This window comes from Desmodus rotundus, chromosome 1, assembly GCF_022682495.2.
Source record: "Desmodus rotundus isolate HL8 chromosome 1, HLdesRot8A.1, whole genome shotgun sequence".
Lineage (NCBI taxonomy): Eukaryota > Metazoa > Chordata > Mammalia > Chiroptera > Phyllostomidae > Desmodus > Desmodus rotundus.
The window spans coordinates 162,140,521-162,284,699 of NC_071387.1; the positions used below are offsets into that span (position 1 = coordinate 162,140,521).

At 42.9% G+C, this 144,179-nt stretch overlaps 2 protein-coding genes, 1 long non-coding RNA gene and 1 other non-coding gene across 7 annotated transcripts; 2 read left to right on the forward strand and 2 right to left on the reverse strand.

The window, feature by feature from the left end:
• The first annotated feature begins 2,504 nt into the window (after positions 1–2,504).
• Positions 2,505–20,942, forward strand: LOC123480084 (uncharacterized). Its single transcript, XR_008425249.2, has 4 exons — positions 2,505–2,902; positions 16,219–16,437; positions 18,477–18,655; positions 20,218–20,942. It is a non-coding gene; the product is annotated as an uncharacterized lncRNA (long non-coding RNA).
• Positions 14,632–14,738, reverse strand: LOC112307576 (U6 spliceosomal RNA). The gene has a single exon (XR_002975062.1). It is a non-coding gene; the product is annotated as a U6 spliceosomal RNA (small nuclear RNA).
• On the reverse strand, positions 17,748–74,029 carry THBS4 (thrombospondin 4). Of its 2 annotated transcripts, XM_053912216.2 has the most exons (23): positions 73,932–74,029; positions 73,287–73,717; positions 66,151–66,354; positions 43,126–43,373; positions 40,159–40,267; positions 39,702–39,784; positions 39,329–39,380; positions 38,937–39,121; positions 37,329–37,466; positions 35,014–35,082; positions 33,095–33,247; positions 29,995–30,099; positions 29,331–29,438; positions 28,868–29,027; positions 27,410–27,528; positions 26,495–26,547; positions 23,792–23,985; positions 22,665–22,843; positions 22,063–22,111; positions 21,767–21,963; positions 20,957–21,129; positions 18,469–18,608; positions 17,748–17,962 (listed from the first exon to the last, which is right to left on the reverse strand). In XM_053912216.2, the coding sequence occupies exons 2-23, from the start codon at positions 73,369–73,371 to the stop codon at positions 17,901–17,903; spliced, it is 2,865 nt and encodes a 954-aa protein (XP_053768191.1). In that variant the 5' UTR covers positions 73,372–73,717; positions 73,932–74,029; the 3' UTR covers positions 17,748–17,900. The 2 variants fall into 2 exon arrangements, with proteins under 2 accessions (XP_053768191.1, XP_045053741.1); XM_045197806.3 differs by lacking the exons at positions 66,151–66,354; positions 73,287–73,717; positions 73,932–74,029 and adding an exon at positions 63,593–63,686.
• Positions 74,030–108,395: 34,366 nt separating this feature from the next.
• On the forward strand, positions 108,396–122,301 carry MTX3 (metaxin 3). 3 transcript variants are annotated; one of them, XM_024563593.3, is made up of 10 exons: positions 108,396–108,503; positions 109,023–109,092; positions 109,440–109,516; positions 110,007–110,099; positions 110,614–110,796; positions 110,944–111,020; positions 111,506–111,663; positions 112,945–113,033; positions 115,376–118,158; positions 120,219–122,301. In XM_024563593.3, exons 1-9 carry the CDS (start codon positions 108,423–108,425, stop codon positions 115,484–115,486), a joined length of 939 nt encoding a protein of 312 aa, XP_024419361.1. In that variant the 5' UTR covers positions 108,396–108,422; the 3' UTR covers positions 115,487–118,158; positions 120,219–122,301. The 3 variants fall into 3 exon arrangements, with proteins under 3 accessions (XP_024419361.1, XP_045053800.1, XP_024419362.1); XM_045197865.2 differs by having other exon boundaries at positions 121,912–122,301; XM_024563594.4 differs by lacking the exons at positions 112,945–113,033; positions 120,219–122,301 and having other exon boundaries at positions 115,376–117,201.
• Positions 122,302–144,179: the final 21,878 nt, after the last annotated feature.

Here is a 144,179-nt window from a genome sequence, read left to right on the forward strand (position 1 = left end):
AGAGGCCAGGGGTGCTGCTAAACATCTTCCAATGCCTAAGACAGCCTCACAGCAAACCATTATTTGGCCAAACTGTCAATAGTACCAAGAAACTTCACAAACCACTTTTGACACGTTCCATCAGTCACAGCACCTTCTCCATACACTGCACAAATCTTTTTTTGCATTTCAGTTGCATTTTTACCTTTCTTAAAATAATAAAGCATACAACACTGAAAATGTGTATTTTTCTTCCATCTTCAATATTAAAATGGCTGCACAAAAATTCACCAATTTTGAAAAGTTTTTTAGAACGCACGCTGATGTGACAGCTGTCACAATACAATCTAACAAGATGGTTTCAGGTGAAGACAACTACGTATTACTGGAGCCGTCATATAGAATAAACATAAGGGACTTTTTGGCCAACCCAATATACCTGCTGTCATTGTGGGAATGCACGGGGTCCTGTCTGTTGCTGCTTCCCATGAAGTATCAGTTGTACGAAGCTCTCAAAACTGCATGAGCTTCTGCTTTGTCTGGCTTCCCAGTGGGGAAAGAGTGGGTTCCTCTTCCACAGCTTCAGCAAATCTGCAGGCTGCCCCTGGGTGCTGGGTGAGAAGAGAAGGAGGGGTCATATTGGAGGTAGTGTCCTTACCCTGTAGAACCCAAGGGGTCAAATCCTCCCCTCCCTACCCAAATGTGGGGTGGGCTGTTAAATCCTCTGTCCTGGAAACTGTGTGGGGTGGGACCTCTCCTTCTGGACTCCTATTAGGTAGCTACTGAGCCTTCTAGTTGGCCATTTTTTTGCCCCCCCTTTCTGTTTTGTTTCCTTCACTGGATTGGGTCCTCAATCTTCCAGAGTTTCTGGTGAATTTATTATTGCAGTTATCATACTTCTAACTCCCAAGTGTTCTTTTCTGTTTTCTGATGATTCCTTTCCCTCCCTAAATACAACATTCCATTCTTGTTTCATGAATGTGTATTGTCAGCCTCTCCTGGCGGCTGTAACAAAATACCATAGCCTGGGTGGCTTTTATCAAGGTGTCTGCATAGTTGCCTTCTGGTGAGGACCCTCCTCTTGGTTCAGAGCCGGTGCCTTCTCTCTGTGTCCGCCCTCACTCAGTAGAAGAGGCAGGGGCTCTCTCTGGAGCCATTTTATCTGTCTGTCTATCTATCTATCTATCTATCTATCTATCTATCTATCTATCTACCTATCTATCTATTCATTCATTCATTCACAAGGCACAAATCCCATTGAGGGGGGCTCCACTCTTATGACCTAAGTACTTCTCAGGGGCCCCACATTCTAAGACCATCTCACATTTGCGGGGGGAGGTTAGAATTTCAACATAAGAATTGGGGGAGAGGTACAAGTATTCAGACCATAACACACATCTTCTTATATTTCATAGGGGGTATTATTTACTTATTTTTTCTTTTAAGTGGTCCTCTGATCCCTTTATGGACTCTTTCTCCTCTGAACTGCTTTTATTCTGATTGTTTGGTCACTTGCCTTTTAGAACGAGGCACTAAAAAGCAAACTGAAGCGCCCTGGGCATTCCTACCTTATCACCCCTTCATTAACAGCAGTCCTGAGGCTGCTTTCTCTGTCCCACGTGTTTCTCTGAATATTATTGTAACACTTTCTATTGTTTGATGTGTTCCATTATCTTAATGACTATATTTACTTTTAATTTCCCCATTGTTTTGCTGGGCATTAAGTTTTTTCCTCTTTTCCCTTGGAGGTCAGTTTGCCATAGTATCTTTCCACAGATGGCTTTTATTTCCGTCCATCCATTGACTTGGAATCTGGGAATGGAATTATCAGGTCGAAAGCTGGTGGGCACTGTCATCCCTCTTTCCCGTGTGCTGCTGAACTGCTTCCTAAAGTCAGGGATACAGGTCCAATGTCAGCAGCAACCAATGCTTCCAGCAGGCGATTTGTGAGTCTTTATGGTTGCTAGCTTCAAAAGTACAAAACAGCACTCGTTGTTTGAATCTCATTGTTTAATTTCCTTTTTCTTGGGTTGCTCGTGAGGTCGAACGTTCTTTCAGGTGGAACTGCAAACGTTTAACCTGGAGGAACATGAGCGTACAGGGAGGGACTGCTGACTAGATGCAAAAGCAACGTTTTCTGGGTTGGTGTGAGGCAGCGCTCCTCAGCCTGTGTGCCATCTGCGGAGTCGGCTGACTCCCTGAAACTAAATGCAGAATGTTGTGTCCGTGTGCATATTATTAGGAAGGGTGAAATGGGGTACAGAGCGTGTTCCCCCACAGCTTATGGTCGGGGGTAGGAGAGAAGCAGATGTTATGGCTTCAGATACTTCTCATAACAGTGGCAAGTGGATAGTGTGTCTTCCCTAAGAGGAAGCTGTACTACCACCCCAGGCAAAAGGTGCGAGAGGTGTGTACGTGACTTTAAGGGTGTATCCTGACTTGTGACATAGCCAGGGGAGGCGGGTTCCCCCTGGATCACTGAGTCATCTTGCCCTGACTGGGGCGGGCAGCCATGAGGAGATTCGGCCACGCAGCTTGGAAGGGAATAGAAGAGCAAGGAGGGAGGAACGAGGCAGCAGCCATGTGATAGGGAGAAGTAGGCAAGCACCACTGTAGTTTGTTGTCAGCATCTGACCGTGCAGCCAGGTGTGGTGAGACAGCAGGCGGCTGCTCTGATTGGGCCTGCCCTAGCTGACCCCAGAGCTGCCAAGGACTTTGCCTTGTGAGACGCTGCCCTGCTGCCCTGCAACCCTGGACTCTATCTGGACTCTTGAGACTTGTGCCCTTCCTGGACTCCACCACGGCGCGATGCAGCGCACTGCGGTGCACGGTTTCCTGGGCTATTACGTGAGGGCTGAGGACAACGTACCCCAGGTCCTGAAGGGGAGAGCTGCTGCTGGAGTGTGTGCGCAGCCTGATTAAGGTAGAAATGGTTTGCTTTTGGCTTACAGCATTTTGGGGAGCAAGGGAAGTGCTGGGTTTCATGCAGGAGGTTAGAATTTTGCAAATAAAGACCTGTTTCTTCCAGCATTCATTGTTGGGTCATTCACCAAGGTGCCACGTGGAAGGGCCAAGTGGATGGGCCCAGTCTGCTGGGTTACAAGGGGAGGGTCCTTGGCTTTCTTCACAGTCTCACAAGAATCTGGACCTAAAAAGGCTGCGTTACATGGTGGGAGATTTCTGCCCTAAATAAGAAAAGGGCAATACAAGAAGACTCTGGAGTGAGACTGCCTTTGTTCGGAATCTCTTTCTGCCACTTGTCAGCTCTGTGGTCTTGGGCAAGCTCTTCACGGCCCTGTGCTGGCGGTCACGATAGCAGCTCTTTCATAGGGTTGGTGTGCGGATTGAATGCGTCCACACAGCTAAAGGACTATTGATAGTGCCTGGCGCACAGCAAATGTTTAGTAAGTGTCTGTTATGGAAAAACTATTACTAAGTAGAACTTCCGATGATTGGATGGGCTGCCTCATATAGTAGTGAGCTCCCTGTCACTTGTCCATGAAATACGTGCCAACTCCCAGGGAGACTCCTGAGAGGGTCCCTGAATTGGGAGGGAGTTTCTGTGAGTTAAACTTTCCCTTTGGGCAGGTGGCAGGGGTGAGACCAGCTGCCCTTAATAAGCCAGCAGGCCACCAGCAGGAGTGACAGCTGCACTTGCTAAATGGAGCTGTACTTATAAACAAGCAAGCTGTTCCAAGAGCGCATTCCTGGCCCACTCTCCTGAAGATGCAGAAGAACAGTTTGAGGAAACCAAATGCAGTTTCTGCACCATTATGCGTGGGGAGAGTAGGGGTGGGGGAGTCACCGTGGTGAGCAGGGAGATAATGTAGTAAGGGGTTGGGGGTGGGGCGCTGTGGAGCAGAGGCTGCCTGCTCCTCTGCACTTGATCTTAGCCAAAAGGCCAAGATGAACAGATATTTAATGAGTACCTGCCAAGCTCCATGGGGTTTTCTACCACTGTTTCCTCATTGTTCTCATTTCCTTTTTACTTGTTGGACTTCTGGGCTTCTCGTGGAGAGGCAATAAAGCCCAGCTAATGAAGTGGCCGAGTGATATGGAAGCCTTCGGGACGGTGGGTTCAGACAGAAGTTGGAAGTGTCCGTGTCTACGTGCGTGCGCAGGCGAGCACAGGGAATCCAGTCCAGCCTCAGATTCCCGAACTCTGGAGAAACTAAAATCTGGGTGGGCTAGTGCCGAGGGAGGTTGACTTCTACTCGGTTTGCCCAGAAGGAGACCCTGAGACAGGATTTGTGTGTAACTTGTTTACTTGGAAGGAACCCTCGGTAGTAGGGGTGTGGGGAGTGAGGCAGGATGGGGAGGTAATGACCGCTGAGGCCATTGGGCTGGGGTGATGCACAGTACGTGGCACAGTACGTGGCCACAAGGCTCGGGGCCTGTCAGGGACATTCCTGAGGGCCACTGGGGCAGAAGAAGTGGCGTCAGTACCAGAGAAGGCTCTGAAACAACTGCAGGTGCTGGCAGTGTGACGGCCGTGGGTGACCAGTGGTCAGAGAAAAGGACGGGTCACCAAAAGCATCTGTCAGTGTTTTTCAGTAGAAACAAAAGTCTCCTTGATGTGAGCAAGGCCACGTGTGCGTTGGAGCACACTTGGCCTTGTGCTCCATGGAGCCCAGAGAGCTCTCTTCCCGCCTGAGGTTAACCAGGGCCTCTGTGCAAAGCTGTCGGCTCTGTGAGCTTCATCAAGGCAGCTGGCCAAGGGGGCTTTGTAAGAGCTAGCACTCTCCAGCCTGCCATGTTGACTTTCTGGCACAATCGATGAATATTTTCCATGACGATAGGATAATTGCAGAGCCAGTGACTCGGGTTTGAGTCTTCTCTCCGCAATTTATAAAGTAGATGTTATTTGGCAAGTCCCTCAGTTTCTGTGCCTCAGTTTCTTCAGTTACAAATGGGGAATCCTCTTTCTCTTTCCTCCCTCACCCCTCCCCCCACCCCCCCACCCCCTTCCCTACCCTTACAGCAGGGGTGTCAAACTCATTTTCACCAGGGGCCACGTCAGCCTCGCAGTTGCCTTCAAAGGGCTGAATGTAATGTTAGGACTGTATAAAAGTAACTACTCCTTAACAGTTAAGCGAGAACTCGGTGCTGCCGCCAGGTAGAAACAAGGTGCTGGGCCGGAAAAAACAAGGTGGAGGGCCGGATTTGGTCCGCGGGTCTTGTGTTTGCCACCTGTGCCTTACAGGATTGTTGTCCGGATTAGTGGCAATGTGGACAAAGTGTCTGGGCCATTATTTTTGTTAGTCTTTTCCCTCCCTGTCTTTGTTGGCAATGTGATGGGGTTTTTTTGTTTGTGTTTTGGTCTGGTGCCTGAGGCGGAGAGCCCTGTGGTAGAGCCTAATTAAGGTGGTAGAGCCTAATTAAGGTGCGGCTGGGCCTAATCAAGGTGCCGTGGTTCTTCCCTTTGTCCTGGGGCAAAAGCAGGGCCCACTCCTCACCTGCCTGTACTGTGTGCTTTCTGTTGGGGGGTGGAGGGGTTGACACGAAGTTTCTGTAGCAGTGGATTCCCTTGCACCTGACTCTGGCTGCGTTTGAGTGATGGGGGAGGAGAGAGGTTTGAGGTGGGGCTTCTAGTCCACGGGGTATTGCAGGGTGGCTGTGTCCCTCTACCCACGGCCACAGCTTTGCTGGCTGGCCCTCCCTGCACACCTACCCTCTCAGGAATAGTGACACACTTTCCTCTTGCTCAGTCAAGGGTGGTGGGGAGGACAGATGGGGACAGATCCCCTGCTGTGCTCTGAAACGTACCCCCACCTTCTTAAATAGCCCCTTTGTTAAGCTCTTCCCAGTTACCCAATTTGAGCACACTGTCTCCTTGTGGGGTTAGGACAGCTGCATTAGAGTCCAGGCCCTGCCATTCACTAGCTGAGGGACCAGAGACGAGTTACCTAACAGGCTGTCGGCAAGAGGGCTGCTCCCGCAGAAAGCCTTGGGCATCTGGAGAAGAGTTCTCAGACTCAGTTACCTAGAGGGGCCAGGCAGGAGCTTAGTGAGTGTGGAAGGTTGAGAAGGATCTTGGACACAGAAATGACACAGCTCTCTCCAAGGGTCCTGTGCAGGAATGCAGACAGTGTGGCCAGAGCTTTGAGTTTTTAAAGAGAAGCTGGAAATCCAGATTTTTATGTGAACTTTACCAGGTTTTAAATGTTTGTTCAACTTAGCAAAGCAAATAACAACCAGAACAAAACAACAATGAAAACACTGTGCAGGCCAAACAGTTTTCTGCCGAGCACCCGTGCTGGCCAGGGGCGCGGCTGCCCTCTGCTGGGAAAATCGTTCTTTCTGGTGGGGCGTTAGGATGGGCTCTTCTGACCCAGCTGAAACTCTCGGGATTATGTAAGTGGGGTTTCTTCCCAATTGACAAATGCTTTATGAATAGAGACAGAGAGCTGGGTGTCTGGAGATCCAGTTCTAAAATAAACAATACCTTTGCAATTATGACCCGATATTAGAACGAAAATGGCGTTCGCTCACACAGAAGCCTGGCTGAGCCAACTGGATCTGTGTACTCCCTGTGCCCCTCACCGTGCCCAACACAGTGCCTGGCATGTAGCAATTGCCAGGTGGGCGTTTCAGGAATGAATGAGTGAGTGAGTAGTGAGTGAAAGATGAACGGATGGATGAACAGCTCTTTGCTTGGCTCACAGAGAAGACTGTCATGTGAATTGAGGCTGAAGGACGAGGAAAAAGTCTTCTCTAGGCATTCTCTGAAAGAAAACAAAGAAGAGGAGGTTCGAGTGTTCATTTAGAGAATAATTCACAATAATTCAAATTTAGGTTGGTTTGTGGGTGGTGGTGATTTTTTGTTTAGTTGCATGTTTTGGTAAATAAGAGTTCTTAAGCATTGAACCATTAGCAGTTAGCATAGTGCTAGGAGTAGAGTAAGTGTTTAATAAATTCTATGTGTTATTTTACTTGTAATAAACTTTAGTAATCATCTCAGCTAGGAAGAGAGCAGCTTGTTCAGAATAGGGCTATTTTTTTCCTCATTAAACTTTGTTTTAAAGGGTTTCATAATTCTGTGACAGATTTTTGGTTAGGTTGTTTCCATTAAAAAGTGCTGATTTCGCCCTGGCCGGGCAGCTCAGTTGGTTAGAGTCGATGCGCCATGGTTGTGGGTTCAGGGCACACACAAGGAGCAACCCGGGAATACATACATAAGTGGGACAGATCGGTGTTTCTCTCTCCCCCTTCCTCTCTCTCTAAAATCAATATGTGAAAAAAAGTATTGACTTAAATAACTAATAACTTAAAAACTGCCCCCCATCCCACAAAGACCCAAACAGTTCACAAAACATTCTCCTTCCTTCTGAAGGTTTTACAATGCATCGTAATCATTAACCAGACTTTTGCTGTGAAACAGCCAATTGAGATGAACAGTTCTGAGACTGTTCTTCTATTACTGATTAAGACTGGGGTAGAAGGTATTGGAAATGACATTCATTTAACCTTCAGAGCTTTCTGGGCGGACTTGGGGACTTTGAGAATAGGGCTATTTTTAAGGGCTTTCTGCCCCCTAGTGGATTTTTTGGAAAATGTGAAGCCTTTTACTGGTCTTGTGTGGTCGTTTTTCCAATTCAAGAACTCCTTGATTTAATTGAGGGGCTGAAGGTGGGGTACAGAGGTGAATATCGCATAACCCTCATCCTCTAGGATCTCATAGAAACCACAAGGCTAAAGACACTTTCGAGATGTTAGTTCTCAACCCTTGACCCTCAGGATTCTGGTGGGAGTGGGATGGACTTGTGTGAGGATAACTCATTAAAAATAAACTAGTGAAGAAAAGTTTTCAATGAAAATTTTCTTTCCATACATTTTTCATAGATATTAGCCATCTGCTACTGTTTACTCTGGTGGGTGCTATAAAATAAGCATTTAATGAATGACTATTTAGAAAAATCCCCAAATGTGGCAAGAGATGTTAACACTTGGACAACTCTCTTTTTTTTTTTTTTTTTTTGGACACATGTGCTTCTGACAGTGATTTCCTGTTGTGCTTTTTAAATTTTTATTTATTGATTTTAGAGAGTGGGGGCAGAGATACTGGAGAAAGAAGCACCGATTTGTTGTTCCACTGATGTATGCATTCATTGGTTGCTTTTTGTATTTCTGTAGGTGTCCTGACCTAGGATCAAACCCACAACCTTGGCGAATGGGGTCGATGCTCTAACCCACTGAGCTACCTGGTCAGGGCCCTATTGTGCTTTACAATGTATAAATTGGATATTACTTAGCAAGTTAAGCGTAGTGAAGGGGAGACTTGTGTGCTGGACCACAGACTGGATAAAAGAGTGCCATCGTTTCAGGGTCCTTTGAACTGAAGCTGTGACCTTCCAGGGCAGTGCTGGGACCCAGGCTCTGCCACCCATCTGGAGCACTCAGCTGTGGAAGTTTTTGTTGTTGTTGTTTCCTTTTTAATTTTTTTAACTTATTTTTTCACTCACCCTCCACCCCCAACAACCATCAGCTTGTTCTTCATGTCTATAGGTCTGTTTCTGTTTTGTTTTGTTTTAAAATTCCACATGTAAGTGAAACATGATATTTGTCTTTCTCTTACTTATTTCACTTAGCGTAATACCGTCTAGGCCCCTCCATTTTGTTGCAAATGGAAAGATTTCATTCTTTTTTACAGCTGAGCAATATTCCATTGTCATTATGTACCATATCTTCCTTATCCAGTCATCAGCCGATGGGCACCGAGGTTGCTCCCGTATCTTGGCTATTGTGAATAACGATGCAGTGGACGAGGGGTGCACATACCTTTTTGAATTAGTGGTTTTGGGGGGAGAGTAAATACCCAGAAGTGGAATTTGGGGATCATTTGGTAACTCTATTTTTAATTTTTTGAGGAATCTCCACACTGTTTTCCACTGTGCTGCACCAAATTGCCATCCCACCAACCGTGAATGAGTGCTCAGCTTTCTCCACACCCTTGCCCATTCTGGTTGTCTGCTGATTGTTTGATGTTGTGTGAACTTCTTGTATGTTTTGGATATGAACCTTTTATTGGATATATCGTTTGAAATATCTTCTATTCAGTAGGCTGTCTTTTTGTTTTTCTGATGGTTTCCTTTGCTGTGCAAAACCTTTTTAGTTTGATGTAGTCCCATTTGTTCCTTTTGTTGCCCCTGTCTGAGGAGACAGACCCACAGAGACATTGCTGAGGCTGATGTCAAAGCGTTTACTGCCTTTGTTTCCTTCTAGGAGTTTTATGGCTTCAAGTCTTACATTTAAGTCTTTAATCCATTTTGAGCTTGTTTTTGTGTATGGTGTAAGAAAGTGGTCAAATTACAATTTTTTTACGTGTCTATCTGTCCAGTTTTCCCAATACTTATTGAAGAGACTGTCTTTACCCCATTGTGTAAACTTGCGTCCTTTGTCATAGATTAACTGACTGTATAGTGAGGATTTATTTCTGTGCTCTTTATTCTATTCCATTGATCTATATACTGGTTTTTATGTCAATACCATACTGTTTTCAAATTTGGGAGCATGATATGTCCCACTTTGTTCTTTCTAACATTTCTTTGACTGTTCAGGGCTGTTCATGAATTTCTAGAGTGAAGGACATGGCATCTTTTATTTTTAAGAACAAATCCAAACAGTAGGAGCTGAATAGTCAGGTCCAATTTGTAGTGGCTCAGGAAGCTGAGGTGGGGCCCAGCCTTGGGGGTGTGAGTTGGAAGACAAAGCCAAGGCTGCTTGTTTTGTTTCCATTTTAATTTGTCTCACATCATTTAATCACCCATACTTCCTTTAGCTAATATTCTGCTGAACCAATTTAAATTGCTCATTGGTTTTTTTTGTCACTTTCTTAACTTTGAGACTACTGTATTCCTTCTGACAGAAAGAGCACAAGTGTCTGTTTCTGTGCCCCCCTATTTCTATGCCCCCCATTTCTGCATGTGGGTCTGGGGCTGCCCACTTCTGCCTCTGGGGGCTGGTGGTTGGATGAGCGGTGTTACCAGAAGCACCTTCTGGAGTTCGGGGTGCAAGGCCTGGAGCTGGTCCTCGCTCCTGTGGCCCACTTCCTTTCCCTGAGTGCAGGTCCCTTTGGCCCTGGCTCTCATGTCCTCCCTTCCTTGACTTTTCTTCCGTATGCTCCCCTCTGCTGTCACCCTGTCCTCTCACTTAGCCAGCCTCCTATGTCAGTGCTTATTGGGGGAACTTCTTTGACTGCATCCCTCTATTCAGAATCCCTGGGCGTATATGGCTTCAGAAGATGAGATTAGGGCCCTATCTTTGGTGGTTACCACCTCTATCCTTGGTCTTTGGCTACTGGATGTCTCTGTGGGGATCGGGTCCCCCAGAGCACAGGGGAGAGGGCTTTCTCAGGATGGATGCGTTGGTGCTCCTCCTGCCATTACAGACTTGGCTGCTGGGAGCTCTGGTCTCTGCTCCAGGGTGTGGGCTCAGGGTCCAGTCTGCAGTTGCCAACAGGTGCCCCATTAGAGGCTCCGCCCACTTTCTCACAGCATGTGGGGCTACTCCAGACCCTGCCACCCTTCTCCTCCACTCGCCTTGAGGAATTCCCCTCTCCTTCTTCCCACTGTCTCCCTCTGCCTCTTGAGCAACTCCATTTTCATCTTAAGTCTGACTTTTACACACAGTATCCCTAGAGGCTACTTTAATTTTTCAGGTAACCCTACCCCCACCCAAACATGATCATATACCTTCGATCACCAACATTTGAGGTCATTCAGAATGTGGTGGGGTAGCGCCTTGAGACACCCATTTCCCTGTCATGGTCCCTTTCCCAATCCTCCCGTTCAGGCAGGGGGTGGACTCTGAGCTCATTACCTGAGAGGGGATGTGGCAGGTGCCCGAAAATGCAGCTTTAGGGGATGGGTGGATCTTGGGGAGTGAGTGAGGGAAGACTGGAGGCAGATCTAATTTCTTGGCCAAAAGCAAGGAGGAGTAGGAGGAGGCTGCCCTCCTCAGACCAGGGAAAGATTCTCCCATACCCAGAGGGAGATGGAGAAAAGGGGAGGGAAGCCCTGAGGGCTTCCTGCAGCCCCTCAGGTGGGGGCTGGTAAAGAAATGGCTGCACAGGTGCAGACAGATTTGGGGCCGCAATTGTGGTCTTTCAGCCTCAGAGAATGGGGAGGTGGGTGCTGACCGTGGTCATGTTGGGAGGAATCTTATGGATAGATGCGGCCCCCCCCCCCCAACTTCATACTGAGAAGGCATCCCAGAGTCTGGATCCTGGGAGAAGAAGGAAACCCCAAGAAAGACTGGAGTCCTGTTTGTCTTGAGTCCGGCAGAATGAGCTCTCAAAATAAACACAAGTTGAAATTTGGGAAATAAAGTTGTTTTCTCGCAAACCTGAGTTCAAGGCCTGATTCACGTCCACTACATGGCTGAGGAGGTGGGCTGTGTGAGGAAAATACTTTTCATTCTTTTTTAGGATGAGCTAAGGAATGGGCTGTAATTACTCCTCAGTCACGTGTCCAGCCAGAAAAGAGGAGTTTTTGTTCTGCAGGCCTCAGTGACCTCTAGCCCTCCAGAAAAGAAGGCGTGTTCAGGCATCCTGCCGAGGTTAACAAAAGACAGGGAGGAAAGGGAGGTGCTCCTTGCGCCCACACAGGGCCCACGTTGGGGCTACTGCGATCCTGGGGCCTGCGGCTGCCCACGAAGGGTCTGAGAGCAGGAGCGCCCCACTGAGGCTGCGGCTGCAGCTGCAGCCCTCCGCTCGGTGAAGCCCCTGCAGCAGGAGAGCTGCACCCGGGTCCTTTCCCCCTCTGTACCATGACAGTCCCCATTGTCAAAATGGGCTGTGCTTTGGAACACTGTCCGCCACTGACTGGAGTTGAGGGTGCATTTCCCCAGGCTCCTGTAAAATAAGATAACCCTATTGGTGTCGCCTGTCGGTCGCTGGACTGTTTTTGGTTGGCTTTGATTTTTGCTTATGAGGGCAGCTTTGGTATACAGAAAATGGCTTATGGCTACACTCGTTTTTTAAAAATTAGCGTTTGATTAATTAAAGATACACATTGCAAAACCTTGTGTTTATAAGTTCAATTAAAAATATTATTACTCTACTATATTCTATAAATATACAAGTTTACTTGTTACTCTATAACAAAGCTTATAATCACTTTTTAGTTTTTGATTAATGCTTAGTCCCATTTGCAAACTTAGTTAATTCAGTTTCCTTAAGCATTTAAAGTTATATTTATAAACTTAATATATTAATCTATGACAATAAAATACTATGTTAATTTGTAATATTACAAATGTTTAAATCTCATTTATAAATTTAATTTTTCTGTCATTTGTGTGACAACACCTACTGAGGTACTCAAGTAGCTCTCACAACAAATGTATAATATTGTGGATTATAAGTTATCTTAACCACCTCACAATTATTTATATGTTCAACCAGTTTCTCCCATACATTTTAACTTAAAATAACAAATCTAAAACCAAATACTCGACTATACATTTTTCATTAGAATCACGAGTTCAATTCATTAGATTTTCTAATAAACCAAATTCTCTTAAATATTTCAAGTACTTTAAATATCACATATTCAAAAATAATTCCAAAGTATTAGGATGATGGATTCAGCATCTCCATATTGATTCTACATTTTCTCAGGAATAGTAGACCCTTGTCCACTGATAAAACTATACTGTCTCAAGAAATTTAGGGAGAACTTCTCAGTAGACTGTGGTTCTTTATTAACCAAAGATTTGGGCAAGCATGTAAGATTTGGAGCTATGGACACTGAAGGGTATTTTTTCTCAGGAAACCAAAGGAAAGATCAAGTCCTTTTTCCTAGTCCCACTGTTGTGAGGGACCCCAAGTGTATGCCCTCCAAACAGGGGCACCTCATGTCTCACTCCCCTAGATTCATGTGATAAATGACCTACTTCTTAGGTTTCCTGACTTGTAGATCAGAGTCTTTTTTTGTTGCTTCAGTATATTCTGAGTTATCTTCCAGGTCTGGGCCATAAAAAGTGCTTAAGATATTTAAACAATGTGAGAATCCAGGTGACTGGATTCTGTATGTTTCTCATTCTCTTTGACTCCATAGCCCAGCACCAAAATTAAGCTAAGGTTTACTTCCTATAATAATTCTGAAATATAGGAATATACCCTAGGCAGGGAGAAGGAAGAGCTTCCTTTCTCTCTTGGGTGGAGACAAAATGTGCTCCCGTCCCCTCTCTGCACCTGCTCCTGTGCCCTGGGGCCTTCTCCCAATGCCCCTAGTGCCCTCCTCCTGCCCCAAGATCGCTCCCATGTCCTGTGGGATTCCACCCAGGCAGGACCTTTCCCCACAGTCACACATCTCTCTCCCAGTCATGCCTGACATCCCCTCAGGACCTGTGATCTCAGAAGTCAGGAGGAGGATAGGCAATGGAATTCACCCCAGTTAGTGAGTGACTGACGGCTCAGGCTCCTAGGACGTTCATATGATTCAAATGAGGACCTTACTAAGCTGAATGGGCCCCCAATAGGGATCTGAGTCACTGTGGTAAAGCTGAGTATAAACATTAAAAAACCCCAGGTGTGACTTGGGAGAGAGGGCCCCACACCTGCCGGTCCGTCTCCGTGGTGTGTGTATGGCTAGGCCCGCTCAGTGCTTCCCAATTTTACAACGTATTCTACTTCTCCACTGTTTAAAAAAATTGAATATATTTGATATATAACGTTGTGTACATTTAAGGTGTACAATGTGTTAATTTGATACATTTATACAGGGCGGGGCAAAAGAAGGTTTACAGTTGTGAATATGAGAAATAGTTTTTTCTTGTATTATTATTTATGACTTAGTGTATTATTTTCCATACAACCAACCGTAAACCTACTTTTGCCCCACCCTGTATACTGTATATGATGGCTATTGTATCTACACTTAGCTCCTCTACCGCATTACTTAATTATCCTTTGTTTGTAGTGGTTGGGATAATTGTTAGTCTTATGGCAAGTTCGATGACTGCAGGACAGTGTTTTGTCTGTACCCCCTACACTTCGCAGCAGGTCCCTATGAATTGTTCAGTTCTCGCTGTCAGTCTGTACCCTTCAACAGTGTCAGTCTTCCCCCCACTCTCCATCCCTTGGCGACCACCATTTTACACCCTGTTTTTTAGGGGTTTGACCTTTTAAAATTCCACATGTAAGTGATATCATACAAATTTGTCTTTCTCTCACTTGTAATGTCCTGGGGCTCCACCCATGTTGTTGCAAGTGGCAGAATACCTTGTTTCTCATGGCTGAACAACATTCCATTGTATAGAGAGCATTTCTAAATCCATTCATCTGCTGGTGGACATTTAGGCTGTTCCCACACCGTTGCTGTTGGGAATGAAGCTGCAGCAAACACGGGAAGGCAGAGGTCTCTTTGACACCCTCTTGTCATTTTCTTTGGGTGTATGCCCAGAGTGGAATTGGCGGATCTTGTAGCTTTTTTAAAATCTTTTATTTTTCAGGAACTTCTATACTGTTTTCCTTAGTGTTTAGATCAACTTATGTTCCCACCAACAGTGCACGAGGGTTCCCTTTTAACCACACCTTCGCCAGCCCCTGTTGTCTCTTTTCGTTGGTAGCCATTCTAACAGGTATGAAGCAACATCTTACTGGTGGTTTGATTGGCCTTTCCCTGATGATTAGTGATCTTGAGCATTTTTTTTAATATGGAACGCTTCATGAATTTGCATGTCATCCTTGCGCAGGGGCCATGCTAATCTTCTCTGTATCGTTCCAATTTTAGTATATGTGCTGCCGAAGCGAGCACTTGAGCATCTTTTTAAAAAATTAATCTTTATTGTATTTTTTCCATTACCATTTAGCCCCCTTATACCCCCCCTGCAATCACCACACTGTTGTCCATGTCCATGAGTCGTTTTTCCTTTTTTTTTGAGCATCTTTCTTTATACTTGTTTGCCATTTTAATGTTCTCTTTGGAAAAAAATGTCTATTTAGTTATTATGCCCATTTTTAAATTAAATTGGTTTTGTTTTTGGTAATTGAGTAGTATGAGTTCTCTATGTATTTTGCATATTAACCCCTTGCAAAAATATTCTCCCATTCAGTAGGTTGGCTGTTCATTTTGTTAATTGTTTCTTTTGCTGTGCAGAAGCTTTTGAGTTTGATGTAGTCTCATTGGTTGATTTTTGCTTTTGTTGTTTGTGGCTTTGGCATTGTATCCAAATCATTGCCAAGACCAATGTTGAGGAGCTTCTTCCCTATATTCTCTTCTAAGAGGACTTTCCCACTTCTTAAACAAATAGTTTTCTGATAGCTTCAAGCTTTCTACATGAGCTTCCCAGACATTAGGGGACAACTAGGAGCAGGACAAGATAGTGTGCCCAGCTGTGTGTTGGTAAATGTTTGACAATCAGCTCTCTGGAGTCCTGACTTGTAGTGTTTGCCAGTTGCTGTGGTGTAACCATTCCAGCCAAAGCCAATTTTAAACTATCAGCTTTTAACCACTGGCTCACAAAATTCTTAAAAATTTAATGGTTGGTTCTCATGGGCTGGTATGTGTTGGCTTTAGCACACCACTGGATCTACCCGTTCTGTTTGCTCTGATTGTGTATAATAACTTTGTCCTCCCAACAATGTAATTAGCTCCCTCAGCTGTTCCAATCTCCTGTGGGCCCAGGATGACGCTCCCATGGTTATAGTCACGGTTAATACAAGGGTGTTAACTAAAGAAAGTGTTTCCTGTGAAGAGATTGCTTTCTTGGAGCAACTACACAGCTAACGGCAGGGAGGCTGACAGGTGGGAGGCTGCCTGTTTCTACCAGACTCAGGGAGGCAGTGTGGGCGACAATATAGGAGCCACAGGATGGTTTTGATGAGGAAACCAGGCTCACTGGAAGTCCAATCAAGGTACTGAAAGAATTCAGCTCAGATTCCCATCCAGACCTGATCACCCAGCACACTTTCCTATTGGAGATCAGTGCATTTGAGGCACAGGATCTGGTCTGCTCTCCAGTGATTAGAGTGAAATTCTTCAGCAAGGGGATCTGTGGCCTTCCTTACAGACTGCCTGGGAAGTGCCAAGGACTCATAAAAAGGGCATTAAAATAGCTACCTATAAGGTTATAACCTAACTACCATAGAGTGGATGAGGACCAAGTGGGCCAGAGAACTCCTGGGAGCCTAAGGGCTCAGGAAATAACCTTTCAGTCAGATATGAGCAGTGAGGACAAGGGAGAAGATTGAGAGATGGCAAGCTTCACACAAGTGAATTGACTTTTCCTTCCCAGGTTTTCGGGAATCAGGAGAGATTTGCTAGATGTGGAACCACAGGTTGCAAAAGAGCTATGACAGCAGTATGGCCCAGAAGTCCGTGGAAGGCAGCTCTGGCAGCAGGACCCCAGGGAGACCACATCGTGACAGGGAGGGAACAGTTGCTGGACGGGCCCGGGCTCTGTCCACTCCCTGGAGACTGTGACAATGTCGGCGATCGAATGTCCTGAATTGAGGTAATGTGCACCCCTAGGCCTCATGTGTGTGTGTTGGGGGGTGCCCCGAAATCCTCCACTTCTCATGTTGGCCATGCACATGCCATTGTATTTTCTAACTCCTGAGATTATAAAACTGGGCTGAGCGTTTACCCTTCATTTATGATTTAAGATATTTCCAGGAATTCTGGAATAGGAGAACGTATGTATTACTAACCAGCAGTAATCTTTGAAACAACTCCTTAAGGAATTTGTGAGAACTGGCCTGGGTCTTTGCCTTACAAGTGGAATGGGAGAAAGGCTAGCGCACAAATTGGGCCCGTTTCTGCCCTGTGCTACTGACGTCACCATACTTACGGCGTGTGTCGGGAGCAGCTTTTTAAGTTGTAGGAGGGCTTATGTGGCCTCTCTGCACCATTGTCCTTGTCCTTGAGGCATTTACCCACCCATTCGCACAGCCATCCAGCGAACATTTACTGGATATCTATCATCCACGTGCCAGGTACAGCCCTCTGGATTTGCAAGTTCTGCATCCATGGACCCAACCAACCGCAGTCTGAAAATATTCCGGGGGGTGGGGGCGGAAGGGGGTAAAGGTACGTTGCTGCTGACGTGGACTATGTAGTTAGGCCTGTGCTAAACATGTAGCCTTTTTGTCATTATTCCCTAAACAATACTGTATAACAACTATCTACATTACTTTAGGCATTATAAGTAATCTAGAGATGATTTATATTATGAAATACTTTGCAATTTTATGTAAGGGACTTGAGCATCTGTGAGTTTTGGTATCTGCAGAGGGTCCTAGAACCAATCAATCCCCAGTGGATACCGAAGGATGGCCGTACTGTTGGCTCTTAGGGATACTGATTGTAGACGACCCAGCCCTTTGTGCTCAGTAAGCTTACTTTCCACTGGGGGGAGCCAAATGTACACACCAACAAGCATGCGGCAGTTGTTGGCGGTGCCAGACCGAAGTCTCAGTGAAGGTGTGTGGTGTGGAGGGTACCGGAGAGAATTAGGTGAGTATGTCTAAGGAAGAATCCTCACAGGGAAGGTGCCTCTGGGCACACGTTTCCTTACCCTGAATAAGGGGGCTGCTGACACGTGCCTGGGACCGGGAAGTTTTGTGTGAAGCTGCTTGGACTGACCGAAGACGAGACCTTTGGCCCTGGCGTTCTGTTTCTCGCACGTGCTCAGTCCCACTGACTGGCCTGTCGAGGAAAGAAGATCCTCCAGCAAGGTCAGCGTGGACGCCGCGGGCAACATACTTGTATCCCAGGCTTTTACGGTGTGTACGTGATGCCTGAGTGACACAGCTTTTAGAAAGCTTTTAGAAATGATCTCTTCTTTATTGCCACATTCACATAAAAAGTTTGATATATTTGGGCTAGTAAAAGAAAGCCACAGGGTACATAAAGTAGGAACTTAAAAAATATATGGCTTTAGTATTTGGAAAAGCAGTTGTGAATCGCTTCTTGGGCTTATTTATCCAGGCGATCGAAATTCTGGGTTTGGAACTCTTGGAAATCCTCGGGGATGGTGTCTGTGAAGAAGAAAGGCACAGGGGGTTAGGAAGGCCCCTTGCACCCAGGATCCCACTCCACCGCACCCAGCGCAGGCAGCCTGTAGGGGTCGCTGTCTGCCTGCTGCCCATTTCTGCATCCCGCTGCTTTGCAAATCACTGAAGGAAGCAGGGGGAGTGCTCCTTCACAGGCCTAAAGATTATTAGCAGGGAGAGTCACTTTTAAGTCTGTGATTATCTTTGAGCTGTATGCAAATAAAGGCTGCCTGAAAATTAAACCTGACTGAATTTCTCACTGAACCCCAAAGCCTATATGCCAGGAAGTTAAATTCTATGGGCCTCAATTTCCTCATCTTTCAAACAGGAAAAAATGAGATCTACCTTTTACTTCACTTACACAGGGACTAGCAGGCTTTAATGACTATGTGGCGCAAGTGTTGGGCTTCTGGGAGGAAAGTGTGCTATAAAAATAAGGTGGCTTTATTTGATTTCAGTAACAGTATTGCAGTAATAAGAATGTACGTTACCATTGCAGCGATACTTGAGGTTGGACCAAATGATGTTTTCTTGAGAGAAGCAGAACACTCCAAGCCGGCCCCCACGCATGGTGGTGTCTATGGTGACCCCAGAGTCAGCCACCAACTCGGAGCCTTCATAAAATCGCACCCTGCAGACAACACAGCCCGGATGAGTATCCATGAAACTCACACCAAGGTAAGGGGGCAGTGCCCTTTGTGAGAGCCAGGGCTCCCACTGCTCATGCATGTGCATCTTTGCTCTGTTTCCCCCTCTGCCTCCCACGCACCTGGGCTGTGCTCTAGCTATTGCCTCTTTCCCGCTAGACTGGAAGCTCCATGAGGTGAGGGACCAGGTGTCCTCCCATCTTCTGTCTCTCCCAAGGCCCAAGAAGACACTGGGCACAGAGTCAAACCCGATGGGTACTTACTTGCTCATCAGTTACAGAGAAGTCACAGTATGACCCAGGACTGAGAAGCTCTGTGACTTCTTGTTCTGTGAGTTACCTTGGCTACACACCACATCTAACAAGCGCTGCACTTTCTTAGGTCTGATTGATTTCATCAGGTGGAAGCTCAGAGCAATAATTTTTGTCAGGAAAGACAACACTCCTTAAAGCGGGGTTTAAAAAATTTGTGGGGTCATTTTTGGCTGTCACAGTGTCACAATGACAGATGCCAGGGATGCTGGATGGCTTACAAGGCCCTGGAAAGAACAATGAAAACTTCTCCTCCACTCCAGACACCTGGGTAGGTGAGGAGCCTGTTTAGTCAATACCCAGGCCTAGAACCCAACTCCTTTTACTCGTGAACATGTATTTTTTGGTACTGTTTTAATAAAGGGGTGGGAAGAAGTACATTTCCAGGTGTAATACAAGTAGATAGCACAAGAATAAACTTTTGTGTACTCATAACTGTAAACCTACTTTTGCCCACCCTTATATAAACTGAATTTTCCAGGGTCAGTTGAGAAACTGTTGAGTACTTTGTTCTGTTTGAAAATCAAAAGCTGCTCAGAAAACCAACTCAAAGATATAGAAAATAAACTGATGGTTGCCAGATGGGAAAGAGCCTGAGAGGAAGGGTACTAAGAAGTACACATTAGCAGCCACAGAAGAGTCACAGGGGTGTGAAATACAGCATCGGCCTAGGGAACACCGTCAATAAGACTGTAATAACTATGCGTGGTGTCCGGGGCCAGTACACTTATGGGGAGATCACTTTAAGTTATGTCTAACTACTGTGCTGTACACCGGAAACTAATAATACTGCCTATCAACTGCAATTGGAAAACAAAGCTGTTCACCACTTCAGAAATTCCCACTACTATTGGTAACACCATTGTGATATTTAAAAGGCACCAACACCACAACTGCATTATTAGAACGTCACCTTCACAGTGATTCCAGGGGGAGGGGCAAGTGTCTGTTTCACATGTGTTCTGGTGTGGTCATGTTCAAGCACTTTCTTATGAAGCGTTTCTATTTCTCTACTGTTAGGGGTCAGATTGATTTTCTAAAACTATATGTGCAGGTAAGTTATATTTTGTATGATTTCATTTTGCAACAGAAGAGGGGGCACTTAAATATTTGTTATAAAAAGGGGGCATTGGGCACTTAAATATTGTTATAAAAAAGGGGCACTGGGCTTACAGAGTTGAGAACAAGACCACGTGACTGCGAGACAAACCGCACGCTCTACAATGTCTCCAAGAAGAACAAAACGCGAGTTAGCCCTCACAGTTTTCCTTTTCCCTCCCAGGCCGCTGTCCTGCCCCGGGCAGGAGACTGCACTCAGCAGCTCCCCTTCATAAACACACTCCATAAGCTGGCGGGGTTGTTGGCCTGCATGCTGGCGAATGAGAGAGTGAGTACCCAGTCTCAGTTTCAAAGATGCAGTCCTAAGCCATCCTAGCTTTTGAGAATAGTTTTTAGTTTTTTAAAAAAACTAGTCCTACAGGGAAATGAGGCAGATTACATTGACTTCCATGAAAATCAGTTCCTGCTGTGTGTGGTACACATGCCAGGCTCTGGGAGACCAAGATCAAATGAGACACAGGCCCAGCCCTCGTGGGGTTTATGTCCAGGAGGAAAGACGGACTCTAAGGGACTCACTGCAGTGTGAAATATTCCCGGTAAGTATCACACAGGGCCCAGGGGATCACAGGGGAGGTGTGGATGGAGACTCGGCCACACGTTTCGCCTCACACAGGTCAGCGTGTCTACTCTGAGGCTTCTCTGAAGAACGTGGCAGAAGAGCACTATGCCAAGGTCTCCCCCAGAAGGTCCTTCTACCCTCAGTTTGGTCCTAAAGTCCAGGCGGTCAGCCTGAGCCTCACTCCCCCCACCCTTCCTGTGAGCCATAGCCCGAGGTCTTGGAGCCCTGGCGTGCCCTTGCGGACAATGCTGGGTCAGGCCTGCTCCAGGGAGCGAAGGCTCCGAGGTGCAGAGTGAGGGTGTGTTTTGCTTCCAGTGCAAGGTGAGAGTCGTCGTCCGCCTACCTGATGTAGCCCACCTGGGGCCTGTGCTGCAGGAACCAGCGGTAGGACACCTTGTCCTTCCAGCCCACGTTCCTGGAGTCCTTCCACAGCAGCCTGACCTGGTCACTGGTGTCCCCAGTGTGCCACAGGGAATTTCGGAGATGCTCTCCTGGACCTGTCTTAGACTTGACAGCCTGGACAATGACACGAGCAAGGCTTTAGAACAGAATGCACAGACCACCCTTCTTGGATCTGCAGAGTAGTGAACGGGTGCTGAATTCATGGCTACAGTTTGGCTGCCTTGGATTTGCACAAAAGCATAAACAATTAAGATGCCACTTCTACTGAGGTGATCCCAGCCCTGTAATAATCAGCCCTGGCCAGTATTCCACTAACCCCATATTTTTCCCGCTCTAAATCCCCTGCTTCCCACATTTGCCTGATGAGGGTTCTGAAATCTGCCTTTTCCCCAGCAGGAGTGACAGAGGCAGCCTCTCAGTCATCCTGTATAAAGTGGGCCCCACTGAGGACACAGATGAGCCCGTTTCCAGCGCAGTGTGCTTGAGATGTACTCCCAAATCTTCTCCACCTCCTGGGCCCTGCTTGGGCTGATGGTCTCACCACTAGGGCCACCCAGGAGTTAGAATGGGGCTCGTACATGGGAAGGAAGGCAAAGGCCCTGGGTGGGCTCGAGTGCTCTCTGTCTTGAACAATGGCATGAAAGCAGCCGTTTCGCAGATGAAAATAATGCCTTGGGGGAGAGTACAGAATTTAGAAGGCATGTGAAGGGCCCAGAAGAAAGGGAGATGAGTGACTTCACATTACCCATACCTTAAGCTGAATGCCAGGTTCTGCAACAGCTCGGAACGGGGTGGCCTGCCAGTACGTCTGCTCTGTCTGCTTCCACATGACCACGTAGAAACTGGAGCTGTCTTGGTAACCAAAGATAAAGCCTGCATAGTCATCATCTGTCTGGGTATTTACATGGAAAGTCCCTTCGAAGTCAACTCCATTAAAAGCCGTGTATCCTGTAGAGATCAGGGTAAAATTAGAAAAGCAGACAAAGCCACACGAGTACCTGGAAAGAGTGAGTTCTACACAAGCGGTAACGAAGGCCCTGGACATACCTACTGCGAGCCCAGGGTCGCTGTTCATCGTCTGCACAATCTCCATGCCCTGCAGTGAGAGTTGAAGGAGTTAAGCGGTCAGTGACGTCTGACTCCAGGGAAAGACTCTATTACCCGAGAGACTGCTCTACCTTGTTCTGTGCTCAAAGCTGAATAGAAATAATTTTGCTAAAATGTCATTTAGGCTGACTCAATAAAGCCTTGATTGGAGAACATACACTTCTAACGAATGTCTTGCTGGGGGATACTGGAAAATCTAAGCCTCTCTGTGCCTGCCTCCTTCAGTCACACAATGAGGACCCATAGGAGGCAGCGTACTGGAGAAAGCAAGGCATGGCCGTAGGGCCGGACTGCCCGGATCCCGTTTCCAGCAATCTCAGCCACTTACCGTGGCGCTACGGGAGCAATCATTAAAGTTTATAAGACTTGGTCCCATCACCTGTATTCTGGGGCAATGAGAGTGCCTTGTCACAGGGCTATGGTGAGGGGTAAGTGTGATGGAGAGTAGTGCCTGGCTTGCAGTCAGCACCCCCTGGGCTGCCTACTATGCTCCAGGGTTTGTGTTGAGGCAAAGCTGAGATGTTGCCAACCACACGACACACCTGGTTCAGGACCACCCAATTGGGGTCAATCTGAGCGTCCCCTTCAGGGTCCAGGACCACGGTCTGGTAGGCCCTGAAGTCGGTCAGGGTGACCTCAGCATTCTCCGGGCAGACATCGATCCGATCGATGACCTTGTCCTGGTCAAAGTCTGTCTCGCAGATATCTCCCACACCGTCACCTGAGCGGGGTGGAAGGGGAGGAGAGGAGCTTACGATGCTGTGCCCACCACCACTCCTTGAAGAGAAGGGGCTGGACAAGGAACAGAAGTGAGCTCAAGGTCCGCCTCAGGGTAGAGTTTTCATCCCATGTCAGGAGGGGAACCCTGACATCAGCCATGTCTGAGCCTGCCCCAGGCCCAGCCCTCGGTCCTCGTGATGGGTTGGTGAACCCCACTGTATGTGGTCAAAAGAACTTCCTGGGGACAGAGTGGAGCAGGAACTGTTCAAAACTGACCTTACCAGAAACCCTGGGTATCCTCTGAGGTTAGTGGGGTTCACCACCTGGTGGATCTCACACCTAACCTTACATAAACAAATGCCTACAGACCTTTCTAGACTACTATATATAACAAGCAGGGAAGTTACTGTCACCAAAATTTATCTCTAAGACCATAATTTCTGATGGTTCTAAGGCTGAATCTGGCTCATAGTATGTTTTGTTCAGCTGATGGTGTTAAAATATTTGCATCAGCACAGCTGGGGATGGGCAGGCCCTCACCAGCTCACCACAGTCTGCACCTGCTGTCTCACTTCTTGCTGGGTGAGCACCTTTCACATCTGAGTCTGTGACCCCACCTAAGCCATTTGCTGCTATGCCTTCTCTCTCTCCTGCTCCTTTTCTGTGACGCCTGGTGAAGGGGGCAAGCAAGATGGCAGAGCAGCTCTCCAAGCTCCTTTCACGGGAGCATCTGACTGCTCCCTGCCCCATGGGATCTCAGCCTGGTACTGCTTGGAATCTGCAAAGCAGCTCTTCTCTGATGGTTGGAGAATGGTACCTACCAGGTGTTTACTGTCCACACAAGCTGTGGCTACTCAGAGAAGCTGGTGCCCTGGGAGAGGTGTGCCACCTTGCATCTGGCGGAAGGGAGCCTGGGGGTGCCGTGCAGCCCTGGGCTGAGCCCACTTACTGTTGCTATCCTCCTGGCCTGGGTTGGGGACCAGCCGGCAGTTGTCTGGTCCAGGGGGCACCCGGTCTGGAATGCCATCATTGTCGTCATCATCATCACACTCGTCACCGATTCCATCCTTATCAGTGTCCAGCTGGGCACTGTTAATGATGTTGGGACAGTTGTCTGTACTGTCCTGATGCCCGTCTCCATCACTGTGGGAGAAAGAAGAGGCAGTCTGCATCACGGGTCACGGGAAGGCAGTGAGAGTCCAGCGCTTAGGAGGGAAGGTTTGGGGTTTTAATGGGGCCTGGTCCTTTATCAAACACATTATGTCCTTAGTTATAAGGCCCCCCTGTGGGCTTCAGAGACCATTTCCCCACTTCCTCAACCTGATGCAATAACAGCTCACTTCCTGTGCAAGAAGATAAGGGTCAAGTTTGTGATTTTGTAACCAGATGCTCCTATCTGTCCCTGGAAGCTACCAGCTGATCCCTGGCTGAGAGAGAGAAGTTGCCAAGGGGTCGGTGAGGCGCAGTGGAGCCTGGTTGCTCAGCCCCTTACGCTTGTGGCCCCAGCAGGATACTGGACCCTCTATGGCTCAGTGTCCTCATCTGGAAAATGGGAATAATAACAGAGCCTACCTCATAAGGCTGTTATGAAGATGAAATGATTAAGTGATTAGAATTTTGCACTTTCAATTTTAATGTAGGAGAAAGCACTTCTAAGTACCTGGTCTTAGGAAGCCTTACAGTGTTTTCTTTTCTGTTACTCTTCATGACCCCTGGCCAAGAAGGATCAGATGTGAATGGCAAAGAGAACAGGGCAGCCCCTTCCTGGGAGGTGAGCATGTAGGCTGGGCTCAGTCCTGGTCTAAAGCACTTCTCAGAACCTTCCATCTCTGCCCACGTGACTTTTTTCATTTCTAGGCCTCATGTCCTGTCCCCAGAGCTTTTCCTGAGTTGATGAGACCTCCCATGGCTATTCTGCATCAGAGCAGATACTCCTTTCATCTGTTCCACCCAGGGCCTACCCTGGCCTGGGAGCTGTCCCTGCCTCGTCTGGGATGGGACAGGGGAGGAAGCCAGGGCCCAGTCCATGCCCTTCAGGCCATGCTTCCCAGCTGGGTCCCACAGAAAGCGAGGCCAACCTGGAACAGCAGAAGGTGACACAGCTCCAACGTGGAATTCCTGGGCCTGTAGCTGCTTTTTAAAGCCTAAGATGGAGCTATTTCCTTTAGCAGCCGTTCTGTGTAGCCTGGGACATTTTTATGCAAAAACAAGCAGGTCCTATCCTCCTCCCCAAAGTTCAAGATTGTGGGAATCAAAATGTAGCAGAATGAGTCATTTACTTTATGCAAATATCTAGAGGCTGGTGGGATACGATATTTCAGAAATTACTTAGATGGCACTCAGAGTGCAGGATGACCTGAGGTGGGGAACATTCTTGATGGACATCGTTTAGGGAAGTTATCAGGGTACAGGTCCCACCTTCCACTCAAAAGCAGAGACATCCTGGGTCAGGCTCTCACTGACCTGCCTCCCCCCCCTCCCCCCAGGCTGAGACAGCAGCAGCCACCACTTTGTGCAGGTCACCGAGGACCAGCGCTGCGTCGGAGCTTTCCCTACATTATCTTTCATTTCACTGTGACCTGCAGGATGCACTTAATTATCTCTACTTAGCAGATGAAGAAATTGAGACTGAGAGACCGAGAAGTACATTTAAGTTCAGGTAGCTAGTGTGTCCTTTACAGCAAGGACACTGAACACAAGGATGACGAGGGAACTTTATAGGAACTGTCCTTGAGCGAGGCTGCTGTCTGCAGGGCAACCTCTGGCAAGAGGCTGCGAAGCAGAGCTATGTTTCTTCCTGCTTTTGCCTCTTGGAATCCTCTCCCTCTCTCATCCCTGTCCCCCGCCTCTGTCCTGATTCCCCACAGAGATGAAAGGGTTCAGAGCCTGGTTCTGCAGAAGCCTTGGGGCAGAGCTGCCCATGTCTATGTTTTTGGTGATGTTCCTGCAGCATCTGATCCAGGCTTTGACCTAGGACTGTGTCCATGTGGGGCTAGGAAGGTTGACAAAATTCATTTGCATGGTACAATTCCACTCAGATACGAGAAGTATAATGAAAAAATTCCAAGGACGATGAAAGAAGTGTGATCCTGCAGCAAACTGCCAGCTTTCTATTTGGGGACGGCAGTGAAGCTTTCCTGAGCTGAAAAAATGTAACAGAAAAGAGCTAGTATCTATTGAATGCTATCTATGTAACCAAAACTGTAATATGCACTTTTCACAAATTAACTCCATCATCACAACAGTCCTATGAGCTACATTGCACTGTCAACCCATTTTACAGATGAGAAAATTGAGGCACGGAGAGATTAGGTAACTTGCCTAAGGTTCACCAGTTTGTAAGTGAAGGAACTGGGATTTATATCTAGCTGTGTCACTCTGGAGCCCATCTCTGAATTATACCATACTGCCTCTCCTCTAATAGACCCTCACTTGCTAGAGTGCCTAGTGGCCCCTCCTGACACTGTCACCCTACTAATACAGAACTTTCAGGGAGGTGTGGTGACCCTGACCAGAGGCAGGACTACTGTCCCCCCAGCAGCTCAGTCTACCCAGAGAGAGCCCGAAGCATGGCGGCAGCAGGACGCCCTGAAGGACAGAACTCTCTCCAGGTGTTTCACTCGGTGCAATGCAGCTGGGAGATGCGCCGTACCTGTCCTGATTGGTGTCACAGGAGTCCCCAACCAGGTCATTATCCACATCAGACTGCAAAGAGAACAGAACGCATTGCCATTTATCCCTGGGACTGTGTGCACAGAACCTTCCAGAGAAGGCAGACCTGGCCCATCATCACTGGGTCTCAGGATTTCTTTCTCTGGAATGGGGACGGTGCAAAACTGCAAAAGGACAACACCATATTGGTGTAGGCACAATGCTGAATTTTCAGAAATGCCTTCCAAAACATCAGGCGACACGGATGGGCTGCCCACACACCAGATGAGCTGATGGGAAAAGGGCTCTGGGGCAGCACAGTGGCAGGTGGAGACGTGGAACCCTGGCCCGGGTCGGGAGCCCAGCTATAGGCCCTGGGACCAGGCAAACTGACTGTTTGCCTCTGCATTTTGGAAATGAGCCAGAGTGGGAGTGAGTCACAGAGGACAACAGTGATTCTCCTCTCTCAGGGCTTTAAAAATACATGACACATCATCCCCAATTACCCAGACAGGGAGGAGGAGCGAGAAGGGAGATAACACGGGCTGACTGATCTTAATCTGGAATGTCCATACATAGTCAGTGTAGGGATCTGGGACTAAAGGGGCACGGAGTTCCCATGGTTGACTTCCATGTTACGTTTTTATTTCAGCAGAAAAACCTTGTTTGGGCCTCACTAAACTCACGTTAACCTCAGAGGAACTCTGCAGCCTGAGAGATCAGACCGGAGAGCCTCGGGTCTCCTGCCGTGTTCCTCCTCCCTCCTCCAGGTCTAAGTGGGCAACGTCTCGGCCTCTGCTCTGTCAGGCACATGGCAGCAGCCAAGGACTGAGCCGGGGGCTCTGCTGGTTGGTCTTACATGCGTCTTTGCCAGGGGAGGTCAGCCTAGAGTGTGATTCCCCTTTACCCTACTAACCTGGTTAGGGTTGCTGACATCAGGACAACTGTCACAGGCATCCCCCACGCCATCACCATCCCTGTCCCGTTGGTCACGATTGGGAACCTTTTGGCAGTTGTCCAGGATGTTTTTTATTCCTACGAGAAAGGAGTGCTTTCCTGAGTCAGGCGAACACCACAGACGGGTCTGGGACACACACCTCCGGGTGTCCTGGAGATCAGGTGTGTACACGTGTGTGGGGAGTGACCTCTGCCCGGGCCATCCTCAGAGAGCCACCACCTCTTCCAGCAGTTGTCTGGAGGCGAGGTCAAAGGATGGATTCTGGGAGACTTAAAAATGAACAGGGATCTGAGGCATTTATCTAATGAGTTATAATTCATCCAAGATATCTCTGCAAGATGAGGTTGTGCGGGCCAGGTGGGCTGACCCTGGAGAGGGAGGACTTGTGGGTGTGTGAGCCAGGCCCAGGACCCAAGGGCTCAGGCGGGCCCATCCTGCCCCTCTCTTCCCAGCTTCCCGTTCAATCATGTCCTCTAGTACAGGCAGCTTGAACTCAGTGATGGTGGGAGTGGTTGTTTACCTGACAGAAACTGGAAAATGCTACAACTTGGGGTTTTGGTTTGTTTCGTTGAGTTGGTTTACCAGCACACCACTGGATTTGAGTCATCAGTTGGGCTTGTAGAAGGTGGGGCCATGTTTCACGGAGGTGTGGATACTTTGGAGTGGGGTGGGGTTGTGTGTGTGTGCATGCATGTGTAACGGAGCTCTGAAAAGATTTTCCTTCAAGGCCCTGTGATGTGGTATGTTTTTCAGAAGGTAAAGGATTCGGCCTATGCTTTGATAATGGTTATATGTATATTACAGAAGCTGGAGAGGAACAACTGTCCTTGCTCAAGTCCTGTGGGCTCCAGAGCTCAGGATTGTGTACCAGGGCCCATTCATACAGACCACAGTTCCACGCCCCTTCAGTGGACCTGGACCTGGGCAATGCAGCTGCCCTGCCCACACAGCTCTCCCCAGAGCAGGCGGAGGATGCCCGTGTCTCCTGGGAAATGCCTGATTTTCTGCAGGTGGAGCCTGACCTCAGGGGCTGTGGTCTGTGACCCTTCTCAAGGCCCACTCACCCAATTCTCCCCTTCTGGGACTCTCATACATGAAAGGATGGTGGGGAGTCTGGAAGATGGATGCCCGCAAAGACACAGCCCTGACAAGATACTGCTTTCCTATGAGGTTTCTGGCAATGGTGGAGTGTTCCAGAAACACCAGGGTTATTAAATAGGGGAGTGGGCTGTGGAGTCTCCTTCTACAGACTCCACAGTCCGTAGAGCGGACCTTGGGTCCCTCAGTTGCAGGCTGCTTGGATCCACCTGGAGCGGGAAGGCTCTCACAGTTAGTAATCCTATCCCTGCTCCTCAAAGAGAACAGGGCGAGAGGACAAGTCAGTCCCAAACAAGAGACAAAACGAGACAAACCCACCATCTCCATCCATGTCATCATCGCAGGCGTCTCCTCTTCCATCCCCATCAGTGTCTTTCTGGTCATTATTTAGGACATCCCGGCAGTTATCGCAGGCATCCCCAAAGATGTCTTGGTCACTGTTTCTTTGGTCCACGTTGTGAGTCAGGACACAGTTGTCCTAAAGGATCAGAAGACCGAACACTTCCTCCGACTGTTACTGCTTCCCTACCGTGTGCTGGTCCTGTGGCGGATGCGGCCAGCCACCTCCCCCCGATGTGGTCCTGAGTTGTCAGAACTCAGGAGGCCCAGGTTTAGCAGTTTCATTTTTTAAACATTCAATAATCTTAGAATAAGAGGTTGTAGTGCTATGGGAATATAGGCATGGAAACTACCATGTGGGATGGTTAATATAAATAGTTGACTTCATGAGATTTCTTCCATCATCCCTGGCATGTGGCAATTCATGGGCCCTCCTCAGTACCTGCTCATTCACGATCCCATCTCCGTCTGCATCCTCATCACAAGCGTCGCCAATGCCATCTCTGTCTGCATCTTCTTGGCCAGAATTTGGCACATACTTGCAGTTGTCCTATGGGAGGGAACACAGCTCAGAGAGACATCTACACCTGTTTTTGTTTTAGCTTTATTGAAGTACAATTGACAAACCTATAATGTAAAGTGTACCATGTGATGATTTCATATACATACATACTGTGAAGGATTCCCCCATCGAGTTAATTAGCAGCTCCATCATCTCACCTATCCCCGTCCTTTTTTGCCGAGAACATTAAAGTTCTACTCTCTTAGCAAATTTCAGTGATACAACAGTGTTATCAACTATAGTCACTACATTATACCTTAGTCCTCTGACCTCACTCATCTTGTGACTGAAAGTTTGTACCCTTTTACCAACTTCCCCCCTATTGCCACACTCCCCTTTACACCTATCTTAAGTCAAACCTCAAGACAACTGTAGCTGCCTGGATTTATTGTTAATGGTTCTTTTGCTATAGTTGAGATGCAGCCCGTCTAAAAATGCACATTTCAGTGGAACCCACAGAACCTCTCCCACACACGTGTCTGGGAAAGCCAGAGTGTGTGAGTGAGTGAGTGTGTGTGCATTTTTTCCCACCCGCCCTCCGTACCTTCTTGCAGTTCTTTGCAGAGCATGGAAGTTCTTCGTCTGGGTAGCTGTCAATGTCCACATCCTTTCCGCAGAAGTAGCCATCCCCAGCCCATCCAACTCCGCACTGTGAGGGGAAAGCCCATCAGTGGCCTGGGAAGCTGTGCCTGGCAGGAGGCTGGTGGCTGACAAGAGCCTCTGCTCCTGTGTGCTCGTCCCCAGAGGGAGCACCAGATGGCCTTGCTGGGAAGGATCTTAACACTATTAAATTGTTTTTTGAATAGTCCATGGTTCAAAATTCACTAGGTACAAAAGGAGATATAGTATGAACTTCCTGCTCCTGTTCCCTTAGCTCAGGCAAGCACGGTAATGAGTTCCCCTGCGTCATTTGAGAGGCAGGCTATGGGTGGACGAGCAAATGCACACCGTTCTTTTTCTCTGTCCTTTAACACAATTGGTCATGTACATAGATACGTGATTCTGCAGCTTGGTTTTTTAAAAATTAACGTTATATCTTGGAGCTCTTTCCATAACACTCCTTATAGAGTTAACGTCTTTTTTTTTTAATGGCAACAGATATATCATACAAAACGTGGTATGCACGTGCCTCAATTAATTTACCCAGTCCTCTACTGGTGGGTGTCAGGTTTTAAAACCCTTTATAGATTGCAACCAATGGCGCGACAATTCACTCCAGTACACGTGTCATGCTGCACATGACTTGGTTTCTTCGTGTGAAATTCCTGGTTCCGAGGGTGTTTGTAATTTTGAGTCGTTGATGAAAGTTCTCCATAGGACTGTCCAATTTCTTTTCTCAGGGGAAATGAGGCACTTTCCTTATCATTCCTGAATCACAGTCATCTCTGTGAATCTAACAGTCTTCTAGATCAGTTCCCACGAGAGGAGGAGCCTTGTAAAGTGCCTGACGTCTATTTCTACCCATTTCTTTTAATAGGACAAAGTCCCCACAGGCCCAGTGCTGGGTCTGTGTGTCTGCTGCTTCCCTGGAGAAGTCTGCCCATGCACCCGGGCCACCACCAGCCGCTGAGAGCAAGCCTCATGTCAGCAGAAGAGGCATGAAAACATCACTTATTCCACACCAGACTCTACAGCCATTTTCTCTGATTGTTATGGGGTGCAGTAAGGCCTCTCTGTTACCCCATTTTCCACAAGAGTCAACTAGGCTCAGAGTGGTTAGGTCCCTTGCTCAGGGTCTCAGAGCTGGGACTTGAACAGTCCAGTGCCTTCTGCCATGTACATTTGGTTAATGGGCGCTTTGAGTTCTTCCTCTGACAGGCTATCTCCTGGTTGACCTCATTAAAGGATGTTTGATAAACCAAAGAGAAAGGAAGTTATTTCATAAGTGGTGTCCTTGGTATGAGATGCCACCTGGGAACCCTGCCCAGGAGCAGGGTGGACACCAGTGGGAGGGGCCAGTGGGACCGCAGAGAACACGGGAGAAACGACCTGGAAAAGGACAAGCAGCTAGAAGGGCAGGGAGAGGAAAAGAGTCTGAGGAACAGTCAGGGCCAAGGGAAGAGAAACTCTGCGTGAGTCAATGTTAAGTTTCCTGGCCTCGCTCATCAGAATAAGGTGATTTAAGACCAGTGACTGCCTAAGCAGCAGCCTGCCTGCTCTCCATCATCCGCACTCTCCTTCTGCAACCGGAGATGCGAGGGCCGGATTCCAAAGACCCCCTCCCGCCACTAGCCCATTCCTGCTCAGATGCTTCCTCAGGGCCTTCAGAAGGCCTGGAGTGCTCAGCTATGGGGTATGGTCCCTGACTCATCTTAATGAAGAAAAAACTTCCTCTAGGAACAAATACATTTTTAATGAGCCATTTTCTGGCAGATTACATTATTTTAGTAGTCACACCAAGTGTATTAATCCTTTACCATCTGTCGTTGTGCCTTATTACAAATGCAAAAACATATTAAGAGCCCCATCACCCACCATCCCAGGGAAGTCGTTAATTTGTTCACAGAAAATGAGGGTTTAAATATAGATCTACACTTCCTTCTCAGTGGTGATAAACGTGGCCAATCCACGGGAATTGGGGAAACCGTTTTTCCCCGCTGACCCAGCTTGCTCCTTCATCAGGACCTTGTATTGCCAGCAAGAGCTGATGTCATTGCATTTATTTTTTAAACTTACTTTGACTCTCCGTTTTCCTACTTCGAAAGTGATATGCTCATGGTAGGAACTTTTGCGAGCTTAAACACACCGAAGTGTGAGGCATAGAGGAGAGGGGAGAAGTCTTCCCAAATCCATCCTGCCACTCGGGCGTGTTCACCATGAACCTGTGAACCTCGGACCCTGAGGGTCACCTGCCAGGGCCTGGCTCACTGGAAAGCAAGACGGAGGTGGGCAACTGAAAGTAGCTGATTCATCAGTGCCTAGAATCCCCGAGGACTCTGGAGCCCGAGTTTGGGAATGAATGGCAGGAACAATCCTTCTTCCTTACCAAGGGCCCAGAATACCAGCCTGTCATGAGACTCAGGTCAGGCCAAGACTGCCCTGCTCTCTTCCAAGCCTCCTCCTCCCCTGATGGGCTCCCGGGTTGGGAAGTGCGCAGGAAGAAGAGTGGCGATTTCTGAACGTGGGTGGAGGGAGACACAGACGATGCATGGGAGACATGGGGTGTCTTTCGCTCTGAGGGTTTACAATAGACTGCCACCTCTCCACTGTGAACCACCTCCTGGGGCCAGATTTTGAAACTGAATGTCTTAAGGGTGAGGACAGTTAGAAATGACAGCAGTATGCTAATAAGTTATTGCAAACAAGTCAGTAGGGCAGTAGATGGAAGGGAGGGGAGAAGGCTCCTTGGCCTCTTGCTGCTGACTTCTTGGACCTTCTGCAGAGTGTGCTTGGGAGCTGGGGCTCCACCACTGAGCAGCCCAAGGGGCACAGGGTCAACCCATGGCCAACAAGGGAGAGAAGAGGCAGCTGCTGGTTGGATGGACTTCTGACTGCTCCCCACAAACCCAGACGACGCTCTTACCACTACATTCTGTGTTTATCTTGATTGAAATGTTTTCATTTTTGAGTACTTTTACCCCGAAGCATGTAGAAACCAGAATGGTATTTAAAATGGAGGAGGGTAAAATGATAAAGCAACTTACCACACACGTCACATCCCCACCCCGCTCTTCGATGCACTGTGCATTCACGCTGCAAGGATTCAGTTCTGGGTTTCTGCAGTTTCTTTCCATTTTGCATCCCCTTGTTTGATCCCCAGAGTACCCGGGTTTGCAAGGCCCACAGCGATAAGATCCCTGTAAAAGCACAGATAAGATGATAAGCCAGGAGCTCAGAAGTGAGAGCGAAGTTCTCGTGACTGTGTGTACTTTGACGTGATGCCAGGATTAAGTGGGACCTGTAAACGTGTCTCTGTTTACACGTGTGTCTTCTAAGATGGTGTGAATACCGTGAAAGACACCGCCGGAGTGGAGGCTGCGCGGGCCACGCAGGCACGGAGGCGCAGAAGAGCAGGGCGGGTGGCTAGACGGCGAACCATCACTCTGACAAGCCAGCTTCGCGGAGGGGGCAACGGGGAAAGGGCTGAAAGCCCCCCCAGAGTACCGGGAGGGGAAGTTAGAGAATCTACTCTGGGACGAGGGAGACAGTTTGATCAAAACCCAAGTCAGAATTGTTTTATTTACTGTTTTTTTGGTGGCATTTTCTTTTTTAACGATGGAGTGACGAGGGAACAGGGCGCAGAGAAAAGCTGGCCGCCTTGCACGGGCAAACCTCGATGAGGTGGGCTGCTCCGGCGGACACCTGCTAACGCTGTCCGCGCCATCGCCAAGGTACTTCCACTGCCGGGTACGACTTTTATTTTTTCTAACAGCTTCATGGAGATGAAACTTACATACTATGAAGGAGACCCACGTAAAGTGTCCAATTCCATGGTTTTTAGTCACTAGCATCCCAGAACTGCCAACTTCAAAGGATGCTCTTCAACGCTCTTTCTTGACCCGCCAGACTCAGTGGGCTGCTCCGTTTGGTCAGTTCTCTCCTCTGCCTCTGCTCCTCTTTCTTTGCCCACTTCTGTATTTTTCGAGGCTCCCTGCAGTGCTACTTTCTGGACAGTTGCACTGTTTTCTTTTTTCCTCTCCAGCGGGCTTTAGTTATTACCTTTATGTCAGTGTCTCCTGTTTGTGCAGACTGACTGTGTCCGTAAGCTGAGTATAGACCCCTGTGTGTTCCTAGGCAGTCCAGCGTGTGGAGAAGACAGCGGGCTCTGCCGCTGCCCCAGAAGTCTTGTGACATGTGTGGCCTTAGCCTAATCACTTAACCTTTCTGTGCTTCAGTGTCTTCAGCTGTGAGATGGGGATGATAATAGTGCCTATTGACAGGGTTGTTGTGAGGATTAAAATAAGTGATTGTATTTCTAAAATGCTTTTACATACAAGGAAACTAGGAACCTATGGATGAAATGACTTTCCCGGGACATACAGTGAGTTAGAAGCAGTCAGACGTGGGCTCAGTAGTTCTTCTCTGTTGTCAACAATCCACTCTGCTGCACCAAACATCTTGGGAACAGCTGACAGGAACTTTCAGAAATAAAACCCATATCTGAAGATTTAAATTTTAGACCCCCTAAGAGCTAAGCATTTTAATTTAACCCAAATGACTTTCAAAAGCTTCATGGAAATAATGAATACCATTTGTGGACTGCGTCACCACCACTAAATTCACCTTCCGGAATGCTGAGGATAAATGAAGAAACTCTTCATATTTATAAAATACAGAAGTGACAATATTTTAGTAATTAATATGTATCTAAAAGCCCAACGCTGCAACTTTGATGGAAGCGAAAAAACAAGTTTGCAGTTATAAAATTATTCTTTTAAAAATTACTTATAAAATTATTCTTATGTATTAAAAACTGTTTGTAGCACAGAATTTTACCCTCATTTGCCAATCGAATGAATGATGCCCATACATTGTGTATGTGTTTTGGGGTTACGATTTATAAACATCCACTTGGGTTAATAACTGGCCGGCTTAGATCACATCAGCCATGAAAACTACTTACCAAAGTGTTAACGCAGACAGAATTGAGGACACACGCTCCATTTCGACACTCATCAATGTCACTGCAGACCTAGTGCAGAAAGGTTGAAAGAGACGCTCTGTTTGAGTGGAAATGCAAAGAAGTTTTGCTGTGTTTTGACATTGTTGTGTGAAGCGAAGACAGGACATCTCAGGCAGAATGGTAACTGGGGCATCATTTCAGCCATCTCCCTGTACTGTATCAGGCCATACACTTAATTTCAAGTGGTAGTTGTCTACTTGGTGTTTAAAGTGGTTCAGAAAAGACAACTTGTGTGATTAATCTGTTCCACCACCTTTTTAGTGAAGAAGGTTCTTCTTTACCCTGCTGGGGACTCAGTGTACTTCTACCAGAGAATTCCTATTTTTCTGCAATGCTGGAAAATTCTGTTTCCCTCTGCTCCTATTCCTTCTACTCTTTCTTTAGAACTACAATTAAACAAATATTGGACTTTCTCATTAATCTCTTCTGTTGACTTCTAACCTCTCGTTTGCATTTTCCATATCTTTACATCTCGGTGCTGCATTCTGGATGATTTCCTTAGTTCCACCTTCCAATCTATAAACTCCATTATCTGTCTTACTCACCTATTAAGTTTTTAATGCCAATGATATTTTTATTGAATAAACTTTACTTGGCTGTTTCTCAACATGCCTGTTCTCCCCTCCCCCCATTGCTATATTCTTCAGTTATGATATCTACTCCTCCCTTTTTCTCTTTATCCTTTGGAACTTACATTCACCATGTTTCCTCATGGTAGCATCTTCATGTAAATTGCCATTTTTGTTTATGAGCATATCCTTAGTGGCCCTGCCTTTGCCCAAGGGTGTTCCACTGGCTCTGAGTTTGGAGTCTCTTCACCAAGCAGTGTGGCTTTGGCCTTAGCCGGGGCCCTGGGGGTTTTACTGCTCCCCAGCTGGTTTTCATGTTAATCTTTGGCTTCTGTGTCTGCATTATATGTGTAACACAAGTCTGGAGCTCACAACTGCATGTGATGCAAGTGTGGAGATTTGATTTGTTGTGGACAATTTTCATTTGTGTTAAACTTGCCCCAAACTTACATCAAGCTTCCTTGTTGATTTTGGGGCTAGTAAAGTTTTCTCATCTCCTTATAATGGGAAAGGTAGCTCTTTGAGGCCCCCTGGCTTTATGCAGGGGTGTTAGATCTTTCTGCGGGTCCAAGACCACATTTGCTGTACGCACATAAGTGCTGAAACCCAGCTCCCCACCCCTGGGACCTACACCCAGCTCTCATCTCTCACAAGCTGCTCTGGCATCAGCTTCCACCCACAGCTCTGGTTTTGAGTTCCCTCCTTGTTTCCACATTTCTTTTTATTTCTTTTGATATTGGTGATGCATTAAAATTGTTTTAAATTTAGTCATGGCGATTCCCTTTTACTTCAGTTCAATCTACCATATTGCTGAAAATCCACTGGGAAGTGCTCCTTAACAGCTTACATAAAGCCCCTTCTACTTTGCTTTGTTTGTTTTCCTTGGTTTAGTCTTGGAAGCTTTGTCTTTAGAGGAGAGGAAGGAAAACGCTGGGTCATTACTCTAATGGCTTCTTGTCACTCCTAGCTGTCTGGCTTGCCTCCTTTTTCTAGTCTACAAAATCATGCCCTCTAGAATTCTTTGATAGGTAGCTAGGAGATAATGAACCTGCCCTTCTTTAAAGCTAATAATTTCCCTAAGGTAGTAAAATATATTTATAGACCAAGCATTTTTATGGGCTGAAGACATCAAAAAGAATTTCACAGCCAGTCGGTTAGATAATGACCAGGATTCGGCAGAACACTGGAAATAGATGAAGGCTGTCACAAAGTGCCCAAGTGCTTTATGGCAATTTAGAGCTTATAGCAGAAGAAGCAGGGGATTCCTCGGGGGGTGATTTCGCCTCTTGAAATCCTCTCATCTGTAAAACAGTTTCCGATCAGCAACTATAAAAGTGACTTAATTTTTTGAAGCTTTTGTTTGTTTCTCTGATTTTCAAGTTATTTTTGCAGGACAAAATGTTCGGTGGCTACCAACAAAACACCGTGTATGCCTGAATCATGCTTTGCCCCATTCACTGTTTTTCTAGTAATACTCTGTTATTCCCATTGAAGAGCTTCCTCCCTACCGAACTTTATGAATACATATATTCAGAAATGAGATGGAAATCATCCGAACGTGTTCACTGGCACCATGGCATTGGCTGCTCAAAGAGGTAAAGGGTTGTCCAAAATGAGGCGGGAGCCAACCAGACTTTCTGCTGGTAATTAAGATAAAAATAAATAAAGGCCATAACTTCAGCCCACCTGTTTATTTGACTTGGCAAAACTGATCCCAACACCCTGCACCATGGGCCCTGTGAAGCCCACGGGGCAGGTGTCACATCTGAAGCCGGGAGCTAAGTTCACACAGCGCACACCCGGGTAGCAGGGATGGTACCTGCACTGGAGAGAAAAAAATAAAGTCATTAGTTACATGGTGAAACACTCTCGAACTTTCATTAATCTATCTGCACGTGCTTGTTTAATCATTTTTGGTGGTCAGAATGGTGAAAGGAAATAAAGGCTCCTGATTTCAGAGTTAGCCTGGGAATCCCTGACCCACACAATCTGGAGTTGCTTCACTGTATTACAGAGCAATGATATAGCCCAGTGGAAAGGGTCCTTACTGTTAATCACTGCACCTCCCAGTGTAAAGTCCCTGACATTCTGACTTGGAATTTAGAAATCCCTGCGAAAGGATGATGCTCTTGGACTACTCGATGGCTGTCTGTTATATGAGCCCAAAGGCAGTGCTGAACCAACTACTCAAAAGAAGAGACCCCGAAAAGACAAAGCTCGGGCAGTTGTCGCTTCAGTTCGATGTGATCCATCAGGCCCTGCGCCTGTCTGCAGCCTGCTGAGCGAGCCCATGGCAGTTCCAAGGCCCTTGGAGTCTAGGAGATTGGTTCTGATTTTTTTTTAAACCACTTCAACTAATGTAAAAAACACGATCACTTCTGGCCCTTTCAAAAGGAGGAAAATTCCAGCTCACAGATAAAAACCAGATGCAGTTTTGTGAAACGTGTACAGAGGTTTCTGCAATTGAGGGATTACTAGAGACCATCTTAATTGCTCACTACCTGGGGAGGTAATGAGTGGAGTGCTACCAGGAACCTGTAGGAGCAGCGTGTGGTCTGTGTGAATGTGTGTCTGAGCTCCTTGTGTGCTCCTCACCCCCTCCATTTCTCCTTCTGACCTTCCTCTGGCGGGGTGGGAGGGGAAAGGCACATTCTGATGGCAGCCTTGCTACCTGCTATGAACACTACTTTGGGATTGGACTGGTGCCTGGCTAGTCATGGTCTTGAAATTGGCTACTTCAGAGGCTTTGGCACCTGTCCAACCAGCCTGCATTTGCTGTATGTGTCTTTCTGGCTCCATGCCTGCGCTGTTTTGGTTACAGGTTATGGGGCTTCGTCAACAGGCCTTGTTAGTTTGAGATTCTCCTCTGCTCCTCTACTTTTGGAAGCTTGAAGAAATCAGTTATAACCTCTGAAACAGATCCTTACAAAGGTCTCCCCCTCCCACATTTGTAAAAGTGTGGAAAAATAAAAAATATAACAGACTGCTTAAGAGAAACAATCCATAGTAGAGTATAAAGCTGAAATCCCAGTATCGTAGCGACAGGGAGGCGCAGAAGGGCTGGAAACACAGAGGGGACATGTAATGAACACAGCCACAGCATGCGTCATGCCTCCTTCCTCCCACTGCTCATGGTGTCTCATGGTCTCTAACGACCCATTAGGAAGTAGTTCTTAAGTAGCCTGGAGGCCAACCCAAGTCATCCCTTAGTCATCAGTCTGGCTTCTTTCTCCATATGCTGTAGTGAGTGCAAGATACTTAGGGAGCCCCTACCCTGGCCAGGTGAACTTTTACCTCATCAATATCAGAACAGGTGATCCCATTTCCTGTGTAGCCCTCGGGGCAGGGCCCGCACTGAAAGCCATCTCTAGTGTTGGTACATCGGACTCCGCGGAAACAAGAGCTGGAGTCACACTGGCGCACTGGGGGTGCCGGGGGCATCAGCGTGCTTGGGGTAGGAGACTGCATGCTGAGAGGACCTAGGAGGAAAACAATAGGCTTATTCACCACCCGGGGAAATATTGCTGATACAAAATAAAATTTGGCTTTTCAATGAACTTCTCTTTCCTCCATCTCCGTGCCAAACCTCCAGAATCTGCAGCCAATGTAGCCTCACCCCAGGCCCATCGTCAGTCTGCCACTGCTTTTCTCACTCAGAGCGAGCCAGTTACTAGAGAAGCACTTACCGCAAGCCTGGCATTCAGCTATGGTGTTTCGCAAAAACGATGTTTCCTTGACCTTTAGAAATGGGAAGAGGAAAAAAAGAAGATTGAAAGGGAGTTCCTGATACATAACCCAGGAATGAAAGCATCCGTGTGTAGCAAGCTATTAAACACTTCTTAAAGTGGTTCTAAAGCAAACCTCGATGGCTCCCTCGGAGCCATGTTGTTTATCGCACGCTTGTCCCCATTTCCAGAGCATTTGTATCCGCGCCCCAGGGCGGTGGGCCGCTGGCTCTGGCCACAGGGCTCATCCCTGCCGTGCTGCAGGCCCCTGCTCCACACGAAGAGCTTCTCTCATAACACTGGGGCTTTTCCGATGATAAGTCTTGGTTGTTACCTGCTGTCTCAGAAGATCCTTCACCTCTCCCAGGAGCTGGTTTAGTTGTGCCATTTGCCCCAAGAACTGCCGGTTAAAGTCTCCTATATCAACAACAAAAGGTAAGTAGCATTTAGCCAGCAACAGCCATTTCTACAGTGACTCAAAAGCAAATTATTTCCCAGAGCATTATTCTGACAAAACCAAGGGTATAGGAATTTAACTTGGTGTGATTCATCTCGAAAATAATGATCAGGATGCCACTGGCTAGTTCAAAATTCATGTGAGTTATAAAAATAAAAAAGCACGATGAAAATATTCCTTGCTCTGGATTTTGGCACAAGAGCCTGACTTCTGTAGGTACCTCCTGTAGGACTGCTGTGGACGGCCCACCTTTCGTGAGGGGACCCAGCCCATTTGGAGGCCTGGGGGTTGCTCTGTGTTGACGGAAGTGTGCAAAGTGTCCGAGAGCCCGCACCTGTGCTGGTGGCGGCCAGGGGCTCGCTCTGTTGCAGGAAGCAGTCTTGCAGGCTGGCCACCTGGAACAGCGAGCCTCTCACCACCAGCTTCAGCTCTTCCAAGAAGTCCTGGAAAAAACCAGATTCATACCACACAGTGCTGACGCCACTCAAAGCCAATGTGCTTGCATATCCACACCACTTTCATAGCAGAGCAGCCCTGTGCACTTGGACCCTGACATCTTACATAATTTTGTGGTTTGCATTTTTCCTAAAGCCTGCCAGCCCTATCCTTTTCACTGAAGCAACTATAGAAGTTTTAGCCAGAGCTGAGGAAAATGCCGGCATTTAACTTGGTCTGAGAGTTCATGAAGGTAGCTCCGAAAAGAAGAAAGGCTTTTTCCTTCATGGTAAACAGTTATTTTATGGCAGGAGCCTCTTAAGAATTACTCGGAATTTACATGGAAAAAAAGAACAAACTGACAGTACCCAGAGGGGAGGGGAGAGGGGGGCAGCAAGGGAAGAGAAGGGGAAGGGTCATCGAGGAACATATATAAAGGACCCCTGGACAAAGACAGTTGTGGGGGGGGAGGATTGAATGTGGGAGGTGGGGGTGGGTAGGGCAGGGGAGAATAATGTGGGGAAAATGGAGAAAACTTTAACTGAACAACAATAAAAAAAGAAAGAAACAAAGAATAAAACAAAGAGTTATCTGGAATTTGCCCTGGCTGGTGTGGCTCAGTGGATTGAGCGCCATCCTAGAACCAAAAGGTTGCCAGTTTGATTTCCCAGTCAGGGTATGTGCCCAGGTCACGGGCCAGGTCCCCAGTTGGGGGCATGTGAGAGGCAAAATGATCAATGTATCTCTTACACACTGATGTTTCTCTCCCTCTCTTTCTCCCTCCCTTCCCCTCTCTCTAAAAGTAAATAAAATCTTTAAAAAAGAGAAGCATCTGGAATTTGTTTATGGAGTTTAGACTGTAACAAATATTTTATTTATTCATTCCACTTTTAAAGAGCATTATTTTTAGGACATCCTGGCTCCAGGTTTTAGAAAACTCTGATTTTCTTGGTTTATGAGCATAAATAAACAGTATATTCTAAGATTATTAGGTAGCTGGCCTCACATTTTTACTTTCCTTGTTGATGTCAATCACTCATTGTTAGTCACAAAGTCAATTTCTTCACCCATTAATTTTATAACTTTTACTCGTATCCATTATGATGTCTATATAGGACAGAAAAAGACTGTTATCTGCCAGTGTAAACCCAATGTTTGTATTTTAGAAATGAGTATGCTAAGGATTTTCAGGGCAATTCAACTTTTTAATTAGCTAAGTTAAGATGTATTCAACATGTGCTGTGTAGCAGATGGTGTGTTGGACATTGTATTTCAAGGTCTGTGGAGGCCAGACAACGACTGTTTTGCCCCCACGGTATCCCTCCTACCTAGAATGTGCCTATCGGTTGACTGAATGAGTAGGTGGCTGAAGAGAGAGCACTCTGGTTCTTGCTGATAGTCTAAGGAGCTAGGACTTTTGAGAAATTTTCCATAAAGGTAGTTTCTGATGACCTTGTCATGGCTGACTCCAGGCTGTTAGAAATCGACTTATGTGGTGGTAGACACTAATTTCTGAAATGGTGAGTGAAATAATTTCTTTCATTCTGATTATTTGGGCTATTTAGGGGGGGGTTCAAAAAATAAAGTTTAGCATATCTCTCTATTCATTAATCTTTTTCTCTTATTTAAATCTACATTAAATAGATATGTGTGTGTATATATATATATATAATACATATACATACACATATCTGCAAAAACAAAATAAAAAAGAATCTTGGATTTTAGTTTTCTTGTAATGTTTGCTTTAAAATGCCTCCTATTTTCCAAGCACAAAATTTAGTATTATATTCATAATTAAAAAAAATTATCTAAAACATCTTAGCATTCCTAGCTGTAATGGAAATTATTGCTTATATCCTGCCTCTTAGTTACAGCACAGCTGGTAAGGCACATGTGACAAAGTGGAAACGGAAATGAGAATTGAGACTCAGAAGACGACAATATCGTGGATCATAACAGATGAACACAGTTACTGACTTTGGCACTAACTTTCACGTCAGTAAAATTCAGGACCCATGGCCAGTTATAATTAATGGAAGAGACAAAGAATACTAGTTCGTTATAGGAAACAAAGCATTTCCTAGCACGCAATCCTAGAACGAATACATGTGGCAATTTCTATAGCAGATGCAGTGATATAATGAAAAAAGTTCCATCAGCATGGCATAAAATCGAAAACAGACAGAGAAAACAGGGATTTTTAAGGGCATATGGAACTAAGTTGGCAATTAGGTCCTTTTTGTCAGGGATGTTCTGATAACGCCTTGTGAAAAATGTTCCTATTGCTTAGTAGTTTCCAATCATTCTTTTAAATTTTTGTTAAAAAAAATAAACAATAGAAAGATTAAAAATATGTCATTCTATCATCCTAAGATAGTCTTTAAATTTTTGTCATTTATTTCCAACTTTACAATTATATCCAAACAGTCTCCATTTATCATCAAAAGCAGAAGTTGTTAACTTTGACTTCACACTAGAATCAGTATTTTAACAATATACTGTAGGCTGCTGTGTATAACGCACCCACACTTTTGTACGCATCACACAGGGATTATTATACCCATGGTATGTAATCATTATAGCCATGTATAATGCGCATCCTTATTTTTCCCTCAAAAGTTTGGGCAAAAAGTGTGCATTATACATGGCAAAATACGGTACTGATGCCTCAGCACCACCCCTACCAATTCTATTTCAGATTATCTTGAGGAGGGGCCCTCTATCTGTGATTTTTCAAGTTTGGCAGGTGATTCTACTATACAGCCAGAACTACACTCCCTGATCACTTCAGCACACACCTCTGCATTCTCTGAGCCTCAGCAGCTCACCTTTCCACTTCAGAGAATGGTCTGTGGGTTCTTACCTGTGCCCTCCTCTGGAAAGTCCTCAGTTCAATAGACTCGGGACTCTGGGAGAGGCCAGAGAAGGCTCTGGGGAGATTGTGAACAGAATCCACTTGGGTGCAGTCCACATAGAGCTCTACAGAGCCAGACCCTCGGTGAAAATTGCTCAGTCTCAGGAGGACCCTGTGCCGCTTGCCATCAGCTAGCTGCAGGTTGTTGAAAACCACCAAATGGATCTTCCCATCATTCTTCAGGTAACGGAGGATGGCTGGAACCAAGCACAGATCAATACACAATGAGATAAGGGGGGCAGGCGGTTCTGTGCTCAAGGGCCTCCAGGTCACAAGGCTGGGTGTCACTGGAACCATACGTATTCATCATCTTGTGTGCCAAGCATTATTCCCAGCATGTGTTGTGCTCATGAAGAGACAGAAAATAAGGTAGCAAATTTGAAAATAAGCAATATAATAGCAGACAGTGATAAGTACAATGAGCAAGCAGAACCCATGAAAAATCCACTAAATTCAAGTCAGCTCCTGAGGGCATGAATGCATTAATTCACCATTTACTGAGCACTACCATGTGGGGTGCTGCCCACAGTTGTTTTAAACACTTATGACACTGGAAAATCTAATGATGAGGACAGTGAGGCAACATGCTCAAGGACACAGTAAGTGACAGGACTAGAATTTGAAACCACGGGTGGCTTATTTCATGACTAAATGAATGCCAGGCATGGACAGTCCTCTGCAAGTGTATACTCTGCAAGTATATTGAATAGTGTATAATCTGCCATATTGTCCCTCAACAACCCATCTTTAATTTAACAATGGTCAGAAAATCAAAGGAATCCATGGTTGCAAAAAAAAAAAAGGGGCTTCACTACCTTATTTTCTGTTTATTTGTTTCCTATGCATGTAGCTATCTCTTCATGTGTTGTTGGGCTCATGAAATCAAAATTCATGCAAATTTTAAAATTCTGCTTTTCTATCTTGCTTTTTACTCTATTATCATCCTGAATATATTGAACCCTGAGTTAAATTTGTTCTTGGATGCAGAGCCTTTGGAAGACCATTGGGTGAGGTTTGCTATAAAGAGCAAATAATTTGCTTCTAATGGCTTAGTGAATCCACCCAGAACACCTCTACTCCATCCACGGATACCACTGCCTAATGCAAGTTCATCGCCAGAAATAATCCTAGGAACAAGGTTGAAGGCTGAGGGTTAACGTGGACAGATAATTAAGGTAGTAAACATATAATTGCAGCTCCAAAGGTCTGAGTCAAAGTCTTTGACTGCCCCAGGGTAGAACAGTTTTAAATCGGTATAACTTTTCGGAGGACAATTTAGTGACAGATACAAAAACCTTGAAGCTATATAGATGCTATGGCCCAGCAATGCCACTTCTAGAAATTGATACTGAGGGGAAAAAACCCAAATGTACGGATAAGAATATTCACTTCAGAGATATTATAACAAACATTTGACACACATGTATGTCTAAAAAGAGATGGAGGGCTGGCTACTTAAATAATGGTGTAATCATAAAATGGAATGCAGTGGAATTATTGCACATTAAAAACACAAAAAGAGAGTAATGTCAGCATCGTGGCAGTGTAAGAGAACCTCTTGGTCTCTCCCCTTAAAGTTACAAGTTGGACAACTATAATTTAACAAAGGATTCCCTACTTAACATACAAACACCTCTGAGAGATCCACACACTGAAACATCTGAAGGTGAGCATACCAGAGCAAGTGGGTGAGGCAGAAGGGGAGAAAAACAGAGATGGGAGCTGCAGAGGTTGTCTGGTGCCTGCCACGGCCCCAGCAGACATGATGCTGGTAGAGGGTTAGTTGCACCGCCCACTTGGCAAGCCAGAGGCTAGTACATACTGATGCTGAGCACAGGGGTGGAGAAGCAATGCAAAGGGTGGCAGCTGCAGTGGAGCAGTCACCATCACCAGAGGAAAAAAGAACAAAGCCACAGATGCGTGAATCTACCCCTCCTCACCCTGCCATAGCCTGCCAAGCTCCACCAGATGTGGCAGCAGTGGAGGCAGGTAGTGAAGGCACAGAAGCAACATTCTAGCCAGAGTGGCTTGTACTTATTGTGGCAAAAACCAGTGGGGGAAAAAAAGCCACAAATGCTTGAATTCACCTCCACGTGCCTACTCCTCCTCCACTCATCACGGTAGAACAGGTAGAGGCAGCTGGGACACCTCAGATAGTTCTGCATGGCTGGCAACTTCTGGCTGCAGGAAAGTGATGCCAGGAACTCACAGACCTGGAACACCATCACCCACCACACCCTCCATGGGAGTGGTGCCCTGAGACCAAGGCAACCTCATCATAGAGGGGATGCCCTCCTTTTATGGGGGGAATATGGGGTATTCTCCATAGCTAAGGTGACACTGCCCCACAGGATCCCAGAAGTCTCAGTACTGCAGATAAGAGAAAATGCAAAATTGAGCTATTGCATCATCGATTGGAATGCAAAAGAAAGGCCTTTACTTATAAATCTGGTGATGGGTTAAAGGCAACAAGTACTTCAAAAAGATTTCAATCCTTCAAATGCCCAGGCAGAGAAATAAGCCATGAAGTGTCTGAACAACCAAGGTAGCAAGGTATTTCAGAAAGAAAATTTTAAAATCCCCAGAAAATAAACTCAAAGACATAGAAGATTAAGACTTAAATGCACAGAATTCAAGACTGCAGATCTATGGAAAAAAATCAACGAGATACAAGAAAACTCAGAAAGGCAGTTCAATGAGCTCAGGGATAAAAATCAATGAACAAAAGGAATACTTTACCAAAGAAATTGAAACAATAAAAGAGAATCAAACATATTCTGCAGCTGAAGAACTCAATAAATGAGATGAAGAATAGAGTGTTTAGAAACTAAAGGAGACCAGATGGAATGAAGAGTTAGTGATCTTGAAGATATAAATGTATAAATGACCCAAGTGAAAGAACAGAGGAATTGAGAGTGAAAAAAAAAAGAAAGAGTGCTACTAGAACTGGCTGACTCCATGAGAAACAACAATATAAGAATAATAAGTATGGCAGAGGGAGAAGAGAGTGAGAAGGGGCCAGAAAGCAATTCAAATGAGCAAGAGATGAGAACTTCCCAAACCTATGAAAAAAGCTGGACCCTCAAATCCAAGAAGGTAACAGAACACCTAATTATTTCAATGTGAAAGGACCTCCTCCAAAGCGTGGTATAGCAGACAAAGAAAGAATTCTCAGGACAGCCAGAAAAAAGAAGACTGTAACCTATAATGGAAACCCCATTAGACTATTGTTGGATTTTAAGCGGAAATCCTATAGGCTAGGGGAGAGTATAATCAAATATTCAAAACATTGAAGGAGAGAAATTACCAGCTAGGAATACTATAGCAAGCAAAGCAATCCTTTAGATATGAAGGAGAAATAACTTTTGCAGACCAAAGCTAAGAGAATATACACCCCAAGAACTGCATTACAAGAAATATTGATGAACAAAATAAACTAATGAGCAAATAGAACCAGAGGCACAGAATCATGGGACAGACTGACAGCTGTAAGAGGGGCGGGGGAGGTGGGCACAGACTGAAAGAAGGTGAAGGGACTAGTCAAAGAGCATATAGGAAGCACCCACAGGCATGGGCGAGGGTGAGGGGACTGATTATGGAAGTAGGGGATGGGCTGGGTGGAGGGGGGCGACGAAGAAGAAAGTGGGAAAACTGTAATAGCATAAACAATAAAATATTTAAAAATACAAGAAATATTGAAAGAAGCCCTTCTACCTGAAACAAAACGACAAAAGAATACAAAATTGTAAGATGACAAACATGGACAGAAGCAGGAAATCACAACTCTTTTTTAGAATAGGGTTTAAACACTTAAATATAACACAAAGGTTAAAAGCGATAAAACATTTAAAAAGATTATAGCTTCTGCAATTTGAAAATGAACATGCAGCATAAAAAGGGGTAATACATGATAAGAAAAAAATAATAAGGGAGAGGAAAAGGACTAAACTTGCACAGGTGAGTGGAGATAGGATGCAATCAGAAGAAAAAGGACTGTTCTATGTATGAAACATTTATTTTTGCATAAACCTAATGGCAACTACTATATAAAAATGTGTAACAGAGACATGTAACATTAAAAAAAGAAAAGAGAAAGTGGAGAGAAAAAAATCATAGAATACCACTAGACTAAAATAGCGGGCAAAAACACAAGGGAAAAGAAACAATGGAGAAACACAGCAACCAGAAAACAAAAGATAAAATGGCTATAGGAGATGACTCTGTATCACTAATCATCCTAAATGTAAGTGGATTGAACTCACCAATTAAAAGACGCAGATGGATTAAAAAATTAAGACCCAACTACATGGTGCCTTTAGGAAACCCATCTCAGCTACGACAAACACAGACTCAAAGTGAAGAGGTGGAAGACAATATCCAAAACAAATGGCACCCAGAGAAAAGTGGGTATAGCCATATTTATATGAGACAAAAAAGATTTCAAGATTAAAAAAAAAGGCAATGAGAATCATACAACTTAGTGACAAAAATACAATCAAATTAAAAAATGGGCAGAGAACCTGAACAGACATTTCTCCAGAGGATATAGAGATAGCCAATAGACATGTGAAATGATGCTTCACATCACTAATCATCAGAGAAATGCAAATTAAATCCACAATGAGATATCACCTTACATGTGTCAGAATGACTGTCATCCATAAATCAACAATGAACATGTTGGAGAGAAAATGCATGTGTTGGAATGTGTTGGAACATGTTGGAGAGAACGTGTTGGAGGAAAGGGGATCTTCATACACTGCTGATGGGATTGCAAATTGGTGCAGCCACTGTGGAAAACAGTATGGAAGTTCCTCAAAAGATTAAAAGTAGAACTACCATATGACCCAGCAATCCTACCTTTGGGTATTTATCTGAAAAAATCTAAAACTAGTTTGAAAAGATATATGCATCACTATGTTCACTGCAGCGTTATTTACAATAGCCAAGATATGGAAGAAACCTAGGTGTCCATCAATAGACAACTGGATAAAGAAGATGTGTATATAGACAGTGGAATATTACTTGGCCATAAAAAGAATGAAATCTTACCTTTTGTGACAACACGGATGGACCTAGAGGGAATTATGCTAAATGAAACAAGTCAGACAAAGACAAATACTGTATTTCACTTATATGTGGAATCTAAAAAATAAAATAAACGAAGAAAGAAGAAACAAATTCATAGATATAGAGAAAAAGTGATGGTTATCAGATGGGAGGGGGTTGGAAGAATGAGTAAAAAAGGTGAAGGGATTAAGAAGTACAAATCGTAAATTACAAAACAGTCACACGGATGTGAAGTATGGCACGGGGAATATAGTCAATAAATTCGTAATAACTATTCATGGTATTGGAGGTATTAGACTTGTTGGGGGGATCACTTTGCAAGTTATGTAAATGTCAAACCACTACACAGTACACCCGAAACTAACATAAAGTTGAATGTCAACTGTAATTGAAAAATTAAAAAATTTTTTAAAAGGTAGCAATAGACGTAGATGGACATTTTATAATGATAAAGGGGACAATACATCAGGAAGATATAACACTTCTCAAGATACATGCACACAACTTGGGAGCAACAAAATACATAAAGCAATTATGACAGACCTAAAGAAGAGACTGTCAGTTATAGTAGGGGACCTAAACACCCCACTGAGAGTAATAAATACATCACATAACAGAAAATTACTGAGAAAATATTGGCCTTAAATGACATTAGGCCACATGGGCATAGTTGATATTTACAGAGCTTCCCATTCCAAAACAACAGAATATGTATTCTTCTTTAGTGCACATGGAACGTTCTCAAGCATGGACCATATGTTGGGCCACAAAACTAGCCTCAATATATTTAAAAAGATTAAAATCATAGCAAGTATATTCTCTGACCACAACAGTATGAAAATGGAAATTAACCGCAAAAATAAATCTGGAAAAACTCACGAATATACAGAGATTAAACAACATGCCACCAAACAACTTTTGGGTTCAAGAATAAATAAAAGAAGAGATGAAAAGATAGAGACAAATGAGAATGACAATACATCCTAAAATTTGGGGGATGTAGCAAAAGTGGTACTAAGAGGGAAGTTTATACAGCATGAAGGCCTACCTCAAAAAACAAGAAAAACTCAAGTTAACAATATAACATCTCACCTTAAACAACTAGAAAAAGAAGAACAAATCCCAAAGTCAGTAGAAGGAAATAATAAAAGTTAGAGCAGAATTAAATGAAATAGAGAACAAAAAGACAATAGAAAAATTTAATAAAACATAGACCTGATTCTTTAATAGGTAAATAAAATTGACAAATCTTTGCCTAGACTAGGGAAAAAAGACTCAAGTAAATAAAATCAGAAATGAAAGAGAAATTACAAGACAAGACAATAATTCCCTTGTTTTGCCACTGTTATTCAACATAGTACTGGAAGTCCTAGCCAGAGCAGCTGGGCAAGAGGAAGAAATAAAAGGCATGAAAATTGGGATGAAGAAGTAAAATTTTCACTTTTTGCAGGTGACATGATTCTATATAGAGAAAACCCTGAAGACTCTGCCAAAAGACTGTTAGAAGCAATAAACAAATAGAGTACAGTTACTGGATACAATAATCAATGCACAAAAATTCATGTGTTCCAATACACTACCTGAAATCTCAAAAGAAGAAATGAAGAAAGCAATCCCATCTGCAATTGCACCAAGAAGGATACCATACCTAGGAATGACCTTAACAAAGGAAGTGAATGACCTATACACTGAAAACTATATATAACATGTTGTTGAAAGAAATTTAAAAAGACAGAAAGAAATGGAAAAAAATGGAAAAGATTGGAAGAATCAACATAGGTTTATGCCATTATAACTAGAGCAATGTACAGATTTAATGAACTTCCCATTAAAATCCTAAAGGCATTTTTCAAAAGAATGGTACAAAGAATTATAAAATCTGTATGGAACCACATAAAACCCAAAACAGCCAAAGCAATCTTGAGAAAAAAATGACAAAGCCAGAGGTATTACACGTCCTGATTTCAAATTATACTAGAAAGCTACAGTAATCAAAACAATATGTTATTGGCAGAAAAAACAGACACACAGACCAATGGAACAGAATTGAGAGCCCAGATGTAAACCCACATGTATATAGGCAAATAATTTTTGACAAAGGAGCCAAAAACATACAATGGAGAAAGGAAAGCCTCTCTGATAAATGGTGTTGGGAAAATTGGAAAGCCACATGCAAAAGAATGAAACTAAACTACTATCTGATACTACAAACAAAAAATTAAAATGGATTAAAGACTTAAACATAAGCCTTGAAATAATAAAATACGTAGGAAAAAACATAGGTATTAAACTTAGGGACCTTGGTCTCAGATTGGTTTTTGTGATCTTGACCTCAAAGGCAAGGGAAGTAAAAATAAAAACAAATGAATGGAACTACATCAAACTAAAAAGCTTCTGCACAGCAAAAGTAACCATCGACAAAACAAAAGGCAGCCAGTTGAATATGAGAAGGTATTTGCAAATGGTATCTCCAATAAGGGGCTAATATCCAAAATATATAAAGAACTCATACAAGTCGACAACAACAACAAACAATCCAATTAAGAAATGGGCAGAAGACCTGAACAGACACTCTCCCCAAGATGACATAACAAATGGCCAACAGACATATGAAAAAAAGCTCAACTTCACTAGCTATGAGGGAAATGCAGACCAAAACCACAATGAGATACCACCTCTAGATACTTGCTAGAAGTGCTGTTATCAGTAAGATAAGAAATAAGTGTTGGAGAGAGTGTGGGGAAAAAGGAACCCTCATACACTGCTCGTGGGAATGTAAGTTGGTACAGTCACCATGGATAACAGTGTGGTGACTGCTGAGGGAGTGGGGTATAAGGGGACTAAATGGTAATGGAAAAATACAATAAAGAGTACAATAAAAAATTATATAAACATGGAAAAAAAAAGAAAAACAGTATGGAGGTTCCTCAAAATATTAAGAATAGAGCTACCATAAGACCCAGCAATCCCTCTTCTGCATATCTATCCAAAAAATGTGAAAACATTTGTTTGTAAAGACATGTTTATCCCTATATTTACTGCAGCATTAACCATGGTGGCCAAGACAGGGAAACAACCGAAGCGTCCTTCGATGGATAATTGGATGAAGAAGACGTGGTATGTATACACAATGGAATACTACTAAGCCATAGAAATGAATGAAATATTGCTATTTGTGACAAGAGGGAAGGCTCTTGAGAATGAAGTAAGTCAGACGGAAAAAGACAAGAACCATGTGACTTCACTCAGATGTGGAATACAAAACAGAGTAACAAGTGAACAAACACGAAAAACTCATAGTCACAGACAGCAGTACGCTGGTTGGCCAAAGGGAAAGGGAGATGGGGGAGGAAGACGAGGTAAAGTGGGTCAGATACATGGTGGCAGAAGAGCTCTGGGCGGCGAGCACACAATGCGATATACAGATGGCGCACACAGAGTTGTACACTGTACGTTAATATAATGTTATTAGCCGATGTTACCCCAATACATTTAATTAAAAAACACAAAAAGACACTCCCAATATTGTTGAGTGCAAAAACATTATGAGTCAGTATAGTTTCATTCAGAAAAATTAATATATGTGTGCATATATGTATATACACATACACAGGAAATTAGGAGATAATGCCAACATTAATATGGTCAGTGCTTGCACGATGTGCTTTTTTCTCTTGTTCATCTTCATTGTCTAATTTTTCTACAAGAAACGTGCACTACTTACAGAACACAAAAAAGTATAAAAAGAAATACATTACACGCATATACCCAGAATGTGCTGCAGTCAATCTGTATGATTTGCAGCAAGAATTCTGACCACCTTTCCTCAGGTACCTTGTCTAGAGAGTATAAATAGCAACTTGGCGCTGCCCCATGGAGTGGCCAGCCAGGAGTACCTATCTGTGTGGCAGTATTGCCAAGAAAATAATCCCTACTGTGAAACACTAAGACTTTCCCCACATCAGATGTTCTAGGTTGATGCTCACACCTCTTCCAAACCCTGATGAGATTTGCTTTTCCATTTGACCGTGGCTGGAGAGGGCCGGATGGCACCAGGTTTGGTGTTGTACAGAGGTGCCAGGAGGAGTCACACAGAAGATCTCTTCTGCCTATGTGGTCACCACCTCTTGCTTACTGAGAGATAGGAACCGACAGGGAGTGGTGGGACAGACTAATTGGACTATAGAACAATACTATAATTCCTGAAGTTCAATCATTGATAAGGCTTGAATAAATAGGGTATATTACAAGAAAGAAAATAGTGGGAAGGAAGAAGAGAGACACAAATTAAAATTCTTGGGTGTTTTAAATATGGGAGAGAACAGAATTTTTACCCCTTTATTTAATATTGTTTAAAATTTATAATACTAACTGCATGGTCAATAATTGGGGGCATATACAGTACCCAAAAGAGGGAGCAAGTAAACCTAAATATGCACTCATTTAATTTTTTAAACTTCTATTTTTTTTTTTTTTTACTTTTTGGAACAGTTTTGCAAATACCTAGAGTTTGTAACAGGCCAATAAAAATACCACTTAGACCACCGAGCTTCAATTAGGTTGTGGACACGCACGCTCAGTGTCTCATTATTCTCGTTATGACCAAGGGTGCCCAGCCTGCTTTTACAACAGGCATTCCAGGGCATGTGGGCATGATTTATTTTTATAACTGAATAGCTAAGTTTAATTTTGTAACTGGTAACTAGTGGAGTACTTTAACAGATGCATATTAAATGTTAAAATATGAACTTGCAATGAATAATTAAATGATTGCATTTAAAGCTTTTCACATATGAAATATAAAAGATTTATTAGAGCAGCGATTCAAGAGTTATTGCAGGTAGCAAAACCTACTACTGGGTCCACGCTGCCATTTAAGGGTGCCTCTGCCTTGCTTTGTGCTGCCATGCAACACTGAAACGACAAGGTCTTTATGCTCCTGGCTCTCGTGACAACAGCAGGAAGAAAAAAAGGAAAAGAACTATGAAAACTTCCATCTTCACAATGTCTGTTAGCAGAAATATTTTCAAGGGCTTTGACATTCACCATTCTTCATAGTCGATCCCATAATACTCATTTCTCTTATGGCTCCCGTTTTCATTTTTCTTTTTTATTGCAAATTCCTTACTTCAGTGCTTCTATACTTATTTTATCTTCAGAGCAGTAAGACTACCCCAGAGAGCAGACAGGCACCTGTTCAGAAAACTAAGCATTTTCACGTCAGTCATACTGAGTCCAGAAACAGCCTAAAGCCCTGGCGCAGGAGCCTGCAGCCTGCTGGGCGACCTTAACCGAGGCAGCACCGTCGGAGCGGAGAGAACAGACGTGGAGCCTTCCTCTCTCTCCCGGTCCCTCTTTCCCCGTGCTCACCTCTCCCTGTCTGAGCCCAGCACTCACACAGCCAGTGCCCTGAGGTTGCGGGGAGCGGTCTTCCCCTGGGTCCACCACACCTCTGCCCATCACCACCCAGGAGCACCATTCTCAGGAAAATGGTCACTGGGTACAACTCTGTTTCTTCAGCTGTGGCACATTCCGTTCTCTTGCTCCCTTTTCATTCGTTAATAGCTGAAAAAGTTAGCCCGGTGATTCCAGCCTGGTTCTCTCCCCAGGCTAGTACGAAGGGCTCTGCACATCTGATTAGAACGGAAGGCTGTAGATCTTTGAATGGCGCTTCTGCCTCTACTCTGTTCCATCTCTGGGTTTCTTTGTCATATTCCTGACTCACCTTCCTACTTAAGGTTTCTTTCTGCAGTTTTTCTAGACTGACAGCTGAAGCTTCTTATAGGACTTTTCTGACCAAGTTATTGCTTCCTCAAAGCAACATACAAGCAAGTAAAAATCCCTCAATAGCTCCCCAGTGGTTTCTCAATAATGTCTAAACTCCTTATCCCAGCTCTGACCCCAACCTTCCCATCATCTTCATGACCCTCTACGCTGCTGAAGCCCAGCCAAACTGAACAATCTGTTCTGGGTTTTCACCCCTTTCTAGATTTTTCCAGCTTGCCTCATCTTTTTCTTTCTGTGTGGAATGTTCTCCATAGCTCTCCTGCCTGCTCCATGACTGCTACACATCTCAACCCAAGATCCAACTCAAATGCACCCATTCCTTGAAGTCTTCCTTCTCCCCCCCCCCCCCCCCCCCCCCCCCCGTTGAAAGGTATCTGCCTCATTAACATTCCCCTAACACTTTCTCAGAACTTTTCTAGGTGTACATTTCCAGGACTCAGATTCCAGTTATGGCTCAGATACTTAATAGCTATGTGACCTTGGGCTTGCTCACTTTACTAAATGTCCATTACTGTCTTCTAAATGCAGTTAACTGCCCTTCTGACTTCATTTTGTTTTCAGTGGTACTCAAATAAGAAAATGCAAAACTAACCACAGAAATACAAAAGATTATACAAAAATACTATGAACAATTACGTGTTAACGAATTGGACATTCTGGAAGAAATGGATAAAGTTTTGGAAACATAAAATCTCCAAAACCTGAATCAAGAAGAAACAGAGACTTTGAGCAGACTGATTATAACTGATGAAATTGAAGCAGTAATCAAAAGATTCCCAGCACACAAAAGTGCTGGACTGGATGGCTTTCTAGTAGAATTTTATTAAACATTCAAAGAAGAACTAACACCAATCATTCTCAAACTATTTCAAAAAATTCATGAGGAGGGAAGACTCCCAAGCTCAATTCACAAGGCCAGCATTATTCTAATTCCAAAGCCATATAAAGACACTACAAGAAAGAAAATTATAGGCCAATTATCTCTGATGAACGTAGATGTAAAAGTCTTCAAGAAAATAATAGCAAACCAAATCAAACAATACATTGAAAAGATCATACACCATGATCAAGTGGGATTCATTCCTGGGACGCAAGTTTGGTATAATATTTGCAAATCAATTAATGCCATATACCACATAAACAAAAAGAAGGACAAAAGTCATATGGTCATATCAATAGGTATAGAAAAAGCTTTTGACAAATTCCAACACCCATTTATGATAAAACTCTCAGTAAAGTGGGACTAGAGGGGACATACTTAAATATAATAAAGGCCATATATGAAAACCCAGAGTTAACATCATACTCAGTGGGTAAAAACTAAAAGCACTTTCCTTAAGATCAGGAACAAGACAGTAATGTCCACTCTCACCACTCTTACTCACATAGCACTGGAAGCCCAGCCACAGCAACCCAAGAAGAAATAAAAGGCATCCAAATCAGAAGGGGAGTAAAATTGTACATGATACTGTATACAGAAAACCCTAAAAATGCCACCCCCCAAAAAAACACCTACTGGAACTGATAAATAAATGAAGGAGCAGGATACAAAATAAATATCCATAAATCAGTTGCATTATTATACACCAGTAATGAACTATCAGGGCAACTAAGAAAACAATCCCATTTACAACTGCATAAAAAATATCTAGGAATAAATTTAATCAAGGATGTCAAAGACTTATACTTAGAAAATTATAAGACACTGAAGAAAGAGACTGAAGAAAATACAAATAACTAGAAGTACATACTGTATTCATGGACTGGAAGAATTAACATTGTTAAAATGTCCATATTACCCAAAGCAATCTATAGATTCAACACAATTCTTATCAAAATACCAATGGCATATGCCACAGATCTAGAACAAATAATCCAAAAATTTTATATGGACCACAAAAGACTCCAAACAGCCTCAGCAATCTTGAGAAAGAACAACGAATTTGGAGGAATCATGCTACTTGATATCAAACTATACTATAAGGCCATAGTCATCAAAACAGAACCGTAGGTACTGGCATAAAAACAGACACATAGATCAATGGAACAGAATAGGGAGTCCAGAAATAAAGCCACGTCTTTAAGGTCAATTAATATTTGACAAAGGGGGCAAGAACATACAATGAGGTAAAGACGGTCTATTTATTCAATAAACAGTGTTGGGAAAACTGGACAGATATGTGCAAAAAGTGAAACTAGACCACCTTCTTACACCATATACAAGAATAAATTTAAAATGAATTTAAACTTAAATTAAGACTCAATACCATAAAAACCCTAGAAGAAAACAAAGGCAGTAAAATCTCTGACATTTCTCTTAGTAATATTTTTTTCTGATATATCTCCTCAGGCCAGGGAAACAAAAGAAAAAATAACCAAATGGGACTACATCAAACTAAAAAGTTTTTGCACAGCAAAGGAAACCATCAACAAAATGAAAAGACAACCCACTGAAGGGAAGAACATATTTGCCAATGATACGTCTGATAAAGGGTTAATAGCCAAAATTTAAAAAGACCTTGTACAACTCAATACCAAAAAAACAAATAATCCAATTTAAAATTGGGCAAAGGACCTAAATAGACATTTCTCCAGGGAGGACATACAGATGGCCAATAGACATATGAAGAGATGCTCAACATCACTAAGTCATCAGAGAAATGCAAATTGAAACCACAATAAGATATCACCTCACACCTGTCAGAATGGCTACCACCAATAAATCAACAAACAACAAGTGCTAGTAAGGATGTGGAGAAAAGGGAGCCCTCGTGCACATAGTTGGTGGGAATGCAGATTGGTGCATCCACTATGTGAAACAGTATGGAGGTTCCTCAAAAAGTTAAAAATAAGACTGCCTTATGACCCAGCAATTCCACTTCTGGGTATATATCTGAAGAAACCCAAAACACAAGTTTGAAAGACATGTACATGCATCCCTATGTTCATTGCAGCATTATCTACAATGGCCAAGGATGGAAGCAATCCAAGTGCCCATCAATGAATGAGTGGATAAAGAAGATGTGGTACATATATAGATGGAATATTACTCTCCCATAAAAAGAACAAAACCCTTATCGTTTGTGACAGCATGGTTAGACCTAGAGGGTATTATGTTAATGGAAATAAGTCAGTCACAGATGGACAAATACCATATGTTTTCACTCATATGTGGAATCTAAAGAAAAATATAAACACACAAAACAGAATCAGACTCACAGATACTGAGAACAGACTGACGGTTGCCAGAGGGGAGAAGGGTTGGCGGCCTGGGTGAAAAAGGTGAAGGGATTGAGAAGCACAGACTGGTAGTTACAAAGTAGTCATGGGGATGCACAGGACAGCATAGGGAATATATTGTAGCCAATAATATTATAATAATATGTATGGTGACAGTCGGGTACTGGAAATATCAGGTGGACACCTTTGTAAAGTATGTGATTGTCTAACCACTATACTGCACACCTGAAACTATACAAAACAATATTGAATGTAAAATGTAATTGAAAAATGTTTAAATAATTTAAAAAACAAAAAGCAAAAGAAAATTCACTAAAAGAAAAAAAATGTAAAACTATAAACTGCTGTGCAAATGTAGGAATTAGTAGATCTGTGTTTATTTCTTATCTTCTCTACCAGACCATAAACTTTTGGTACCAGGAGTCTATTTCTTACTAGTTTTCTCACATACCATAGCATCTGAGAGTACCAAATACAACTATTTATTTACTTTAAAAAATAGATAGAGTATTCATGTGTCCATTCTGATATTATAACCCACAATCTTTTCAAAAATGTAGGGGACAGTCTCTACTGGTTTATTTATATAAATCTTTTCCTCCTAAACTTAGCACCTTTGTGTACTTGACAATTTGGGGCCTGATTTTACAGCTACGTTCCCGTATCTGGTACCAGCCTGACACAGGAGCTATGCAGCCTAACCTGACTGAATGCCATCTCAGTGATGGGCAGGAGATGAAAAAGCGAACCCATGCTATAAAGATTTGAAATATTGCTATCTTGGGGAAGAATTTTCAAAAGGTGCTTGTTTTGAAAAATGGAACTGGTAGTCAAAAATATGATGATGTGTTGAATGCCAGAGCCACAAGGCAGCATGCCAGCTGTAAAGCCCTGAAATGGTATTTTGTCTGCTCGGCCAAGAAGTTCAGAGGGACCTGTCCTGCGGGCAGCAAACTCGGGAGGTTAGTCTGGGCTTTCTGCTTTGCTCAGCAAATGGCTTTGCTCTTTCACACTTTTAAATATATGATGAAAGCCACTGGTGTCAACCTTTCCTCTTCTTTTTAAATAACTGTACATTTTTTAAAAGCCTTCTTGCCATTAATGTCTCTTGTGATGGATATTCTTGTTTGCCTTTGCTTATTTATCTTATGCCCTATACACTCGGTCTTTGTAACTTTAGTGCTTTGGAAATATATATAAAGAGTAAATCATCAAATTGCTTTTCCTGAAAGTACTCTGGGTGACTCCTAGACTTGACAAATGTAATCTGTATGTTTCAAAATTTTCTTAAAGTGGTTTGAACAAATGCAAAATTTACAGAGTACGTACACACACAGAGCAAAGGAATCATCTACTGAAAGGAAGCACAGGAATTATATCCAACATCTGCAGAGAGCTTTATATTTTGAAAAATTATGAGACTCACCACTGTACACAACTATCTGGTAGGTGACAAAGCAGTAAGCACAGAATCCCAAGGTCATGTTATAGGAAGAGAGTTGCAAAGCAATTTTTTTTTATTGTTCAGTTACAGTTGCCCCTCCTTTTCCCCCATTGCTCACACCCACCCTGTTACCCCCACTCCCACGGTTAATCCCCTCCCATTATCCGTGCCCATGAATCCTCTATTCATGTTCCTTTTCTTGCCATTTACCCTTCTTTCCTCTATTATCCCCCTCCCCCCCTCCCCGGGCACTGTCAGTTTGCTCTTTATTTCCATGTGTCTCATTCTATTTTGCTCATTTGTTTGTTTTGTTGATTAGGTTCCACTTATAGGTGAGGTCATATGCTATTTGTCTTTTACTGCCTGCCTTATTTCACTTAGCATAATGCTCTCCAGCTCCATCCATGCTGTCATAAAGGGTAGGAGCTCCTTCTTTTTTTCCTGCTGTGTAGTATTCCATTGTGTAAATGTACTACAGTTTTTTGATCCACTCGATTTACTGATGGACACATAGGCTTTTTCCAGCACTTGACTATTGTAAATAACGCTGCTATGAACATTGGGGTGCATAGGTGCTTTTGAATTGGCGACTCAGGATCGTTAGGGTATAATCCCAGCAGTGGGATCACTGGATTGCAAGGCAGCTCCATCTTTAGTTTTTTGAGGAAATTCCATACTGTTTTCCACAGTGGCTGCACCAGTCTGCATTCCCATCAAATGTGCACTAGGGTTCCCTTCTCTCCACAACCTCTCCAGCACTTGTTGTTTGTTGATTTATTGATGGTCTTTCTGACCAGTGTGAAGTAGTATCTCATTGTGGTTTTAATTTGCATCTCTCTGAAGGTTAGTGATATTGAGCACCTTTTCATGTGACTTTGGGCCCTCTCTATGTCCTTGGAGAAGTGTCTGTTCAGGTCCTTTGCCCATGGAACCTCTCTAGCCTTAGAAGAGCCACAGAGTATGAGTCATCCAGGTTAATACCTCACTTCACAAATTCTTTCAACACAAATGCAACCTCTCCCACACATTTCCAGTAACAAGGAACCCATTACTTTGTGGAGAAAACCATATCACTTTCGGATTTCCCTCCAAGATTTTCCTAATGCAGAGCCAGTATTTGGTTCCTCTGACCTCTGGCTTCCACCAATGGGTCCTAATTTTCCTCGTCAGAGCTATAGACAGGTTTAATCTTATTCTCAATCCAAACGGTATTCTTCACATATTTTAAGTCAACTTTTCTCTCTCTCATGTCTTCTGTCTGGCTCTTTGATTTTTCCAATTCCTTTAACTTTTTGCCTAAAGATGTGGTAAAAAAATGGGGTCCAATGGGGTGCTGTTTGGGTTACTCTCAAGGTAATCTCTGACTGGTCAGTGTCCCTGTGAAATGTGTCCAGAACTAGACACAATATTCTACATGTGGCCTAGACAATTCAGAGTACAGTGGGACTACTGTATTAGCTCCCTTATCTGGCCACACGTATGCATTAACACAGCTATAATCGAAGGAACTTTTTAAATCCACTGTATCTGTTTGTCCATTCAATCAGCAAACATTTTTGAGCAACTACTTTGTCAGGTGCTGTGCTCAACACTGATTGGTTCTAAATGTTGCTGAATGGAACTCTTGACATAGACTTCACACATCCTGTACTTCTGCAGTTTACTTTTCACTCCTAGGTGGTGGACTTACATCTTTTTCTTGTTAAATTTCATCTGACTGTTGGTGGCATATTTTATCAGTCTGGTAGGGCCTTATAAACCTTGATCACGGCATCCAGTATGTTCAGCTGTCTTTTCTAGCTTTGTGCCAATTACAAACATGATAAAATACTGTCTAAGTCATTAATAAGTTGAACAGTTAAATATCCAAGATAGAGACTTGTCAAAACACCCTGATACTTTTCTATAAAGCAACTTCCCAACTCCTAACAGTACTATTTATCTAGCTCATTCTTTTAATATTACTCAGAAAGGTATAATGAGCAACTTAATAACTTTTAATATCTTTTCTGAAGTGAAGATACACTATGCTCGCTGCATCTTTTTGATCTATCAGCTTAGAAAATTTACTTACATGAAAAGTTGGCATGACTTATTTTTAGTAAACCTATTTGTCTTCAAATAATCCCAGCTTTCTTTTCCAGGTAATCATAAAATACATGAATAATAACATACCCCACTGGGGGTTTATCCTAATTTCACTAAAATTCTTTCATTTTCTATAGATAGCCACTTTAAAATTGAGCTCATAAGAATAAGAATATTGTGAAAGTTAAAAGGGAAAATGAGTGTTGAGCCTTTCACACAGTCCTGGTACATTATCGGGGCTCCATAAATATTATTATGAATGTTTGAGAGACTTCATTTTTTACCCATCATTATTGGTTTCCGAATTCTAATTTTTAAACTCTTCCATCTCTCCCAAGCTACAGCTCTCTCTTTAGCTCACGGCCTTCAGAACCACTACTCTAAACTACCTGACATCTCCAGAGCTTAGGCTTAGGAGCTTGACCGACTCTCCAGTCCTGCAAAGTCCTGGGATTCCCCTCGTTTCCACACCAACAAGTTGTTCTTCTGTGGAGATCAAATTAAGACTGTTCTTAGTACAGATTGGTACTTACAAAAAGAGTCACAGGGATATAAAGTACAGCATAGAAAATACAGTGATAATATAATAACCATGTACGGTGCCAGGTGGGAACTGGAAATATTGAGGGGAACACTTTGCTTTTTTTTATTTGAGTTTCATTGGTTAATAAACTTATATAGGTTTCAGGTGTACAATTCTACAATACCTCATCTGTGTATTGTATTGTGTGTTCACCACCCCAAGTCAAATCTCCTTCCATCACCAGCTATCTCCCCTTTACCCTCCTCTACTGGCTCCCACCCCCTTTCCCTCTGGTAATCACCATACTATTGTCTGTGTCTATGAGTTTTGTTTCTCTTAATCTTGAGGGGAACACTTTGTAAAGTATATATGATTTTCTAATCACTATGTTGGACACCTGAAACATAAAATAATGTTAAGTGTAAATTTTAAATGAAAAAAAGTAAAAATAACAACAAAAGAAGCAGTTCTCACTTGCTTTTTCTAAAAGGGGAAACTTTCATCAAGGCAAGCCAAGAAGAATTCACCAAATCATCTTTGGAAGTTGCTTAGAGAGATCTCTCTCTCTTCCTCTCTCCTTCCTCTTTTCTTTCCTTCTAAAAGAACCTGACACCCTTATTGAGATTCACAGTCTACAGTAATTATACTTTATATAATTCACCTCTTGCAATGAACCTGTGAAGCAACCATTATTGCATCCCCACTTCAGAGACAGCAATTGCAACCAAGAGCAATTCAGAGCTGTGTGCATGGTGACAGAGTAAGATTTTCAACTGTGACTCAAATGTGAGATACTTAACTGGAAAGTTGCCTCCGTGCCAGATATTAGAAAAGCATCAACCATATCTTCTATCCAGTCACATGGTTTCTATAGAATGCTTATTTTCATCACAAAGGTGATTTGAGGGAGATAAGACCTGGAAGTAATTCAAGTATAAGGCAAACTAAGATAAGTGCCTCCCATAGAGATACAAAGTCAAATAAGGAAAGGTGTAAGAAAAAGTTTGAGCTAGGTCTTGCATGTGTAGGATTTTGTTCTCTGGAGGTGGTGCAGGATGTGTATGGGGGGGCAGAGGCCAAGAGCACAGGATGGAGAAGGAACCACAGCAGGAATGGGTCCAGGGAATGGTAGTTGGCTCATCGAGATGACGGATATGGCTGCATGGAGGGTTGGAAGGACAGATAAACTGGAAAGGCTGGTTGGGGGTCATGCAGTGGAAAGCCCTGAATGCACAGCTGGGGTGTTTATATCTCATGTACTTTGGAATGGGAAGCCACAAAAGGTCTCTGGTGTCAGGAATAACTTGATCCAAGTTATTATGCTTTGTAAATAGTAATGAGGTCATTATGGGTAAGATGACTTGGAGAGTATGAGTAGAAGCAGATTGCTCAGTGGCAAACCTGTTCTTCGCAGTCTTCATGGTTACACTTTAGTTGATTGTAGGAACCCTCTGAGGGCCCAGACAACCAAATCCTGCTCTTTGGCACTATCTGTGTAGTCACCCACTCCCAAAGCTCGGCCTTTAAGGGAGCAAAAGATGGGTCCTATTTCCTACTCAGGTGTTTTATGTTAGTACAGACACATCTTGATTTCTTGTTTCACGGTCTTCCATGCAAGTCAAAAGGACAGATTACCCTTGCCAGCTGGGTAATGACTGGGGCTCACCTTCCAGGACGATCCTCCCCTCTCCTGTAAATTATGTCAGGCCTGTATGGCCCAACCCTGAATATCGCAGTGGGGAGTCACCACCCATGTCATGTCTTTCCCTTGGACCTGATGAACCCAGTCACTTTTTCATGTTCCACTCAGCATGGGCTGCTGCTGTTCCTTCCTAGAACTTTCAGATTCACCAGTGATGAGAAATCTCTGTACTTTTTCCTTTTGCTCCAGTGAAATTTCCTTACGTTACATTCTTCAACTCTCTAAACTGTAATACTACTATCAATTCCTCTTTGTTTTCTGAGAATTTTCATTTGTGGATTGTTTTCAGACTCTTTAAAAAAATATTTTATTTATTTTTAGAGAGAGGGGAAGAGGAGGGGTAGGGGAGGTAGAGAAATATTGAGATATATGAGAGATACATGGATTGTCTGCCTTTTACATGCCCCCAACCAGGGACCTGGCCTGCAACCCAGGCATGCGCCCTGACCAGGAATCAAACCAGTCACCTTTCAGTTTGCAGGCCAGCACTCGATCCACTGAGCCATGCCAGCCAGGGCTCAGACTCTTTTTTAAAAAATATTGTCTAAGAGCTATTGCTCACCTCTAATAGGTCGGGGGAGCGGTGCAGAGGTATTCATCACCCCTTTCATCTTCTCCTCTAGCGTGGTGATCAGCCAGGATTTATAGTGGAATCACATAATTGGTGATTCTTCAAAGGAAACAAACGAACAACCCTCTTACCTACCCATCTACCTGCCCATATATCTAGCATTACCCTTGCTCACTAAACAGAAAGAATCAGTTCAGGGTAATCTGCTTCCTTGTGTTTCCAGGCAACACAGACTGTCCACAATGGGTTCACACATGCTGGCCAATTTAGAAAGTGAGGGTGAGATTCAGTGAGGGTGAAGAGTTAGAAGCAGAGTTAAAGGCCCTTTACAGAGGGCCTTTTAACCACTAGGCTAAGAAAGCTAAAAGAAAAATCTTCCATGTGTTTAAACAGACAGTTCAGTGAACAGCTACTGATCTTCAGATGAAGAAGGGTGGCTTTTACAGAGCACAGACTCAGTAGCTGGGTTGTTAGATGAGCAGTACCTTCCAGAAGTGTCAGGCAAAACAGGGCTGATTCCAGGCAGAGAGATGGGTAAAATCACGTCCCATCAGGGCTAAGGATGGGGCAAAGGAAGAAGGAATGGTTGAACCATGACCTGTGTCCCCAGACTCTGTTTTGTAAAACCTCACCACAACCTGAGAGGCTGTGAGGCACAGAGAATGCGGACTTGTGAGTGGGCTGGGAGAAGGGAGAGAGGATGCTGGGATTGGACATGAAGGAAGGGGTTAAAATCTCATTCCTTCTTGCTTTTAACTCTACAGTCCCATGAAAGCTAAGGATTAGGAATGTCTTCCAGCTCCTAAAGCCTGCTGACTTAAGTGTTCAGTCACAATTAGAATCTAAGATTCTGGAGCACTTTAAGTATCTATATTCTTTGTAAAGCAAATTGAAATAAATATAAAATCTAGCCAGAAGGACTGGTCATCTTTTAAATTTTTTTTTTATTAAAAGCAAAGCATGTATCTGTCACATTCCTCAATAAGCAGGAACAGGTGCTGTCCCCAGGGCATGGATGGAAGGGAAAGGGATGAAAAAATAGTGACCTTTTTCTCTGAGAGTCATTTTTTAGTGCTTGTAGTAACTCATTTTGACAGTAAAACATTTAACAGTAGAGGGACTGAACAGGTGACAGACCTGTGTAAACTGGCACAAAAGAGGTGGAAAAGAGAGCTGCTCATTTAGTTCTACTGGCTGAGGTACAGTTTCTCCTTCAAGTCCGGGAAGGTGTTTGCAGAGCTGGGAGTTACCATATTTTGCCATGTATAATACACAATTTTTTTTGCCCCAATTTTTGAGGGAAAAATAAGGATGTGCATTATACATGGGCAGCACTAATTCCATATCTATAAAATGTTTTTAAATTTTTTAGAATAATAAATAAATAAAAGATTTTATTTATTTATTTTTAGAGAATGGGGAAGAGAGGGAGAGAGGGAAAGAAACATCAATGTGTAGTTGCCTCTCAAGTGCCCCCTAGTGGGGACCTGGCCCACAACTCAGGCATGTGCCTTGAATGGGAATTGAACCAGCAACCTTTGCTTCCCAGTCCAGTGCTCAGTCCACTAAGCTACACCAGCTAGGGCTAATTTTTTTATTTATGCTTATGCATTAGAAGTGTAACTGTAGAAAGCAACAATGGTATCTGTATGCAAAATAATACCCTGGAATACGATGATCAGGTTTTTTTCTCAACATAAATAAATAAATAATTGAATTAAAAATTAGAACAAAAGATTTTTTTTCTGAAAATTTGGGCCAAAAATGCGGGAGTGCATTATACATGGAAGTGTATTATACGCAGCAAAATGCAGTAGGTCTGCTAGGTGACATGCTTCCGAGGGAACATAAAATGGTGTGGGTGACTATAATGCTTCAATGTTTGTATTCCCTTAACATCCCTATGTTGAAGCCCTACCCCCAATGTGATGGTATTGGGAACTGGGCCTTTGGGAGGTAATTAGATTTAGATTAGGTCATGAGGGTGGAACCTCCATGATGGTATTGGTATCCTTATAAGAAAAGGAAGGCAAAAAGCTCTTTCTCCCCCCCAGCAGCACGCGGTGAGCAAAGGTCATGAGAGGACACAGTGAGAAGGGGGCTGTCTACAAGCCAGAACTCAGGTTCTCACCTGAACCTGAATCTGCTGGCACCTTGATCTTGAACTTACCAGCTTCTAGAACTGTAAGAAACAAATGTCTGCGGGCCAAGCCACCTTATGGTGTTTGTTATAAGCAGCCTGAGCTGACCAAGATAGTGGCCTAATTGTCTTGGGTCCAATCCCTTCCAGAACTGGATCCAGAATTACATGAGGGACAATGTCAGAGGGCATTTTGGCCACAGGCAATTCTTCATTCTTTCTCTCGACATCAATTCAAACTCCCTTTATAGGTGAATGTATAATTAGAAGAATTTGGTGTTGAAAACTGAAAGGAAAAGTGGATGAGAAAAAGAATTGTACAAGGGAACCATGTTAAGAAAAGTAGATCTCAAATCCTGGAATGAAAAACGAGGATTTTTAAGCAAATGATTTCTGCAAACTTGCTTACCTTTATTTAAGCGTCCCATCACAGTGAATTCAAAATATTTGCTGTTGTCCGTTGAAGAGTAAAGGCCAAAGATGGTGGCAGAACTCTTAGTCTGCAGCTTGAAGGTGGCGATGACATAGACCTCATTCAGGGTGGGGTCTGTCAGGATTGGCCGCAGAGCACTTGGGTTCAGCCTCTGGCTGGAGGATGGGAGAAGGTCAAAAACTGGGGAGAATGGAGAGAAAGAGAGTACATCTAGAGTTATTTAAAAGGCAATGGCCAAATTTGGGTCTTACTCACTATAAGGTACTTAGTATTTCTGTTGGTTTATGCAAATATTGTTTGAACAATTCCATAGCTGTCTCCTAGACACAATAATCTGGTTACTAAAGGTGTCATAGTATTCATAATTATAAATAGCTCTTAAAAAATCAATAAAACAAATATCCCAAAGGTTTAACTTTGGGGCAAACACTGTTTTTTGAGGGTGGACAACTTGACAGAAAGCTATAAAGTAGTGTACACTAATGTTGTAGTCATTTTCCATGTTGCCAAAGTCCCCAGTTCTTTAGCTTACAGTGGCTGGACATTTGAACCAGAAGAAATATAGCACAATATTTACCACTAGGTTATAGCTCCCAGGAAAAGACTAAGTTTGCAAGACCTGAATTGCATTTGGCTGAAGAAGTGGCTCTGAAAATGCCTGTGGGGCAAAGCACTGAAGGCTTAAAGTACAAGGGGGGCAAGGTGAAAGACCCAAGGCATTGCTTTTCTTAGTTTCCCAAGTAGTGAATTTCTGGTGTCCTTAGGGTTCTTCATGCACCTCCTAGACCACAGCCAATTGTATTTTTCTAGACACAGGGAATGCAGCATACAGCATGGATGTGAGGGGAGACAAAGGGTCAGAAAAGTGGCCCTGGCTGACATAGCTCAGTGGATTGAGTGTGGACCTGTGAAACAAAGGGTTGCTGGTTTGATTCCCAGTCAAAGCACATGCCTGGGTTGCGGGCTAGGTCCCCAGTAGCAGGTGCTTGATAGGCAACCACACATTGCTGTTTCTCTTTCTTTCTCCTTCCCTTCCCCTCTCTCTAAAAATAAATTAAAATCTTTAAAAAAAAGAATGTAAATCTTTTTTTTAAAAAAAAAGGTGGTTTCCTACCTTTGTGAGACCTAAATATTCCCTTTGTGCATTTACAGCTCTCCAACATTTCTCTGTTAAAAAATTCCAATGCAGAAACAAAACAAAACAATGTGGTCTTTATTTCTTGACTGTAACCTGACTGACGGAGTTGATATACAAAACTAGTTGCCGCTTTTTTTTTTTTAAGAAAGAGAAGAAGCGGGGGAGAGAGAGATGGAGAGAAACATTGATTGGCTGCTTCCCCCCCCCATCCCTACTACCCCCCAACAGGGAACCAAACCTCAAACCTATGCGTGTTCCCTGACTGGGAATCTAACCAACAACCCTTTGTTTTATGGAACAATGCCCAACCAACTGAGTGAGCCACAATGGCCAGGGATAAGTTGCTTTTGATCAAGCCAGCAGCACTTTCTCTCCAACTTTTTAATATTTAAGAAACGTATAAGAGAGTACATCTAGAGTTATTTAAAAGGCAATGGCCAAATTTGGGTCTTACTCACTATAAGGTACTTAGTATTTCTGTTGGTTTATGCAAATATTGTTTGAACAATTCCATAGCTGTCTCCTAGACACAATAATCTGGTTACTAAAGGTGTCATAGTATTCATAATTATAAATAGCTCTTAAAAAATCAATAAAACAAATATCCTTATAGAAAAATGGGCAAAAAACATGAAAAAGCAATGTACAGAAAAAGAGTTAAAATGGCAAATAATTACATAAAAATGTTCATATGCTTAGCTAATGATGAAGGAATTGCTAACCCAAATTATATTATTCACACTACGTTGCAAACACAATAAACACAATAATACCTAACTGTTGGTAAGGGTTCAGGGAAATGGGAACTCATATACCGGTGGGTAAGATCTAATTAGAATAAACATTTTGAAGACAGTTGAAACAATAGTATCAAAGGCCCTAAGGCGTACATGCTTTTGACTTAGCGTCTGCTTCAAGGAATTTATCCTAAGGAAATAATGGATAACATGGTCAATTCTTTAGGTACAAAGATATTTACCACCAGTGGGAATTCTAGAATTTCTGCTAAGGAGGGAATTATGTCAAAATTCAATGGAAGAGGTGGGAAACCTGAAGCTCTGTTGGCACAGCACTTTGTCATGAAACAAAGTGTCCTTAGCAGAGAGAGAGGGCCTGACAGAGATTGAGCCATCCTATGGCACTGCTGTTGTCCAACAAATTATTAGTTACAATATCAAAACACTGCTTCTGTTAGAGCCCCGGATAAATACATTTTGGTCCTTCTAAAAAGTGGAATATTATCTATTAATAAAGTTAGTGCAGCTGAATACTTACAGACATGGAAAAATGTTCATGGTATATTAATTGGAAAAAATTATAAAACTACACATAACAGGATCCTATTTGAAATATATGTGTTTGCATAGAAAAAGATTTGAAAGACAATACAACAAAATACCAACATGAATAGTAGTAGTGATCTCTGGGTCAGGTTGTGATTATCAATGTTTAAATTTCCTTTTCTTTTGCTTACCCAGTTTTCTATTTTTGTTTTTTACGATGAACATGTGTTGCTTTTATATTAAGAAAAAGAAATAAAAGTTATAAAACAAACAGGCAAAATCTACTTAGAAAGTCTACTCTTTTTAAAAGACAACCTGTCTTCAGACTGAACCGGTGTTGTCTCCTTCACCTGGACCCAGGACCTTCCACAATAATGAATTTACTACTAGAAATGTCGCAAAGCAGGACATCTATTATGTTCCTCCGAGCACCCCACTTCCCCCAAAACATGAGGACTACTGTTACTGTACTTCAAAAGAAAAACAGAATTTTCAAATTTCCAGAGAACTGGAAACCACATTTCCACCAGTGAGGGCAATATGTTTAAAAGTTCTATTCAGGACAAGGCATCTTCAGAAAAGAGATGTGTTTTAAAGGATGGGAATTTCATTTAAAACTAAATAAGAATTCCTGATTCTTGCTCTGACTATGATCACTCCCATAAATTAGCTCAAGCTAAATTTACCCGTTCTTCAATCTGTTTTGTCCATCTAATGCACTGGCTTCTCTCTCAAGAGGCAGAGTTAGGATTAGTTACTAATGAATTTGGATACTGTTTTGAAAAGGAAATGAGACACTACAATTTTCTTGTAATGTTATTACATTTTAGTAATAGCACCAGGATCCAAGCACAACCTTCTGGTGTTAGAGGTGAAATTACTGCTATCAAGGAACCCAAGGACCATGTTATAGAAATTGAATACATCCTAATAAGACTAACAAGGCTAGCTCAGAGGAGAAAGGAGATAAGCAAATTATCCAATTGAGCTGATAATTGCAAGGTAATTAACTCAATAAAAGAATTTATCAGAAACTTGACTTAATCAGATAGTCTATGGCAACTACATTAACCAGATAATTTAGGTAGTACAGGCTGATTTCAAGTCGGCATAAAACAGGCAGCTCTGGCACCCTGGCCAAGTGGCTCAGTTGGTTGTCCCATACGCCAGAAGGTCGTGGGTTCAATTCCCCATCAGGGCACATACCTAGGTTGCAAGTTTGATCCCCAGTCAGGGAGCATAGGGAAGGCAACCAATCAATGTCTGTCTGTCTGTCTGTCTCCTTCTCTCTCCCTGTCTCTCTCTAAAATCAATAAACATATCATCTGGCGAGGATTTAAAAAAAAATAAGAAAACAGGCAGCTCTGTTTAAGCAGAAGCAAAATCCATTCCTGTTGCTCACCAGGAAGCAGTGTGTTTGAATGTCAAAAATTCATATAACCTAAAATACTATACCTATAAATTCAAACCTGCCTAATAACGTCCACAATAAGCAAACTTTAGAATTATGTCGAACAGCTGCCTTTCTGACACCAACAGTAACAAGAGCAAGTGTAAACAAGTGGAACTACATTAAACGAAAAAGCTTCTGCACAGCAAAGGAGACCATCAACAAAATGAAAAGGTGACTTATCAAGTGGGAGAAAATATTTGCACATCATGTATCTGATAAGTTAATATCCAAAATATATAAAGGACTCATGCAAAAGACCCCAATATGATTTGCAAATAGGCCTAAAATCTGAATAGGCATTTTTCCAAAGAAGACATACAGGTGGTCAGTGGGTACGTGTGAAGATGCTCAACACCAGTAATTGAATGCAAATCAAAACCACAATGAGCTATCACTTCACACCTGTTAGAAAGGCTCATGAAAAAGATAAGAAACTGGGAGCGTTGGTGAGGGTGTGGAGAAAAGGTAACCCATGCATCCCCAGCGGGAATGTAAACCGGTGCAGCCACTACCGAACACTGTATGAAGGCTCCTCAGACATGTAAAAATAAAACTACCATATGCCCAGCAATTCCATTTCTGGGCATTTATCAAAAAACAAACACAAAAACACTAACTTGAAAATATACATGCATTCTCACGTTCACTGCACCATTATTTACAATAGCTGAGATATGGAGACAACCTAAGTGTTCCCAGATGGATGAAGGGATACAAAAAATACGGTGTATATATATGTGTGTATATGTGTGTGTGTATACATATACATATACACACACACAATGGAGTATTATTCAGTCATAAAATGAATGAAATATTCTCATTTGTGACAACATGGATGGACCTAGAATTGCGGTATCAAACTCATTTTCACCGGAGGCCCAATCAGCCTCGCGGTTGCCTCCAAAGGGCTGAGTGTAATGTTAGGACTGTATAAATGTAACTACTCCTTAGCAGTTAAGTGAGAGCTTGGCGCTGCTGTCGGGTAGAAGAAACAAGGTGCAGCCGGATCAAACAAGGTGGAGGGCCCTCCGGCCTTGCATCTGCCACCTGTGACCTAGAAGGTATTATGCCAAGTGAAATAAGTCAGACAGAGAAAGACAAATACTGTAAGATCTCACTTACATGTGGAACTGGAAAAAACAAAAAAACAAAACCCCAAGTTCATAGATACCGAGAACAGATTTGTCGTTTCCAGACAGTGGGGGTGGGTGTGTGCGTATGAGAGAAATGGGTGAAGGAGACAAAAGGTACAAACCTCCAGTTATAACATAAGTAAGTCACAGGGATGTAATGTGCAGCATGGTGACTACAGTTAATAACACTGTACTGTGTATTCGAAAGTCGCTAAGAAAGTAGATCTCAAAAGTTTTCATCACAAGAAAAAAACTTTTGTAATTATGTATGGTGATTAATATTAACTAGAACTGTTCTGGTGATCATTTTGCAGTATATACCGGTATCAAGTCATGTACACCTGAAACTAATTTAACATTACATGTCATTATACTTCAATTAAATAAAAAGCTTTCTTTTCCTAGAAGCAAGGTCACAATGAATAAATATTATCGACTACAGCATTTCAAACATATCAACACAGACTAAAAGCAGTACAGTGCCCCTTGAAGCTACACCTCTGGTTGGCTGGTCTGGGGTAAGAACAAGGGATCTGGCGAAATGCAAAGTTTAAACGGGCGACGACTGCAACAGCAGGGGAAGGGGTTCGGGAAGGCCCTCGCAGGCCTTCTTCACATTCTGGCCTAGTGAGGGGTAACCTTCCCTTCCCGCTGTATTTCCTGAGTGATAAATCAACCCAGGCATCCCTTTCAAACAGGTGAAGGTCATCACCTAAGATCTTTTCCTGCTTAAATATTGGGTTGGCCAAGAAGTTCGTTTAGTTTTTCCCCATAAGATGGCTCTAGTAGAGCTTAGTCTTCAGTTTCATTCTTACTCTGGTTTCTTTTCAGATCATATAAATCTTTCCCTTTTCAACTTCACTCAAAATTTTGTTAGATTGTATGGTGACAGCTGTCGTGTCAGTGCGCATTTAAAAAATCAAAATTGGTGAATTTTTGTGCAGCCCTTTTAATATTGAAGATGGAAGAAAATAAGCGACATTTTTGGTGTATTATGCTTTATTATTTCAAGAAAGGTAGAAATGCAACAGAAACATGCAAAAAGATTTGTTCAGTGTGTGGAGAAGGTGCTGTGACTGACTGAACATGTCAAAAGTGGTTTGTGAAGTTTCTTGGTACTACTGACATTTTGGCCAAATAAGTCTCTGCTGTGGGGCTGTCTTACGCACTGGAAGATGTTTGGCAGCACCCCTGGCCTCTGCCCATCAGAAGCCAACAACGGGAGATAGCCAACATACTGAAACTATCCAAATCTATAACGTTATTGGTGAAAATGAAAAATGTGTCTTTTATTTTATGGAAAAAACTAAATGGACTTTTTGGTCAACCCAATAATTTCTTCCTTTTGGCCTTTACAAAAAAATTCTGTTTAAGCTTAATTGCTGTCTGCCTGATGGTTATTTTCATCCCATCTGACAAAGGGGCTTGCGGTTTACCCAGGCGTCTTTTCACTGGATTTATCGAATTTTTACTTCTTCATAAAGACCGATGTCTCGGCCCTTCTGTTCTGCTTATCTTAGGAATGGAGGGATGAAGCCAACTCCCTAAGGAGGTGTTGGCGTCCAGGCAAAGCCAGAGCAGGAACGCGAGTGGCAGGGCGCAGGGAAGAATGCTGCGCCGCTCTCGGGGATGCAGGTCTCCGACCGTCTGGGTGAAGGTCGCTCCCGCCCGAGGGAAGGACTTAGGGGACAAAGGGAGAGGCGTAGGCCGGCCAGACTGAGATGAAGGGGCAGAACCCGGTTTCAGGCTACTCCCCAGACGGGGCCTGTTAGATAGAGGTCTAGGGCCGTGTGGTGGGTCAGCTAGTGAACCGTGCGTCTTTCCGTCCACTGAAAATAAGTTGTGCGTCCCCAAAACCCTTGTTTAAGGAATGGGTCTCATTGCTGGATAATGGAGTCTCCGAAATTCAGTAATACAATCACGGCTTCCAATCACAAAACGCTTTGACTCGGGCCTCAGAGAGACACAGAGGTGCCCAGGGAGGTCCCAGAAGCCAAGCCGCGGAGCTGGTCCCCCCACTCGCCCAAGCGTAGCTCCGGCCGGCGGGCCCCCCGAATGAGGGGCCTGGGCGGGTCACCCCGCCGCAGCTCGAGCCCACTTACCCTGGGGGGCCTGGGCGCCGGCCCCCAGCCACGGCTGCAGGGCCAGGTGCAGCAGCAGGAGGGCGGCTCCGCCTGGTGCCCGCATGTTGGCTCTCCCTGCTCCCCGGGCGCCCGGCAGCGACGGCAGCGCAGGTCCTGCCTCGTTGTCCTCCAGCAGCTCGCGGCGTCTGGGTGGGACCGCGGGTGGCGGCGCAGGTGAAGGGTGCGCGGTGCGGGGCCGGAGCAGGACCGGCGTCCCGGGGTGCCGTCGGGGGCTGCACTCGCGTCTCGGCGCCACGCAGAGCTGGTGCGCTGTCGACTGCGCTGGGCGGCCCAGCCAGGCGCTTTATGGCCCGGCGGGTCCCAGGGAGGGGGAGGGCCGAGGCTGGGGCGGCCCCCTTGGCCGGGATCCTCTTTTGCCGGGAAGAGTGGGGGCGGCCGGAATGGGGAGCCTGGGAGGAGGAGAGGGAGGCTTGAGTGTGGGGACGCGCAGGAGCCCCGGACCTTTCCAGTCCTCGGGTGGGCGTGGAGGCAACCTCGGATGGCGAGGGACTTCGGAGGCGGGAGGAGAGAATGGGCAGTGGGGGGCTGGTGAGGGCTCACAGGCAGACAGGGTGGAGATGAAGGGGAAGAAAAGGGCAAAAGGACGAAGAAAGCTACACTGACCTGCTAGCTTGGGACACCATCAGTTCCGCCACCTCTTGTACTCCTTTTGTTTTAGAACGTCGTTCGGACAAGTTTTAACGTTCTTTTGGGCTCCCTTCTGAATGAAACCTGAAGGCTCTCCAGGAACTTTTCTCCTAAAGTGGTCCAGAGAGCAGTTGGTTGCTTTCATTTCTTCAAGCTTTTCTTGAATACTTCAAATGTTGAATTTTTTTTCTTATCAAGTTTTGAGACCTGAACAGTGAAAGTTTGAAAGTCTTTATGTGTTTTTTTAGAGGAAATAAAACACATCTCAAGGAATCAGTCCAGACAGAACCATTTACAGTGCTGTTTTATGGAGAATTTATTTTCAATTCACTTTCTGTCTGCCCACTTCTGTTCCACCCTCCCAAAAGATCCCATGCAACAGTTCAGAGGTATAAGAGTAGGACCTGAAAGAGAGGGAAGAAACATAAGCAATTAGTCTTCCTTCTAAGCAAAGCCCCTTAAAAATAATGTGGATTAACTGGAAGAAAAATATGTCAGAAAATGGCAAACTTTTCCCTTTGACTATTGGAGAAGATCCAGCCAAGAATTTCTACCCTATCTTTGTGTCTCAAAGGATTTCTTTCAAAGGTTAAGAAGCTATCTGGCAGGAGGTGGAAGATTAACTCATCAGCTTATTTCCAAACTGTGCTAGAGTAACCCCTCACCAATTAGGATTCTACTTAGAGCTAATGACCCTGAGATTCCCGAGCTACCTCCGGAGCTCTTTTGCATTTGAGGTCTAATAGAATTCTAATCCAGGCTTCGTTTAATGCCGCATTACACTAACGTCACTGTATGAATGGGCCACGGCACGTCTACGTTCGAGAGTACTGAGGAGACAGAATGTACATGTTTCCAGCAATATGACCATAATCTAGTGACATGGATTAGCCTAGAGAATCCTCAGGTCCCCAAACTGTGCCTCTAGGAGTGGCCTGGGTCAGAGGGGGCTCCAGACCCCCAACTTCTGTTTCAGGAACAGCTTTGCTTGTACATGTTTTATACAGAGATGACTTGAGGGCCCCAGCCCGCTCCCCTAAACACCATAGAACCCGCAAAGCTCTTCTACATGCCCTGCTCTCTCAGGCCCTTTTCAGACCATCCTGCTCTCTCCTCACTGTGTGAGTAATAACCTTTTCAAACCCTTAAGCAGGACTAGACTACAAGCTCCTTGAAGGCAGATACCATTTTTCAGTCACTTTGGTGTTTTTGAAGTCATTTTCTTTAGGCATCCCCAGTTCCTAGCCAATTCTCAAGAAATTAGCTTGCACGGCTAGGTACACAATAAATGTTGGATGGAACTGGATGACTACTAAGTGTAACTGAGCAAGAAGACAATCAAATGACTTTCTGCTGGCCTAACAGATTTAGGCTCTCGTCTTGCTTCTAAAGAGCCTGAATTTTAATGAAGCCACTCACTGGGAAATCTCAGTCAGCTTTTTCTTTGTGTCCTCAGAATTAAGAGGAAGTTTTATTATGATAAAATTTATTAGATCGGCTATGAAATCTATGGTAAAGGAGGTGAAAGAGTTAATCAGCTTCTTTTCTATGCCACCTCATTAGAATATCTGTTGTTGCACTTATCACTTAATTTTAATTTATTTTAATAATATATTGGTTTATTTGCTTACTTTCCCCCAGTATACTCTGTGCTCCTCAGCACTATCTCATTCGCTTTTGTAGCCCCACTTCCAGTACAGTGCCCAGCACTCAAAAGTGAGCAGCTTTGTCATTGAATTGTCTTTACTTTTCTTAACATGGTAAAGTAGGGTAAGGGGTTGTGATCTGTTAGTAATTCATTTGTGTGGCAAGTTGTAAAAATGGCCTCAATTCTGTGCTCCTCTGTATACACATCTTTTGCCTCTCATTTTGACCATAGCCTTCACCATCTAACTAACTTGGACAGTAGGACTTTAGCCAAAGTGCCACAAGAAGAAACTTAAAAAGAGCGTGGGTGATTGGGCTTGCTTCCTCCTGTACCTCTGCCTTTGTCACAATAGCGTGCGTGGCTGTGCTAGCCTGTTAGAGGATGAGAGACGTGGAGCAGAGCTGAGTCACCACAGTCAGCCTGGGCAAAGCCAGCTGAGGGCAGCTGACAGCTGACTCAGACAGGTGAGTGGGTTCAGGCAGGGTGAGCAGAGTTGTCTAGGTGACTCCAGACATGAGCAATCAACATTATTTTTGTATGCCATTAAGATTCGGGGGCTGTTTGTTATGTAACATTGTAGCAATAGATAACTGATATACTGGGTTTCCTTCCATTTCTAACTGTTGTTAACACAGGGCATGACTTCATTTTTGACGTTTGCTGACAGCTTTTAAGCTCTACATCTCCCTTCCCCTCAGTGCTACATCTGGGCACACAGTTAAGAAAGCTTGGGTGCTCCCTCCTTTGGTGCTGGCAGGAAGTTCAAACTGTGCAAGCCCTAGAGCATGCAGGGGAGCCCTCACCCCAGCCCGCTCCCCTAAACACCATGGAACCCGCAAAACTCTTCTACATGCCCTGCTCTCTCAGGCCCTTTTCAGACCATCCTGCTCTCTCCTCACTGTGTGAGTAATAACCTTTTCAAACCCTTTTGCTGCCTATGTGGCGTCATCATCGATCTCAACATGCAAACCCAGTTTTGGGTGTGGCTTCTGTGTTCTTTAGAAGTGGGAGAAGTTGCTCATATTATTGCCGTTTGGCATGACTAAGTAGAAGCTTTATACATATTTGTTCATTGGTATTTGTTTAAAGTTATCATTAGTTCTGTCAAGTTTTTCACTTGAATTCTTGAAGGGAGTAGAAATGAAAGATAGTTATTAACATTTAAAGGTTGTATAAAGGAACTAGAGTTTACACTGTAACGTGTGATGACTTTGTGCCACAGTGCTGGAAAACAGTAGACTTTGGGCTACTACTTAGTTCCACGTTAATAACAAAGGAGGTGCTTGATTAGGTGACAGGAAAACTGCTTCTCTAGAAACTAGCAAATTCAAATAAGAGCCCAGTAAATGAAGCAGGGGGCTTTTGATTAGTGTGCAACTGAAAGTAAAAAACTTCCCCCCCCCCCGAATTTTTAGCATATTTTGCTTTAGCAATTAGGCACTAAAGATCAGTGAAGAAAGTAAAGTGTGTAAAATCACTCTGTTTCAATCTCACTAAGGGTAGACTATTAAAAAACTCTCATTAAACTTTTAAAACATACTTTATTAAAACTGTGTAAAAATTCCTTAGAAAAAGAGCCAGAAATGCAGCTGTGAGGACATTTGTTACAAATAATAACTATGTCAACCTAACCTGAAGTCCAGAGAGAGTTTTGACAACCAGCATTTCTTAAAGTAACCACTCCACTAAATAGTACGTCAGTCCACCTGCCTGGTGGTTTCCTCACTGTCCAGCGACAACAAGGATCATGGTGCCAGAAAAATCCCCGGATTAGTGCCAGCCGTCTGACGGTGTTTGCGATGGAAATATGATGCAGCGTGCAATGAAATAATAGGATGTAAAGCAAACTTGCAAAATATGCTAAAATTCTATTCATTTGGAGTTTAGAATTTGGGCTAATTTGATTTGAATCGATCAAAGTTAATCTATGAGGGAAAAGTTTTGTAAGCAAATGAATAATATTACTTGAATTTGGGTGGGGGGAGCATGTTTAACCTAACAAAAAGAACTAACACATGCAAGGTTTTAGTAGTCAGTTTTCAATAGGGAAATTGGTACTGCTGATTGCAAATGAGCCCTAACGTGCTCGTAAAGCAGCTGAAGTAGATATATGCAGTTTTTTCAACTCTAAATTGAACAGTTATGTGGGTTTGCTATCCAATCATGGACCAAGTATTGTGTTAGAATATTTGCTAATCAGGCATGAAATCTTAATTAGAATTTTTTCTCATTAATGTAATCAGTTACCACCATATAGTTACTGTATGTCCATTTATTAATTCAACAAATGTTTATTGAAAGTCTTCTAGCATGTGCCCAGCACTGTGTTCCACAGTGGGCATACAAAGGTGGATGAGACCCAGTTCTCCAGCTCATAGCCTATCAGACAAACAGATAATATAAACAACATAAAAAGGGCTGTAATAGACATGTGTTCTAAGAAATAAGGAAATGTTGAGAAGAAAGCAGCTTGTAGTTAGAGTGAGTTAGAAAGGGTTTTTCAGCTCTGGTTGGTGTGGCTCAGTGGACTGCGTGCTGGCCTGAAAACCAAAGAATCACTGGTTCGAGTCCCAGTCAGGTCAGGGCACACGCTGGGGTTGTGGCCAGGTCCTCAGTCGGGGGCGTGAGAGAGCCACCACACATTGATGCTTCTCTCCCTCTCTTTCCCTTTCCTTCTCTAAAAATTAATAAAATCTAGAGAAAAATTAGAAGAGCTGGCTTTTCATTTGGGGTTGTGAAGGAAGGAGGCAGTCTCCACGTGACAAAGTAAGGGAAGAACTCGTCCTGATGTCTGGGGTTCTGACCTGGCAGCTTGGCGTACTATAGTGCCATTCCCCGAGTTATGAGGGCAGAGGATGATTTGGCACGGCCGTGCTGAGTTTCAAGCACCGTCAAAACAATCAAATGGAGCTGTTCATTAGGCATTTAGTTACATGGGAGAGAGGCTTATACGTGTGGGCATCATTAATTTGTAGGTAGCAGCTAGAACCATAGGTGAAGATGAGATTAAGAAGAGTGTGTAAGATGAGGAAAGAACACTGAGGAACATCGACATTCAGAGACCAGCAGAGAAGGAGAAGCCAGCAACAAAGATGGGAAGAGGTAAAATAAAACCAGGAAAGTATGGTGTCAGGGAGGCCTGGTGAATAGTATCAACACTGTGGAGAGGTCAAGCAAGATAAGGAGTAAAAACCGTGGGGGTTTGTCAACACAGAAGTCATTGGTGACTCTGTTGAAAGCAGTGTGACAGGGTAGTGTGGATGAAAGAAAAGCAGAGTATTGCCATTTGAGAAATGAGGACGACAGAGTAGGAAGTGGAGATAGTAAGGGTAATACTAAAAGTAAGATAACTTTCAAGAAGCTTGCCTGTGAAGTGGAAGGTGGGGATAGACCAGGAACTATTGGGGAAGATAAAAACATTTTGAGTAGGTTGGACTAGGGCTGCCAAGGAGGGAATAGTTGGTATGTGCTTTTTCTTAATCAAGGAGCACTAAAATATATTTTGTGTTTTCCTCTAATAATTTTGCATTTTATGTGTCACATCTAACAATATAAGCTTCACAATAATGAAGGCTGTCTGTGTAAGACAGTAACAGAATTCTCCCCCGGTGGGTTTATCTTCTATAACATGGAGTCTAGAGGGAGAGAGTTGCAGTGGACTTCAGTGAATTAACAGTATCATGCCCCTGGGTCAGCTCTTGGACTTCCCTCAGGGTGCAAGATGGCTGCTGCAGCTCCAGTCATCATATCTTTCCATGACAGCGTTCAAAAGTAGAAAACAAAAGGGTCAGGCTTCTGCTCTTGTTCTCCCTCTCTCCTCTCTCGCTGTCTCTCTATCTCTATCTTTATGTCTATCTCTCCACAGAGGAAAATCATCCCTAGAAACACCCAAACATACTTCTTCTGAGGTAACAGTGGGTCACAGACATACCCACGTCTTGTTTGCCAGGAAGGGTGGGAAAGTGAGGACTGACATCCTCAGCCTCTGTTCTGGGCCTGGAGTCTACCAGGAAGGAAAAGAAGGGGTGGAAAAGAAGGGATAACTGACTGTGCAGTCAACAAGGTCAGCCACAGGCTCTGTGTCTTGCACTTTGTCAGCGTGCACCACGGGGCCGGGTGCTTCCAGGTGGGTCTTTCACAAATGGTCCTTATTTTCTTGTGAGGTCCACAGTGAGAAAAAGACCAATAGGTGAAGGTAGATGAGATGTGATGTACTGGTAAATCAGAATACAGGGGAGGGTGTGAGGAGAAAATAATAGAGCAAAGTGGATGGGCAAAAAGAGACAAATAACTTCAATTTCAATGGGTTTAATGTGAAGAATATGTTTAATATATGAAATGTTCTAGAGTGGGATTGGCCCACTGGGGCCCACAGGCCAAATCTGGCCTACTGCCTCTTTTTGTAGAGTCAGCAAGCTAGCAATAGTTTTTACATTTTTAAATGGTTAGGAAAAAATGTTTTTAAAATTTGGTTTCTGACATGTGAAAATTATGCGGAATTCAAATTTTAAGGTCCATCAGTACAGTTTTACTGTAACAGCCACGCTCACTGGCCGATGGCTGCTTTTGTACACGACCAGCAGGCTGAATGTTTGCAACAGAGACCACAGGGCCTGCAAAGGGCTAGAACATTAACTCGCTGTTTTTTTACGGACAACGTTGCTGGCCCCTGTTCTAGGCCGTACATTTTCTGGCAATTTTATCCATCATGTTAGACTTATTCATTAAGCAGAAAAGCAGATGGGAAGAGGAAGCAAATTATGGATTAATGGACTCTTTCCGTTGCTGATACTCCATTCCTCACCCTCCTGTCTTCTACCCAGACCTACAATTCGAGGGGCACAAGGCATTAGAGTTACATCTGATTTCTTATACCACAGAGTAATAAATATTACAGCTACTGTACCTCTCCTTCCTCTCTCCAGGTACAATATTTTCCAGTGGTGTTAAAGTGGACAAGCTTCATACAAATCTCAAGAGAGACCTGGCTGGTGTGGCTCAGTGGATTGAGTGCCGGACTGTGAACCAAACGGTCACAGTTCTACTCCCAGTCACTCCCAATCAGGGCATATGCCTGGTTCCCATTAGGGGACAAGTGAGAGGCAACCACACACTGATGTTTCTCTCCCTCTCTTTCTCCCTCCCTTCCCCTCTCTAAAAATAAATAGGTAAAATCTTTTTAAAAAATCGCAAGAGAAATGAGAGGCAGTTGGTCACTGACCTAAAAAAAAACGATCTAATGAAAACCTGATTCCTTTTTTGCATCTAGGGAAATGTGAACTGCAAACATATTTTATTATTCCATTTGAGCATTAAATTTCCTTGGCACATAACATGTTTTATCATGTCAATTAAAAATCCAATTCATGTAATCCTCAGGAAGAGATTACCTTATGAAGTTCTGACATGTTTTTTCACAAAAGTAATTCTGAGTGTGGATATAGTTGCCAGTGATATTGATTATTTTCATTGCTGCGTTTGAAGGTTGACCAGTGGGAAAGGAAAATAAACATGACAAATCCAATACAGTAAAAGTTTGAGCAGAAAAACCAGAAGTGGGCAAATATAGCAGAGGAATTAGGGAACAGAAAGAGAGAAAGGGGTATGAGGGAAGACCTTGGAGGGAAAGGTGAGAAGGCAGTAAAGGATCCCTCAGGGACAAGCTTATTTCATCCAGGGGCACTGAGTGATCATTCAGGATGTTGTCAGAGTCCGATGCCCCACTTAATATTTTCATATCTCACACTCCCCCCGGCCCTCATCCCCGGGAACCCAACCCCACTCTCCTTGGAATATAAGAGCTCATTTCCCAGGGCCCTCTGGGTGGAGCTCCGTGTCCATTGCAGTTCCCTAGAGTCGCCTGTGTGGTCCACGGGCTGTGGCGCTGGTCCTGTGAGGGCTACTGTTCCTCTTATCTCAGTCACAACAGCAAGCTTTCAATTGTCTGCATGTCTGAGGTTAAGCAGCTAAAATCAGAATCCTGCAGACTTGCCCTAGCAGACTTCATCAGGCTTTTCCTGTGGGATTTTGACTGTATCTTTTCATCTTCATTTGCACAACATAACTTACTCATGCACATGTGCTTGCACACACACTCATGCACACATATATGCGCATGTGCGTGCATACATACACCCCCACATTTTTCTCTTTTCTGTGAGAGAGTCTTAGTAGCCCACATAATAATATTCAACTTCAAGTATCTCAGATATAGAGCCCTGTCTTATATTTGATCTCATTTAATCTATACAATAGTGAGGTAAGACAGGATGGTTATGATTCCCTCAGCACAGACGAGAAAACTAAAGGTCAGGGAGGTTAACGACCTTCCCAAGGAAACTCCAGAGCTTGGGCTCACACCCAGGTTCTGACTGCTGGCCCAGCTCCCTTGCTTTGCTGCGCTGCCCTACAGGGAGTGGACATCTGATCAATGCAGAAAACCCTGCTTCCTGGGCAGACTGGGTGAAGTGAGGCCCTAAGAGTGAATTTGTTAATTTAACTTACTTCCTTCTAATATATTATATGAAGCCAAAACTCAGTTTTCTACTATTTGTTTTTTTCTTCCTCTATGCTTTTTTAAGTATATTTTATTGATTATGCTATTACAGTTGTCTCATTGTTCTCCACTTTATCCCCCTCCACCCAGCACCTGTCCCCCCCCCTCCGCCCCTTAGTTCATGTCCATGGGTTGTACATATTAGTTCTTTGGATTCTCTGTTCCCTATACTATTCTTAACCTCCCTCTGTCTATTTTGTGCCTGCCAATTATGTTTCTTATTCCCTGTACCCTTCCCTCCACCCTCCCCCCTTCCCTCCCCGCTGATAACCCTCCATGTGATCTCCATTTCTGTGATTCTGTTCCTGTTCTAGTTGTTTGCTTAGTTTGTTTTTGTTGTTTAGCTTCAGTTGTGAGGTCATTGTCATTTTATTGTTCATAGTTTTGATCTTCTTTTTCTTAGATAAGTCCCTTTAACATTTCATATAATAAGGGCTTGGTGTTGATGAACTCCTTTAACTTGACCTTATCTGAGAAGCCTTTTATCTGCCCTTCCATTCTAAATGAAAGCTTTGCTGGATAGAGTAATCTTGGATGTAGGCCCTTACCTTTCCTGACTTGGAATACTTCTTTCCAGCCCCTTCTTGCCTGCAAGGTTTCTTTTCAGAAATCAGCTGAGAGTCTTACGGGAACTCCTTTGTACGTAAATGGTTTTTTTTTTTCTCTTGCTGCTTTTAAGATTCTATCCTTATCTTTAATCTTGGGTAATTTAATTATGTGTATCATGGTGTGTTTCTCCTCAGATCCAACTTCTTTGGGACTCTCTGGGCTTCCTGGACTTGCATGTCTATTTCCTTTGCCAGATTGGGGAAGTTCTCCTTCATTATTTTTTCAAATAAGTTTTCAATTTCTTCCTCTTCCTCTTCTCCTTCTAGCACCCCTATGATTCAAATGTTGGAATGTTTTAAGTTGTCCCAGAGGTTCCTAAGCCTCTCCTCATTTTTTTGAATTCTTGTTTCTTCATTCTGTTCTGGTTGAATATTTGTTTCTTCCTTCTGTTCCCAAACATTGACCTGAATCCAGTTTCCTTCCCTTCACTGTTGGTTTCCTGTATATTTTTCTTTATTTCACTCTTCATAGCCTTCACTTACTCCTCTATTTTGCACCTGTACTCAATTATTTCTGTGAGCATCCTGATTACCAGTGTTTTGAACTCTGCATCTGATAGGTTGGCTATCTGCTTGTCCCTTAGTTCTTTTCCTGGAGTTTTGAGCTATTATTTCATTTGGGCCATTTTTTGTTGTCTCGGTGCACCTGTTATGTTTTAAGGGGTGGAGCCTTAGGTATTCTCCAGGGAGGGGCAACCCATGTTGCTGCATTGTGGTGCTGTATGTATGTGTGTGGGGGGGGGTGGGTTCAGAGAGAAAACAATGCTGCTTCCTTGGCTCTCGCCCCACTTTCAGTCACTTCCCCCACTACCCACAAGTGGATTGTGCCCTTTCAGGTGCTGCCCTGCTGCTGATTCCTGAGTGGGTGGGCTTGTGTACATTCTAGGATCCTGTGGGCCCCTCCAATTGGCTTCTCTGTGAGACTGGCAGTTTTTCCCACCACTGCAACCTGCACAGGTTTTTATAATCAGAGGTTGTGAGGCTTTTTTTCCTCACACTGGAACCCTGGGTTGTGCAGTCTGTCTCACTCCCCAGCTGTTCCTCCTGGTTTATCCACATGTGAATGTGGGACTGCCTGGTCCACCAGCCACTGCCTTGCCCACCCTGGTCCACCAGCTGCATCCTTGTCATGCGTCCTTGCCTCCCCAGCTTCCCTTCTCTGCCTGTCCTACCAGTCTGGATGAATGTTTCTTCTTTAACTCCTTGGTTGTCGGACTTCCATACAATTCGATTCTCTGACAGTTCTGGTTGTTTTTTTGTTTTTAAATTGGTTGTTTTCCATCTTTTGGTTATGCAAGGAAGGAAAGCATATCTACATATGCCTCCATGTTGGCCAGAAGCTATCTTCCTCTATACTTTTTAAAACCCATTGTAAAAGGGTGTGGTCACAAGCACACTATATCATGGCCTAGCCTTGTCCTGTGGAGGAATGCTATGTCCGACCCAGAGAAGCGACACAGTGGAGCCACACTGCCTTGGTCATTTATGAGGCATATGGCCTGGGGCAGGTTCCTTCAACTCTGGAGAGCAGGTGATGTCTCAGTTTCCTCAATGGGAAATGGGAGTGACACCTACCATGTGAGTTGTATGAGAACTAGCTCTAGGATGGTGCCTGACATATTGTGCTCTCAATGAACAGAGCCCTGAAGCCAACACCCAGGAGGCTGTGAATTTGAAACACTTCTGAAAAAGACAGATGAAAACAAGCAGGAATGCAGCATGCTGTAGACATACTGCCCAGCTTTGATCCTGGCTCCATCACTGTGTGTCCTTGGGAAGCTATTTGATGGCACTGTTCCTTAGATTGGGGTGTCATTCATAAGATGGGGATGCTAATGGTACGTGTCCTAAGGTGAGCGGAGATGCCAATAGCACTTGTTAGGCGAGAGAATAAATATTTAAACTAGTGCCTGGCACATAGTTCTTTCTTCTCTTTCTCCTCCTCCTCCTCCCCCACCCCTTCCTCCTCTTCTTCCTCCTCCTCGTCTTCTTCTTCTCTCTCTCTTTTGATGGGATTCAGGTATTTCTATTTGTAACTGACTTTTTAAATCTGCTGTTATCCAGAGCCTAAATGACAGGAAGTGGGGAAGCAGTAGGTTGCCATGACAGTCTTTGAACAAGTAGAGCACATTCTCTGAGGGAGGAGGCACCCAATCCTCTTGTAAAAGAAAAAAAAAAGGAAGGACTGCAGGGCTTAGATGAAATTTCAGTTGCCCTGACTACAAGGAGAATTAATGTTTTTGGCTGCCGTGGTAACCTAGGGCAAAAATTAAGCTCCCAAATCGGGGTGTGGGGGGAGCTGTGTTATTACATACAGACACAATAATCTCACTCCTGGGTAACTCTGTACATATGGGTACAACTAGATATGTTGACCAATATACAGATCAGAAAAATAGAAAATTTGGGGGGTGATGGTTTAGGCTGAGTAAGGACCCAGAATAAAACAGTGGGGAATAATTATTTTATTATAGTCAGGGGCTGTGAGAGCTCATGGAATGTTATGATTCTGAGATTTGCTTGTTGCAGAATAGATAACACTTTGCAGAATAGATAACTTTTCCTTTATTTCTCAATTTTTCATTAATAAATATTCCTGTTTATCAGTGGAGGTTGCAGCTCATGCAGCTGAGGAAATTGATGGTCATCTACTCAGCTATTGAGGGGAAAGGTTTGCCCTGGTTCTTATGTGGAGGCTTGTGTAAGGGAGGTGTCATATCCTCATAGAGTAGCTTGGTCTAGAGCATCCCAAGGCCACAACAGTACAAAAGAAAATGTGAGAGATATTTAGTAGTCTCAGGTAGTGTGCTCCTTATATAAGCAAATAAAAGGAGTGAGGTATTACACTTGTCAGCAGGGCTATTTCCACTGTTCTTGTGAAAGAAAGGTATTTATGACTTACTGAGAAGGTGTTCTTTCATGATCTAGCCTATCATAAACATGACTTTATAATGATTTGAATAAATGAGTTTCATAAATTAGGGAAAAATTGGCTTGACAGAGATTTTTCTTTTTTCCTTTTTTCTTCCCCCCTCCCCCTCTCTCTTTTTTTGCATGGAGACAACCATATTTTCAACTGGGTAGTTGAAAGGTAAATATACTGGATGTAAAAGCAGTCAAGAGAAAAGACAAATCACCTCAAATGGATAAAAGTTGGAATGACAGCGCTGTTTTCTTTTTTTTCTTTTTAAAAAATTTTATTTATTTTATTTTTTCCATTACCATCTCCCCCGTTATACCCTTCCCTATACTGCAACCACCACACTGTTGTTTGTGTCCATGAGTCCTTTTCCCTTTTTGCTCAATTCCTCCACCCAGCAAAGCTATCATTTTTTTTCTTTTTTTAAAAATTTTTATTGTTATTCAGTTACAGTTGTATGCCTTTTCTCCCCATCCCTCCAGCCCACCCCAGCTGAACCCACCTCCCTCCCCCCCACCCTCCCCCATGGTTTTGTCCATGTGTCCTTTATAGTAGTTCGACAGCGCTGTTTTCAACAGCATTAACAGAAGCCAGTAGATATAGAATTGTTAATGTGCCGAGAAAAAATAATTATCAATTCCAAACTCTACGAGTAATCAAAATATCTCATAAGAATAGGGGAAAAATGAAGGCATTTTAAGATAAAATTGAGTATAAAGCCTCACAAGAGGGAATTATAAAGAAGATTTTTCAGACTCAGAGAAAATGAACTCAAATTAGAACCTGAAATGTATGAAATAATGAGCAAAGATATTTATAAATAAATGGAAACACTGGCCATATCACACAATAATAATGATGTCTAATTTACAGGATTAGAAACTAAGGCAGAAATAAAGTACTGTAACTATAAAGATGGGAGGGAAGAAATTTGAAGTAGTTTTATAAGGTCGTTTTTAGGAGCAAATAAAAAAGATTTACTGGGCTTAGATTTTATTAAATAGTAAAATATTTATGCTAACCTCAGGAAGGATAGACAGAGAATGTATTGCTCAGAAACTAAAAAGTGAAGAATGAAACAAAAATATCCCTTAAAAACCACAGAATTCCGTTGTTTTGCAGTTCTGCTGGAAAAATATAAGGTAGGATTGTGTTCTCCACATCACTGAGTTTTTCTCATATAAAGTAAGGGATTCCTTTCAGAGCCGTGTCTAGTGTTTATTTTGAGAGGTTTTTGGTATGGGTAATGGCTAATATCGTACCTGTTACATTTTCATTTTTGCTTTTTCCACCAAGAATCCTAGCACAGACATTGGCCTACAATTATATAATTATGTAGGAACTACTATCCTATATATCTTTTAACTTCTCCCTCCCACTTCAATCATCTAACATTATTTTCTGTTTTTTTGATCCTGATTTTCATATTGTGTTCTTGTCATCTGTCTTAAGTGCTCTGTGGAACAAATTAAGTAGGAATAAATAAATAGGTAGTTGAATGGATCAATAAATAACAGTAAAATGATTAAAGCAAATAGAAGATTGAACTCTGGAAGTGGCTACAATTTCATTTGCCCTTTAGTCTTCGTCATTAGTGGTAGCACAGAGAGCACGGAATAGATTTACCCTGCTTGAGTCAGTTCATCCAAGGTTGGAATTACAAGCAGTTTGTCCATGTCTGAGTTTTTTAGCAACTGCTAGAGGTGCAAACCTCTAACAAGATAAGCAAAATCTACAATGAAACAGAGAAATGAAAACTTGTCATCTCATATCACAATACTTTACTAACAAACTTTTAGAGCTAGTAGTAGTAATTATGTATATTTGGTCATCATTTATGGACGCAATTTTGTCTCTGAAATAAAAATTGTAATTGGGAAAGAACCTGCTCTCCTTTGATATAATAAAGCTGAATATGACAGTTGAATTTGTCATCCCATTTGATTCAATTCATGCCAGAAATAACAACCTTTCTCAGAGCAATCCCACTCAAAAAATCAGTGGAGACATTCAAAAGAACACAGAAAATAAAATTGAAATGAAATAAAACAAAATGACATTTTAAGACTACAGCGTAGGTGTTACCTGGGAGGAGGGCAACAATGGAGTGGTCCCGAGAATTAGGTTATGGAAAGAAATAGCCTTTTGCTAGCAGAGCACATGTGATGGTAACCCAGTATGTAGCCACATCTTATACAGTGCAGAGACTTTACTCTGTCCTGATGAGAGGCTTTAACGCATCTAAGGAAAGACTGTGTTGGTCAGAAAGGGAATTGGGCATCCATTGATGGTTGGGAAATGGGTAGCATGGGAAGAGTCAGTGAATCAAAAGCTGGCAGTGGACCTGTGAGTACTGTCCAGGGAAGTGTGTGTTGTCCTGGCCCCAAACACGACCCTTCTGGTCCAAAGGAAGACAGGCCCCGTGGTGGAAATGGATGTATCAGGTAATTATAGGCTGACCCCATTAAACATGAGCCTTGTTGCTAGCCAAGCAACTTTCTGTTAAATTGGCTTCCTTGGAGTTTGTCTGAGAAAGTACTTGCCAGGCTGATGCTAATGCCCACCTTGTAAAAGACACCTCGACTTTTAATGACAGTAGTGCCAGCCTGCTGAGTACTCTTCAGCCTCCCTCACATATGGACAAGAGACGGGTTTCTACAGCCCTGAGACTGAATCCCCAACCGTGTTCCCTGGCACTTTCACCACGGAAAGGAGCTGTCTGCCAGTCTTTCCTGTGATACCTGGCCTCCCTAGGGACCATCCGCATGAATGTTGACAATCAGCAATCATTTTACTGATGATGAGGATGATGTTTCACTGAAACATGTGACTATCACAGGGGGGATGTGCCAGAAAGCATAGGATGAGCTCCAGAACATGGATTCATCTCTCCTGCTGCAGCTCATGGGGGTTCTTGCTATCTCACTCCCACCCCCAATAAGTGAGGCAGGCTTCACCCCTTTAGGATGTCCCCTCCTCCCTCCCCAGGGACTTCTGGACCTTTATAGAGGGTCTCTCACTAACGCCCAGGCCATGCAAGCCCCAGGAGGGCATCACTCACCTCAGCTGCACTTGACACCTGGGTCACCTAGAAGTCCATCCCTGAGACAGTGAACTCCTACTTAGCTTTTGCTGCCACCATCTCAGTAAGTACTAAGGAGATGAAAACTTTCCCCATCTCCACTTGGGTCTTTGTTTTAATGCCAAAAAGAAAACTGTGATAGGGTAACACCTTTCCCTTGCTTCATCTTTTCTCATCTAAATTTGGATAATGTTCTAAGGTTGAGTACTGAATGTTAATTATTTTAAAGGATGTAAAGTTTCCATTAGAAGATGACTAACCAGAATGCTAACATTTCCAAGTTTTGGGGAGTTATACTTTCAACAGGCAAGGAATGTTAGGGAGACCTTGGCTTTATCTGAATCTGGTAGTGATGGGAAAAAATCATCAAAGAAAGGGCCTCATTTATCAAGTACAACCCTCTTCCCTCCTTTCTATACACAGATAAGCTGAGAGCCACAGAAGTTCAGTCACTTCCCCCAGAGAGGGTCAGTGGCAGACTAGGAGGAAAACCCAGTACTCCAGACTCCTGGTGCAGCGCTCCTTCCACTTCCTCACTGAAATACTGTGCTGTAAATGAACCTCTTCCTCTGACTCTTACGAGGACCTCAGACAACAGAAGAGCACTCCATAGCTCCATGCCTAGTTTTCTCACTTTGCTTCAATCCAGTCTCCTTCACTTCCCTCATACCCCAGATTTCTGTACCTTGGCTATAATCTGCATGTGTTCATCAATAAATACAGCAGCCACTCCATTTTCTTGCGTTCTTCCCCCAGCCATTGGCCGGTGCCACACCCTTGGGCTTCGGCACCACTCTTGGCCTCAGTCAGCCTGAGTGGTGGCTGCTCCCCAGAGTCCTTCTATATCTGCAGAGCACTCGTCTGCTTTTTCTGGAGATGCCACCACATCTGCTGGGGATCACTGTCATGTCTGCTGGGGAACTGCACTCATGTCTGCTGGGGATCATTATTCCATCTGTTGGGAACCATATTCATGTCTACCAGGTACTGCTGTCCCATCAGCTGGGGACCATAGTCATGTCTGCTGGATGCCATTGCCAATCTGCTGAGTAACCCCTGGCGCTTCGGGTCCTGTGAGATTCCAAAGCCGTGCAGCACTGTGAAGTGAGGTTTGAGAGACAGACTCTTCCCTGGTTAGTTGGAGTATATGTATTTTAGGAAGTTGTGGTGGTGCCAAAGCAACAATGCCTTGTAACACCCCAAATCTTTAATGAGTTTTTAATGGAACAGCTCTGTTCCAAATTTACTTGTAATCCCACCTCTATATGTGATGATGAATTATTGGGGAGTTGGGCCAGGAGACAGAGCTAAGAGCTAGGCATCAATCTATATTCAGAATCTCCACTCATGAGGTTTTATTCCTGGTCAAGTTCACTTTCATCTTGCTTTAGGGTACATTTCCTCCAAATAGGCTTATTTATGGGGTAGCTACTACTACAGCTGTCATTTATTGGATGTTGCTACATTCTAGGCCCAGTGCCAAAAGCTAATTTTACTTCAATTCTTACAACAGTCCTGTGAAGCAAATACTTTTATTATCCTTCTAATTTACAAAAGAGGAGATGGAGGCTTGAGGAACATACATGACTTTTCCAAAGTCACACTGCTAATAAGTGGCAGAGCTAAGACTTAAACACAGACCTGTGGAGTTCTGGAGCCGGCCTTCTTAATCTTTATCTATAGTGCCTGGTGCAAATATGCTTTGGACAGGCCATCATTCCCACCTAGCCCATGTGCCTGGCTACGGCCAAATCCCAGAGGTGGACATAGATAGGACTCAGAGTAGGCCCCTTTATGGAGATACTGCTTTGTTCTTAAAATATCAGCATGCAGGATCGTGGAAAGAGTCCTCTGGATTTAAGAAATTCAACACGTTTGGTGGGGGTGGGGGGGAGGTAGGGTGGAAACTTGTTCCATTTTGAGGATCCCTGTGGTCTTTTCTATATGCAGCTAAGCCCCCTGCATTTCAGCACTGGCGTGTGGGAGAGGATGGGGCTCAGGGCAGAGGGCAGAGCTGAGAGGAGAGAGGATCTTCGGCAGGGCCAAGCGCTGTATAGGAGAGTCCTAGGATGAGGGCCCAGTAGATAGCTGATTGGAGATTTTCTAAAGACATCCTTTAGTCTAAAGGTATTAACACCCCCAGCAGAATGAAATTTCCTGAGTGTGAACCTGTGTCTCAGTTTCACCATACTTGTAGGTGGACATGTAGGCTTTCTCATCAGGCATATTTAAGTTATTAGTTTGCTTCAAGTGATGGATGCTGGAGGTCAGGATGCTGGGGCAAGGGAAGCCCAGGAAACCACAGCCTTGGGGAATGGGGGCTGTCTCAGCAGGAAGCCCTGGGGCTTCATAAGCTTCTTAGCTTCAACCTGTGGTTGGAATTTGCCCTCAAGGAAGAGACCAAAGCACTTCTAGGAGCCCATTGGCCATTCTAGAAGTCAGATATTTTATGGTCCCTCATCTCCTATATTTTCTATAGTTTCACTATGTGTTTCCTTTTCATGCCTTGTGGCTCCTTTCTCTGTCTTATTCCGACTTCGTGAGAGGATCAGCTGGTGTTTAGTCTCATGCTGTCTAATACAGTGCTGCTATTGGTAACAGTCTTATTACCAGGCTTCTTCAGAGGTTGCTGATCTCCTTATGTTTAGTTTATAGATGATAACTTTTACAATATGTTCCAATCCCTGGTCCAGCCAGTGGCAGGAACTTGTCTGGCTACTTTGTTTAGAAAGAGGGGTACCTCTTTGATACTTGTTATTATCTGTCTGCACAATCTCTTTGATACTTATTATAATTTGTCTTATTGATTAAATAAATACCCATTCTAACAGGTGTGAGGTAGTATTTCATTGTGGTTTTGATTTGCATTTCCTTAATAGCTAGTGAGGTTGAACATATTTTCATACATCTGTTGGTTGTACATCTTCCTGTGAGATATGTCTGTTCAGGTCCTCTGCCCATTTTTTAATTGGATTGTTGTAGTGCAATACACAGATCTTGTGTCTTAGAAACATATACTTGAAACCTATGGTCCTATTAACCAATGTCACCTCAACAAATTTAGTAAAAATTTAAAAAAAAGAAAAATACATTAAAAAAAGAAAGGGGTAGCAGGCACTAAAGCTCTTAGTAGTTTCTTTTCTTTCCACACACCATTATGATGTTAAAAATCCAAGTACCACTAATAGAAAGTAATACATTTGTATTAGTGTTATCTGATTTGTGTCTGATTTTGGTCAATACAATTACTGTTATCTTTGTAGAAGCAGAATCGCATTTCAGTTCCTTTTATATTCTACATTAAGTGACTTGCTCTGATATGTAGCAGGTCTTAGAAAAGCATCTAACTCCAGAGGTAAAAATAGATAGAGCTCAAAGTCAGGCCTTTCATGAAGATACTGCTTTATTTTTCTCCCTGTGGCTTGGGGTTTGGGGAGGCAGCCTAGGAGTTGTTCCTAGGAACTTCTTCCTACAGAGCTCTGGGAAATCCATGCTGGCTCATGCCAAAATCTAGCTAAGTTTGGTGTAGTCTTCAGCACTCAACACACCACTGGATATGACCAACCTCTCAGTTCCTGCCCTGTTTTTAGCTATTTCTGCCTCTGTGCTTTGTGGGTAGCTTCCTCAATAAAATAGCTTGTGATCTTAAATAGTCAATAAACTGAACAAACTGAAGCAATGCAGAATTTTCCTTCCCTCTTCTCCAATATCCATTCTCCCTCCTCTTCCTTCCCCTTCCTAGATAGGCATGTGGCCTCCATCTAGAGACTGTGTTTCCCAGCCTAGGCTGGCTGTCCTAGACATTCTAGATGAGGAGATGGAAATTAAAGGGGTTTCTGCAACTTCAGCTTATATCCTGTCGTGGCTGCTGCTCTGTGCTGCCATCTAGCCATCCGGGAGGTTACTGGCTATCAGCCGTCTTTGGGAATTGCCTGAAAACAGCTGTCTCATTCAATGCCATGCCCCCTTCCTGCAGCAGCTTGAAGCCAATAACTGGTCAAGGGACACAAAGGCCCAACTTCCCATCCTAACTCTAAGGGCCATCTCTGGGTCAGGGTTCCCTGTAAGGTCAGTCGAGACCTTGAGACTATCCCGTAGCCTAACCTCTCCCTTTGTCCAATTAGATGCCCTCCCCTGCACCCCCACCCCACATAGGTGTTGATCTCACCTTCAGGAGTACTCCTGTGCCATAATCCCCATCACAAAGTCTGTTTTCGTTGTTTGCCCACCTCTCTGCCTACCTTTCTACAGGTTGGAACACAGGGAGGGTGATGGTGAGCCAGCTTTGACCATATGGATAAGGATAATGACTTACAGGGTGAAGGAACAAGATAGAAAGTATTTGGGTCAATGGATGACTTCACGGATCAAGCTCCCCATGAACCCTGGACCACTGACTGCCTGCATGCTTCTAATCTGTTATGTGAGAGATTAATCTACTTCGATCCTATTGGAGCCATTCTATTTTGGGGTCTGTATGTTAGAAGAGCTTAGCTTTACCCTAGGAGTTAGAGAAACTGATCTACTCCTGTTGGATAATTTAGAGGCTTGTAGACTGCAGTAAGGATTCTGGACTTTATCTTAAGGGCAATTGGTCTTTGGTCCATCTTTAGGCATTTTGTATATTGTTTGTCTAAAGAAAGAACTGTGGACAGAACTGAGTTTCTTTGCTCTTAGAGCAGAATTGCCTTGTCATAACTTAAAACAACAACAACAACATTTAGTTAGAATAACTTACTTTTACATTCCTTACATTTAGTCAGAATGACACAAAAAAAATTTTTGCATTATCCTCACAAAATCTGAAGTCATAGATTTCAAATTAATAAAGGCAGAATAAGAAGCTCATGAATTCTCTTTGGACTTTTCTTTGAACCACTGTTCCTTTGAATCTCTCTTCACTGGAAGTAGATTTGATTTTTCACTCAAGTCTGGCAATCATGTGGAATTTGAGTGGAAAATAGGATTAGAGCTAAAAAATTCCTTGGAGGAAGGAATGACTAGTGACTCTCTGTATAAAACCAAAGAACAGTAATTAAAGCCACAAAGACTTGAAAGGTTAATGCTTTAAAAACGTCCTCATAATATGCATGACCACATTACCTCCTTGGTTTAGAAAGCAAACTGAATCGTATGTTTTCTTGAGGCAAATAGAAGCAATAGCAAAATTTCCTGTCAGATTATTTTCTGAAAATCATGTAGCAAACAGTTCCCAATCTGGTTCTCCACACAGCTCTTGGCTATTTGTTTTGGGATTTTGTTTTGTTTCGTTTTGGGTTTTTTTGGACACACAGGCATAATTATTCAGCTAGGTGGCCTAGGTTGGAATTTCACTTATTGCTATCCAAATAAAACACTCCTTTTCCTGAAATCAGTGGACTGCACTAACTCCTCTTGCGGAGCCTGGATAAGACTATGTTGGGAACCTAAGCCCCCTCACAAGCTCTTCCTAGGATCTTCTCCTCTCAAAGCCTCTAGAGGACCAGAAGCTCCTCTAATAGAGCTTCAGATTGCAAAATGATCCCACGTCCACCAGCTCTTCCACCCCTCAAGCATTTTCCATCAGTTCTCCATGGGTCTCTCCCAAGATGCTTTAAATGAAAACTGCATAAAGTATGGTTTTCCCCTTCTGTGTTCAAGACCAAGACAAGCTAGTTTTCTACTAAAATATATGTAGCACACTTACTTATGTTAAGTTTCCTTCCTCAGAACAGTGGTCTTCAACCAGGGATAATTTTGTTCCCGCCACCCCCAGGGGCTATTTGGCAGTGTCTGGGGATATTCCCGGTTGTTACAACTGCGGACGCTACCGGCGCCCAGCGAGTAGAGAGGCCAGGGAAGCTGCGGAACGCCCTGCGGCACACGGGTCGGCCCGCAACAGAGAATCGTCTGGCTCAAAATGTCAGCAGTGGCGGCGTCGGGAAACTCTGCTTCAGTGAGGTACAAAATTTTATTGAATTATTTTCCAAGTTAATTGGTTATCATATACTTTGGATTTTATTCAGGAGCAGTATTTGGAAATAAAATTTGTCCCTTAGATTATAGTTGCCATATTTAGCAAGTAAAAATACAGGAAGCTGAGTTAGATTTGCGGGTTTTACTTATATGAAAAAAATTATCTGTTATTCATATGAAATTCAAATTAAACTGGGCATCTTGTATTTTATCTGGCAACCCTACCTTAGATGGAGACATTTGCCTTAGTTTTTAACTGGTAGAACTGCTTTTATATCTTCATTTAAAGCACTGATTTTAATGAAAAGATGCTCACTGGTTTTAAAAATCTTGTATGTTAATGTGGTACATAAACAAACTATCTTTCAGAAAGACCGTATTACTATGAACACAGCTTGAGACTATCTTTAGTTTCTTCTTTGAAAATTATATCAATCTGATTTTTGTTAACACTGATGTGAAATGATAAACACTTTTGTGCTCTTATGCTCTGCTGGGAATGGTGTGCATTTATTCTGGCCCAGTTTGTCCTGAGACCTTACCCTAAATACACAAATCAGGTCTTTCGATTTCTTTTCTTTCAGGAGCATCTACTGCCTTCTTCACTCTCAAGATAAAACTAAGTAGTTATTATTTGAGAAGAATATGAATATGAATGACTGATAATCTCAGATAAAATCTAACATACCACCCACATCACCACAAGAAAGGTGACAATAAGACCCAAACAATAATATTTGTCTTTCATAAAAATACATGCTAGGTCTATATGAGCCAGAAGACTTGAATCCCGGTTGAGGTTCTGCCACTGGCTTACTCTGGGCTCCTCACTGGTTCTCTGAGCTTCGGTTTCATTCACAGACAAGTTGGGCCCTTGAAGCAGGTGGACCCAAAGAAGTGTGTCAATTGACGGGATTCTCGCATTGAGGCAGAACTTGACTGAGAACCAGAATGTGGGCAGCAGCTGGGTCCTGCAGATTGGGTGCACGCAGTAGGCAGCAGAGGGATGTCTGCTTCTTAGTGGGGCTAACCTTGAGCACTAGCTACCTGGCTTCCCGGCGCAGATAAATTCCAGGGGACGCAGGGATGCCCCTGCACTGAGCTCGGTTTTTGTTGACATGCCAGTAGAAAATGACTCGAAATTAAAAAAAAAATTACTATTGCTAAATTCATTTGGTCCTTTTAAACCATGTTATTGTATATGTCTGTGAAAATCATAAGAAAAAGTACATTTGATTGCTCCCTGCTAGCACCCAGGCCCATTATGGCCAAGTCTGGGTCTGTGCACGTCTATGGGCTGTGGAGCCATGGATGAGGATGAGCACCTCCTGGGTTTCATACTGTGGTTCATTGGGCACCATCCATGCTCCCTCCTGTCCCATCCCTCTGGGACTTTGATGCCTTGGCCTCAAATTCTGGAATGTAAGCTCCCCAAGAGAAGGGATTTTTGCCCATTTTGTTTATCTGTGCACCCCAGAAGAGTGCCTGGCATATAGTTGGTGCCCAGTAAACATTTTCTGAATGAATGACTGGCATGCCTCCTTCATTCTAAGCCAGCTTTGCAATTGTAGTCAGAATTCTTCCTTAACCATTCCCACTTCAGACATTTTCACTGTGGGATGTGCCAGCAGGGTGGTGTTGAGCTCCAGGGCAGCAGGGGTAGGAACAGTTTCCAATGTGACTGGGCGGGGTAAGAGAATCTGAGGAAAGTGGTCGAACTTCCAAAAGGACCAAAGCAGAGCAGAGTTGACCAAGGCAGGGAAATCAAACCTCTTGATATTTTGCAGTTACAAGAAAAATAAAAAAGAGTTCCCCAATTCCTTTTCTGGAGACCATTATTTTTCAAGAAAACTAAAATGCATATAAAACCCTTCACTTTAAAAACAATGCCACAGACAAAATATAAACTTGTACACAGTGTTCCAGGTTATCAACATCTCTACCATGTATTGTCTTTCTGGATTCTTACAACATCCTGCCAGCCAGGCAGAAGGGGGATGGGTGCCCTTTACATAAAACAGGACCCTGAAGCTCAGGGAATTGAAGCGAACTGCTGAGGCCGCCCCGTGGCCCAGACCCCAGCTCATTAGAATTCACATGAAGTGCCCATCCTTCTGAGCCAGGCTCTCTCTATACAAAGTTTAATGTGCTTCGTGGTTTAGTACTATTAAAATATATCAGAATTGACAATCACAAAATGTCATGTTTGGCAAATTAAATTTTTAAGAATAGTTAATTCGGATAACTGCCAATTTACTAATTAAATTAACTTTTATCTATACTTACAATTATTACACATGGAACCACAAGCTGCTAAGCTTTAAGAAATCTGAAATTTATTACTTTCAGCCAGTACAGAAAAAGCTCGAGAATATCACATTAAAAATGAAGACATTTATAATATTTTCTAGTTTTCTGTTTAGTGGTATCATAGCACTAAAATAAATATTCACACAAGGGGCTAAGGAAAAGAATAAGGAAGCCCACTCTGTCCTAAAATATGTTGAGGACAGCTTTTCCACATGAGCTTTGTCTAATCACTGTCACTTCTGAGTTCTCATTATTATTCTAATTTTTAATTGATTTTTGTTTTTTACTTGCACAGTTGTGAAATGCTCCAAGTTGCAGCTTTGCCCCAATGGGTAAATACTTCTCTAATCTTTTACTGACTTGTTCATTTCTAGATTTTTCTGAATTTCTAAATCAAATCCACAGGCCACAGAGAAGGGTAGACTCTAGCAGGTGAGAAGCAGAAGGCCCCCACCCGGTGTCTGGCAAAGGTCTGGCCCGCACAACTCGTCTGCCAGGACCCCAGCTCTGTGTCTTGGGAATGAGCGTGAAGAGTTGTTTCATGTCACCAACAGCTGAAAGCATCCCCAAGGGACAGAGTCCGGATTTCCCCAGGCCAGTCAAATGCAGTGCTGATCACTGCAACTTTTCCATTTTCCCCATTTGGGGAGAAAAATCAAACCTTAAGGCAATCCTGAACGACACTTCAGAAAACCCAACCCCTAGTTTCAGCTGAGCCATTGTGATTAGCCATTCCTCGTGAAAGCTACCTGCCATGGGTAGAAAGTGAGGAAGTGAAGCTGGAAGATTTTCAAAGCCTTTTAGTTGTAAATTTTATTTTCCTTTATTTTTGCCTCTCTGGCTCTGATTCATTTATGCTATGTTAGGAGAGTTTCACGTATGAATGACCCATCCCCCTACTTCCTATCTTGTATTTCCCTGTGCTCAGCTGCACTTTTAAAGAAACAGACTTGAAGAGGAATGTTTAAAATCCACAATATATGAAGAACTTCTCCAAAGTCTCTCACCAATCTGCTTCTGATGATAAATACCAGATGCTATAGAGGAAGATTAACTATGCAGACAACCTGCATGTAAATTACACAGTAATGGCAAGGAAGGGGTCCTGAGGGATGTGGGATTTCATTTTGAACTTGGCAAAAGCATCTGCTTCTGCCTCCAAAGGGCAGTAGTTTAGGGTTGCTTTGGGTTCATTCATACATATATATTCATTGTTGTTTCTTCTCTTTTTGGAGGAATTGCCTTTGCTGTCCATTTTTTTCTTTTTTCCTCTTGGAAGAACTGCTTTTGTGTCTGAGTTGTAGAGATCAGAATGCTGTGGGCAGCTGCTTGACCTCATATTTGGTGAGAAAGGGTTAGAGAGCTTATTCGATCAGGACAATAGTTGATAGGGCAAATCCCTAGCAAACAGCATGGTGTGACCTATAACCTAAGGCCTCACAAAACTCTCTGGGTTCAAAATCCTCCCTCCTCTTTTCTCTCTCTACTTATTTGTCCTCCTTGGTCTCATCCCTGACCCCTTTGATCTTTGTCTTGCTCCCTCTCTCCCTTCCCTAAATATCACCTGCATCTCCAGTTCACTTTTTGAAAGTTATGAAATATTTCAGGCATATGTAAAGGTATAAGAATAATACAACACACATTCATTCCTACTATTCAGCTAAGTTTGTTACAGCAAATTATTGAAGCCCCTCCTTAAATTTCTACCCTTCTTTCACCTACCATAAATTGACCACAATTCTTATCTTGCAAATCATTTACCTGTTACAGACTATAATACAAAGTGTTAAAACATCAAACTTGTTCTTACTGAAAAATTACATTCCCAGTTTTTATTATAAAAATCAGGACATTTAAATAAGGGCCAAAGAGAAACAGGAAACAAAGTTATTCAATGAACTTTCATTGAAATAATGGATCCTCCACCACCTCCTGTGCAGTGCCATGTACCAGCTAGGTTGCCCACCACCGTAAGCACAACTGTGTTCAGAAGTCTTTTTCTGAATCTGTGTCCATTTAATGCTCTTTCGGTTAGTTCTCAGGCTTCCTTTTTCTCCTGACTTTCCTCAACTGCTCAGTGTTTCTCTCCTGTCCCATTATAGGACTCACCCCAGTGACATTTACTACTTGGACAATTTATTCTGGAATGTAAAATGTTCTCTCTCTGCTCTCTGCTCCGCACCAAGTGATTACAGTTCCCTTTCCATGCACCCTTTCTATTAAAATGATTTCATAAAAAAGGATGAGGACCATTCACATTAGGGTGGAGCATGAGGTCATGGAGAGGGGTGCTTCCCCACCCTTCTGAGGCAGTGTGACTGGTAAACACAGCAGAGGGCACGGTCCTTGGCCTCTCTTCCTCTTTGGGAAATGCTAATAATGGTTTAGGGGCAGCAGAGTCATCCTTAGCAACTGGGCCTCCCCTGACATCCATTGAGAAGATGTCAATCCCTGATGCCTGAGCTGGGAGAGACCTCTGCTCCCATCAGGCTCAGCAGATGTGCTTTGATGGAGGTGCCCTTGATGTGAAAGTCTAGGCTCAGGTTTACGGCTATGCCAAGCAGTTACTGAAGGCAGTGGCTGGACGTCCAAAGAGCTAAGTGCCTGTTGTGCAGCACCCACCAGTGAAAGTCCAGTATTAGATGTTGGAGAGTTTGCTATTTTAATATCAATTACAGTTAACAAAACCAATTAGATGCCTTCGCTGGTGTGGCTCAGTGGACTGAGTGCTGGCCTGTGGACCAAAAGGTCACAGGTTGGATTCCTGGTCAGGACACATGCCTGGGTTATGGGCCAGGTCCCCATTTGGGACTGCACGAGAGGCAGCTGATCAATGCTTCTGTCACACATCAATGTTTCTCTCCCTCTCTTTCTCCCTCCTTCCCCCTCCCTAAAAATAAATAAATAAACAAAATCTTAAAAAAAACAAATAGCGTGCATGGTTTTGAGAGTAAAATTTGAGAGTAAAAGATGTCTAATCAATGACTCAAAGTTCAAAGAATGTTGAAAGTCAGATTACTACACTAGCTTTTCCAAAATAATGTTATTAAAATCTTTTCCAAATTGGTATTTTTTTCCTTGTTACAATATGATTTATTTATATCTTTGGTAAATAGTTAACTTCCAGAATGTCTATGAAGTAAGTATGATTTAGTTTAAAAAGTACAGGCTTTGGAAACAAACAGAATTGGGTAAAAAATCCTCATGTAATCACTTTTTAGGATAAGTTATTTACCCTCGGTTTCTCCAAGTCCCAGTTCCTTAGTGTGGCTACACAGGTGTCTATGTAGCCTTATTTCTTCATCATTATCTACTACACACTCTGCCCTCCTGAAGTGTTGAATTATACATAGTTCTCAATGCACAACGCACTGTCTCCCTACTCCATGTCTTTACCGAAGCTATTCTGTCTGCCGAGAACTCCTTCCCTGGCCATCTGTTTGCAGAGTGCTTACTTGACACTGCTTCATCTCCAAGTCCTCTGCGACTCTCTAATGACAAATGATGTTGAGCATCTATTCATATGCTTATTTCCATCTGTAGATCCTCTTTGATGGTGTGTTTGCTCACATCTTTTTTTCCAGTTTTAAATTGGATTGTTTGCTTTTTTGTTGAGTCTTAAGAGTTCTTTGTATATTTTTAGATACAAGTCCTTAAACACATGTGTTTTGCAAATACTTTTTCCAGCCTGTGGCTTATCTTTTTTTAATCTTTTCATTTTCTTAATAGAATTTGTTATCTTGTCATTATTTAATTCTGTATTTCCTCTGAGACTTTTTCTTTGACCCACTGATTATTTAGGAGCATATGTTTCATTTCCAAGTGTTTGTAGAGTTTATTGTTGTCTTTATGTTACTGATTTCTAGCTTGATTCGAGTGTGGTGAAAGAATATATTTTGTAGGATTTTATTAAAAATGTTTGTTGAGGTTTGCTTTATGACTCAGTGTATAGTTGGTCTACCTTGGTGAATGTTTCATGTATGAAACAATGTATGTTCTGCTGTTGTTGGATATAACATTCTATAAATGTCAATTAAATCCTGTTTAATTTTTCTAGAGCTTTGCTTATTTTCTGTATTAATTCTATCAATTGCTGAGAGTAGAGCATAACTATAATTATAATTTTTCTATTTATTCCTTCACTTCTATCAGTTTTTACTTCATGTACTTTGAAGCTCTGTTGTTTGGTTTACACATTTAGGATTGCTATGACTTCTTGGTTGACTGGCCCATTTATTGTTTTATTTTTTAATTATATTTTATTCCTTATGCTATTATAGTTGTCCCAATTTTTCCCTTTGCTCCCCTCCACCAAGCACCCACACCCCCTAAGGCAATCCACACACCATTGTTCACGTCCATGGGTAATGTGTATGAGTTCTTTGACTACTCCATTTCCTACATTGTACTTTACACCCCATGGCTATTCTGTACCTACCTATTTGTACTATATCCTCTCACATCTTCACCTGTTTTCCCATACCCGCTCCCTTCTGGCAACCATAAAACGCTCTCTGTATTCACAATTCTGTCTCTGGTTTGCTTAGTTTGTTTTTTAGATTCAACTATTTTTTTTTTTAAGATTTTATTTATTTATTTTTAGACAGAGGGGAAGGGAGGAAGAGAGGGAGAGAAACATCAATGTGTGGTTGCCTCTCATGTGCCCCCACTGGGGATCTGGCCCACAACCCAGGGATGTGCCCTGACTGGGAATCCAACCGGCGACCCTTTGGTTTGCATTCCAGCACTCAATCCAGTGAGCCACACCAGCCAGGGCTAGATTCAATTGTTGACAGATATGTGTTTGTTGCCATTTTATTGTTCATAGTTTTTATCTTCTTTTGCTTAAATAAGTCCATTTAATATTTCATATAATAACGGTCTTGTGAGGATGAACTCCTTTAGTTTTTTCTTGTCTGGGAAGCTTTTTATCTGCCTTTCGATTCTAAATGATAGCTCTGCTGGGTAGAGCAGTCTTGACTGTAGGTCTCCCCTTTTCATAACTTTGAATATTTCTTCCCTATCCCTTCTAGCGTGCAAAGTTTCTTTTGAGAAATCAGCTGACAGTTTTGTGGAAACTCCCCCGTAGGTAACTAACTGATTTTCTCTTGCTACATTTAAGATTCTCTCTTTAGCTTTAAACTTTGGCATTTTAATTATGATGTGTCTTGGAGTGGGCTTCTTTGCATACATCTTCTTTGGGACTCTGTACTTCCTGGACTTGCATGTCTATTTCCTTCACCAAATTAGGGAAGTTTTCTTTCATTATGTTTTCAAATAGAGTACCAATTTCTTGCTTTCTCTTCTTCTTCTGGCACTCCTATGATGTGAATGTTGGACCTCTTAAAGTTATCTCAGAAGGTGTTTACACTATCCTTATTTTTTTTTTTCTTCTTGTTGTTCTGATTGGTTGATTTTTGCTTATGTTCCAAATCATTGATTTGATTCTCAGCTTCATCCACTCTACTGTTATGTTCCTGTAAATTGTTCTTCATTTCAATTAGTGTATCCTTTGTTTCTGAGTGGGTCTATTTTATGCTGCAGAGGTCCTCACTAAGTTCCTTGACCATCCTTATAATCAGTATTTTGAACTCTGCATCTGATAGCTTGCTTTTCTCCATTTTGTTTTGTTATTTTTTTGGAGTTTCGATCTGTTTTTTCATTTGGGCCATGTTTCTTTGTTTTGTTTTGGCAGCCTCCTTGTTTGTTTCTATGTATTAGGTAGAGCTGCTTTGACTCCGTGTCTTGGTAGTGTGGCCTAACTTAGTAGGTTTCCTGTAGGGTCCAGTGGCACAGATTCCCCAACACCCAAGCTGTGTACTGAAGGTGAGCCCTCTTTGTTGGCTGAGTACAGCCTCCTCTTGTAATTGAGACTTGATTGCTGTTGGCAGGTACATGGGATGGATTTACCCAGGCTATTCATCTGTAAGGACTGCCTTTGACCATTGTTCACCAACCTCCGCCCCCCCGTGAAGGGTCAGCTGTGCAGGGGCAGGGTAGTGGTGCTCTGACATGGTCTGTAGCTGTCCACTGGGTGCACAGGCTCTGGGGGTTCCCAGTCAGTGCAGACCAAGGTCAGCTCCTACCTGTGTTCTGCCTGGGGCTGCCCCGCATGAGCTATAGAGCAGTCTGAGATGGCTGCTACTTGTGCTGAGCTTGGTTCTCAGCCAAACCCAAGCTATGAATCTAGGTTGGCCGCTGCTAGTGCCCTGCCTGGGGCCACTTAGCAAGTGGTATGGGGGCTAGGGGCTCACTGAAGCCAGCTGTTACTTGTTTGATAGGATTTAGGAAGTTGTGAAGCACCAGCTGAAATTTGAGGGAAATTTGAAGGTAATTGATTTGAGCTAACTCAGCATTGGTGTTCTCCTTGAAACTTCCTCCAATGTCAGAAAACATGCGTCTCTCATTTGACTTGGATTTCTGTTATATATTATTGACACTGAATTTCACTTCTCTTGTCTTCATAATACCTGGCCCAGGTGGTGGTGTTCATCGTGGGTGCTTGGCTAGTAATTGTTGAATTAATTAAAATTGGAATATTATTGGAAAAACAAAAAGATGTCTCTCATTGTCTATGCCAGCTCCATTGCTCAAGATACTCATCTCAGCCTTTCAACTCCTAGGGTAATTCCTAGGACCCCATCCCTCTTCCTTCTGGAATCTTAAGCCTTTTGCTCACTAGTAGCCAATTCTGTCTTCATATGTATGTAGATTTTCCCTGTCATCTCCTTCAAAAACTTTATCTTGGGTCTTCTGCTCCTATTCATTTCTTTCCTTCCTATACGGGCTCTGTGTCATATTTCCAATAATCTTGTACCTGTTCCTATTCCTAACACTAATTTCTCTTCAGTAATCCCTTGCAGTTTTTTTTTTTTCTCTCTTCTGGAGGAGAGAGCAGCTGTGGGATCCCTTGCAGTTTGATTTCCAGTAACCTAGTCAATGAGAAATGCTCAGAGCAAGGGTACCAGCTGACTCTCCTCTAATACTATTCAGCAGCATTTCCTCACTTCATTTTCCATGACATTTTTGCTTAATTTAATACAATTTATTGATTCATAAAACCCTTCCTCCTATGGTGTCTATGCAACAATGGCATTCCACCTTCCATCCATGACAAGCTAAATCCATTAATATTATATTTAGACTTTTACTCTTTTTTACCTCCTCAAAAATCCATATGCTCAGGCTTTCCAATATCACCAATTCTCTTTCTCAAGTTAGCCAACCAACAGTCTTTCTGATCAATCTCCAATGTTTTATTGAATCCATCACCCATTTACTTGTCTTTAGATTCTTTGCCGTAGTCATCCCATCTTTGTGCCTTGACTCATGTAGCACAGTCCGTGTGGAATGCCTTCCCCTGTGCCAATCTAAATTCAATGTACCCATCCTTCAAGGTCGGCTAAAGTCCTGATTCTTCTCTTGGGCCTTTGCCAAGCATTGAAGTACATTAAAGCCTTTGTCTAATACCACACTAGACTTGACAAAAGTCTAGTCTAGTGATCTGCTTGACAAAATGGCACCTCCTAATCATCTACAGTTACCTCAAATATGTAGACTTTGTTTTGCCAACTATCGCTCTGAAAAAAGCCTGAAAGGGATTTTATTCCAACAGCCTAGCAGTGTGCTAGACATACAGAAGCTGCTTAATGAACTTATTTAATGGCTTAATACTAAACAAGTATTATTGAAAGAAGTAATGATGGCAATATCATGGCATTGATAACTCCGGTTTGAGTGAAACCAGAATTTTTAATGGATTCTGAGAAGGCCATAGGCATTATGACATAGTGGTTAAGAGTGTAAGCCCAGATTGGCTGAGTTCAAATTCTGGCTCTATTGCCTATTGGCTAAGTAAACTTGGGAAGGTTAATTAACGTCCTTGTGCCTTCATTTCCTTTCATGAAAGGAAACAGTACCTACCACATGCAATCATTGTAAAGGTCTAATGAGTTATGTTAGACACTTCAAACAATTTCTGGCATATAGAAATTGCTTCATTAATGTCAAATATTATTATACACTCATGTGCTTATGACATATAGAGTGAGAGCATCTCAGAGCTAAAAGAACATTTGCTTTACAAGTGAATGAATTAAGGAAGAAAGGTAAAGTGATTGGCACAAGGTTATATAGCTAACTGGAGGCTCAGTCAGGAAAACGGCTGTCCTGACTTCCATTCAGTGTTTGAATTTTTCCTCCCCAAGGATTCTACATCTGAACATGGAATTGAATTATGGAAGTTTAGAGTTGAAAGGGACATTCATGGCTCTCTAGTTCAACTTTCCCTAAGGGATCACACTGCATGACTACTTGTCACAAACCTTTCATCTTTGCTCACAGCACCGTTTCACAGATGCTTACTCATCCAGATATAAAGATCCTAACAGAACCTGCACCGTGGCTCCCAAGTTAAGAAAAACATGAGGGATAGGAATAGATGCCAAGGTCAGGTCCCCTGAGTTTAGATGACTATCACTACATGAAGTCATTTTACCCATCTTTTGAAAAATAATATTTCTTTTTCAGGGAAAATATTGTCTGGAATATTCATTAAAAAGCTGTGATTCAGGTCATCCCACACATACGTGAATGTTTTGCAGATAGTAGGCTTCCTGGTAGAAATATGAAATGATTTTGATGAACTCTGAACAATACTCTTTAGCAGCCAGGAAAAGACACTGGAGCCAACTACCCATACCAGGCATAATTCCTGAAGGTTTCAGCTTTCTGTGTGGTTCTCTGGAACAATATTCAGCCTGGTTGTGAAATCAGCCCCACTAGGGTTTTAAAATTCAATCTAGCAACTACAGACTCTCAAGAGGAGGTGCAGCAATGAAAGATCTCACTTAAACAGGCACAAATAAACCTGTGAGAAGGATTCTCTCATCAGATGCAATAGCATGCTATTCTCTGTCCTAATTCAATGCTAAGAGAAGAGATTTAATTTCTCTTTAAAGCAAATGAAGTTGCTATATGTAACAGAAGCAATAAGGAAGAAGCCTGAACCGAAGAATTATGCATCCACAAGGAATGTGCATCACTCTCAACCCCCTCCACCGTACAAACAAGACTCAGGGAATCCATATTCTCTGTGTGTAGTGTTTAAATTGCCGGATTGTAGTATATGGACTCTGAATTTTATGGCTTGAAATGTTAACCCTCAAAACAGGGAGGTCCCATTATTTGAATCTGAAAGTTGAATTGCATTCTGTTTACTGAAAACTGAACAGATAACCTCCACTAAATCCCACAGAGGAGGCATCATTCCTGCTCTGTGCTTCCATAGAATTTTATTTATATCTCTAATGTTACTCATGATAATTGGCCTTGTTACACCTGATTGTAAGTCTCCTTTGTAGACTATAAACTCCTGAGGATAGAATTCATGTTTTATTTATCTCTGTACTCTCCCAGAGCCTTGCAGTGTCTTGAATACAGTAGTCAATAAATATTTTGATACTTAGTTTTAGTAATATATATATTAAGCATTTTCCAGTTACACAGTATTATGAATGGATTCCCATCTTTGACATACTTTCTCCTCCCTATTTCTGATAACTCGTGCCTTTGAAACATGACAAAAGGTTTCAGCAGATTGACAAAGTAATTTAGATGGATATGTAAACAGTAAGGGAGTGCCTAACAACTTTTTTGGTTGAATTGTAACTTTATGCACATCTGCAGAGGTTTCTTTTGAGCTCTCAGTTGTTTAAGGGAACCCATCTATCTCAGTTGGGCAAAGGAAAGGAAAAAACTCAGGGGAATGACTGAGAGGGTATTCAAGAAAGACTATTGTGACTTCTAGAAAAAAGACAACTAAGTCCAGGACCCACTAAGTGTTAGGATCATGACATTTCCAAGGTCTATCTTTTAACTGTTTTTCTGAGAAACTGTCAGTTTGATGTTCAAGAAACATTTAGTTCATGCCTATTGGACCCGAGGGCACAACTGGCTATGTGATTTCCAGGCCCATTTGACAATAAAAATGCAGAGCCCCTTTTCCAAAAATTATTATGAATTTTAAGATGATAACAGTAAGTGTGGGCCCTTTTAAGCACAGGGCCCTATGTGACCGCACAGGTCTTACTTCTATGAAGTCAACCTTTTCCTGTCTTCCAAGAGCTTCCTGTAGGGAAAGGCAAAAGGTCTGTATCTAGGGATAGAAGCTACAATTCAAGTATGTACAATGGGCTGCAGGAACCTAGAAGTTCCTAACTTTGTAGGATCATCCCAGGGAAGGTGACAGTGAAGTTCATTTTTGAAGGGGCAGTGGTAGGGAAGAAACATATTTCATACCAAAGGAAAGCAGTATTCACCTGTCAAATTTCAGGAATAGGGTTACTTTTAAGGAGTGTAAAGCAGTTAACATAAGGATGATATAATTGATATTGAGAGTGCAAAGAGGCGGAGGCCAAGTATTGGGTTGCCCAAAAAGTCCATTTAGTATTTTCTGTAAAATAAAGACACATTTTTCATTTTCACCAGTAACGTTATTGATTTGGATTGTTTGACTATGTTGGCTGTCTCTCACTATTGGCTTCTAGTTGGTAGAGGCCAGGGGTGCTGCTAAACATCTTCCAATGCATAAGACAGCCCCACAGCAAAGCATTATTTGGCCAAAATGTTGATAGGACCAAGAAACTCTGAAAACCACTTTTGACACATTCAATCAGTCACAGCACCTTCTCCATACACTGAACAAATCTTTTCTTATGTTTCAGTTGCGTTTTTACCTTTCTTGACATGATAAATCATAATACGCTGAAATGTATATCTTCTTCCATCTTCAATATTAAAAGGGCTGCACAAAACCTCACCAATTTTGATGCTTTTTTAAATGCATGCTGATGTGACAGCTGTCACAGTACAGTCTAATACAATTGTTTTGAATGAAATTAAAGATGACTAAGCACGACTACGGTCATCGTGTGGAAAAAAGTAGAACTTTTTGGCCAACCCAATATATGGGGAAACAGGTCGAACAGTTATTAAATGACTACTGTATGCCAAATTTGTTTCTCCCATGTCATAATTTTAAACACAACAATCTTGTAAACAAACTCTCTTACCTATTGTACAAACAGGTTAGTTCAGGCCCAGGAAGGAAAAGTTCAAAGGGTTTGGGATACATTAGGCATCCAATAAATATTTAAAGAATGACTGGTGAGTGTGACTTAAGGCTCAGGACTCCTAACCCCTAGGCTAAGCTTTTTCTAAAAGTGCTTTTAACTCACCACGGGTCTTTTCTGCACCTTCTCACAGTCCAAAGGTTCCCAGCTTGCCCTTCCCTCGCCCCGCCCCTCCCTCGCCCCGCCCCTGATTTCCACCTGCCGGAAACTGGGCGGCAAAAGTACTTCCGGGATAGCAAATGTTGGCTGGGGCAAGATGGCGGCCCCCTTGGAGCTCAGTTGCTGGGGAGGGGGCTGGGGGCTCCCATCGATACACAGTGAATCCTTGGTGGTTATGGTGAGGCCAGGGGCGGGAAAGAGGGGGCGGGGCTAGAGGCGCGAGGTTGGCTGGGCTGGGTACCGCGGCTGGTAGCGCTTCCCAGCCCCGCGGAGACCAGCTGTGGCGCTGCTCGCTCGCTGCATGCACCGTCCTGGGCTCTTTGCAGTTGATGAGTTACAACCTGGCCTGTGACCCCACCGAGGCGTAACGGGAGGCCCATCGCTTCTCCATTGGGACTGAAGTTATTCTCAGCCTAGCAAATCTATCTGGGTGGTGGAGTGACAGTTCGAAGCAGGGGACGCACACGCGAGCGCGCCCTTCTTTGCATCTTCCCCACGCCCCCCGGATCCTTTGGGTAACGAGGTTTCCGAAAGCCGGGTAGTGGCGCGCGTGCTCCCCGGGCTAGAGATCGGGGGAAAGACGCGCCCCCTTGTCCGGCGTTTCTTTCTTCGGGGAACTGGGCCGTGAAATAAAACAGCTCTACAGATTTGCATTACGTATTCAGTCTAAAATATTTTATTGCAAACTCTGTTTCAGGCTTATGCCAAGTTTTCTGGTGCACCCTTGAAAGTCAATGTCATAGATAACACGTGGAGAGGTTCAAGAGGTACAGTGTAAACTTTAAACACCCCTTCTGCCCTCTTTAAGGGCCTACCCCTTACCCCCTTTAAAGCTCTGAGGCATATAGCCTTGGGATTTTAGTTTCTTTTTACCATGACCTTGGCTGTGTGTAGCTTACGGTTTTATCATTCTAATACTCAAAGTGCAAGCCAAATCAGAGGAGATTATGAGAAATGTAAATGTTCTCTAGCACTACTCTTTGAAATTGCAGAAAACTAGGATATCAACTTACTTATTTCTCCCCTCCAATGTGCAATTGGTAGAGTTGAGTATTGGAATCTTTAAGAGGAAATAGAAATGTTTTTTTGTATGTAAACTGTTTTTTGATTGTAGGAGATGTACCAATTTTGATAACTGAAGACAACATTGTTTCTCAACCGGCAAAAATACTAAACTTTTTAAGAAAACAGGTGGGTGGTTCCTTTAGAAGAATTAGATTATTGATCCCTGCACATTGCTTAAAAAAAAAAAATACATTGTAAGGCTCGCAGAATTTTTCAAAAATTCTTTTTTGTCAAGTCACTAGACAATTGGAAGATTTTCTTTCTATTTTAATAGGGAAAAATGCAACCAATTAGAACTTCTTCCTTATTATCAATAATAACAATAACTTCTATTTAATCAGTTTGTACAAAACTGGTCATTAACAATTACTAAAATAATAGTGAATAAAAAATTGTAACAATTATAGACTTTATTGTGTGCATGATGCTGTGCTAAGAACTTTATTTGCATTAAGCAGCATTTGCCACTAACTTTGTATTTTTTCTTTCTACCTTTTAGTATCATGTTTGCTATTTTTGAGGAAGAATAAATTGGAATTGTAATTTATTTAGCTTCACTGTTTTGGGATGCTCTTGACTTCTGAGGGGTTTTTTTGGTTTTATATTTTTTTAATAGAAATATAATGCTGATTATGAACTCTCAGCAAAACAAGGGGCAGATACACTGGCTTACATTGCTCTCCTTGAAGAGAAGCTTCTTCCTGCAATGGTGAGCATTGGTGAATATTACAATCTTTTGATGATCTACTGAAAATGTACTTATGTAGAAGAAAATGATAAAAAAGGCTTGAGAGGAAATTTCATTTATGCATTAACCTTGATTCTTTCATTTCCCTGTGAAACGGGATTCGGTTAGGCATTCTACTAGTATGCTAAACAATGAAGTAAAAGATAATATCATTTGGAAATGAAAAGTCTCTGTGGAAGATGGAGTTTGTTGCTCCATGTATAGAATTGGGTGAACTGTAATCCATTCATTCAGCAAAGATTTATTGAGCACCTACTGTGTGCTAGGCCTTGTTCTGGGTGCCTGGGATATAGTGATAAAAAAAAAAAAACACCTCACGTTTAAAATCTTGTTTAATCCTTGAGTCTTTCTAACTAGAAATTTGTATGAATTCACTTTGTACAAAGGTATTTATGAAAAACGTGCACATTGACTGAGTGATCTTTCTTTTAAAAAAAGAACATCCTTGTAGTGTTTCTTTTCTCTTCTTGTGCAGCTTCATACATTCTGGGTTGAGAGTGAAAATTACTTCTCTGTGACAAAGCCATGGTTTGCTTCGCGAATTCCCTTTCCCTTGAGTTTGATCCTTCCTGGAAGAATGTCTAAGGGAGCACTGACCAGGATTCTCCTGACCAGAGGACAGCCTCCCCTCTACCACCTCCGAGAAGTGGAAGCACAGGTATGGTCACGATTGCTGGCAGGGCCAGGGCCCTCCTGAGGAAGGACAAGAGAGATAGTGGAGATGGACTTATCTAGAGCTACCTGCCTAAAAAAGGAGTTCGAGAGCATCTTCCCTATCTCTGAGATACAGTGTCATCCTTATTAGATATACAGAGATGCCAAGGAGTGCCTAAATCTTCTGTCAAACAGATTGGGGACATCTCAGTTTTTCTTCGGAGATACGTGAGTACATTCCATTAAAAATCATTTTGATGTTTTGTGTGCATATTTTCAATGAGCAGTTGTTCAGAGCAAGCCCCCTTGTCTTCCCCCACCCCTGTTGAGTTTTGCCCTTACAAAATACGGAACGGGTTTCTACCACGGGAAACTTGCTGTTAGCAGTAATCTAACACTGACTTACTACGCTGCATGGTGAACTGAGAACATCTAAGACCCTGTCTCCGATCCCTATGTAACGCTTGTGAGTGAAAATGAATCTTTAATTTACAACTGAATTTTCTTCTAAATAAAGTAAATGGTTAGAGTATTAAAAAAAAAACAAGGAAAATCCTACTTGCATCATATTATAAGCTAAAATGGGTGGTAAACCTTTAAAAAGACTACATTGTATACTTCAGAATTAACTAATAATATATTTCAGGATTTTTAAAAATAATACCAAACTAATATTTCTAATGTGCTTTTAAAAAATGCTGAATTAATTTTAGGCCTTCTACCTTGGATGCCTATGTGTTTGGTTTTCTTGCGCCTCTGTATAAAGTACGCTTCCCTAAAGTTCAGTTACAAGAACATTTGAAACAGCTCTCCAACCTGTGTCGCTTTTGTGATGACATCCTCAACAGTTATTTTAGGCTCAGTCTTGGAGGTAAGCTGGCTCCTCTTCAGCTAGTCTCTGTTTGTATAGAGTAGTATTTGTATATTTCCTAAGGATGTATAGCAAGATTTATTACTTATTAAAGAAGATTGTGTATTGTCTTTAAATGCTGGTTTATGGCACTTCAAGAGTGCTATAGACCAAGAAGTTGCATTTTTCCAACTTTATTTTTATTCTCATATTTTAGTTCTTATTTAAATAGAGAAATGAATATTTGCTTTTTGTCTCTTCTTTTGGGTTTTATACACTTCTTGCTTCATGTTCTTCTTTAAATATTCCCCCTTTGAAGTGGGTCATTTTCTTCAAAAAGATTAAACCACAGGTATTTATTGAGGTATTTATTAAGATCGCACTTTTCCTAATGCAAATGGGCAGTTACTTTAAATGTTGCTTCTAGCATTTTCCTGCGTGAACAGAAATCAGTGCAGATTGATTTTGGTGAGGTACACCTCCATGATTCCACTACTTGAAAACCGATTGCGTCAGACTGGAGGTGTAGTAAACAGAGGGCGCCTGTCATTTAGGACAGGACTCGTTGGGAGAGTGAGGCCTCGAGCTTAAGTGATTGGGATACTGAATTGATATTGGGAGAGTTGGCAGAGACAGGAGTTATAAGGATAGCTGGCTGAGCAACAGTTTATTTTTTATGGGTGGTTATGCATTTTGTATGTAGGGAGGAGTTAGTATTAATAGTTTGAGAGTCATGAAATTAAGTAATGTTTAGTCCTGTTACTTTGAAGTGATGGTTGGCAAACCTTTCTACAGGACAAATATAAAATCTTGGGTCCTATACCAGATTTACTAAATCAGACTTTCTTAGGGATAGGTCCCAGGAATCTATTTTTTAAAGTCCCTTCAAATACTTTGGATGCCAGTGGATACCTGTCTGGGAGTGACTGCCTTAGGAAACTATCCAGACCGTTGTAACTGAAGACCTATTTGGAATGGGTGGGGGAAAGGCACGACTTAGACTTGAGAAGGAAACCAGGACTGCTGTGCTCTCTTACTAATTACTTTGGCTGGTTGCATCACACTTGGCCAACAGGGTCGACTTTGTGCACTAATTTAGTCCTTTTGTTTATGGTTTGGTTTTGGAGCATTACTTTGCCACCTAAGTTTGTCTTTGAACCCAGAATAGTTTTTCTCTTTGCCTTTTTTGGGGGAGGGTGGTCCCCATGGGAGGGGGGATAAACTCAAAAATCTTTTAATCTAAACAGCTTTAAAGGCTTTCAAAATTTCCTGTCTTTCTCATTTCTGTCCCTGGCTTCCTAGGCATCTCTCCTGCTGGACAAGAAACGGTAGATGCAAATCTGCAGAAACTCACACAACTTGTAAATAAGGAATCCAACTTGATTGAAAAGGTCAAGTTTACTTCAGTCATTTGTAATAGTAATTTAGTATTTTCATTTCTGCAATTAATATTGTAATTTGGGTTATGAATTAACTTTACCCTCTTAATTTTTTCAGAAAACTTTTAAAATATACATTTACTAAAGTTGTGTAGTATAATACAGTATTTTGAAGCCAGAAGTGGCCTGATTGCTTTGGGGAAAGATCTGATAACGGGATTGGGTTTACTTTTACCACACAGTTAGTATTTTTCAAGTTAGGAGACCCAAAACCCTAAAAAAAAGACAGAAACAATTCTTGCTTGCTTGTCTGTTTCTGTCCCTGAAGGTTAACATTTCTTGAGATCGGAAGCATCTATGCTTATCCTTTCTAGTTAATTGTATTATGACATCTTGTTCTTCCACATGAACTGTGTCATATTTTCCCCTTCTTATCTTTCTCTTTTCTAAATGTTGTGCACAATTTTTTTTTATCAGTGTGGGTATTTTGCCTTTTTGGGGGTGTTCATTCGGTGAGAGAGCGATTGAGTAACTGTGTAGAAGAGAGCCAACAATGGAAATTTTAAGGGTGATTCTAATTGGAAAAATGCAAGAGAGTTATGCATTTTTCCCCAAGTGTCTGGTAAACTTGCTTTTAATACTTAATTCTTTCACAAACTAGTGGGGCCATGCAGCCTGATAACACTGGCTAGCAGTAACAGGCACTGTGTTGTATGCCCTTTATATGAGTTACCTCACTGAATCCTCACCACAGTTCTATGAGTACAGGTCCTCTGTCATCCCTGTTTTATAGAGGAGGATACTGAAGCTTCGAGAGTAGCTTGTGTCACCTACCCAAGGTCATTTGAGTGACAAGAGTTTAGAGGTTATTTGAACCCTAGCAATTGGACTCCATCATAGGCCTTGTGAATGAGATCGTGTGTCTATTGCTAGTAGTATAGTAGCCAGGCTTATAGCTGCTGCCCTCTGGAATGGCTGTTCTGTTCCTTTCTGTTGTATTTCATGTGTTGTTAGAACTTGAGAAGCAAGTAAAACTGAGCAATAAAATTGTAAGAGCCCATTATTAAGGTTTGGGTAAACTGAATAAAAGCCTAGTTTGTTGTAGTTCTTGGTCCACTCCAGTAAATCTCATGACAGGAAATACATTACATTGAGTGTCAAGCGTGGATAAAGCAAAGGTTCCTCAGACTGTTTTAGGCACAGACTACGTCAGACACTTACCTGCTAGACGAAGGCTAGCCAGTATAGTTTCCGTGCTCTTTCCTTTCCTCCACAGCCTGCGTACCTCTGCTGAAACACTTCCGCTCTGCTTTATGAGAGAGCGTCTTGAGAAGATAATAAAAACTCTAAAAAACATGCATATCAAGTGGGTAAAAAGATGTTATATTCTGTTGGTTTTGTGTCTTTGATGGCAGCTGCTTTCAAGTCTTTTATGAAGTTGAACTGATAGTGAGCTCAGCAACAGGACCTGAGTATTTTGCTCTGTTTGCAGGGTGCTCTGGTTAAAGGTACTTTTCTAAAATCTGACTCAGTTCTAAATACTCCCTCTGCTAGTGTTTCCAGGAATGCTAACGTCCTCCTTAGTGTAAGTCTGAAACTCTTGGGCATTTTCTCACTCTGCTCCCTATGAATTTGTTTTTCTAGAGCAGACTTAGAACTGACCCAGCATTTGGAATGCTTCTGAATTAGGGCTAAAGAGTGTATCCTTGTTTTGGTCTCTTTTCCTAGCCTCCCTTGGTCTAAATACTCTCAATCTGAAAGAGCTGGTCTTTTTGAGTGGAGCACAGGTAATTTTCATTTAGACAATGAGGTATAGTTCACAGAATAGTGCTGGACTAAGACCTGAGTTCAAATTTCAGCTCTGATACTTGCTTTGCAACTGAATGCAAATTCCTTAACCACTCTGAGCTTCGTTCTGTCATTCTGTCAAACAGGGAATGATTGTATCTGCCCTTTTTTCTTTCTTCACGATGGTGTTGGGAAGATCAAATGAGATAATGTATGTGAACAAACTGTGTAAACTGTGGAGCTTAGTATAAGAGAAGTGAAAGACCTCTTAAACCAAGTCATGCCATAGTTGATTTCAGCCGAGTATTCATTTTGTGGAATAACTATAATCTTGTGAAGGCATCAGGATGAGCCATATTGCTTTTGTACATATACTGAGTCAGCTGGTATTTGAAGTATGACATTTAGAGTTCTTGAGAGATGATCTGTGAGGAAAAGGTTTCTCTGGCAGTCCTCGACACAGATGGTTCTGTACTGCTCTAGCCTATGGTTTGGATGGGGAGGCCACAGTCCACATAAGTGGTGCCACAGCCGTTAGTCAGATGTACCTTTTGTACTTCCCACAGATGGATGACAATCTTCGCCAAAGCCCTCAGCTTCCTCCTCGGAAACTGCCAACCCTAAAACTGACTCCAGCAGAAGAAGAAAGCGATTCCTTACAACGGCTGTCGCCTTGACAGACACGTACTTTGTGTCCAAAGTCACAGGACTGTGGCAGTACTCTCCTACACTGAGTGTGTGAAGACAAAAAGAAAATGCCATTCATAGGTACAGGAAGACTCAAGCAAGAGAAACTTTGTATGATATCTATTTTTTTAAATTAGGAAGCTTGTGTTTTAGCTTGGCAATGCACTTTAAGTACCATGAAAGTAAACACTAAGTGAATTTGGGGAGAAAAAGAAAACACGTTGTACTGTATATATTAAAAGAAAAACCTGCCTTAATCACGGCAGATTTTTGCCTTTGGTTCACGTGTTGCTGACCAAAAGCTACAATTCTGTTCTGAATGTGCACTCTTAACTTTATTTAAGCTAATTTATAAATTTAGTTTTCTTAGACTAGTATGAATATCTAATATGTGGCTCTTTGGCTGAGGCCCTTTTCTTCTGTTTAGAAATTTAATGCCTACTTTAGACATTAGGAAAAATATATTATCCTAATATTATATTTACTTCCATAGAAAAGCCTGTATTTAACTGTAAAAAGCAATGAGGAATGTGCTTTTAAATTATGGTCTCATAAGACTAATCTTTTGGGGGTTTAGTACCATATATAAATATTAAAGGTGGTTGTATATAATATTTATCTGACTATACGCACTTCACTATTACATTAGTATTTGCTGATATGTTCAATCTAAGTTAGTGAGGGCTCTTTTAGTTTGTTGGGTGAATGTGCCCACTTTAGACCTATGTATTTGCAGCATATTTTTAACTCTGGTCATCTCCTTCTTGGATTGATTTCAGGAGGACTGAATGTGTTGGCATCGTTATTATGCCAGACTATAAAGTCTTACTGAAACTTGCCCCATTCCTAGACACTACTCAGAAGGAACCCCCACCAGAGTAACAGAAGTACCTACTGTGTGCTGGTCCAAGTTCATCATGCTTGGCTCATACCAGTGTTCTTTCATAAGAAGCCTATCATGTAGTCAAAAGTTTTATGACAACTATTTTTATGTAGTTTAACTATAGTTGAAGGATCCAGTGGAATAATCGGGAATAGCAGTACATTTTTAAGAATATTTTCTACTTATTGGTTGCTGAACTGTTAAAGGATTTGCTGTGCAAGTAGTTTTGCTTATACTAAAATCTTATTTTAGCGGCTGAGGTGCTTCTGTTGTCCTAAAACCACTTCTGGGATTTTTAAAATGTAGGACCGTATTTTTGATTAGTGTCTTAAAAGAATACTATGGTGCTCAGCAAATCTTATCACATTCTGCAGAAACCCACATATTAAGAAAACAGCTTGGTAGTCCAAACTCGTCCAGTTTGAGCTGAGTGGAGCTCAGCTGTGTTCGGCCTGCATCCTCTCAATTTGTTCGGCATTTAGGTAGCTATTTATATAGGAGTCTTTAAGTCCTTGTAAATATTTCTTCTTGAACGTGAGAAACAAAGTGGTCTTCAAAATCTTGTTTATCTGTTTGGATGCATTTAGGGAGAATGACTATAATTTCTTCAACAGGTGGGAGAGAGTGTGCGTGCGTGTGTTACATGTCAATATTCTGTTAGTTTCCAACAATCTGAAATCCATATGAATGTTCTGTATTGAAAATCATGACCAGAGGATTTTATTGTCCTCTAGGATTGATGATGTGTATTGGAGGTGGTTGGTTAGCACATCAATCAGACATCTGTTTATGCTTCAGCCGGGGTTAGTCATTTGCAGTTATGATTTCTATTAAAACTTCCAAAAAGCTTTTGAAATGGCTTACAATTGTCAAACACATGTAAAACAAGGACAAGTAAAGTCAGTTTTGGAGTGGGAGAAAGAGCTATACCAACCCTTACAGCTTATAAAACCGAATGGTAAATTTAATTCCAAGTCTCTCCATAGGCAAAGTCAAAAGATAATACTGGATTATGTAACATTTTCTGTCAATAAAACTAGTAATGTCCACGAATAAGAAAAGTCTGTTTTAGTTTTTATAAGAATGTGAAAGATCATGTTCTTACAACACACAGATTGCAGCCGATAAGCATACTATACTGTTTCATGTGTCAAAAGTTTAATCAGAAGACGCCATTTTAAAATAACAAGTATTTGTCTTTTTTTAGTAGAGAAGATGACTATAAATATGATTTATTTCCCTTTGGTCAGTCCTGCCTTGAACTGCCTTTAGACTTGTACCACATAGGCCACGATGTTTCCACAGTGCTTTTCCTAAGAGGCAAAATGTGGTTTAGGTATGTGAAAATTTGCATGTTGGCTTACTTAGCTGAGCGTTTTTGGTGTAAGTTCTAACTGAGCACAGACCCCTGCAGAGATGAGCTCTTGGAAAGGAACAGCATTCCGGACTGCACAGAGAGCTTGTGATCCGCCTGTCAGAATGTGCTTTGTATAAAGTTTGAGTTTGTTGAGACAAACGGTCCACAGTCTTAAACAAAATGCTGACCTACGTTCCTTTGGAGGTGATGGTGGAGGATAATATAAAAGGGACTATGTTTGTGTTTATATTTGTTTGTGGCATAGGATTAGAAAACTGGTCAGATAATGCCCGTGTGATAAAGATCCTGCATCGACCATCATCAGTCATCCATAAGACTGACAATTCTCATAGCACTAAAGAAACTGTAAAGGACCGTGAGGATGGCCATTCCTTCACAGTACTTTTTATCGCCCTACAAAGGTAGGCACTGACAAGTAAAACAGATTTCAGTTTAGGTATGTTTGCATTATTTTGGGAGTACTAGAGGATTAGAGATTTTACATTAAACCCAAAGCATTTTAATTTCCATTTATTTAATATTGCTAGGTATGATGGGGACCCAAAAAAACCTCCCTGGGATTTATTGATAAAAAACTGTGTATTTATTCTTACATGTTTAAACTTCAGTCACCTTCAAAGTACTCTCCATCTGATGCAATATACCTATTGAGACATTTTTTTCCACTGCTCAAAACAGTTTTTAATTTGTCAGTTTTGATGCCTCTTACTGCTTCTGCTGTTTTTTATTTCACCTCTTCCACATTAGCAAACCATTTCCCTTTCAGGACTTTTGTCATCTGGGAAAACAAAAATAAGGTCTCTTGGGGTGAGATCGGGTGAGGGAGGGTGGGCGGGTGGGGTTCATGCCACTTTTGGTCAAAACTGCTGAACACTCTGCTGTATGGGCAGGTGAGCTCCTAAACTACCCATCATGAAATGGGCAAACATGCTGAAAGAATCTTTGAAAAAATTTCACTGAAGCTGAATGCAGCCTCTCACAACAATGCCAGCTGGCACACTGATACAGATGGGTACCTAGAACACCTAGTGGGGGAAGCCTGTACTACAAAGGGCCCACCCTCTGGAAGATAATTCTGGGTACTTTTTTGATGAGGGTCACCCCTTGTATATAAACATGAAGTAATAGAGAAGCTTATTTCAATCATAGCTAAGTTGTAATTTTCAGAAGTCTGCAAAAATGAAAAAAAAACTATGTCAAAAGAGTAAAAAATTGGTAAGGGTGACAGTATTTCAGAAAACCAATTTTTTAAAAGGTAGCCTCATGTGATAAAGGTTTGAAGTCAGTGGTATGTTTTCTTAGAGCCTCTTCTAAGAATATACATTTCCTAGATCTATTGATAAACTGTCAAAAATGTTAATCCTTTAAAACCATAATATAAATGCTTAAATGGAAAGACAAAAAGCTGAGTGATGGATATGCAGGATTTCACTGTATTGTTTTGCAACTTGTGAATCTGTAACTACTTCAAAATAAAAGGGTTTTAAAATAAATTCAGTAGAGTAAATTTATCATTATCTGTATAAACTACGATTTAAAATTTAATGCTCCAAAGATAGTATACAGTATTCAATTCCAGATTAGTAAATACATAATATAAATTAAATATAATTTATTTCGTATTTGAGTTTAAAGAAACAAGCAACTCAGGTTTGTAACAACTGATTATTAGATCTCTTTTGCCTAACCAGGAAAAATAAAACAAAAAACAACAAACAACCTAAACCAAGAACTCCTTTTCCCTAGGATATAAAAAATTCAACAATTTTAATGTTTATAATGATAGCTTTGTCTTCCTAGGGCGCCTGGGTTTACTCTTGAAGATAAAACAGTTCGAAAAACTTTCTGTGTCCTCGGGTGGTAGTCCTTGGCTTTGCGTGTGTTACCTCTGTAACTGCAGTGTGGCACGGACACGGGAGCCACGCTTCAGGGAAGGTGCAGCGTGTCTGCATGCTTTTGGTTTTAAGCTCACAGCGATTTCATAATCGACTTTGTCTTGGTTTGGTTATTTATATAATTGAACTCCTGGGCAGAGCCTCAGATTACAATTGGGTTGTGATGATGGTCTTTTGTACGTGTTGTTGGTGTTAAGAATTTTATCTTTTGCCTTTTTTCTTGTTCAGCTCTGTGGAATTTACATTTACTTTTCAGTGTTTTCATACTTCCTAAACAGATCATTAAGAAATTTGTTGTTAGTTACCTGAATCAAAAGTCAGTAATCTTATCATCCTCAAAGGTTTAATTGAAGTTTCATTAGATCTTCAAAAACCTGACTTTCACTGAGCTGTTAAGATTGAGTTGTTTGTTTTCTTTTAAGGGTGTGAAAAATAATTTAGCCCAAAACTCTGTTGGGAGGAGTGTTTTCCAGGAGCCCAGGTTACCTGCCCTAAACTCAGAACTGTTGTGATGGAGGTGGAGAGGCAGTCTCAGAATCAAAAACATACGCGATTATTTGTTCCAGGTGAAGAGGCCAATGACGAGAGGTGGCACTCTTGAACAATGACTGTAAGAGAGGGTAACCTTGACTTGAACATTTTTAAATAGGGGAATGGGGATTTTTTTTGTTTAATGATAGAAGAATATTCAGAGTAAAACAAAGCAGTTTCTTTATAAAAAATACAGGAAACTACATCTTTTTATATCCTCATTATTAATTTGAAATTATACTGTAAGATTAAAAAAAATCTTTTAGTTCATTGGAGAAGTGGTTCCTAAAGGTGTGTTTTGGCAGAATTTATTGTTTAATGAATAGAGAGTCAAATGGATTTGGGAAGTGTTGGTTTAGACAGAAGTTATTGCAGGCTTTTCAGAATTTTAACGTGCCGTTGTGTGGTTTCAGTCTCCAAGCAGGACCTGTGTTTTATAAACCATTTCCCTAATTTATTTTTACGTGGATTTGTTTTTCACTTTTTTTTTTATTGTTGTTCAAGTACAGTTGTCTCCATTTACATGGATTTTTTAAAAGTAGGTGTCTTATGAGGTTTGTGTTCTGTGAAATACACTTGGAAAAATGCTGCCCTAGAGTGGTTTTGCTTGTTTGTGTTCATTGCAAAGGTTGGGTGCCTCACCAAGTGGCCATAAACGGGAGAAACAGGTCAGGACTCCCTGGGACCATGGAGTTGAGAGAAGGGTGGCTGCGGTATGTGAGGTTGGTGAGGTAGGCACATGTGACGCCCCTGGTCAGTCCAGCCTCCTTTCCTAGAATCCCAGGCAGCTTGTGAATGGGTGGTTTCAGAGAACTACCCTAACCAGTTCATAGGCATCTAGGAAACAGAGGGAACAAACTTGGGATTCCAGAACAATATTCTAAACTGTTTTTTTGGCTGTCAAAAAGGCGATGAGTATTTATAGCACCAAAGTCAAATATAAGCTGGTTATTTTTGCGCGCGCACACACACACACATGCACGTATTTTGTCCTAGAAAGTGTATAGGTGCTTCAGGAATGAAGGAAAGGAAGGTTAATGTTTTCAAGTTGTATTCCATGCCTGAAGGCGTGGTCTACAGAAGGGCCATATGGTTTGTGTGCATTTCGTAGCACAAGGGTTTACAGTTTTCATTAAATTCCCAGCAGTTTCTCCATCCCCCAAATTTTAAACTCTACTGGCCTCTAAAATTCAGAGGACTAAGTATGTTGGATTTCATTTCCAGGTATAAAACCAGACATGCCAATCAGGCACCAGGGTGCTTTTGTTTGTCTTCTGCTGTGTAGACAGTTGCAGTTTGGAACACACGCTTTGGATGTGCATTTGATAGAAAACTTGCCCTTGGGTTTGAGTTGTGTAATGGTGAACATCTAGTCACGTGAAAAGCAGTTGGACCTCTGTTCTGGTTCTTCCTCATGCGAATTCAGAGAATGCCTTTTGATCATTGAGTTTATATATCCCAGATCCTTGGACGTCAGGAGAAATGAGTTGCCAGAGTTTGCATCAGTCCTTTGCAAGCCACGTACTATAGAGAAGGCTGGGCTGGCCATGCGTTCGTGGACTGTCGGCTCCTTCTCCTGCAGCTGGCATCTGTATTTCTTGGCAAAGGAAGGGTGCACTGAAGCTTTTATGTTAATTGCATAAAGATGAGCTTTATTTTTTTTTTACTTTATGTCTGATTTTGTAAAGTAGAAAATAATGTCTCTCCATTTTTCTGTTTATCTTGAAGTGGAAATTTGAGGTGTTTGGAACGTAACTTCAGCTTTCTGGAAGATGGACAGATGAAAGAAGATAAATAAGAAATGTATGTTTGTAAATGTGGTGGCTTTGTTCCACCAAGCCTATCTTTGAATGGTAAACATTTTAAACATCTGTTCTAGTGTACAAATACTATAGATTGGTTATAAACAATCTTAAAATACGCAATTCTGGTCATAATTTCAACATTCTAGCATTGTCTAGTATGAACATGTTTTACTGAGAGACTGTGTATAAATACCCAGAAGTGGTGGTGATGATCAATGTTATAAATAATTTATTCTGACAAGTGAAAAACTGGATATAATGTCAAAGAGCTGTTTTCACGATAAAATCTCAGACCGCGTGGATGTTTATTAAATACTGATTTGATGTTATTTATTCCTCGAGGTGAATGTTTGGATGGTCACAAATGGTCATTCAGTGTTGGGACTGACCTAGATCAGGGATTGTTCTTAAAATGGTCATTCTGTCTGTGATGCGTTGAGGTCACTTGTGCTGGTTCTAGCCCCTGCTAAGGGAGGGTGGAGGCCTGCTCCCCAGGCCTCTGGGAAGTGGAGGACTCAGACGACTCACACAGCTTTTCAGGGTGACAGTTATCTCATCCCTAGGGCTCTATAAGTTTTTGAAAAGTTTCCCTTTGCCCACTTAGATAGTTCAGCAGTGTCCCATTAGACATACACTGAGAAAAATAGTGCAATTGTAGTGAGGGGGGAAGACATGTGTTTTGCTGCATTTTTTTTTTTTTAATGGGAAGGATGTATGGATATAGACAACCCTGGTAGAGCTGCGAGTCAAGAAAGGGCAGGTTCCCTGAGAGGATGAGTATGTTTGTTAGAATTTATTTTTAATTGAGGTATAATACACATACAGTAAAATGCATCAGTCTTCCAAGTAGAGCTGTTCAGGTAAGTAAGTACTGTATTTCTCTCACATGGGAAACCAGCTATCTCCAAAGAACACACATCTCAATCGCGTGCTAGCTTTGGGTCCCAGATGAAAGGTCTTTGGGTGGATTAAGGTGGGTGATAATGATCACTTATCTTCAGCAAGAGAGCAGGAAAGCATAGTTAGTATTGTGAAATAACGTAATTCTTTCGAGGAATGACAGCAGTTTGGAGTCACAAATGTGAGAACCATACCACAAAGAACTTCAGAAACTTTGGTTCTTAATTGCTCAGCTCAGAGGCTTGACTGTGGTCTGGGACTGCTTTGGGTGCTCAGAAACTCCTGGATAACTAGTTAGTAGGATGCCCTTCAGTGGAAGGGAGGCCACAAGACAAACGGTGCTTCCCTCTGCCACTAAAAGCAGCTGTTGGTAGGAAAACTTAAGTTTTTCCATATTGGGATCTTGTTCTAAGTGAATCCACCTAGGAGAAAGACTGAGATAAAGGGAACCATTAAGATCACTGATAATCAAGATGGCGGCGTAGGTAGACACACTGCGCCTCCTCGCACAACCAGAACTGACAGAGAATTGAACAGCAAGGGGGACCGACACCAAGGAAATAGAAAATAAACACATCCAGACTGGTAGGAGGGGCGGAGACAGGCATGGGGTGGAGAGGACGAGAGTGGCTGTGGCGGGACTGAGACTGGCGGAGTGTGGGACAAATGGCGCAGGCAGTCTGAACACTAGCAAACCCTGCGGCCCCACGTTTGCACAAATAAACCCAGAGGGCCGGACTCAGAGTGGCGGAGAGTGGGGCAGGCAGAGTGACGGGTAGCACCCTGCGGCACCACATTCGCCCACAGATAAACCTGACGAACGGTGGGCAGCGAAGCAGACCGTGCAACCCAGGCTCCAGCTCGGGGAAATAAAGCCTCAAACCTCTGATTGAAAGCGCCCCTGGGGGTTGGGGCGGCAGCAGGAGAGACTCCCAGCCTCACAGGAGAGGTTGTTGTGTTACAGAGCAGGAGGGTGGGGGTGGTTCACGATAAATTATTACAGAAAGGATTCCGCCTTTCTGTCTCTGGAGGTTCCTTCCCCCCACGCCCACCTGCTAGGTTCGCAATGCCTGCCGCCAGAGGAAAGACGTCTCTCAATGCCAGAGACTGGTGAAAAGGAAAGGAATTGTTTATTCAAAAGTTACACAAACTTAGAATAATGACCTAATGTCTTCAGTAAGATACTAAAGTCCTCTAGAATACCCACAGATGCACAGTCCTTCCCTCTCCCTGTGCCCAGTCCGGGGTACCGTGTCTCAGGAAAAGAAGTAGAAGTCCGTGATTCAGGCTCCCGGCACCATCAGCTGTGTGGCTGCTGCAATCTCCAGTTAATCCAAAGCCATGTGGCACCTTCTCATGGCCCAGCAGCAAGAGTCCTTTCTCCCCTTTCTCTATGGCTGCAAAGTCTCTCCTGCTGCCTAAGCCGCGTGGCAAGAAGAAGCACTCCAAAACCTCGTGGTCCTCTCTACTCTCCTTCAGAACCGCGTGGTCCTTTTCCCCACTTCAGAACCACATGGACCTCTATCTATCTACTTGCTTCAGAGCCTCGTGGTTCACTCCTTCCTTCAGAGCTGCATGGTCTCTTCTTTCTCCCCCATAACCTTGTGGTCCTCCCTACTCTTTGAAGCCGCGTGGTCTCTCTTTTACTTCAGAGCCGCATGGTCGCTCCTTCCCTTCAGAGCCACATGGTCTCTCCTCCCCTTCAGAGCCACATGGTCTCTCCTCCCTTCAGAGCCACATGGTCTCTCTTCCCCTATGGCTGCCGGGCCTAGGTTTAAATCCCAGTTCCCATCTTCCTTTGCAGCCCATTTCCGACTCCTCCTACAGTCAGCTACACCTGCCAGCATCCCTGTATTCTTCCAGCTTTACTGGGCTGCCATAGTAAGTCTGGGCAGGTGTGGCCCCATGGCTTGGAGCCAATCATCTCCAAGCTCTCACGCAGGCCCTGTAACCAGGGGGAGTTGCTTCCCAGTCCCATCTTGGGTGGAAGCCACTCCCATCTCCCTGGCTCGAAGCAGGGCCACAGCTATTTAACATATCCATGAAACCAGTTAAAGGTTATAGATATGTTAAATGACTGCCAGGGGTTAGCTACAAAGCTGTTGCTACCCAAAACAGCTCTGAATGGCCCTGTTCCATGTGTCCCATCCCCCCTGGCTCAGGCCTGTAGGGGTGAGGACATCCTATATACATTTTTCTAATGTTTCCTGGACACCCCGAGTCCTGGACCCCATTACAAATCCCTTCTTGGGGCCCTCCTCTTGGCTGCACCCTGCTTCAGTTGGAGAGACCCACAGGGGCCTAGAGTGTGCACAGGCCCACTTACTCGGGAACCAGCACCAGAGTGGCCCAGTTTGATTGTGGGTATCGGAGTGAAAGATTGAAATCCGGAGGACAGTGAGGCGGGCGCCATTGCTCCCACTCGGCCCCTCCCCCACATACAGCGTCACAGGGTAGCCACCAGCATTACCCCGCCCCGGTGAACACCTAAGGCTCCGCCCCTTAAAGTAACAGACGTGCTAAGACAAACAAACAAAAAAAAATGGCCCAAATGACAGAACACTTCAAAGCTCCAGAAAAAATACAACTAAGCGACGAAGAGATAGCCATCCTATCGGATGCACAGTTCAAAGCACTGGTTAGCAATATGCTCACAGACTTGGTTGAATCTGTTCGAAAAACAGATAAAAAAATGAAGCCTATGCTAAGAGAAACAAAGGAAAATGTACAGGGAACCAATAGTGATGAGAAGGAAACTGGGACTCAAATCAATGGTATGGACCAGAAGGAAGAAACAAACATCCAACCAGAAAAGAATGAAGAAACAAGAACATGGAAAAATGAGGAGAGGCTTAGGAACCTCCAGGACACCTTGAAACGTTCCAACATCCGAATTACAGGGGTGCCAGAAGGAGAAGAGGAAGAACAAAAAATTGAAAACTTATTTGAACAAATAATGGAGAACTTCCCCGATCTGGCAAAGGAAATAGACTTCCGGGAAGTCCAGGAAGCTCAGAGAGTCCCAAAGAAGCTGGACCCAAGGAGGAACACACCAAGGCACATCATAATTACATTACCCAAGATTAAACGCAAGGACCTACATCCAAGATTACTGTATCCAGTAAAGCTATCATTTAGAATGGAAGGGAAGATAAAGTGCTTCTCAGATAAGGTCAAGTTAAAGAAGCTCATCATCACCAAGCCCTTATTATATGAAATGTTAAAGGGAGTTACCTAAGAAAAAGAAGATCAAAAATAGGAACAGTAAAAATGACAGCAAACTCACAGTTATTAACGGCCACACATAAAACAAAAACGAGAGCAAACTAGGCAAACAACTAGAACATGAGGGTTGTCAATAAGGGAGTAGGAGGGGGAGAGGGTGGTAAAGGTACAGAGAATAAGTAGCATAGATGATAGGTGGAAAAAAGACAGGGGGAGGGTAAAAATAGTGTAGGAAATGTAGAAGCCAAAGAACTTATAAGTATGACCCATGGACATGAACTATGGGTGGGGAATGTGGGAGGGAGGGGGGTGGGCAGGATGGAGTGGAGTGGGGGGGAAATGGGACAACTGTAATAGCATAATCAATAAATATATTTAAATTAAAAAAAAAGATCACTGATAATGATAAGTGAGAAACTGGATATTTGAGTGCTGCCCATATGTTCGAGATAACTGGATCTGAGAATACGAAGGAACTGGTGGGGACAGGTAAGGATGTGCCTTACTCAAGTCATGTATGAAGTTCCTAGCTGTAGAGCTAAGGAGAAACTAGAAACTAGTCCCTTCTTGATCTCACTGATGAGACTTCAGGAGAAAGGATGAGAGACTATGGTCCATTCTCTAGGTACGTGAGTCCCTGGAATGCGTTAGACATGTGTGATTAAGAAATGAAGACAGCTGTGCATCATCACAGACATTTCTAATTTCGAACACTGCCAACTCAAGGCTCCAAAAGTATTCTTCCAAGTGCGAGAGAGGCAATTATACTTATCCTACTTTTTGAGTAAGCGAGGGAAAAGAATAGGAAAATGTGAACACTTATGAATACACTTAAGGATTAGTTCCTCAAATCCTAGTTTGGGAAAGGTGGTCCTTTCAAGAATTCTCATTGTGAAAAAGTTAAGAAATCTTTTTGTGTAGAAGAAAGCATAACACTTTCCAAATATCACAGGTAAGGCCAAACAGATTTCAGTTTTATTTCAAATGCAAGAAGCAAACTGACTTATTTGAAGACCGTCAGATTGTGCCTATTCTGATATGGATTGTTCCCATTTTTCCTCGAGGGGGGCATCGCCTTTTTCATCTGTCTAATGAACATGTTTTACATTTTGTATCACATATAACAACAGAGTCACAAGGTGACTACTTAGTGCTAACATGGTTTAGAAAAAGGTGAGAAGGGGTATAGCAGGTGTGGAAATTAAGAGGAAAAAGAACCATAGAGAAAAGAACTCTAGCTGTGATGTAATCGGGGCTATGGTGATGAAGAATGGGATATAGAAGGACTGGATTTTAGAGTGGAAAGCCAGGCTTAACACAAGATACCGAAAGGATGACTCTGAGCAAGGCACTTGACTCTCAGTCTGCGTTACTGTTTATTGCAATGCAGTGGAATAACAACATGAATGAATGAACGTTTGTATGTGTTTGTTTTTTAAAACATATTAAAGTTAGATACTAATAGAAAGAGCCCCACTCTACCTCTAAAGGATAACCTCTGTTAACATATTAATATCTATGCTGCCAGTCTTATTTTCTGCACACACACACACACACACACACAAATCCGTATATATTGTGATCCTATTGTATGTACTGTTCTGTAAAACGCTTTTTCACTTAGTTTTCAGAAAATCCTATAGGTCATTACATATTCTATATGATTTTCAAAGGCTGTGTATGATTTTATTGTACGAATTTAGCATTGTTTATTTCATTCCCTTGTGATAAACATTAAAGTAAGTTCCTCTTTTAATGGTGTTTGTTACATATTATTACCTTGTTTCTCAGGAAGGTTGGGCCACTGTGTATTCTCTGCAGCCCCATGGGGGGAGCCGGTACTACTGCAGCCCCACCAGCTTCACACATTCTTCTTTGTCCACTTCATAGGTAAAAAGTATTTTTATTGATTTAATATGCATTCCTTTGATTATTAATAAGTTGAATATTTCCCCCCACATGTCTATTGTTCATTTATATTTCTCCCGTGACCGGTCTGTTCGTAGCCTACATAAGAGGACTTCTCTGAAGCCCGGTGTTGCTAGCTGTACGAGGCGGCTTTCCCGTGGTCTAAGCGGACAGCATGCTGCAGATCCAGAAGAGGCAGGTGCCAACAGTGTTATTTCCTGCATGTTCTTTCCTGGATTAAGATCGTCATAGAAGATTGAGGCTCTTTATTGTAACCCCACACCTAGCACAGTGCTTGGAACAGAAAGGGTTCAAAAAGTTGTTGAGGAAGGAAGACTAGGTAAGATTTGAAAACATTTTGAGTATATCAGGAAAAGAAGTGAGAAAAGCTGAAGCCAAGATCCAGTGAATCAGCAATGAGAAAGTGGCGGGTTCCTTAGAAGCTTACTATTAAAATAGAAGAATTTAAGATTTTTTTCTCAAAACTCTACTACAAAACAATTTCTTATAAATTGAAGTGGCTAAAGGTCATTAAATACATATATTCAAGGCTATAACTACCTTACAAAGTTGAGTGATTTTATTTTGTAAGCAAAAGAGGATACAAGGAAATGTGACTAGTTAAAGGCATCAAATTTTTTTGTAATGTGAAAACAAGTTAAAAAATGATTAATCCTGATTTTCACATATTAGATCTGCACAGATTAGGAGCAAATGTGTAATATACTCATATTAAAAATGACAATATATTAAAGTTCCTTAGGGCTTTGGTGCCTCAGATGGAAGGGAGAGAATTGATGTTAGGCCTTGTTTTATGCAACATGTCCTGTGATCATGGGGAAGAGGAGTCAGCGGTTTGGTAATGAGATTTGCAGATTGTTTTAAATTGAGAGGTATTGTAAACAGCAGGGATGACTGAGAAATGATACAAGAGGAGCTGGAAAGGTTAGGAACATGGACAGGAAATCAAATGATTCATCCTGGAGTAATGCAAGCCAATCTGACATCTGGGGCCAAATAAGAAGAAATACAGATGAAAGAGACAAACATGGAACACAGTCATCTCAAAGGAGGGTGGGGGGCTACCAGAGGGGAACAAGAGAGGTAGAAAGCAGGAACTAGTGGTTGTTGAAAGCCTACTATATGCCCACTGCTGTGATTTGGTACTTTCCATGTTGATTTCTTTTTGACCAAGGTTAAATGCAGTGCCATGTGAAAGACAGCGTTTTTGAGGACTCATTATGCACAAGAGCCCAGTACTTAATGAAACAAAAGCTTCAGCCTCCCTCTAGTTAGTTACTGATCCAAATGGTTGTTTGAGTATTATAAGTCTAGAAAGCTTTGTAGAAGTGGGCTGGAATCTCCAGAAAAGCTCTAGCGGGTAAGATCATGTGCCACATCTCTGCACGGGCATTTCTCATTCACTGGGTGTTTCCAAGAGTTCTTGGAGCAGCTTCTTCCACGCTGTCCCAGTTACCAGCAGCCTATGGTGGCCCCACAAAACTTTTGGTGGGTTAGCACAAGAGTCCAGCTTAAGCCAAAAGAAGATGTGTGTCTCTTAATGGCTGCCCCACGAGGTAGTGCATTCCTTCCATCTGTGCCCCTCTCCTTCTCTCTTCCATTGCCCTCATGTTAACCTCTAGTAACACAGAGCTCCCATCCCAGCCCTTTGCTTGGGTTTTCTACTCTCCCTTATCCTTCTCTCTTGAGGTCAATAAACTAAATCAGGTTTGTTCAAGGCTATAGATTTGAGCTAATTTAGGAATCTCCAACATTCTTTAATAGAGACACTGCTCAGTTTTTCTGTGATACAAACTCGAGGAACTGGGTCACAGTGAGGACCCCATGGAGATAAGGAGGAAGAGGATGAAATCATTCTAGGGAGGACAAACCTAAACAGGTGATGTTGACTGTACCCATTCCCTGTCCTGAGGAGAAGAACAGATGCTGGTGCAAAGAGTAAGTTGAAGGAGTGAGCTGGAAAGGAGAGATGTCACAGACATACCACTTGCAGTTCCAGTCCTAGCTTATAAGATATGTTAATGGCTCAATCAGAAGCTTGAAGCTGAATGTGTCACTCTCCTCAATAATAGGCATTTGCCTTGTGACAGGAACCTCTTATGGCTAAAAAATTCATTCCTTTATGATGCAGATTCCAGCCAGCAGGGTCCGTGGTGTTGTGGATGTGAGGAACAAATTCACACGGACTGCAGAATCCTGTGGAGAAAAGGGACGGCATGGCTACTCTCTGAGTGAGAGAGCACCCCTGCCTGGACAGGCTTTTATTGCTTTTCTGGGAGCATTACATCAAGGAAGGTCCTCATTCATCATGCGCAGGTTTGCTTTAGGTTACTTCTTTAGATTACTTCTTATAGATAACAAAGAAAAGAATGTTGCAAATGCAAGGGAAAAAGTGGTTGAACTGGTTACACTCCATCCTTGGGAGGTTTATCACAGTCTTTAGGAAGTTGCTTCAAAGATATGCATTAAACATTTACTGCCTTAACTCAGGGTGATGGTTTTAGCAAAAGCAGCCTAGGTACAATGCAGGCCTGGTTCCCCATGGGAAAGCCAATCTGTGGGCCTGGCTCCTGTGTGCCGCCTTGCGCCTGTTGGTTTTCTGAACCAGGGCCGAGCTACATTCGCCACTGCCCCACAGACCGGTTCCCTATACCTTTATTCAACAAGTATTTACTGAGTGCCCCCCAGGTTCCAGGCCCTGTTCTTGGCACTAAGGATACAGCAGTGAACAAAACACAGATCTCTGCCCTTGTGGTACTTAAATTACAGCGGGGGGGGGGGGGGTTAATAATTAACCTAATGAATGAGCAGATTATGTAATATAGTCGAAAGTGATACGTATTATGGGAAAAGAAAAAAGTAAAGCAGGACAGGGAGGCAGGAGTGCTGGGGTTGGGGGAAAGGGACAGCATTAAACATGGCAGGGCAGGCTTCACTGTGAAGGTGGCACTTGAAAGAAGTGTCGGAGTGGCCTTGCAGGTAGCTGACAAAGAGCCTTCTGGCACAGGGTGCAGGTGGAGCAGTGGTCCTAAGGCAGGGTTTGTCTGGCGTGTCTGAGAAACAGCAAGGAGGCCAGGGCCTCTGGAGAAGTGTGGGCAAAGAGGAGAGTAAAAAAGATGAGGCCAGTGAGCTGCGGGCTGGGAGCAGACCCGGTAAGAGCTTGTAGGCATGTGTAAACCTTTGGCTTTTACTCAGAGCTATTTCAAGGTTTCGTGTAAAGAGGTAATACCACTGATTACTTTTTAAAAGGATTACTTGAGCTGTGGTTCTGAGGATAGGGTATAAGCAGGAAGACAAGTTGTGAGTATATTACAGTACCCTTGCTAAGAGTTCGTGGTGGTTTGGGTGGATTAGAAGTGGTAAGAAGGATTGGATTCCAGATGTATTCTGCAGTTACTATCAACAAGATTTCTCGACTGATCAGATGTGTGTTGTGAGAGAAAGAGAAAAGTCAAGGGTGACTTTAATATTTTTGATATGAGCACTGGATGGATCAAGTTGCCATCATCTGAGACAGGGAAGACAGAGCAGAATAGCTTTTGAGGGGGAATTAGGGTGAGTTTGTGACATCTCAAACATACAAGTGCATGCTGAGTAAGCACGTGAGTAGATAAGAGTCTGGAGCTCAGGAGATATAAATTCGGAGATACACATTAAAGAGTCACGAGGATGAAGATATTCTTTAAAACCATGAGCCACAGTGAGATCGCCAAGGATTAAAGTCGTAGAGAAGAGAACTAAGAAATGAGCCCAGGGTAATTGTGAGCACTAAGAGATCAGGGAGGGAAGCAGCCATGAGGTAGGAGGAAAATCCAAAGAACGTTGTGTCCTTGAAGCTGCATGAAAATGTGTGTCAAGGAAGAGGGAGTGACAACTGTGATGAATACAGCCGGTGGGTCATTTAAGACAGGGACATGACTTGACCATTGGATTTAGCAAAACAGAGGTCACCTGTGACCTTGATGAGCAGTTTCAATGGAGTGCTGGACAGGAACAGATTCATGAGAGACTAGGGGTAGAGGAATTGGAAGTGTGAGAAGAAAAGAATTATGAATAGGACAACTGTAAACAGCACGAGAGAGCCGGGAAAGACACCTAGAAGTAAAGATGCCTTCCTCAGCATCCTTGAGCTCCCAGCAAGGAGGCAGCCATGTATTTACTTATGTATATTTATGTACCGCTGCAAATCGAGTCAGCATGCAGCCCGCAGTGCTGGGCTGGGTCATTAGAAAATCTTCCGCATTAACAGGGATCTGAATGGGTTTAATAGAATCTGTCAAGGGACTTTTTATTTATTACAAGAATATTGCTATTTGAAATACGGGCTTTTTCTCATAATGATGGGCTAAATTATTTTCTTTTGTAAATAAGGTCTAGCGTATTAACACTTTTATATTTCGTTAAGCCAAATGATGCAGAGACCAAGTCAGTCACTGGAGTACTTTCTACTTTGGAGGATTTCAGCTTCTGTGGTTTAGGTAATAGAATTTGTTTCCTCTACCCAGGCCTGGGGCCCAGAGAACTGAGCCCAGATGAGCCCAAATCTGCATGTTTATTTTCCATTTGAGCTACTTAATGACTGTGTGCATTCATCAGGGGACAGGATGTGAACATATTTGAAAATTAAAGGGTTATCGCTACAGAAAGCATTGGGGATACTGTGTAAAGCATAAGTACATTTTTGGGAAGATGTTTAAAGGCATAGACTGGTCTGAAAACAAACCAGAAGCCCGGTGTCATCTACTCTCTCGTACTCTCTACCTATTCAATCACCTCGTCCCCTGTGTTCCTCACGTGGTCCTCACTCCAGTACGAAGGGCTGCTCTGACCCGGCAGCTTTTTCTGTCCTGTGTCACTGCTATACATACACCACTGGTCTCCCAGCTTCTGGGTTTGCTCCTTTCCCAACCATTCTCCACTCCGTTCACGAGTGATCTTTCTAGAATGTAAAATGATCATGCTTCACTCCCATTTAATAGCTTTTAATGGCTCCTCATTGTTATCCCATTTAATAGCTTTTAATGGCTCCTCATTGTTATCAAGTCCAAGCTCCGTAACATGGCTTGTAAGATATTTCATCACCGTACAAGTTTAAGTTTTATGTCCTGCCTTCTGTCCTCACCACCCCCTTGAAGATCCAACCACCAAAAGCACCTAAATCTCTAAATGCCCCTTATTTTATTTTAAGTCTTTGAATCAGGAGACTCCCAAGAGTATTAGAAGAAGCCACAAAACCAATTTAACAAAACTAAGCTGAGAATTAGATTTTTTAGGCTCCATTGAATAGAAATGGAAGTGCAGTCCTTTGTTTCAGTTCTCCCCGTGTCTCCGCTTCCGCTGGTCTGATGTATGTGCGTGGCAGCACCGTGCAAAAGCCACTTGTTGGCTCTTCTCTGCTCAGCTTTGAGAAGTGCCATGGCTCAGTCCTTGGCCCTGTTGCTGCCCTTTACTCACTCGCTTTACACACTCTCTTTTGTTGGTCTTTTTTATTCCTGGTCTTTAAATACTACCTGTCTTTTGAAGTCTCACAGACTGACATCTCCAGCCCAGGCTTCTCTTCTGAGATCAGACTCCGATCCAAAGATGACCAGAAAGTCTGCAGCAATCTCAAGCTCATATCTCAAGCTGAACTTTGATCTCTACTCTGCCAAAATCTCTTCCTCTAGTGGTCTTTCCCATCTCAATAAATGCCACCTGTGTTACTCCAATGCAAAAGGCAGAGAACTGAAAATTTACTTTTCTTAGTTTGTGCAAAAACTTTCTAATATGCCAGGCAATGTCTGAAATGTTGTACATATAATAACTGGTCTGATTTTTTTTAAAACAAATCTGTGAGGGAGCTTCTACTATCACCCACTTTGTAGATCAGAAAACCATGGCACAGAGAGGTTAAATAACTTACCCAAGGTTACAGAGCTTACTAATAGTAGGACTAGGATCTAAACTCAGGTGATCTGGCATCAGAGTCCACGTGTTTAACCTCTGCACCAACTGTATTCTTGGCATCTCCTTCTGATTTACCCCAACACTTAACTTATCAGAAGGGAAAACAGCTCCATCTCCCAAAATGTCCTGAACCCATCTACCTCCTTCCATCACAGTTGCCGCCACTCTGGCCCTTTGCCAAGACTGCCACAATAGTTCCTTGAGATTTCCAATTCTGCCCTAGTCCTCCCTACCTTCCTAAACTCAGTGCCACACACACCCTGCACCCCCAGTCATTCCTCCCAAAGCAGCCAGGGCTTAGCTTAAATGTAGTGTTTTTCTGAGAAGACTTCCATGACCCCCATATCTAAATCACATGCCCCCACTTATTTTCTCATATCACCCTATTATTTTCTTTCATAGTAGGTTTCATAATGGATAATTATACATTTGTGACTTTATTTTTTCAAGTAAACACCACAAGATCAAGGATTTTGTTTTATTTTCCACTATCTACCCAGTACCTAACTTAGCCCATAGTTAGCACTCATTAATATTTGTGACTGGATGAATAGATGAGTGAGTGACTAATATTAAGAAGTGATTACAGAATTTTTATTTTATGTATTACAAAGAAAGTACAGCTTCATTTCTTCATAATGAACTAATGGGAGGAGGCTGCATGGATTAGGGAAAAATATACAATGTATGATTTAAGCATAAAGTACAGTTTTTTTTTTTATTTCAGTGAAGAGCATTGTATAATTCTAGTGAGTATGCTTCCATTGTCTACCTCCATACTCCTTTCTAAGAGAGTCCATCCCTCCCCTCACAATCTCAACTCAGCTCATTTGGCCAGGGGTACACACAAGCTGGGTTGATGAGATCCTCCCTGTTCCTAATTTAGAATCAGGAAACTGAGAAACAGATTTTTAAGGTAACTGCATTCATTCATCCTTCAAATATTTATTGAGTATCTAGAATGAACTGGTTGTTGGGGATATAATGAACAAGACATGTCTTTCCGTGAACATATTTGCAGTTCATTAGAGAAAACTGATGGAAATCTGCTATTGCAATTCAGCATGTTAAATGCTGAGACAAGGGAAGTACCAAGGAGTATTTGGGAGCATATATGAGAGGTGCCATATACAGTCTTGAAAGGTAGAGAAAGCTCCCCAGTGCAGGTGGTGTTTTAACCAAAAGCTTAATAGATCCAGGAGAGAGTAGGGGTGACGGGCAAGGGTAATCTAAGCGGAGGGGACAGAAGATGCCAACATAGCACATTCAGACTGGTGTGCTAAAATAGAGGCGATTATAATGAGAGATGAATGTGGTCTTTGTCACAAAGTCCCTTGTCAGCCTGTACAAAGTTTGAATTTTATCCCAATGGCAGCGAGAGCCCTGGTTAAGTGATTCAGCTGCGGAATGACATCTAAGATTCATACTCTAGGAAGATCCCTGTGGTCACGGGCTGGGGTGGTGGAGGGAATGTATTAGAAGCAGATGTACCTTACCAGTTAAGAGATTGTTACAGAAATCCAAGTGAGAAATGACGATGGCAGGAACAAGTTGGCGACCGTGGGAAGGGACAGAGTGGATGGTTAAAGTGATATTTAGGATAATGGTGGGGGAGGAGAGAGGCATTAAGGACAGCGTCCAGGTTTAAGGTTTAGGCTAGCAGCAGATTGTGAAGTCACCCCTGGGAGAGCAGATACACGAGGGAGCTCAAGGAAGACATCAGGGCTGGAAACCTAAGTGTGGGCATTATCATTGAGTAAAGGCTCTGGGGTTGATGTTGCCCAGTGAGTTTGTGGTTAGCGAGAGAAGAGGAGGTCCACAGATGGAATGCTGAGTAATTCCACCAGTTAAGTAGGTGGGTGAGGAGGAAGAGCCTACAAAAGAATTTGAGAAGATGTGTCCTGAGAGCTAGTAGGAAACCAAAGGAGGAGTGACATCAGGGAAACCAACCATGAGACCCTTTCTAGAAGGATCTAAAGAACGTCGGTTCTCTAACAAAGAGACCACAACACAGACAGCTTCAAAGTAACTAATTGCTGGGGGATAGCTAAAAAATATGAAAATGTCTCTTAATTAATGTTACGAATAAACATTGTTCTTAACAATATTATTTACAGTATTCATCTGTCTGTTCATAAGAACGCTAAGATAAGCTTCGCAGTAGACTCCGAGGCCTCACACCTTGCAAATTCTCTAAGAATAGAGTCTGGACTCGTGACGGTTTCCTGAATTTGGTTTGAAATGTTATTACACATCGGTTCGTGAAGTGCACTTGAATGTCATAGTTGAGAATGTGGAAAAAAAGTAGACATAAGGAAGGTTTATTTAAAAAATGATTTTTTTAACTTTAAGAAAAGCATCTAACAACCCACTAAGTTTAGCATTTCGTGTGTGTTTGTGACCTGTCGGAAACTGCCAGCGCTCTCCTTGTGAGCAAGAAGAAGGAGAGGCTGCCCACTTGTCGTCTCTCAGAGCGTCCAACTTCTGGAGGCTGCTTTGCAACCAACAAAGAACTTTGCTTCATCTGTGGACGTACGTTGAAGAAGAGAAACATTAGTAATAGGATCCAGGCCACGTAATGTTCATTAAACAAATAAATGCTGATGCCAGTCGGTAATCGCTTTTTTCCATTTTATTTTCAACAGCTTGAGTGTTCCTAAGAGGCTTGCATGGGCCTGGATCTGGAATTTTAATCAGAATTTGAGTATATTTTCAGTACTGGTAACATCTCCCTCCCTCCTACTTACACTGAACAATAGACTCTCCTGGGGCTGATTTGTGTTCCTTCTCCTGAATGTTTAGTCAATTTAATATACACAGTGGACATATTCTGGAAAAAAATGCTAGGCTGCTCAGCAGAGTCATTTTTAAGATTAGGTGTTGTTTAAAAACAAAGCTGTACCACACATCACAATCACAAGGCAGGAAATACAGTGCTGCGTGAGATTTAATTAGAACTGTTCTTTAAAGACTCTTGTGTTTTCGGCCTTACATGCACGCAGCTTCTCTGAAGATGATTTTGTGACATCCCTCTGAAGCTTAAGATTCTGGAAAAACTCAATAGTGTTTACTGAATGCTTTCTATTTAAAACTATTTCCCTGAATTATTTATTATTGTAGTGGAAAAGAAAGCACAATATGAAGGCATTTATGGTCAAGGCTACTTATTTTGGGGTCCAGGGCAGACGGTCTGATTTCGCCAAATGCTGGGCCCAGCGTATGAGCACAGCTTTTCCCGCCTGGGTTAACACAAGAGGTGCAAGGACAGGTGGCAGAGTCCCAGCCCATACACTGAGGTTTAAGAATAACTTTCCTCATTTTCTGTAACAGCTTTATTTCAAATGCTAAGTTCCTATTTCTCCTGGCTGGCAGAAAACAAACAAACAAGCAAAACCGCATAACCTCAGTCTTTGCTGGGGTGCCCTCCTTCTGGTGATGTATGCCAGTGATTCTGGAGTGGACACAGCGCTGGGCCTCTGGGGCTGGGGGGTTGGTCCTCCTTCTCTGCACACAAAATTCGTCTCTGTGACAGCCCTGCCTTGCCTGACCTGCATGCCCACCTTGGGCCCACCACGTGCTGCTGGCCATGTGGGGACCCCACCTCCCCCTCCACTCTGCCCCCAAGCATCTCTGCAGAGGTGCTGCTGAGCCATGCAGACATCACTCTCCCAGGAAGCAGGGCTTACAACTTCTCTCTGTCACCTCCACCTTTGCCTCCTCCTAGCGGAACAGATCTTTCTAATTTGGGGAAATTGCTTCTTTCCTTCCCTGTTTCTTCAGGACAGTCTTTTTTTTTTTTAAATTATTATTATTTTTAAGTCTTCTACAAGGGCTTAGGCTTTTGTTTCCAAAGCCAGGAAGGAAAGCCTTTGCCTCCAGCCCTACCTCAAACCTCCCACTGGGCAGGAGCCCAGGCAGCTGTTACCTGCTGGGATGGGGGGAGGGAAAGGGGAAGGAGGCAGAAAAAGAAGTAAACAGGTTAAACCAAGGAAGATAGACAGCTCAGCATATCCTTCAGCCCAGACACACGACTCCCTACTTCCTCTCCTGACACCTGGACACCCAGTGAGTGTTAGGAAATACTGCCTCACTCCCTGCAGCCGCATTTCCCGGGTTCCGTGGCCCACAGGCCTGTGGGCTCAGGTACAGACACAGCCACAAACTGCGGGGAAGGGCCAGCGCCTGTGGAAGGAGAGCTTCCCTCCAACTGAGGAAGGAGCCCTGGCCCACAGCCGCCACTCCACGAACTGCTGCCGGCCTGGCCCCGGGTGCCTCTGTGCCCCAGGTGCGAGCTCTGCGCAGAGGGACAGAAAGAGCGATAACCCCCAGTCGGCCAGGTAAGGTGCTGTGCCTTCCCGCCCCTTCACACACAGGTAAGACTAAACGCAGGAGAGCACTCTCCCTCCCAGTCGGAGGGAGGCCCTGGGGTAAACAGAGATACCGAGGGCCCGTGGGCCAAGGAGGAAAGGAGCGTGGATGCTCAGCTTCTACTAGAGGTCACAGACAGGCACATTAACGCCACCTGGGAACTTTGACAGGTCAGCCAAAGTTAGACACCGCATCACAGAACTGATCAAGAGAGAGCAGAGAGGAATAGAAGGGCAAGCGGTGGCGTGAGTGATGTGACTTCCGCTGCTGTATTTAGATTTTCCCAGAAACACAGAGGAAAGACCAAGCGAAGAAGTTCTGTCTTTATGCAAGTGGGGACAGGCTAGAGAAGTGGCAATTATTTCAGCAGAATCAAGGACAGGCTGTTAAAGAACCTTAACAAGGATCTGTAAGCCAGGACTCAGGGCAGGTACACATACCCACATCCATGTCTCTAGGTCAAAATTTTAATCCATGAACAATAGTAAAATAACATGAGCCTTTTCTCCAGGGACACCTGGGTTTAAATTCCAGGTCTGTTATTTTCTTAACTATCAATCCTTTGGCAAATTACACAATTTCTTTTCCCTCATCTGTAAATAGGAGTTATAGTTTTGTTAAGTATCTGGCATATTACCTAACATAATCAGGACCAAATAAATGAAGGTTGCTACTGTTGTTATTATTATTACCTCATTATGATTATTATTACCTCATTATTACCTCATTATTATTATCATCTATTTCATTAGATTTCACTAATGAAAGACCAGGGCAGGAGCTTAGACTACATTAGACCAGCTGAGAGAAGTGAGTATAGTTAAACATTCAATGGGTGACTTCTCTGAGACTTTGGAGAAGGGGCCGCTCTTGTTCCCTCATCATAGTCACACACCTGGGTCATCATAATTTCTCTGGGGGTATTGGGACCGAGTCTGCAATGTGATGGCATTTGCTGAACCTAAGCTGTGAACAGCTGTTCTGGGCTAGAAATAGCTTATCAAACGATGACTTCCTTTGCCAAGTGAAAGGCAAAGCTCACAGTGGGCTTGGAACCACAGAAACATCTAATAGGAGAGGTCACTTTTTTAGGGTAACACCCAGCAATCTTTCACCTTCAAAACAGGGACATGGCCGACTTCGAACATATTCTTTGGCCTGTTCTGGAACAAAGACAGCAGAAAAGATTCAAGGGGAAGAGAAGCCTTAGTAATTTATTAAAGTGAAACAGGTTCATCAAATCAAGATCCCAGCAGAACTGTAAGTTATATAGACCTTTCAAAGCTTCTGGCTCCCACATCCTCTCTTGCCTGTTGCGAAGAGCATTTGTGGATGAAACAGCCAAGTTGATGTCCCCAAAACCCACACCAAATAAAGAAAGCAATGCATTGGGTGGAAAAGTCATAAAAATAAAGACGTCCTAATAAAGTGGTTGGACTATTCTCATTGCATGTTGACCAGAAAAAGGAGCAATGGAAAGTTTACTTCATCATCTGTGATCTAGTTGCCTTAGAGCCATAAATCATAGAATGTTGGCAATGGAGGGGCCTCAGAGCTATTGTACAGTCACTCACCCTTGCTCACAGGCTTAAAGCTAATGTATGGCAGCTGCAGGACCAGAACTCACGGCTCCTAATGCCCAGCGCGGACCTTTCCACCATCCAAGCAGATGTACCAGAGGTACAAGAGCATATCTCTTCAAAAAGTACTCTCAGCTCATTACTGAAAAGGTGTCACTTAGACATCAATTAATACTTGCATCTTGGGATCAGGGACAAGAATAACACTGCATGTGAATCCAAAGGGACTGGGAAACCAATAAAAACGCAGGCTGCCTCCCACTTCTGATTAGACTGTGCTCCGAATTCATTTTCAAGTTACTTGTTTGGAAACCATGTATACTTCCAGACAGAAACAATGCTATAAATGGGTAAATTCCCAGGTCAGCCTAGAGAAGCTTATTTAATATTAATATATAACTACATGAAGTACCTGACTATTCCTGATAGTCCACCTTTAACAAGCCACTGTTTCATAAGTGTTTTATTCACAGAAAAACAAATTCCACGTTCCACAGAAGGTAGCAACACACTTCCTTTCTGTTCCATGGTATGGTTTCCATTCCAGTTGCCTGGGGTGGGTCTTGGGTCACGGAACGAAGCAGGAATTCACCACTAGACCATTACTACTTGCTGACTCTCAAACCCAACCCTTTGGAGGGTGCTGGCCACAGGCAAAGGTCTCACTGGGCTAAGGTGAAATACGTTTATGTCCAGTGCAGAAAGTTTATCACAAAGCAAAGTATATTCAGAAAGTTTCAACTGTCTCCTCAATGCCTTCTGATTGACATTCAATCCCTTAGGCCCTTCAGGGTTTAGCTTCAGTACATTTCCCACCTCCCCTTTTGCATGCTACAATCCATCACCAATGGGCATTCCCCAACCCACCATGGACATTCGCCTGCACTTGTCTTTGATTGTGCTGCTGTCTACCTGGACTGTCCTACTTCCTTCCCACTGTTTTTTGTGTAAATCTCACCTCCTCAGTTCAGCTTACTCTGACTACCACAGCCCTCCTCCCTCAAAATCTACATTCATAGTTGGATACTATGTGTCTGGGTAGCCAGCTGTTGCTCGAAGGTAAGTGTCTTATTTTTATTCATCTTCATGTCTCCAGGATCTAATGTCTCCAATGTGCAGTTGATTAGGAGTAGCAGATTGGTTTTATTTCACAGGCCAATTCCTATTGATTGGTAACAGTTGCCTGGAATGCAATTTTGAGAAAGGTACTCTCTCATCTAGATTCAACGAGAAAATACCTGATTGACTAGCAATGTCCGCCACGGGCCTGGTTGTGGGAAGTGAAGGCATGCTTGCTCCATATCTGTCTTCCTGGTGGTAAATGAACAATAAATGTTTGCTATAAATAAGCTAGTAAATATATTTCTTTAAAATTGTAAAATATAGGCATTTTAGTAGTTCAGAAGCCTTTCCCATAGTCCAGTGACCTGTTGCTATATTTCATTTCATTAAGTGAAGTGGATCTTTTAGGGAGAGAGAGGAAGGAGGGTGTGTGTGTGTGTGTGTGTGTGTGTGTGTGTGAGAGAGAGAGAGAGAGAGAGATATCTGTTTGTTGTTCCACTTACTTATTGGTTATTTCTTGTATGTGACCTGACTGGGGATCGAACCCACAACCTTGGCGCATCAGGAGGATACTCTAACCAACTGAGCTACCCAGCCAGGGCTGAAATGGATCTTTAACCTTGAACTCAAACTGATGTTCTAGCACATCTGGCTTTGTCTCTTGAGCTAGGAGGCAGCCCTGTGTCCTGTCACTGTGTCTGAGGTGGTTTGAAGGAGGGCTCCTGATATGGGCCCCCGGGGTCGGTTGAAGAGCTGATGGGGTATAAAAGGAGAGAGCAGATGGAGAGGACCATGATGTCTTGACCCTGGTATTAGCCATGTCTGAGTCTTCACGGAGAAAAGGCTCCAGATAGAAGCTGCGTGTGTTGATTTTATTAAAGACTCCATGAGGGCTGGCCGGGTGGCTCAGTTGGTTGGAGTGCCATCCTTCCGTACACAAAAAGGATGTGGGTTCAATCCCTAGTTGGAACACAAATGGGAGGCAACCGATCGATGTTTCTCTCTCACATCGATGTTTCTCTCTCTCCCTTTCCCGTCCTCTCTCTCTAAAATCAGTGAACATATCCTCAAGTGAGAAAAAATAAAAAGACTGGGTGAGACATTGGGGTACAAGCAGCAAGGTGAGACCCACAGTCAGGGGACAGTGTAATCATCCATTCCTGAGAGGCAAGGGCACTGCTTGGTACTGAGCAGGGTCCGGGCTGGTGCATCTCTGGCTTCGCGGGGTGAGGGGGTGGGAGTGGTCCCTGGCAGACACAGCACTTACACCAGTGGTGGAAAGGACTGGTTGGGAGCATGAGTGCGTCGCCGCTGGGGAACGCCAGTACTCTACGTGGGACCCCCATTTTGAGCAGGAATGGACAAGAGCCTGTGTGACCCCCAAGTTGGCACTATTACTTGGACATCCTTTATTCCTACCTTCTGATGAGATCTGAGGCACAACTTGGGTCACACAGACCTTAAGAAAACAGTTCCTGGGAAGGACAGGTATTGAGAAGTAGTTGTTAGGAGTAGAATGTCCACTGCCGTTTCTCAGAGAACTGAATTGATAGCATACAGAAGATGTTCCGTACTGGGGACGTTTTGACCAGAGCAGCTAATTATGGAACCCAACCTGACAGAGAGAACTGGAGTCCTGGGCAAGTTCCTGCCAGGACCCCGAGGCTCTGTGGTGATGTTATAGATGCTGATTTTCAGGCCATCTGCTCCCTCCCAACATCTGCAGGAAGTGGACAAATGGATGGGGTGGGGAGGAGAGGACCATCCTACCATGGTGACTTCTGGAATGGAGTATGGGTTTTCTTGGGGGAGTGGGGTGGCCTATGTTCCGATCTTATACACCTGCACTGGGCATGGCCTACAGCATCTGCCCTGTCACCCAGCTGACACTGGAGATAACGGAGGCTTCAAAGCATCCTGCACGGGTTAGAGAAGAACTAGCATTGTCTTAGCTGGTGAGCTAGGCCTGCATTTTAAAGCCCTGTTCCTTGGGGTCCTTTCCTGCCTTTAGCACCAACATAATCAGGGTCCTTCCAGCTGCCCAGGCTGCAGGGCCTAGGCCTCCTACATTAATGAGTTGCAGGCAGAAATTCAGTTCCTCGCCCTGACTGGTGTGGCTCCATGGGTTGGGTGTCCTTCGCAAACCAAAGGTTTCCGGGTTGGATTCGTAGTCAGGGCACATGCTGGGGTTGCCAGCCAGGCTCCTGGCGCAAGGGCGTGCGAAAGGCAGCCGACCAATGTTTCTCTCACACATTGATGTTTCTCTCCCTCTCTTTTTCCCTCCCCTCTCCTCTCTCTAAAAATACATAAAATCTTTAAAATCTAAAAAGAAAGAAACTTGAACAGAAAAAAAAAAAAGAAAGAAATTCAGTTCCTCTTGGGGCTGCTTGTTAACCCTGATTGCGAACCATCTGTTCCTAGTATTTTCCCAGGTTGCAGACTCAATCCAGGGAAGATGGAATGTTTTGCAAACTCTGCAGCTATTAGTTTCCCCACTGGTCATATTTCGGGGCAGGGGGATGTTTTTCTAATGGTAAACTCTCTTTAAGCTTGAGCCATTTAAAATGTATGGTATCAGCAGTGTTCAAAAGAACCATTACAGCTGACCAAGCAGGAAGGCCTCTGGAAATGTCTTTGCCTCTGTCCTGCCATCCCATTGTCCAATTCTCCTTGCACAAAGAGAGAATTTAACCTTCAGGAAGGATGGTCTGGAAATTTTCTGTCTCCTATCAGTGATTCTACCAGATGCAGTTGTTGCCTCGCGGCAGGAGGCACACGTTTTACATGCATCTGGGGGTGCCGAGGAGGGTCCTGGATAGCTTCAGTGGGGGCGAGGAACAGACAAGGTACGCCCCTCATTCTGGGTGGGCAGAGCTGCCTCAGGATGTTCTTACCACTGGTCTCATGCCAGCCTCCTGCCATCGGAGGGAACCTGAAGGCTTTCTGAGGCTGTGTCAAGGAGGGAATCTGATCACAAGCTGGTGGCTTGGAAGCCTGAACTCTTTGTATATTGATTGGCCACTTGTACATTATCTTATATATGCTTTTCTACTGGTTTGTGTTTTTCAGAGATTGTCTCTTGAACAAGGGTCAGAACACTACAGCCTGCTAGCTAGATGCAGCTATTTTTATAAGGAATGCTTACTTAGAACACGACCATTAGCTTATGAATGAAAGTGGC

What these genes read in the sequence shown, in the direction of transcription:
- THBS4 (XM_053912216.2), bottom strand. Translation starts at nt 73,371, where the DNA reads ATGCGGGCACCAGGCGGAGCCGCCCTCCTGCTGCTGCACCTGGCCCTG. An exon ending in AGCTGAATGCCAGGCTTGCG is followed by an intron (nt 39,122 to 39,328) that starts GTAAGTGCTTCT and finishes TTTTCCTCCTAG; the next exon opens with GTCCTCTCAGCATGCAGTCT. An exon ending in ATGGGATCGTGAATGAGCAG is followed by an intron (nt 29,028 to 29,330) that starts GTACTGAGGAGG and finishes CTGATCCTTTAG; the next exon opens with GACAACTGTGTCCTGACTCA.
- MTX3 (XM_024563593.3), top strand. Translation starts at nt 108,423, where the DNA reads ATGGCGGCCCCCTTGGAGCTCAGTTGCTGGGGAGGGGGCTGGGGGCTC. An exon ending in CACGTGGAGAGGTTCAAGAG is followed by an intron (nt 109,093 to 109,439) that starts GTACAGTGTAAA and finishes TTTTGATTGTAG; the next exon opens with GAGATGTACCAATTTTGATA. An exon ending in AGAAGCTTCTTCCTGCAATG is followed by an intron (nt 110,100 to 110,613) that starts GTGAGCATTGGT and finishes CTTCTTGTGCAG; the next exon opens with CTTCATACATTCTGGGTTGA.